The sequence below is a fragment of the Balaenoptera physalus genome (genome assembly GCF_965194825.1).
Source record: "Balaenoptera physalus genome assembly, chromosome: 10".
Classification (NCBI taxonomy): domain Eukaryota; kingdom Metazoa; phylum Chordata; class Mammalia; order Artiodactyla; family Balaenopteridae; genus Balaenoptera; species Balaenoptera physalus.
The window spans coordinates 87,927,095-88,071,273 of NC_138889.1; the positions used below are offsets into that span (position 1 = coordinate 87,927,095).

Here is a 144,179-nt window from a genome sequence, read left to right on the forward strand (position 1 = left end):
GATGTTCTTCTAAATATGAAACTGTACTTAATAAAACTTTTTTGTATAACTTTTTGTGTCTGAAACTGAGTATTAGATGGTGTATTGCTGTTAAGTATTGACCTCTTTTAGGTGGGTTGATTTATAATTATTGTGCACAATACTTTATAGAACATCCTAGGAATTTAAATGATATGACATTGCAGTGTTTATATAAGAAAGTATTAAACAGTAAGGAAGTCTGTAATTACAAGTTAATAGGAGTATGGTTTGTACCTTGAAAGGTATACTTCTTAAAGATACAAGATAGAAACTTAGGCTATGCTAAAGTGAATTTGTCAATTACCATAAACTGTAGACAAGTCAAAAATTGAACTGTCCTAATGCTTTTGAAAACTTCAACATCTTTTAAAGCTTATTGTGGAAAATTTCAAACATATATAAATATGGGGAGAACAGAATAATGAACTCTTTTTTTTTTTTTTGGCTGTGTTGGGTCTTTGTTTCTGTGCGAGGGCTTTCTCTAGTTTCGGCGAGCGGAGGCCACTCTTCATCGCGGTGCGCGGGCCTCTCACTGTCACGGCCTCTCTTGTTGCGGAGCACAGGCTCCAGATGCGCAGGCTCAGTAGTTGTGGCTCACGGGCCCAGTTGCTCCGTGGCATGTGGGATCTTCCCAGACCAGGGCTCGAACCCGTGTCCCCTGCATTGGCAGGCAGATTCTCAACCACTGCGCCACCAGGGAAGCCCCAATAATGAACTCTTATGTACTCATCATCCAGTTTCAACAGTTGTCAACCCATGGCAAATCTTGTTTCATCTATTCTGTGCTCCCACCTCAGCAAATTTAATATATCTTATCACTTCATCTATTAAATTTCAGTATGTATAGCTAAAAGATAAGGACATTAAAAACATAACCACAGGGACTTCCCTGGTGGCGCAGTGGTTAAGAATCCGCCTGCTAATGCAGGGGACATGGGTTCGAGCCCTAGTCCAGGAAGATCCCGCATGCTGCAGAGCAACTAAGCCCATGCGCCACAACTACTGAGCCTGCGCTCTAAAGCCCGTGAGCCACAACTACTGAGCCTGTGCTCTAAAGCCCACGAGCCACAACTACTGAGCCCATGTGCCACAACTACTGAAGCTCGCACGCATAGAGCCCATGCTCTGCAACAAGAGAAGCCACCGCAATGAGAAACCTGCGCACCGCAATGAAGAGTAGCCCCTGCTTGCTGCAACTAGAGGAAGCCTGTGCACAGCAACGAAGACCCAACACAGACAAAAATAAATAAATAAAATAAAATTAGGGCTTCCCTGGTGGCGCAGTGGTTGAGAATCTGCCTGCTAATGCAGGGGACACGGGTTCGAGCCCGGGTCTGGGAGGATCCCACATGCCGAGGGGCAACTGGGCCCGTGTGCCACAACTACTGAGCCTGCGCGTCTGGAGCCTGTGCTCCGCAACAAGAGAGGCCGCGACAGTGAGAGGCCCGCGCACCGCGATGAAGAGTGGCCCCCGCTTGCCGCAACTGGAGAAAGCCCTTGCACAGAAACGAAGACCCAACACAGCCAAAAATAAATAAATAAAAAATAAAATTAAAAAAAAAAAAAGCATTGCCTTGCTTTAAAAAAAAAAAAAATTAAAAAGAAACATAACCACAGTGTCATTATTACACACAAATCCACAATTCCTTAATATCATCAAAATGCAGTCAGTGTTCACATTTTCTGATCTCAAATGATTTTGACAGTTTATTCAAATAGGGATCCAAACAAAGTTCATAAAGTGCAATTGGTTAATGTGCTTCTTAAATCTTTTACTCTAGAGGTTTTTCTCTTTATCCCTCCTTCCTTCTCCTTTTCTCTTTCTGTCATTGAATAAACCTGGTCATCTGTTGTTGAGTTTCCCACAGTCTGGATTTAGCTGATTGCAAGCCTGTACTATCCTTTATCATGTTCCTCTGTGTCCTTCATTTCTTGTAAATTAGAGCTAAAGTCTTCAACTTTTTATCCAAGTTAATGATTACTTTGGAACTACTGCACTGTCAAGATGTACTTGGCAAATAGATGTGCAATATAATACTTTTATAATACAATTTTAAATTGTGCATCTTCACAAAAATAAAACCAAAAGATTAAAATGAGGCTGAGGGCTTCCCTGGTGGCGCAGTGGTTAAGAGTCTGCCTGCCAACGCAGGGGACATGGGTTCGAGCCCTGGTCTGGGAAGATCTCACATGCCGCGGCGCAAAGAAGCCCGTGAGCCACAACTACTGAGCCTGCGCTCTAGAGCCCGTGAGCCACAACTACTGAGCCCACGTGCCACAGCTACTAAAGCCCATGCGCCTAGAGCCCGTGCTCCACAACAAGAGAAGCCACTACAATGAGAAGCCTGCGCACTGCAACAAAGAGTAGCCCCCGCTCGCTGCAACTGGAGAAAGCCCACGCGCAACAACAAAGACCCAACGCAGCCAAAAATAAATAAAATTTTAAAAATTAAAAAAAAGGAATTATGACCATTCAAAGAAAAAATAATAAAATGAGGCTGAATTTTAAATTTAGACTTTTAATGAGAGGTAGGGAAAACTAAAATGATGTACCAATATGCTAGCATGTCAATCTTCTGTAAGATATAACTGATACTGACTAGTCTTTAAATGGGAAAAAGTTGACATATCTGTAGTATAAAATACCAATTCTCCTAATAAAGCAGGGAATAACTATGTCAGGTGGGTTTTTTGTGGTGTGTATTTTGCTTTGTTGCATAGGCAAGAAAGGAAGGCAGCTCTCTACAATGAAGTGAAAGAGAAGATACTTCATAATTTAGGGGTGAGGAAGTTTTTAGAAACAAACTACTGAAAGTGTGGTGAGACCATAGTTGACAGCAACTGTGTGTGTACTACCTGATTTGCAACCTTCATTTTGCACTTCATGGAATAACATGATTATTTGGCAACAAAACTAACACCTCTCCTTCAGGGGAAGGCAGAACTGCCTAGTTATATTCATGGTCCTAGAAGAAGTGGCCTTCTAATAGAATGTTAATTTCATGGAAAATCTAGTAAAACCACAGTTTACCTCAAACTTCATCAGCACAAAGTTTTAAGAAAAATTGGTCATGTTTATGGCAAGCATTGTCAAAGTTTTAAACTACAGGTCTGGTGCTACCCAGAATGCCTTGGACAACCCTCTTGTATCACTAGAACTGTCAATCGTCATTTGCTGCTTGCCCTCATTCACTAATCCATGATGTCCTCTTGGAAAGCCATCCCCACTTAAACAATTGATGCCTAGGTGACTAAGAGCTTCCCCACCACTCTAGCTGAGTAGCCCAGGGCTAAGCACTGATCCAAGGACAGCCTACCTGGAGGCTAATGAGACTGTGCACAAAAATCAGCTTGGCCAATCAAATTCTGTATAGAAAGATCTAAATTTTGAAGGAGGAACGACTAAAAAATAAAGAAGCTAGTCTGTAGTGTAGAGAGGAGTGAAGCCAACTGCAGCAAGAAGTAGAGGTGTGATGAAAGAGATCCTGCGTGTCCTGGGGAGTTGATAGAGTAGTAATAATCTAGAGCAGCAGCCAGCTTGCTTCTTCCAAACCCTAGGTAGCCTGTCAGTGAAATCCCTTTACCTTGAGGTAATTTGAATTTCCAGTTCTTGTAGCCAAAAAGCAAACTGGAACATGTGTCAATGTTTTTAATATTTAAAGGAAACAATTCAAAATATATCAAAAGATTACAAGTGAGCCATCCAAGTCAAATCAGTGGTTTTGGTGGTGTTGCAGCATCTTCTCCACCTGTGAAAATTGTTTATACTCATCCTTCAAGGAAGGTAGAGGGACTCTCGCTAGGGGCGTGGAGGTGGGGGTAGATCTCTCTAGGAAGGTGGTTTTAGCCTGGCTGCCTCTTAGAATCACCTGGGAAGCTTAAAAATTCTTGCCTGGCATCACCACCCACCCCACCCCCCTGAGCTTCAGATGATAGCTTTAGAACCACTGCTCCCCAGGAGATTCTGAGGTGGAGTCAGGGTTGAGAACCTCTAATCTAGAGACTATGGTATATTAGTCTGGACTCAGAAGTGAGAACTGAATGTTTTCTGCCTAAATCTTAGTTCCAGTTAACTGAGTGTCTTAACGTTTTTCCCCCCTCTAAAGTGAATCCTCATCTGAGAACTGTGTGTGTTTAAGGGAAAAATTCTTACTTTAATGTGCTAGTTAGTGAATGGTTTGAGGTTGCTGTATTGCAATCAGTCTTCAATACTTTAGGAGTAACTTTCCACGTGTGATCAATTTAGATGTAGTGTTTTTTAAAAATAAATTTATTTTTGACTGCACTGGGTCTTTGTTTCTTCGCCCCTCGGAGGGAGGGGGGCTGGGGGGACTACTTTACATTGCAGTTGTGGTGGCTTCTCTTGCTGCGGAGCACGGGCTCTAGGCACGCGAACTTCAGTAGTTGTGGCTCCCGGGCTCTAGAGCGCAGGGTCAGCAGTTGTGGCGCGCGGGCTTAGTTGCTCCGCCGCATGTGGGATCTTCCCCGACCAGGGCTTGAACCCGTGTCCCCTGCACTGGCAGGCGGATTCTTAACCACTGCGCCACCAGGGAAGCCCTAGATACAGCGTTTGAAAGCACAAATTCCACTCCATCTTGTTTCGTTCTAGTTACTTAAACTTAGCAGGTTTTATAGGCTGCAGGTAGGAGACTTGATTGTTACCTTCATTTTAAGGCATATATGTTTGATGCTCAGTCTTAAAGCGTTTTACTAACGAACAGTCAAGAGTCACGTAGCTTTTACTTTTTAAGATTAGGCCCCAAAGCTATTTCTATTCGTTCAGCTTGCTATCTTACTACTACAGGCTGAGAAAAGCATGGTTTTCTAGTTATCCAGCGCCGCGATAGCCACGGCCCGGGTACCTGGGACAAAAGGAAAGGAAGCTCCAGAACAAGCTTGTCTTAACATGGGATGTTTCCTTTCTAGAACACAGACGGCACATAAAATGCTGAGTGCTCACTGTGTTTCTCAGCTGTCTAAACCGAGCTGAACCCTCATGGGACGTGTTTGCCCCCTTGCCTTCCATCTTTTCAGGGCTAAAGTCTCGCTCTTCTTGTCGACAAAGTGTAGCAGCCACTTAGATAAAAGAGATGACCCAAACCAAACCGAATCTGTGCCATTAAAATGAGACTTGGCTATCAAGGTGGTGGGCATGCCTTTTTTCTAACAGCCAAAATGAGGGGAGGGGAACGAACTATATGCTGCTACAAAACGTGATGTAATATTTAAATTTGAAAACCAGGGCGGGGAAGGCTTTGCAGCTAAACGGCCAACCCTTTTCCGTTACTTGACTGGCTCCACGACCCCTCTCCCGCCGCCCGCCTTTCCGTACGGAAACATGGCGCCGCCCTCTGTGGCGTGGGTGGGGGGGTGCCTCCCGGCTCCGAGTCACTGCCCACTGGGCCCTCTCCGCCGGCATCCGGCCGCGCCTCCCACCTTTCTGTACGGAAACATGGCGTCGCCCTGCGTGGGACCGGCGCCTCCGGGCTAAGAGCTGTCTCCCGCTATCAGACGCTGAGGAGCGGCCGCGCTGGCCGCTACCCACCCGAGCCGGGCGAGGAGGACCGCTCGCAGCGCAGTGAGGGGTGCGGCCTTGGAGGGGCAGAGGCTGAACCGCCCTGCTCGCCGCGCATCCTCCCCGCCTCCGCCGCAGCGCCGGCCCCCGCCAGATTCCCGGCCGAGCGGCAGGAGGGAGGACGCCGACTCCGCTACAGGTGAGGGAAGCGGAAGCGGAGGCTGGCAGCCCTGCGGGGCCCGCACAGGAGGAACAAGGTCGAGATTACAGGCATTTCTTCTCCTTTTTCCGTCGGTCAGTTCCCCCCGATGTCGGGTGGAGGCGAGGAAGAGGCAGAGACGGCGGGAGGGATGAGTCTTAGCGCAGTCTTTGTCCCACCCCTCGAGGCCGTCCTCCAGGCGCGCCCCGCTTCCCTCGCTTGCCCCCGGCCCGGCCACTCCCTCGCCGGCCCAAACAGTTGTTTACAACGGAATCCGGACGCTGGGCGTGAGTGGCGCTGAGTGCTAGGGGAGGTGATTCTCGCCGGCGCTGGACAGAGCTCTTTTCTTTTAATGAAAGACCTTTTCTCCTGGGGAGTCTCTTGTGAGCAGCTTGGGCTCGGCTTGCGGCTCAGATAGACGGTCTTCACGGCAAGTGCGAGGGTCTTCTACCCCTCGGTTACCTTTTTAGGCATAGCAGGGGGCTTGTTGAGTGAATGAGCACGCTGTACGCAGTTACATGTTTCCTCGCTGCATCCTGTAGTCCTCTAATTATAGTTACCATTTGTGGGAAGCCTGTTGTGCACCAGCTGTCGTTATGTACGCTCTGTCGTTTACACGTCCTCCAAACCCAAGAGGTAGGTAGCTGCATTTTACAGATGAGGAAGTTGAAGTTAACACTGCTAGTAAAGAGCCAGAATTGGAACCCAGCTATGTCTGAGACCAACGCCCATGCGTCCCGTTTAAACTGACATTAAAGAGATGACACAGCTATCAACAAATACTTAGTGGGTATCTGTTTGGAGGATATACTTATATGTGTGGAGCATACGTGGGGAATGTGGTTGGTCTGGCCCTTAAGAAGTTAAAAATCTAGGTGAAGAGTTTTTTAAAAAATAAGAACTTGTAATTTTACCATCTGACCCCAACCCATCTCTCCTTCTTCATCACCTGCTGCTTGTTCTTCTACTTATTTTCTTTTGCTTTCGCTTGTGCCCTTTGAGTGAAATGCTGCCCTTTGAGTGAAAGGCCCCCCTTTTCACCTCCAGATAGTTTTTTGTTTTTTGTTTTTGGCCACACAGCCTGGCTTGCCAGATCTTAGTTCCCCGACCAGGGATCGAACCCGTGTCCCCTGTAGTGGAAGTGCTGAGTCCTAACCACTGGACCGCCAGGGAATTCTCTCCAGATGGTTTTTAATTGGGTGAAATCCTACTCTTTTCAAAAAGACAAGCTCAAATGTCACCTTTTCTGGGAAGGTTATCTCAACCTCCTTCCAGGCAGAATTAGTTTCTCCCCCTGCTGTATTCCCCTAGTGATTTCATAATGCCATTAACGCTTAAGTTTCACTATATTTCCTTGTAAGAATGTCTCTCTCTCTCTGTAGACCATGCCTTTTCATCGTTCTATTCCTATTTAAATCAGGATATTTTGAATTGGATTTAAGGCAGTGATGAAAGCCAGATGTCTAATAACCATCCCTAAAGGAGTTCAGAGAAAGGTGCAAACACTGGTGAGGTTGGGAAGTGACCTGGGAGGAGGTAGGCCATGAGCCGAATTTTACAAGGATGGGTTAGTTTACTAAACTTAGTATTAAAGACCTGGAAATCCTGATTTTCCTCCTTATTGCACAGAATGCGTTACTTCATCCTTCTGAGCTAATTCCCAGCATGTGAAGAGGGTAAAATTAGAAGTGTTTTTGTTGGTCCTTTCTCATAGAATATGCTGGTAATGTTATCTTTTGGGTCTTGGAGCATTTCCAGAGCCAGATAGGATTTAGGACAGAGGAGATGGGTGTCTGGAGTGGGTTGCTGGAAGGTAGAAGGGAACTACAGTAAAGCAACCTTCATATTAATAATACAGGCCTGAAATGTCAATTCCAATAACTTCATTCTGTTTAATGGGGGTATCTGATGTTCAGATAATTATATCAAGTGATTCTTCTCTTCTAATGTACAGAAGAGAGTCTGCCAAACCTCCTGAAAATAGTCAACATTTCTTTTGATCCCTAGATTAACATCCAGGTGTGTAATAAAGTCTGTTAGTGCTTATGAAAATGTTTTGTGATCTCCAAGTGCTAATAGTACAAATGCTAATTATTTTCAGTATTATAAATGCAGAAAATGTTGTGTCTTTCTTTGCCCTTATTTGGAAACACATTAAGAATAGAGAACTCTAGGGGAAAAAAACTTGACAAAAACCATTTATAGTAATTAAGAGGTTACTATTCCAGACCTTTATTAACCAGGCCCAAACCAGCGTGTTAAGTGTTACTCCTCTTCTAATCAGCAACTAAGACAATTAAAATCCCTCCCAAAAAAAAAAAAAAAATCCCTCCCAACCACATACATATGGTTGTCTGCAACTTCCTACTTTACTCACCATTTTTTCCCGCTGACTCGCAAGGAGTTAATAAAAATAATTTGCCCCACACGTTTTTCTTAAATGTTTCATGAGATTCTGTCTTCTGTTTGTCATCCCCAGGTGTCTTATCCACATAATAGGATCAGGGAACCAACTCCTCAGCCTAGTGTATATTTACTTCGAAGCCTGATGAAAAGCATTATTTCCAGAATTTTCCTGTCACTTCTCAGGACTGAAAGTAAAGAATTTAAGAATTGAATCACTCTTTGATTAAAATAGAAGCAGGCAATTTATAGTGTTACCTCCCAACAGTTTAAGGTCCTGTGTTCTCATGACATGGTACTCAGATTGGGACAGAGGTATTCGAACTTGTTACTCTCTGAGGTACAGGTCCATAAATTTGATAGTTACAAGTGTCATTTTACAGGTGATCTGTTTAATCATTGAAGTAGAATGTTATAGCTGGATAAGATTTTAGCAAGCCCTTTGATTTTTACAGATGAGAAATCTGAAAGCCAAAGAAGTTAAATCATTTGCCCAGAGTCACACTGCTAGTTAGTGTCAGAGCAAGAACATTTTGGTTCATTTTCTTTTTCCCCCTAGGAAAGTGAATGAACTTAACTGAGAATGTCTGAAAACCTTGACAAGTCCAATGTAAATGAAGAAGGAAAATCAGAATCAAATGATTCTGAGCAAGGCCTTGAAGATGCTGTGGAAGATTCTGATGAAGCTTTACAGAAAATAAAGTCGGGCTCTCCTAGCACCCAAAGAGTGCAAAGACCTCACTGTAAGCACATCTGACTTTGGTTAGAAGCAATATTTTCATTGTTTTCAGATGATATTTTTATTATGCTTCCTTGTACATGTGGCCTTGAACTAGGTTCTAATAATATGATAACATTGCCAATAATTAGCATTTTAGCATTAGCAACTGACAGCCTAGTCACTTGTGGGTTTTCAATTGCGTGAGAAATTAAAATTTTAGAATAATGTCCAGAATATTCCTGCTTTCCTCCAGCCTCAGTGACATTCCAGTTTGCCTGAAATGCTCTGAGAAATAGGAAGGTTGAGTGCAAATTGCAGCTTTAATTCAAAGAGTGTTTGAAAAGCCCAAGGCAGGTCCCAGCCAGGACTGTGCATGTGCAGGTTGAAAAAAAAAGTTTTTGACTGTGAGTGAGTTCACCACACCCTAACTTCACTGCCTGGGGGCTTAGTTCCCACGAGGCTGAGGGGATTCACTTTGCTAACTGTGTGTGGTGAAGTCGTTTCAGATCCCTGGCAGGGAGCAGGCTTCGTAGATGAAAGGGTGGCAGTTTCCGCATGAATTCCCAGCGGTTGCTCCAACTCATGTCTTTTATTAAGAACACTCAAGGTTTTTGAAGTGAGTGCAAAAATGAAAGTTTTAAGAGGGGGTGTCATAGTCTAAGAATGTTAGTGTTGATGTTATCTCTTTAAAGTATAGATGATCAGTAATCCTTCATATTTGGAAGAAGTACAAACATTTTGGGGTTTAAGGTGTGTTTCTTTTAAAATGATAAAAGCCCCTTCCAGGTAATTTATTAGTCAGCAAAGTATTCTTATAGCAAACATTGGTGGACCCCATTTAATTGTGGTTTATTATCACATAGATTTTGATAAATATACTGCTAGGTCAAATTGTGTTCAGGGAAGGAAACATGCTGTTAATAACAGCCTATCATGCATGTGTTAGGCCTTGTCTCCAATATGTATAGTTAGAAACCATCTGTTTTCTCGTTTTTAAAATGAGGAAAATACACGTTATCTCTTAGGGTCATTGTAAAGTTTAAATGAATTCATGTAAAGCCCTTAGAACAGTGCTTGGCACATAATAAATGCTCAGTAAACATTAGTTGTTAATACTACTGCTACTAACATGTCATCTGTTACATTTATTTACTTATTATAAAAAAAAAAATTTTTTTTTTTTTTTTGGCCGCATCACATACCTTGTGGGATTTTAGTTCCCCGACCAGGGATTGAACCCACACCCTGGGCAGTGAAAGCGCAGAGTCCTAACCACTGGACCGCCAGGAAATTCCCCCATCTGTTGCATTTAAAGATACCGAGGACTGATAGCTGTAATGTGGCTGTCTATGGCCAATATGGTAGTTTTATCACTTGCAGTTTCTGGTAAAGAAGTACCTTTGGTTTAGATCTTCAGTTGTTCTTTGATTTATGTCCTTGTCTTTGGCATCCTGTCAGTTTGATGGCATGATTCCAAATTAATGTCAGGCCAACACTAGACTGTGTGAAATTGTATGTGGTTATGTCCTTAAGGCAACTTATCCTGGGACCCATGATCAAGAGTTGGGGAACCCAGGAGCAGTCAAAAAAGTGTATCAACATGTGTGTGTATGTGCATTTTTCTAGGAAGAAGGTCATGGAAGCTTTCATTAAATTCTCATAGAGATCGATATCAAAATGAGGTTTAAAATCAATGACCTAAAATATTGTTTCTGGCTTTCTTGCTCTTTCTCCTTGTAGTAATAGGTAGGTATAGGGCTGTGGACTCCAGTGGTAAAACTAAGACCCCATAGTCTGGGGACCAGGTCAGGAGACATCACTGCCTGCATAGAGCATAAATAAGAATTTATAAAATATGAAATTAGCTGTTTGCAGACATTTCTCCCAAACTGAATTTATAAGTAACCATAAAATCACATCTGGGATTCTACAAATTAAAAGCAAAAGGATAGCCTTTAGCCTTGCAACTTATAATACAGAGTAATGTTTTAAGGGTAGAACTGCTATTGGTAACTGTGGTACTGTGATTTATAATAGGAAATACATGTTTGGTTTTCGTCCTGTTTCTGGCACAGAGCTGCTAAACTATTGGAATTTCCTAAGTGATGAGAGCTAGAAAGATGTCTTTTGTTATGCTGACTTGGAAAGCACCTAGGTAACCTAACCGAAGGATGGCAGCTTGTTTGCCAGGGGACTCAACCTTGTGATTAGAGGGTTGGAACTTTCAGTCCCACCCACGCACCCCTACCTCTGGGGAGGAGGGTGGAGCTGGAGGTTGTATCAGTTGCCAATGGCCAATTATTTAATCAAGTTTGCCTATGTAATGAAGCCTGCATAAAAACCCAGAAGGATGGGGTTCAGGGAGCTCTGGGTTGGTGAAGACATGGAGGTGCTGGGAGAGTGGCACACTGCTTCCCCATACCTTGCCCTATGCACCTCTTCCATCTGGCTGTTTCTGAGTTACATCCTTTTATAATAAACCAGTAATCTAGTATGTAAAATGTTTCTGTGACTTCCATGAGCTGCTCTAGCGAATTAATTGAACGCAAGGAGAGGTTGTTGGAACTTCCCATCCATAGCCAGTCTGTCAGAAGCAGAGGTGACTTGCTACTTACTAGCCATGTCATTTTGGTTACTTAACCTCTCTATGCCTATTTCTCTATCTGAATGGGGACAATAGTAATTCACTATTAGTTCAAAACTAGTTCATGTTACTAGGACTGTTAGAGGATTAAATGAGATACTATTTGTAAAGCATTTTAGAACGGTGCCTGGTTCATAGGAAGCAAAATAATGTGTTTGTTTAAAACAAATAGACTTATTTTGATAACATATAACATCAGTTTATGGTAAAAACTCTCAGCAAATAAAGAAGAGAACATCCACAAAATATAAAAGGACATTTACAGACTCTTACAGTTAACATCATACTCAATGGTGAAAGAATGAATGTTTCTCCCTGTAAGTTTGAGAACAAGACAGGATATTTACTCTCATTACTTCTAATTAAAACTGAACTGGAGATCCCAGCCAGGCAATAAAAATAAATAAAAGGTATCCAGTTAGGGAAAAAAAAAAAAAAAGTGACAATCTGGACTTGGGACTGTTGTCTGAAGTGGGGGGCGGGGCAGGGGCCACAGCCTTGTAGGACTGAGCCCTTAACCTGTGGAATCTGATGCTGTCTCCAGGTAGATAGTGTCAGAATTGAGTTGAACTGTACGACACCCGTCTGGTGTCAGAGAATTGCTTGGTGGTGTGGGGAAAAAACCTTCACCCCACTTCCCCTGCATGTAATGGAATTTGGGTTCAGAACTTTTAGTAACTGATACAGAATGTAGAAAAAGGTCAACATCATCATTCCTCTGGTTCTGACCAGTCTGGGGTCTCAGCATGCAGTTACCATCCTCCACCGGGGTGGGGGCCTTAGTTCCTGCAGAACTCAAAGATATGTATCACATTGTTACGCATATCTTACTAAATTACTGAGATCTGTTCAAGAGCAAGCACTGTGGCCAGGCTTACATCACAGAGTGGCTTAGGTCAAAAATGGCTTCTTGGGACTTCCCTGGTGGCGCAGTGGTTGAGAGTCTGCCTGCCAATGCAGGGCACACGGGTTCGAGTCCTGGTCCAGGAGGATCCCACGTGCCACGGAGCACCTAAGCCCGTGCGCGCCTAGAGCCCATGCTCCATAACGAGAGAGGCCACCGCAATGAGAGGCTCGCGCACCGCGATGAAGAGTGGCCCCCGCTTGCCGCAACTAGAGAAAGCCCTCGCACAGCAACGAAGACCCAACGCAGCCAAAATAAATAAACTTATTAAAAAAAAAAATGGCTTCTTATGTCAAGAGAGTCATGCCTGGTTCTTCTTCTCTGGAGACCACCTGCCCTATCTGCTTACAGTACTTGGGGACTATGCAGACATTCTGTTTCTGCTTAAACTTCAACTCACTGATTTTAGCCTTTGCCAATGATCTTACCTGCACCAATATTACCCTTTTATTCTAATGGTGATTTTTTAAAATTGAAGTATAGTTGATTTACAATATTGTGTTAGTTTCCGGTGTATAGCAAAGTGATTCAGTTATGTGTGTATATATATATATTTTTTTCAGATTATTTTCCTTTATACATTATCACAAGATATTGAATATAGTTCTCTGTGCTATACGGTAAATCCTTGTTGCTTATTTTATGTATAGTAGTTTGTATCTGTTAATTCCATACTCCTAATTTATCCCTACCCCTCTCCCTTTCCCTTTTGGTAACCATAAGTTTGTTTTTCTGTGTCTCTGAGTCTGTTTCTGTTTTGTATACAGACTCATTTGTATCATTTTATTTTTTTGGAGTTTTTTTTAATATACTTTTTTAAAAAAATTTATTTATTTATTTATTTTTGGCTGCATTGGCTCTTTGTTGCTGCGCTTGGGCTTTCTCTAGTTGCGGTGAGCGGGGGCTACTCTTCGTTGTGGTGCGTGGGCTTCTCATTGTGGTGGCCTCTCTTGTTGCGGAGCACGGGATCTAGGTGCGCGGGCTTCAGTAGTTGTGACTTGCAGGCTCTAGAGAGCAGGCTTAGTAGCTGTGACGCACGGGCCCAGTTGCTCCGCAGCATGTGGGATCTTCCCCGACCAGGGCTCGAACCCCTGTCCCCTGCATTGGCAGGCGATTCTTAACCACTGCACCACCAGGGAAGTCCCTTTAATATACTTTAATTCTCTGCTCACAATGCACCTTTTGCTCTAGCATTTAATCACCTAGTTGATCAGTAAAAGTTGCCATATTCAGATGAAAAACATCAATTGTTATTCCAGTTAATATTTCCCATTTAGCATTTTAGTTTATTAAATCAGGTCCTTATGAAGTTCATTAGATAAATGGGTGACACCGAGTTCTTACCTTTCTAAAGTGCAAGACCAGACTGATTTATGGTGTCCCTATATTTAGTTAATCAGTCAGTGTTGATTGAGTGCACACTGTGTAGCGGGAGTCCAGCAGTGAACCAGGCACACATGTTCTCCGTCCTCCTAGAGCTTGCAATCTAGTGAGGAAGATACTGTAACAAACCATTTCCACACAGTGTAATATGTTCAATAGATAAGCTTTACCCTTGCTTCACTGTACTCAGTCTATAGTAGCTCTTTGGGTGACATTTGCCATCTGCCCTCAATAAATGTCCATCCACTTGTGTGACTGGAAGCATCTCTTAGAGTGTGTAGACTTTTCCGGTCCCAGAACCCCTTAGTGAAGAAAGGTGAGAGTAAGCCATTCTGAATTAGACCTTCATTTTATTTTGGAATCTGTTTGCCAGGCTCCCAAAGGGCATGTTTAACTTAATGAGGTTTTCAGTTTCTGTAACAGAGCGTCAGTGCACAAATGCTGTAACAATTTAGCGACAGTTTTTTAAAATATTTATTTATTTTTGGCTGCGTTGGGTCTTTGTTGCTGCGCACGGGCTTTCTCTAGTTGCAGCGAGCGGGGGCTACTCTTCATTACAGTGCGCAGGCTTCTCATTGCGGTCACTTCTCTTGTTGCGGAACATGAGCTCTAGGCACGCAGGCTTCAGTAGTTGTGGCACGTGGGCTTCAGTAGTTGTGGCTCGCGGGCTTTAGAGCTCAGGCTCAGTAGCCGTGGTGCACGGGCTTAGTTGCTCCATGGCATGTGGGATCTTCCTGGACCAGGGCTCAAACCCGTGTCCCCTGCGTTGGCAGGCGGATTCTTAACCACTGCGCCACCAGGGAAGTCCCTACTGTACAGTCTTTTGTATCTGACTCTTTCACTAGGGATAATGCTTTTAGGATTCATCCATGGTTTTGCATGTGTCAGTAGTTTGTTTCTTTTTTATTGCTGAGTAGTATTACATGGTATAGTTATACTACAGTTGTTTATCCATTCTTTTACTGACATTTGGATTCGTTCCACGTTTTGAATGTTATGAAGAAAGCTGCTATGAACATTTGAGTACAAGTCTTTACATGGCCATATGTTTTCAGTTTTCTTGGGTAGACCTAGGAATGGGGTTGCTGGGTCATGTGGTAAGTGTATGTATGTTTTACTTGATAAGAAACTGAGAGACTGTTTTCCAAAGTGACGCAGCATGCGGGATCTTTTTTTTTTTAGTTGTGGCATGTGGACTTCTTAGTTGTGGCATGCGGACTCTTAGTTGTGGCATACATGCGAGATCTAGTTCCCCAACCAGGGATTGAACCCGGGCCCCCTGCATTGGGAACAGAGTCTTGAACCTGCTGGACCACCAGGGAAGTCCCTCATTTTCTTAATAGAGTCTTCCACAGAGCAAAAGTTTTGACTTTTGGTAAAGTTTAATTTATCAGTTTTTTCTCTTACATTTTAAGCTTTTTGTATCCTATCTAAGAAATTCTGTGTAATCCAAGATCGCAAAGATTTTTGTCTGTGTTTTCTCTTAGAAGTCTTACAGTTTTAGCTTTTATATTTAGGTCTGCAGTTCATTTGGAGTTAGTTTTTATTTATCATGTGAGGTAAGGGTTGAGGGTCATTCTATTATTTATAGATTTCTAATTGTTCCAGCACTATTTGATAAAAAAACTAATCTCGCCTTATTGACCACAAATATACATATGTATGTGTGTGCACCAGTCTATTTTTGGATCCTCTGCTCTGTTCAGTTCGTCTATATGTCTGTCCTCATGCCAGACACACACTGTCTTGATTATTAGCATTATAGTAAGTCTTGAAATCACTTAGTATAAGTCCTCCAACTTTATTCTTCTTTTTCAAAATAGTTTTGGCTTTTCTAGGTCCTGTGCATTTCCATACAAATTTTAGAATCAGTCTGGCAATTTCAACAAAAACTTTGCTGGGATTTTGATTGGGATTGCATTTTATCAGTAGATCATTTGGTAGAAATTGACATCTAAATAATACTGAGAATTGAAAAGATCTGTTGGGCCTTGATTTTAGATATTTATTGCATTTTACCAATATCCACAAAGCTGATATTCTTTATTATTTTTATTAATATTCTCTGGAAATGCTGAAAAAAATTTTGTGAGTTTCCTCAACTTCCCCTTATGTGAGTAAATAAAGATTTTGACCAGATGGAATATGACCAACTCTTAGATTTGATTCCTTTTTCTGGTGAGCAAAAGAAAAAAGTAAAAGAAGAGGGAAAATAACTTTTCACTAACCTAGGAAGATCTTTACAACTATTAAACCCTGTGTAAACCAGTGGCATTTTTATCTCATTTTAAGCCCAGATCTTATCACCATTACATAAAATTAATATAATCATCTTCTAGGCCAGTGCTTTTCAAAGTGTGGTTTCTGAAACCATCAGTATCAGCTGGAGTCTTATGAGAGATGCAGTTCTCCAGCCCCACCCAGACAGGCTAAATCAGAACCCTGAGAGGGGGCCCAGCAATCTGTCTTCATAAGCCTTCCCTGTGATTCTGATATAAGCTAAAGACCTGCTATCATGGACTTTTTTTAAAAAAGCAAACAAAATAACCCAGCTTTATTGAGATATAACTGATAAACCAAAAATGCAAGTATTTAATCATAGACTTTTTAAAAGTAGGAATTACCCTTTGTTCCTTGGCTTAGAACACCTGGGGAGATTGGTGAGAACTTTTTTTGTGGAAGATAAATCTCAAACTTTATCAAAAGAAAGCGAAGAACAGAGACCAGTTATGAGGCTATTGCCACAGTTGACACAGAAGTAAACTCTGCAGGACCTGGATAACAGCGCAGTGGAAAGGGAGAAGTCAGAGATGACTCTGAGGTTTTTGATTCAGTGAGCCTGCATTCTACAAATTCTTGTGTCACACACTCTAATTTGTTCCTTTGTCAACTTCGGAATTCTTATATTGTCCTAGTATCCTGTACAGGGTAGTGGTTTTAGCACTGTTTAAACAGCACCTGGCTCAAGGCTATTTTAATTTGGGGAGACTCGTTCAAGGCACAGTGCTAACGATGGAGCAAAATGTAAACTGCTGATGGGAACAAAAGAGAAGATCCTAAATCTGGTGTCTTTTTTCCATTTAGGGTAGACAGGAGGCATAGGGATTAGAAAATAAACTCTCAGCTTGCTGGGAAGGTGATAATCAGTAACTTTAAAAAGTTTTTCTAAGTCTTAGTTTACTGTAATCATTTTCCATTGACCAGTTTTGGCAAAAAAAAAAAAAAAAAAAGATGTTTTGAGTATTGTAAATGATCTGTGCTTTTAGGATTCTAGGTTAAAAGAAAAAAAATATGAAATAGGTAAAATTCTATTTGAAATTGCCAGTATATTTTCATAAGTAAAGGGATAACTGAAATTATTAGCTGGTACCAGAACCACTACCTTCTCCTTAATTTAATAGAAATCCTAACCTAGAGGAACAGACCTCTTACACTGGGTTTTTGTTATAGCTAGTCCTCCTCGATTCGTGACAGTAGAAGAACTTCTAGAGACAGCAAAAGGAGTCACTAACATGACCATAGCCCATGAAATTGTCATAAATGGAGACTTTCGGATTAAACCAGTTGAATTACCAGAAGACAGGTAAGGTGGTTACTGAGTTATCTTGTTTGGTAGAACAAAGCCATTTCCCAGTTCTGGAAATGTTTCCTTCACTTGATGTCAATATATTCTAATATATTTTTCCTTTCGTATGTTGGTAAAATATATTCCTTATCCTGGGAATTACTAGAGTTCGATAGTAGATCTCAGGACCACTGATCCTTGACAATGTAATAAAAGGTCTGGAAACCTCCTGTGGAAGTCTTGCGTGTCAGCTTCTTCCCACTCCATAGGGTTTAGCTGCCTCCTCTTGTGTGTTCATTGCACTGTCTCCTTCATTTCTTCTTTGTAACTATCACATTTTACTGTAGTTGTTGGTTTACTTGCATTCTTCACCAGATTGTAAACTCCTTAGAGACAAGGACTATGCTTTATTCTCTATCCCTACCTAGTGCCTGGCACATATCATATTGAATCTAAAATTCTGTTGATTGTAAGGTGCACCTTTTAAAGATGGATTGTCGCAAGAAGGAAAAAACATTGCCTGTTATAATTGTGAAAGTACCATGAAAAAAATCGGGATTCTGTTGACAAAGGAGGAGCGATGGCTGCTGGGTCAGCAAGCTATAGTGTCTCCCGCATGAGGCTTCTGAATATGACTTGACAAACATTTCTTATATGTTCTGCAAGGATAGTACTTTTTCACATTAATCATGAAGAATTAATTACTTGTTTTGCTCTCATGACATAAAGACTGGTTTTCCTGAAATGCTATATATAAGTTGTTATATCAGTAGTTTGGTACCTAATTAAACAGTTGTCCAATATGTCACATGGGAATAGGATAATTTTAGGAAACAAACTTAAAGTTTAAAGTCTTAAACTACTTAATCATAAACATCTTAGGAAACTTGCTGGTATCGGGGAACTTAAATTAACAGATCTGAACTTTCCAATATTCTTTTATCATATGGCACTGTTATGGGCTGTTATTTGGACTAATGTCACCTGTCAAATCAGTTAAAAGTTATTCTTTCCAATGAGGTACTCACTGAAATAAATCACTAACTAAAAATAAGTATGTGATTGGTTTAGGTATATCTGGGAAATCTTTCCCTCATCCAAATAATTTTAAAAAATTTTCTTACCCTAAACCTGTAGAATTTGTGCTTTTGAAAGTAGTTTGAGGCAATAATATTTTATTTGCTTTTGCTTTTTTTTTCATTTGCCTCCAGCTTGGAGAAGAAAGTAAAGGATATTGTACATAAAGCTTTTTGGGATTGCTTGAGTGTCCAGTTAAGTGAAGACCCCCCAACTTATGACCGGGCCATCAAGCTTGTTGGTGAGATTAAAGAGGTGAGGCGAAGAGCAAGTCGTGGTGCTTTCTTCGTGTGTTAGGAGTATTTATTCAACCTCTCTGTGTTACTGTGCCAGAAGGCTTTAATGATATTGAAGGATCAGGATTTTAAATTGCTTGCTGAAATGTGGATTTAGGGTATTTTTGGCTTACTGACCTTTAAAAATTTTCAAAGAAGCTGTGATAACCTGAGGGCATTACTCTTCTAAATGAAAAGAAGGTTCATATTTTTGAAAACAGAATTATTTAAAGAAAACAAGTTATTTTATAAAATATAGATAATTTATAAAAATTTTAATAAACACCTTCAATAAATAATGACCAAAAAAGCGATTCAGTCTTTGGGATAGAGAAGGCATTAAGTGAAAGGTAGAACTGTTTTTGTAATACCTTTAGCAACAGTTTTCCAAAGAAGTAATGTGTCTGTGGAAATTGCCATCTGTCGTTAGCTCACAGGCACACACTAATTAATGTGGGTTTTTTTTTTTCACTTTTAACAGTTTTTTCTTACTGCGTCCAGTTGATTGCTACCTAGAGCTTAAATGGAAGCTTAAATAGCTAGTCTAAATGATTTGTAAACATGTTTTTCTGTCGATTTGTTGAATAAGAGGTTACAATGTGTGCACCATTACAATAACAGTTGGTAAGCCCTTATTGGAATAATTGTAAATTCCTTTACATATAATCAAAAATGGCTTCTGACTAGGAAGCTTTGATTAAACTTGGCTGTGCTCTCTTGTAGACGCTCTTATCTTTCTTGCTGCCTGGTCACACTAGACTGAGAAACCAGATAACAGAAGTCTTGGATCTGGATCTGATAAAGCAGGAGGCAGAGAATGGGGCCCTGGACATTTCCAAGCTGGCAGAATTCATTATTGGCATGATGGGGACACTGTGCGCACCTGTTCGAGATGAGGAAGTGAAGAAACTAAAGGACCTTAAGGAAATAGTGCCCCTTTTCAGGTATGGGCACTGTGTTAATCACCTTCAGGGCACCTAAAATACAGAGCCTATTTTCAGAGTTAGACTTCCTCAAGTGTAGGTATTCATGCATTAAAAAAAAAAAAAAATTAAAAAGCAAATATTTTGCTGTGCTCACTTTGGCAGCACACATACTAAAATTGTAACCATGCAGAGATTAGCGTGGCCCCTGTGCAAGGATGACTCGCAAGTTCGTGAAGCGTTCTGTATTTTTTAAAAATAATGATTATGATAAGAAAAGGAGGGAGGGATGGAATGAAGGGAGGGAAGAGAAAGGGAAGGCTGAAAGGAAGGAAGGAAGGGGAAAAGACAGTGAACTTGAGACTCTGGGTGAGGTTATAGTCTGTATACTCTTTAACTGGTTGAAGGCAGGTCAAGGTAAAGGCTGATAATTAGCATATGTTTTTAAAATGTTAAAATTCAAATCTGTTTTTTACTAAAATCAATATAAATCCAATGAAACAAAAAAGCATGAAATATTTTTTAAAAAGCAAACATTTTGTAAACTGTAGAAAAGGAGAAAGAAGGAAAAAATTCACCCGTAATTTTACCACACAAAGGCACAATCACTATTGTCATATTGATATATAAATTTTTTAAAGTTTTTTTTTGCCTCAGCATTTTATTTTGAAAAATTACAAACCTACAGAAAAGTTGCAAAAACAATACAATCAACACTCATATAACCCTTACATAGATCCACCAGTTTTTAACATTTAGTCAGTTTGCTTTATCCTTTTATATATACACTGAGTATGTGCACATTGAGTATGTACGTATGTATGTATATTTTTTCCCCTGAACCTTCTGATGGTTAATGTCAGATATTATGACATTTCACCCTTAACTATTTCAGCAACTACTTCCTAAGAATGTGGATATTCTCCCACATAACCAAAATACAACCAGGACATTCAAGAAATTTAACATTAATATAATCCTATTAACTAACGTTTAGTCCATGTTAACTTCCTTTAGTCTTTTGAATGTTTATTTTTAAATGTATACAATTGTGATCAAATTTATATAATTTATATGCTAATATCGGCAAAGGATTGACATGATGCCGCCTGAGAATTTGACTTTTGGTTAACTGCTTAACTGTTTTCCTGTAAACAGATGAAGGTGTTATGTATCAAAATACTACTAGGTAACATTGCTTATGGGGAGAATGACCTCTAACTGGTAAATTGCATCTAGACAGAAAGAAATGATAATGAACTATAAATACTCGATGGCACATCATACTTGATGCTTCCGTGAGTGGGGAAACTTTTATAACTGGGCATGCCCCCCATAGAGACCCTAGAAGGCATGCCGTGGAGATTATGAGCTTTTAAGTCAGAGTGCTCCCCCATTTCTGAGCTGTCTGTTCATGACTGATATTGTAACTCTTCTTGAAGAGGAGTGCTTGGTGCCGCCCCGTTGGCAAGCTGTGTGAATAGATGGTGCCAAACCTGGGGCTTATTGTCGTCTTGTGAGTCTGACTGTTCAGCTGAACCGAAGAAGACCTCCCGGTGGGCACTGCAAGCCTGACTTTTTTTTGTTAACATTACATCCTAATTATTTCACTTATTTTTTCATTGAAAGTATCATTGAGATAATTATATATTCACATGGAGTTGTAAGAAATAATACGGTACACTTTATCCAGCTTCTCCAAGTGGTGACATCGCAAAACTATCAGAACCAGGGTGTTGACACTGATACAGTCCACTGATCTCTTTTAGATTTCCTGAATACACATGTATATGTTTATGTATAGTAACTTTTATACAATTTTATCACCTAAGTTCGAATATCCACCACTACACTCAAGATACTGAACAGTTCCAACACCAAAAGGATCTCTTGCATTGCCCTTTTATAACCAACTTACATTACGTTACTTTTTAAAACTCTCCATAAGCATTTTCAGTGGCTGCAAAATATTCATTCACATAGATATGATTAACTGTTTCTCTGTTAAGATGGAAAATTAGATTATGTATAGTTATTTAGTATTTAACCCTGCAGTGCACATCTCTGCACAAAACTTTTTCTTTATTTTAGGTTATTTCCTAAAGATAGGTTCTTAAAATGGGATTACTGTGTCAGAGGATGTGAACAGTTTTAAGACTCATTGCATGTTACCAAGTTGCTTTCCAAAAGTTTTATAAGTAAAAAAAGTTTAATCTCTAGCCTTCTTGATATCATTATGCTGTCAATGTTCATTACATAGAAAAATGCCCTTCATTGTCAGGTTCCCTCAGGGTTTAGAGAGAGCATGTTGAAAAGACTGCCTAAATATAGTTATTGATTTGTTCATTCATTCAGCAAGCTCTTACTGAGCGCCTCTTATGTGCTAGGCACGGTGCTAGACATTAGAAATAATATAGTCGGTAAGAGCTCAAAATCAGCCAAGTTAAATGAGGAATTCCTTGGAAGAGAGTCCTCTGGGGAAATAGCTGGTAGCAAACTCAACCTAACTCAGATTCCTACTGGAAAGAGAAGGGACTGGGGAAACTGGTAACCTGGGAGTATACACCCTATCTGAAGGAGGCCACAGTGGCCGCTTAGTGCCAGCCGACTGTAGTCGTGATGGAGTTTGGGCCCGGGTTGCCAGATCTTTTGATTTTTCAAGAGAAGCTAGAAATCCTGGCTTTTAAAAACACTGTGAGCATAAAACATGATTGTGGGTTACTTCCAGTCAGTGGTCTGCCACTTGGCAGTCTCCAATAGTCTCTGGTTTCCTGTAGGTGGATTTAGGGGGCTGTTGGGAATGCTCAAAGGAGAGGCAGAACACCCTCCAGAAAGTGGGCTGCCCCATGCATTTGGGAGAGGGACAGAGTGGCAGGCTGAGGGGCCCTGAGTTGTTCCTCAGACTGTGTATCCTTTCCCATACATATCACCTTATGTGTGGGTGAATTTATTCTGTCATACGATGTTCAGTCAGTCCCAAAGGGCATCAGGGGACTGGGAGGACATTTGATCCTGTCCTTACCTCTGTGTAGGACAACACCTAAACCTGCACCTTGGGTTCTTATCCACCTTCTGCAAGTAGGTCACTTAGCAGCTCCCGACCTCTGGTAAGAGTGCTGCTGGTATGTGACAGGCATGGTATGGAAGGCATCCTCGGCATTGCGTCACGTCTGCCCATCGGTTACATTCAGAGTGTGAACTAGCAATTATGCCATGAGAGCTAGAGCATAAAACCTGCCGTGAACATGTTAACCTGTGTGAGCATGGAGACCAGGTGGTGAACTCTCTGCTCTTAACCTCCGGTCTGGGGCCGTCCTTCCTCTGCGGCCGCCAAGAGCGCTGACCCAGAGCCAAAGAATGAGCTCTGGGCCTGACAGGCAGTGGGGGAAGTGATGTTTGCCTAGGGGCAAGGGTGGGACAGAGAGCAGCTTAAAAATGTGCAGTCCTTTCTTCTAAATTTGTTTTTTTCAATCTGCGTTCTCATGGCTTCTCCAACTTTTCTTGCCACCCTTTCTGAGATTAAAAAACTGTCTCAAATCAGCTCACTTCATTTTTTTTAACAGCAGTGTTTACTTTTACAAGTGCCCAGTGATAAATCCTTTTATCTCTTTCAGGGCAATTTTTTCCGTGTTGGACCTAATGAAAGTGGACATGGCAAACTTTGCTGTCAGTAGCATTAGGCCACATCTCATGCAGCAGTCAGTTGAATATGAAAGGAAGCAGTTTCAAGAGTTTTTGGAGAAGCAGCCAAGTATGTTTAATGTTTTGTGGTGCCTGTTCGTTGTCTGTGTTTTTTCATTTTAGTGGCTGTAGCTTGCCGCATAATGATATTTTCAAAACAAAATGAGAATTTAGTATGAGAGTGAAACCATGCACCTCAGATTGGGACTTGAACCCACGTGCTGGGACTCAAACCTAGCCAAAACTCATGGTCTTCCAACTGAGATCACACACTTGGTTTCAGGACTTAATGAAGCTCAGGTTCTTGATATCTCATTGCAGAAAGAATTCAGTGAGAGACAAAGTGATGGGTAAGAAGTGGATTTGTTTAGAGAAATGTTTCTCTAAACACTCCGCAGACAGAGTATGGGCCATCTCAGAAGATGAGAAAGCACCAGGGTATGGGGTTGTCAGTTTTTATAGGGGTGGGTAATTTATAGGCTAATGAGTGGGAGGAGTATTCCAGCTATTTCAGGAAGGGGCGGTGATTTCTAGGAATTGGGCCACCACCTACTTTTTGATCCTTATGGTTGGCCTTGGAACTGTCATGGCACCTGTGGATGTGTCCTTTAGCTTGCGGATGTGTATACTGAGGCACAAGGTCTAGTGGAAGTGTCCGCCATCTTGGGCCCATTTGGTTCTAGTCAGTTTATGTCATGTCCTCGGGCTATGTCGTTCTTTCAAAGGTTGTGCCCTGCCCCCTTCCCTCCTGTTTCAGGAGTAGTCTAATTTGAAGACAGAAAAGCACAAGATGTTAGGCCCTGAAAACTTAGTTGACAAGCAAGAGAACTATAAGTAGGAGAGGAGAACAGAAATTTAAAAAAAGAAGTCCTAAATTAAATGGGTTTTTATGAAGACACCAGTTTGAGGTGAATTGTATACTTGGCCTTGGTTTTAAAAACATGACAAACTTCTTAGGACTGTTTAGCTCACTTTTCTCCCCTCTATGAGGTACGTCAAGAAATTTCACTTTGCTTCTCTTCTATATGCATAAATCTTCTGGTTTCGTACCCAGAAAAAGTCTCATTTTTATGAACCTCTCAGATGACTGCAGGAAACAGGTAAATTAGAATCCAAACTATGTTTCATTTCTAGGGTGCTTTTTTGGTCTCTGCACTGGCAGCTGATGTTCTAAGTGAATTGCAGTCTTCAGTTCCAATTTATTACGAGTTCCGTTTAGCCTCTAAGTTTGCGGGTCACAAGATGAAAATGGCAGTCTCTGGATAGATTGTGTTGCCTGACCAGAATCAGGTCAGCAGTTGCTCATCCAGCCCCAGGCAGAGAAGTTGGAACTGGTCCTGAGGGCCAGGAGGAGTCAAGAAAGGGCAGAGTTGAAGGAGCAGTACTAGAAGATTGGTTAGTGTTTACTGTGTACTAGGCTTGTGTCAAGGGCGTACCTGTGTTGCCATAGGTGACCTCATAGTAAGCCTATGAGGTAGGCACTATTTTTTAAACCAGTTTTACAGACGTGGTAAGAGATTTTGAGAGGTGTTTTTTTTTTATTTTGGCTGTGCCAGGCGGCATGCAGGATCTTAGTTCCCTGACCAGGGATCAAACCTGTGCCCCCTGCATTGGGAGCTCAGAGTCTTAACAACTGGACCGCCAGGGAAGTCCCCAGATTTTGAGATTTTTGATCAGAACTGATGACCACACAGCTCTCTTTCTCAACCGGTATTTTACTGCCCCTCAGGAGAAACCAGGGTTGCAGTTTACAGGCTGAAGAGCCTTTGTAGGAGGGCCAGGTGCGGACAGCCGGGGCCCAGGTGCTGAGCCGGTCCGAGTCTAGTGCTTATCACTCACGGCATGAAAGCCGAGGTTTTCCAGAGCTGGCCGCCTACAGAATGCTGTCTGCAGAGGCTGAAGGGAGAACGAAGCTCGGAACCAAGAGCTCGGCGTGATCAGCATGTGGGCAGAACCAGAGGTGTGTCCTGTTGCAGCGGTGAAGAGTGGACTCCAGCCGTGCCCTCGGCTGCCTGTTTTGTTTTAAGGTGGCCGCCACTGGCAGGGCTGCCACCTATTCCAGGCCCTGCCAGAGGGGTGCTTGCTCAGACACTGTGGACAGAAACCTCATCTTCTCTCTCTCGTGTCCCTCAGAGTCCCTGGTGCGTTATTCAGCTTAGAAAAGTAGGGGAAGCATGCTGGCGGATGAAAGACAACTGAGGTTCCCCCCACCCCCTGCAGTGCTCCAAACACTGCACGGTATGCGTCAAACACGGGACAGAACTTACCCCTCCCCGCCACCGCAAGGCTGAAAGTAAACCAGATTGATACGAGACTAAGATCTAGACAAGGACAAGCCTCATCTTCAGTGTGGAGGATACTTTACACTGGGAAACTCTAGTCAGTGTCTCATCCCATCTGTCTCTGGGCAAGAATTTTTGCATCTCACTGAGCTGGAGCTATCAGAGCTTCCAGCCACGTGTCATGCAGGAGTGGCCAGGGTAGGAGAGAAGAGAGTGGAGGTCTGTTGAACATCCGAGGTGGCATTTATATCCACTGTCGTGGTTAGTCCTCACAGCAGCCAGTGAGGTGGTGGTGGACATTTATGTGTATTAAGAATCTTGATAGTCAGACTGACTATGACGTATCTAAGAACACTCAGCTGGTAACTGGCAGTCTTGTGACGTGAACCGAGGTCTATTTGATTCCAAAGTCCGTACTTTATACTTTACCACAGTTCCAGGATGATCTTCCCTAAAGTAATTCTGGGAAGCATCCGTCCAGAGCGTTCCAGTAATGTTCGAAGCCTTGCTTTTCACAGATTCTCTGGACTTTGTCACCCAGTGGCTGGAAGAAGCCGCAGATGACCTTATGAATCAGAAGTGTAGAAATGCCCTGCCGGCTGTGGGAGAGGCCTCTGGCTCTGGGGACGGTCCCGGGCCAGATCCTGTTGCTGTCCAGAATTATGCATACCTGAAGCTTCTGAAGTGGGACCACCTCCACAGACCTTTCCCCGAAGTAGGTGCTCCAGAGCAGTCTTACTGCTCATTTCTTTTTTGTGCTGCTGAACTTTAAAAAAAATAATAGTTACAATTCACATACCAGAAAAATCTCCCTTATAAGTTGTATAATTCACTGGTTTTTAGTACATTCACAGAGTTACGCTTCCATTACCACTGTTTAATTTCAGAACATTTCCGTCACCCAGAAAGAAGCCCTGTACCCATTAGCAGTCACAACCCTCCCCCCACCCCCTGGCAACCATTAATCTTCTTTATGTCTCTATGGATTTGGCCTATTCTGGGCTTTTCGTTTAAACGGAAACATGCAATATTGGCCATTTGTGTCTGGCTTCTTAGCATAAAGTCCATCCATGTTGTAGCATAAATCAGTACTTCATTCTTTTTAAGTTTTTTTTATTGTGTTAAAATATACACAACATAAAATGTACCATTTTTAAGTGTACAGTTTAGTGGCACTAAGTACATTCACATGACTTTGCGGCCATCACAGCCACCCATTCATGGAACAAACTGGAACCCAGTACCCTTTAAACACTAACTCCTCATTCCTCCCTCCCCCGGTTCCTCTGTGTTTCTGAATCTGACTACTTTAGCTACCTCATATGAGTGAAATCACACAGTATTTGTCCTTTTGTGACTCGCTTATTTCACTTAGTATAATATCTTCAAGGTTCATCCACGATGTTGTTTGTGGCAGCATTTCTTTTCAAGGCTGAATAATATTCCATTGTATGGCTATACCCCATTTTGCTTTATTCATTCATCAGTTGATGGACAACTGATGGGCTACTTTTGGGCTGTTGTGAATTGTGCTGCTCTGAATATTTGTGTACAAGTTTTTGTGTGGCCATGTGTTCTCAGTTCTCTTGGGTATGTACCTAGGATTAGAATTGCTTGGTCACGTGGTGACTCTTAAGTTTAACATTCTAAGGAACTGCCAGACTATTTTCCAAAGTGCCTGCCTCATTTTACAGTCCCACCAGCAGTGTATGGGGCTTCTAAGTTGTGCTGCCGAGCTTCTGTCCTGTTTTTACTCATCTTGATGAAAACCCTAACAGTGACGGTGCTTTTCAGTTTTATCTAAAGAAACTTCTTCCCCTTCCATGCAGAGCAATATATATATTTTTAAATTTATTTATTTATTTTATTTATTTAATTTTGGCTGCGTTGTGTCTTTGTTGCTGCGTGCGGGCTTTCTCTAGCTGTGCCTCGCGGGCTTTAGGCACGTGGGCTTCAGTAGTTGTGGTACACGGGCTTCGTTGCTCCGTGGCATGTGGGATCTTCCCAGACCAGGGCTTGAACCCGTGTCCCCTGCATTGGTAGGCGGATTCCTAACCACTGCGCCACCAGGGAAGCCCAGAGCAATATTTTTTTGCTTTGTATGTTTTTCGTAGTAAGTGCTTCTAACTGCAGGAGTCCTTTAAGGAGATGACTAACGGGGGATCCCCCCAGCAAATAGCTGGTTTGGCGTCTAGACTCCCCCTCTTTTTTAAGGGCACTCAGGCTTCTTATCTCTAGCCTCAGATCCTGCTACTTCTCTAAGTTTCTTTCTCAGTTCCTTATTTTTCTTTTTGAGATGTTGTGAGCCTAAGGTTTCACCTCTTGCCTCTGAGTTCCCTGTTTTGTGCCAGAGAAGGCTCTAAAGGGGGTATTGAAGTGGGGATGGGGAGCTTCCTTCCTGCAGAGTGACATGCTCTCTCCTCTCTCCTGCAGACATTTCTCTTAAAAAATAGACGTGGGGGACTTCCCTGGTGGCGCAGTGGTTGAGAATCTGCCTGCCAATGCAGGGGACATGGGTTCGAGCCCTGGTCTGGGAAGATCCCACATGCTGCGGAGCAACTAGGCCCGTGAGCCACAATTACTGAGCCTGCGCGTCTGGAGCCTGTGCTCCGCAGCAAGAGAGGCCGCGATAGTGAGAGGCCCGCGCACCGCGATGAAGAGTGGCCCCCACTTGCCGCAACTAGAGAAAGCCCTCGCACAGAAACGAAGACCCAACACAGCCATAAATAAATAAATAAATAAATAAACCCGAAGTTTAAAAAAAAAAAAAAAAGATGTAACACTCAAGATTTAAGCTTTAAAAAAAAAAAAAAAAAAAAAGCCTTGGGGAAAATGGTGTTTTCACTGGGGGCAGATGTCTACTCTCAGAATTGATCCTTGGAAATCCTTTGCGTCCTAAACCCAAGTACGGCATACTGCTAGGAGGCCACAAAACAAGGATGCTGCCCTGTAACAAAATGAAGTCAAAAAAGAGACTGGTAAAGCCTCTCTGTTTAACAATAGAGGAGTCTCAGCCGTCAAAGATGGTTTTTACTTCTTAGGGAGAATTCTGGGCTTAGACTCCACATTGTTAATGTCTTGATTTGGTGTGTCAGTTTCGTACAGCAAGACCGGTCCTTAAAGTTTATTTGATTAATCTGTAAAAACTCAGATCAGAAGTCATATCTCCTCAGCCTTTCCACTTCCCTTTACCTCACCCCACACAGGGGACTTTGGCCTGGCAGGGCCTGGGCCTGTCTGTAACACAGGGACGCCGTCATGGAAATTCACTCACTGACTACTTTCCAGGTGTTATCTGTCATTCCTACTTTTTCTACTTATCGTTCATTTTTCTCTTTCTTTATTCATGCCCCAGTTCTTGAGAGCCTCGTTTGTGCTGGATACTGAGGGGGATACTGAGGTGAATAAGTGTATTTCTCCCCTCCTTCCCTCCTGTGCCCTGGATGGGGTGGCTGGTTGTCTGGTTGGCCCAGGACTGGGAATGGGAGTGGGGAGGGGGTAGTGTTCACAGGACTTGGGGGTTTCAGTTTTTAAACCAGGCCACGCCCGGAAAAACTGGGATGAGTTGGCCCCCTGTGTACCTCATTACTCTTTCCCGTCTAATGATGTAATTCCTATTTATTGAGTGCTGGCTCTGCCAACCACTTTATTATTATCTTTCTTTTTTAAATACATCTATTTATTTATTTGTTTATGGCTGCGTTGGGTCTTCATTGCTGCACGCAGGCTTTCTCTAATTGTGGCGAGCAGAGGCTGCTCTTCATTGTGGTGCGCGGGTTTCTCACTGCGGTGGCTTCTCTTGTTGTGGAGCACGGGCTCTAGAGCACGCGGGCTTCAGTAGATGCCGTGCGTGGGCTCAGTAGTTGTGGCTCCTGGGCTCTAGAGCGCAGGCTCAGTAGTTGTGGCTCATGGGCTTAGTTGCTCCGTGGCCTGTAGGATCTTCCTGGACCAGGGATCGAACCCGTGTCCCCAGCATTGGCAGGCAGATTCTCAACCAGTGTGCCACCAGGGAAGTCCCAGCCACTTTATATACATGGTCTTTTTTCATCTTTCTTTCTTTTTAATTTTTATTGGAATATAATTGATTTACAGTGTTGTGTTAACTTTCTGCTGTACAGCAAAGTGAATCAGTTATACATGTACATATATCTACTCTTTTTTAGATTCTTTTCCCATATAGGTCATTACAGAGTATTGAGTAGCATTCCCTGTGCTATGCAGTAGGTCCTTAATAGTTATCTATTTTATATAGAGTAGAGTGTATATTGTCAATCCCAGTCTCCCAACTTATCCCTCTCCCTTTTTTTCATCTTTAAAACAGCACTGTGAAGGAGGAATCCCCATTTTGCCTAGGGCTCAGAGAGTTGAAGAAACCTGCATGAGGTTGTGCTGCTATTAAATGATGAAGTCTGGATTTACACCCAGTCTGGCTCATGTTGTACTGCAGCCTTCCTAAGGGAGAGGGGCGCTGTGGTGGAAGAATTCACACCTGACTCCCTTATGGCCGGCTCTGAAAGGACTAGAAAATCCTCAGGGGAACTTCAGAGGCCTCCGTATGGGCTGCGGCCCCACTGCCCTCTGCCGGCCACAGCCCGAACCTGCAGCTCAGGATGATTTCTGTTTTATTCATTGCAGACAGTTTTGATGGACCGTTCTCGCTTCCAAGAGTTCCAGCTCCAGCTGGAGCAGCTGACCGTCCTGGGGGCCGTGTTGCTGGTCACGTTCAGCATGGCAGCCCCAGGAATTTCCAGCCGGGCCGACTTCGCTGAGAAACTCAAGATGATTGTGAAGATTCTGCTCACAGATATGCATCTGCCGTAAGTGACGGAGAGCTGTGGCGGCCAGGGCCTTCAACAGATGGTGGGAGGCAGCGTGGGGCAGGGAGCAGACTGAAGCGGGGGTCTGCGGTGTAAGGCAGAATCGGGGACACTCGCCAGAGACTGAGGAAACCTGGCAGTGCAGCGCAGGATTTACTCAGGGTCACACGGTCAAGGTTAGAGTCCGCTCCAAGGCTGATTAGCGAGGCTCTAGGACAGCGGCTTTCAAATGTTTGTGACCAGGACGCATAGTGAGAAATTCACCTTCTGTGGTTACGGTGCATACTTGGACACACATGTAACTGCAATAAAAACTTGACAAAGTGAAACTTACCCAACTGTCCTTAATACTTCCTGATATTTCTATTCTATTCTTGTTCCATTAAAAAGAAAAAAAATACTGGTTGCTACCCAGTGAATTGCTTTCATAATCAACTAATAGTTTGGTCAACACAGTCCTAGGGAAAGGTCAAATAAGAAACAAGCTGCATTCCTCCAGAGTGTGTGAATGTGATTAAAGTTTTCTGCCCTTTGCACACTCCTCATAGACATTTTGTACTGAGTGTAAATGGATTATTTATCAACCAGCACCAATCCACACTTGTGTGAGGGCAACTGCTTCTGCAGTGAAATCAGATTAGGTGATTTATGTGGTTTCCAGCATATAGAATATTTTTGAATGTTTCTAAGTAAACCTGTATCTGACAACGTCCACCTCAGAGGATTCTTCAAGTGGAATGTCCCCAAACCTTCTCCTCCTCCTTACAAAGTGGAGGAATTGGCTGCTGAGTTTGCACACAGCCTGCATGTGTTCAGTGCGATGAGGGGCGTGTCCACGAGTTGTGACCTGGGGCTCAACAGTCTTGACTCAGGCCTGCAGGGTGTTTGCTGAGGCGAGGCCTGGCCTGAGGCCCTTGCACAGGTGTAGCCCTGGGCTGTCACCTAGGTCCCCCTCCAGTAAAACTGCTCTGTCAAAGCTATTGAGGAGGAGGGCCTGTCCGGCGCTTCCTTGGGAGGCCAGCCCTGCCTTGTCCACCCTGGCCCCAGCAGCAAGTCCTGGGGCTCTCACATTTGCTCCCACTCATTCTACTGTACACAGCCTCTAGATCCAGGACAAAGGCAATTGCCTTCTCAGACAACGCCCACCAGCACAAGGGCTCTCCACAGAGACTCCAGGGGAGCCCAGGAGCCCCAGGAAATCGAGGTGTGAATTTTAACTCTTAGATTTCAATTTTATTTGTTCTTTGAAAGTCGTTAATACACTGTGTTTCAAAAGCCTAAAGGGACAAAGTGGTATCCAATGAAAAGTTCTCTCCCACTCCGTCCCACGGCTACCACATTTCTGGTTTCTGGTGTGTTGCTCCAGAGGTGTCCAAGGTAGTCCTAAGTCAGTTCCAGGGTTATTTCACCACTCAGATGCTAGCAATAAGTTAGCTTTTAGATTGTTAGACCAGGCATAACCTGAGCCCTCCCCTTGCCACTGTTCTTTCTGGCAGAGAGAGACGGGTAGAGAGACAAAGTCCCCTGAGTTGGATGGACGCAGTCTGAGGGGTTCGGGGCAGGGAAGAGGCACAGTTTTCCCCTTGAACCCATCAGTCTGTGAATTGGTCGCTGTGACTCTCCCCAAGCGGGGGCTGGGAGGGGGGGTGGATGTGCACTTTGTTGATGGGCCCTTTCTTCACTGGCTTCTCCTTCCCTTCTCTGCTCAAGCTCCTTCCATCTGGAGGATGCCCTGACTACCATTGGGGAGAAAGTCTGCCTGGAGGTGAGCAGCTGCCTTTCCCTGTGCGGGTTCAGCCCCCTCACCACGGACAAGGAGGCCGTGCTCAAGGGCCAGATCCAGGCCGTGGCCAGTCCTGACAACCCCATCCGCAGGATCGTGGGTACGTTTGGGCGAAGGCGGGACCAGGGATATGCCTGTGATGGGCTGGCAGACAGGCCCCTCTGCGGACATCTAGAAGGGTTTGATGGATTACGAGTGCCAGTGAGTGAAGAGAGAGTGATTATTCACCATAGTGCAATTAGGGCGACCCGAAGCTTTGGCCAAGTGACTAGGCAGCCATCTCTGTCCTGAGGGCTCTGGCTTTGCAATTACCGGTCTTGGTTCAGAACCCTGCTCCGTCCAGCACTGTGAGGTGGCGGGAAACAGTATATTGGTCTCTGCCCCTGGCTCCTGGCACAGAGCTCCTGAAACTCTGGTAGTTTCCTCAGTGGTAAGAGCGCTAGGGGCATCTTTTGTTCTGGTGTTTGGTCTTTGACCTTGGCTCCTGACCCGGAGCTCCTACATCCTTTGGAGTTTCCTGGGTGCTGGGAGTGTCTTGCGTTCTGAGTAGGTGACTCTTGATGGGCTCCTGGGTGGGGGCTGGTCACCCGAAAGACCAAGCCATGATTAGAAGCTTGGAACTTTCAGCCCCGCCCTCCATCCTCCAGAGAGAGGAGAGGGGCTAGAAATGCCTACATGATGAAACCTTCACAGAAGTCCCAAAAGTACAAGGTTTGGAGAGCTTCTGGTTTGCTGAACACATCCGTGTAGTGGACGGGTGGTGCGCCCCAGCTCCGCGAGAACAGAAGCTCTTGCCCTCGGGACTCTCCCCGACCTCACCCTATGTATGGCTTCTTCCGACTCTTCATTTGTATCCTTTATCAGATCCTTTATTATTTAATAAACTGGTAAACCTAAGTAAGCGTTTCCCTGAGTTCTGTGAGCTATTCTAGCAAATCATCAAAATCCAAGGGAGAGGACGTCATGGCAACCTCCGATTTGTAGTCAAGTCAGAAGCTGTGGATGACCTGGGGGCCTCCTCCTTGTGATTGGCTTCTGAAGTCGGGGGCAGTCTCGTGGACCTGAGCCCTTAACCTGTGGGATCTGAGGCTATCTCCACGTAGTGTCAGAACTGAGTAAAATTGTAGGACGCCCAGCTGGGGTCACAGAGAATTGCTTGGCGTGGGGACCCTTCTCCCCCGGATCTGGAGTCAGAAGCGTTTTGAATGTGGTGATGGCGCGAGGGTAAGGGAGAAGCGTAGCTGTAGTACAAGGCTAGGACGGGTTTTCTTTACAAGCACTTACTGTGTAGCTTGAGCAAGTGACGTGATATTTGAGTTTCATCATCTCTAAAAAGGGGGTAATACCAACACCTGCAGGGTTGCTGAGAGGACTGCAGGTGATAAGATATGTAAGGTGCTTAAGCAGAACCTGGCAGCACATAGGGAGGACTCACTAACGAGTTGCAGCTATGAAAAATATTACTCCAGACTTCCCTGGCGGTCCAGTGGTTAAGACTCTGCACTTCCAGTGCAGGGGGCATATATATATATATATGTAACTCTGCTATATGAGCTGTTACTTTCCATCATCACTGGTTGATTCCGTTCACTACATCTAATATTGAATTTTTACATCTAATACATCTAATATTTAATTTTTAAAATTATTGTCATTTAATTAATTGTAAAGTCCTTCCTTAACTTCTTTATGAACTCAGATAGATGTTCATCTTATAAATAATGAAAAGTTAGCAGGCTTCAGGCAAAAGCAGAATGATCTGTGGTTATCAGATCCTAGGTTGGAGTAGAGGCTGAACCAGTGACATGGGTGTGCTTCTAATACCACGACTTTTTAAAATTTCATCCCAGGCCCGCGTTAGTCACAGTTTCATCTTCAGGTCCCTCAGGAGGACCCTCCTGATGCTGCAGGGCCCTCGGACTGTCGAGATCATTGTTGTCAACCGGGGTGGGGATGTGGGGAAGTGCTGCGAGGAGACCACTGGCTACTAAGCTGCTCCCTTAGTCCTGTCATCTAGGTTGTTTAGCCACAGCCAGTTAAGTGTGTTACTGGACTCCAAAGGATGTAAGTCAGTTGCACCTGAGAAGGTTCCCTAGGGCATGAGGTGGGTGTGAAGTTTGAAAACGCTTATTTAACATAAATGCCGCTATTGCTTTTGTAATAAAATCTGCAAGGTGTGGCTTGCACACACACTTTTTTGGCAGCTGAGGGTACACAGGAAAGTGCAAAAATATCATAGCAGGGGGTGGGCTAAAGAACCATCAAACTAAATGATTCCTCAGAGTAGGACAAGTTGCCCACAACTCCATGGCCTTCATTGCAGGCTTTGGAGAAGGAGGCTTAGGCTTCTTTCATGTGGGCTTATGGGAAAATCTAGATCACAAGCCAATAGTGCTGGAGTCTTCTTTTTTTTTTTTAAAGTGCTTAGTTAATTAATTTATTTATTATTTATTTTTGGCTGTGTTGGGTCTTCGTTTCTGTGCGAGGGCTTTCTCTAGTTGTGGCAAGCGGGGGCCACTCTTCATCGCGGTGCGCGGGCCTCTCACTGTCGCGGCCTCTCTTGTTGCGGAGCACAGGCTCCAGACACACAGGCTCAGTAGTTGTGGCTCACGGGCCCAGTTGCTCCGTGGCATGTGGGATCTTCCCAGACCAGGGCTCGAACCCGTGTCCCCTGCATTGGCAGGCAGATTCTCAACCACTGCGCCACCAGGGAAGCCCAAGAGTCTTCTTTTTTTTAAATAAATTTATTTATTTATTTATTTTTGGCTGTATTGGGTCTTCGTTGTTGCGCACGGGCTTTCTCTAGTTGCGGCGAGGGGGGGGCTACTCTTTGTTGTGGTGCGCGGGCTTCTCCTTGCGGTGGCATCTCTTGTTGGGGAGCACAGGCTCTAGGCGCGCGGGCTTCAGTAGTTGTGGCTCGCGGGCTTAGTTGCTCCGCAGCATGTGGGATCTTCCCAGACGAGGGCTTGAACCCGTGTCCCCTGCATTGGCAGGCAGATTCTTAACCACTGTGCCACCAGGGTAGTCCCTTTCTCTTCTTTTTTGAACTTGCATTTCCTGCTTTATTTTTCCTCCCACTTTTTATATGATCTTAAACAATGGCTAATGTTGGTCTCAGTGTGCCTTGCTCTTCTGAGAGCAGAACCTGGCAGCATCCTAATCTCCCCTTAATCATTGATACATTTATCCTTGCTTTCCAAGTGTATTTTGGGCTTTGCCTGGTGGCCAGGCCTCATGGCAGGCACTGTGCTGGGTGCTGGGGAGAGAATGATGAATAAGATGAGCATGGTCCCACCCCGTGGAGCGGACCAGCTTTGTGGCGGGGGTGGGGGGGTACAGTACAAATGGGATGAATGTTCAGAAGTGGGAGGTGCCTCAGGATGGTCAGGGAAGACTTTCCCGAAAAGGTGATGTTTAAGCTGAAAACTGAAGCATAAATAGAAGCTTGTAAAGTCACCCTGACCAAGAAGCAAACAACTGCATTCTTTTCTATCGCAGATTCCCGAGTCCTGACCTTCTTAGAAACCTACCTTGTCTCCAGTCATCAGAAGCCATTGCCCACAGCCCCCGGGGGATTAGGTCCCGTTCAAACAGAGCTGGAGGAAGTTGCCATTAAGTTCGTGCGCCTGGTCAACTATAACAAGATGGTCTTCAGTCCCTACTATGATGCGATCCTCAGTAAGATCCTTGTCAGACCCTAACGCCTCTGCTCCCTACAGCAGCAGTGTTACCCACTGGACCTGTCTCAGCTGTAGTGTTGCTTTGGAAAATGGCTGCTTAGTACATTTCTGTTTAACAGCACTGATGCCAAAAGGAAGAATATTGTGTATCACTGTTGAAAAGACTTGTTGAAAAATGTACCTAATTCTGTTTTGAGGGTTTGTGTTTATGAGTGCAAGTTTACAAATCAGAGAAGCTTTTCGTTATCGTTAGTTTTGTAGGTAGCACTCAGCTTTTAACGGGTGGACTGCCGTGTGTCTCCACTCACACCCTATCATGATCGTAGCTGCCTCGTCTCTCCCAGGAGCCTGGGACCTCTTCGTGCCATCTGGCTCGTTTTTCTTTCAGACACCCAGGAGTATCTGACAGCCACCCCAGAGTGAACAGAACCAGGCCGTGATGCGTTTAGACCCTTGCCCCTCTCCTGCCCAGCCCAGCCCTCCTCCTTCCAGGTATTTTGTGTTGGAAGGACTTTATATAGTCTTACTGCCTCCACACACCTCCCACACCCACTATTTATTGCTTTCTCCCTGCCTGGGCTACCCGGAGCCCCAGAACCCTTTTGTTCTAGAGGAGGGTTATTTGATTTTAAAAAGCTTACTTGTTTATACAAAATTACTTCCGAGCCTGGATGATAGCAGTTGTGGGATCTAGAGAAAGGAAAATTCTGTGACTTTCATGCCTTGAAAGTCAAGGAGGAATATTTTTTTAAATATATGTTAGTGTAATATATAGAAGAGGACAGATGTCTAAAGTTTTTACTGAAAAGTTCGCTCTGATACAATACATAGATGTATTGATTGGATTCGAATTCCAGCATTCGATTTAAGTGTTTTCAGGTAAAATAGCGGTAGCTCACTTATTTCTTGGATAACGAAGTTATAGGAAATCCCTGGTATTTATTGAGGAACTTCAGTTACCAGAATTCCTGACATATCCTGTGACTGAAAGGGTAGCTTGGCTCTCACAGGTGACCTGTTCTGTTAAAAAAAATAAAATGTGCGCACGTGCCTGTGTGTATTTTAGACAGGGACGTTTTGTTAGAAACAGAGCCATGCAGTTGTTGGGCGATCTCCAGTTGCCAGAATCATGCAAGGAATCCCTTCATTCAAGCTGATGAGGGCTGGGGTGGAGCTGGGGACAGCGTTAGGGAAACATCCACCCTGTACACTGTGTAGTGATGTGAGGCTTCAAGAGGAGTGAAGGTTATACTGGGAATGTGATTTCTGCAAGTATTTGCTTCTAATATTTTTACTTGCAGTCAGAAATGTATGCTGGGTTAGGGGGTCAGAGGTCATATTAATAAAGTTTAGGCTGAAGGACAAATCCTCCAAGGTTTCAAAGAACAAAATCACATCTTTTGTAGCTTATTCAATGAGGTCCCCTCTGGAATTGTTTCTGGAGATAAGGCTGCTGTGGCAGCTGTGCTCACTGGTTGTAGAGTATGAGGTTCCTGGGGGCAGCACTCTTGCTTGCCTCAGCCTCAGTGTTTGGGTCCCTCCCTCTGCATCCAAGGATGCCGGAGAGGAGTGTTACCCTCACAGATGCAGGGTGGGCCACCAGCTCCTGCAGCCATTTTCCCTAAATCTCAAAGTTTCTTCATTTTGCTTTCTTTTGTAAGAGTTAACTCTTAGGTGGTTTTTTTTTTTCTTTTCCCTCATGGGTTCCTACATAGACAGAGTGAAGTTTGAACAGTTTCAAATCTTGATGCATATATAACAGGGAGCTTCACAGACTCCTGTGGCCCCCACTACCTCAGTGTCCACTGGTGGAATTCTACAGAAGCCAGAATGAAGATGGCAAAGTTCAGAATCACAATATTCATATTGAATCGTTTTGTTGTTGCTCTTTGAAGATAAGTGAGCTAGTTTTCTTCCTGGAGTCTCATAGGATTATCACTAAGGGCCAGGAAAATTCATTTAGTTCATTTAGTCACTCAGGAAATATTTGCTAAGCATCTACTTAGAACTCCCCCCTACGGCTCTCCCTCCAAGACAAAAATACCTTTGGCGTATAAATTATCCTTCAGAATTGAATTGGGTTATATACTGCATACTGATTGCATTTGATATGGTTTCCTGCCTAACAGGTTTGTGGAGAACATGTCTTTTGTGGAAGTGCTAAGTTTATTTGGCACTAGTATTTCACTGTAGGTGGGTAGAACTGATTGCCTTGAGAGTTGGGTTGATATCAGCAGGTCAGTTAGATTTCTTTGATAGTCTCCTGAATGAATGAATGAATGAATGTCTAGAGAGGTAACTGCTGCCTGGTCGGCTCTCAACTGATTGGGTGGATAGTGGGTGGATTCTCACTCTACATATATATATTTTTTAATCTTATTCTAAAGCAAGCTGTAAAATGTGATCGTTTATGTAACCCTTTATAAATATACTTCAGGTAAGAGTTACACTGATATATCTTACTGATTAATGCAGTGGACAGGTGTATAGGAACTTTTTTCTCTGTGAAGAGAAGTTATTAAAAAGTTTGACTCAATAGGCACATAACGTGCACATACTGGCTGACAATTCTGAATGGATTATTTAGCAGTTCTGTTTTTGTGGCTTATTTTACTTTCTCCAATGTCTTAAGATAGCTGGGAATAGAGCAGCCTACTTTCCTGGTGAATTTCAAAGGGAGGGAATAGGTGTTTGCTGTTTGATTTCCAGTGACATTTTGGCATGCCCTGATTTCTATGTATAACATTTGTATTTCTTTTAATTTTGAGGCAGGGTGGTAGAGTGGAAAGACTGGGAGCTGTCAAGAAACCAGAGTTTTGATCCCATTTCTGTTATGTGATTAGCTCGAGCAAATCAGGACCCATTTCCAATACCTATAAAATGAAAGGACTGGATTTGACCTTACAAGCGCCTTTCCAAGTCTGACATTCTGTAGTAAATCTGACTGGAATAACTTAAGTAGACTGCAGTAGGACTGTGCAGAAAGTTCCTGATTTAGAGGAAGATCTGGATTGAGTTTTTCCTCTGTTGCCTTCTTGCAAGGTCATGTGATGTTGGGCTAATTATTCTTCCTTGGGCTCCGTATTTTCACCCATAAAATGAGCATACTCCTAACTCACACTTCCTGTGAGGATTAAATTTGATAATGGATATTAGAATGCTTTGTACATGCAAAAGGACTATGAATGACTTTATTAGCAACAAAGGAGAGCATATAACCCTCTGCCTGTAGGTGCATATCTGTTATCATGACAGATTCGACTGTTGGTGCCCAACCTCCCTTCAGTCAAGCACATTTTACAGGCCTGTAGGGAAGGTTTTCCTCCTGTCCTGTCCCAAGACTGTTATTTTCTTTTACCATCTCTTCTGTGCTAGAGCTGCAATCTTACTTTTCTCATCTGCTGCCGTTCACTCCACCCCAGTGGTTTCTCCCCATTTCCACCTCTATATCATTTGAAGTAAATGAATGCATGAATGAACAAATGAGTGGATGACTGAATGGTAGTGGATGATGGGCTATGAAACTCATATTAAAAGGCACTATCTCATTGAAAACATAATCTAAATAAAGAATTACAATGATGTTTGCAATTGTGTATTTATATTGGGTTTTATATTGTATACCTATTTTAATGGATTGCCTTTTTATTCACAGTATTCAAAGCAGTTCATGGGATGGGGTAGGGGAAAACCTTTAGGCCTAAAAGCCTCTATTAACCTATCAAATGTTCACTGACACTTTCAGAAAAAGCTAGAAGTGTCAGAAACCTGAACAGGCAGAATTTTACTTAAAACTGCCCCTAGTGTGGGTTTCTGTCATACTGTGTTGCCTTCTGAACTAATCTATAGGCCTGATTTGATGGAATGTCACTTAATTTAGTAATCAGATGTGTCTGGAGTTGGTAGCAATAGTCAGATTTCACCATTATTGTGTTTGTTTTATCTGAACTAAACATTGAGAACCTTTAAGTGCAACTTCTGACTTAAAAGCAACCTTAAAATCGAAATAACACTTTTTTTTTCCTTTCTAATTCTTGTTGCCTCTGCTTTTTAAAGTACTGTCTGCTGTAAGCTCGAAGCAGAAATTTGGTCAGGGCTCAGACGGGGAAGAAAATTTAGTAAACTGAATTGGTTTTTTGGACTTTTATTCCCAGACACTGGTAAGCTCACTTCTGTTGAATATTTAAGTTTTTACTTAAATTAGTAATATGGTACCTGAGTTTTGTTACTTGGTATGAATTACCTTTCAAGACTTCTGAAATTTTTATTAAATGAAATATAACTTCACTTGCTGAACGTCACAGTCAAGTAAGAACTACCAACTTTAATGAAGTTTGCTTTGGGAACTGAAATGTAAAAACCAAAATTTATGAGAAGCCCGCGCACCGCATCGAAGAGTAGCCCCCCGCTCGCCACAACTAGAGAAAGCCCACGTGCAGCAACGAAGACCCAGCGCAGCCAAAAATAAATAAATAAATAAATTTATTATTTTTTAAAAAAGCATATCCAATAGAGGATTATAAAATTACCAAATAAATTAATAATTATTGCCCAAGGTCAATATGCTGACAAAAGTGGTATATTTTTTCATTCTTTTCCAGTGGTACAATTTGATCAGTTTTATATTTACTAGGTAGCTATAACCTTTTACTTTACTATGTGTGGCAACATAGATAAAACCTCTCGTTTGAAATTTAGTGCTAAAAGCCAGAGTTTGACTGATTTTTTTTAGGAAGCATTTATGGTCCTTAAATTTTATCCAGTTCTAGAATTGTGGGGAGATGCTGTCATTGTTTTTATAAAGAGGAAAGATATGGATATCTTTTGGTAATTTCTCTGGGTCCAGCAATATGGATATATGAGAGTCCTTGGACATGTAGGACTGGCTATATATACCATGAGAGTCTACAGATAGATTTCCAAAAATAATTTCAGATTTCTAACATCATGCTACTTGTTCACTATGTTTACAAAAGGAATTATCAAACATTCAGACAAAATCATAATAAAAACTAAAAGTTCATATATATATATATATATATATATATATATCAGGTAGAACATTAGAAAATATTTTCTTAAGAAATAATCCTTTTTAAGTTTAAAGGTCATATAATTTCTAGGGGAAAAAGTCTTAGAAATAAATGTAGTAGGAGCAATTGTAATACACATAATGGCCTTAACAGTCCTTAGTAGCACTTTTCCCCAAGGTAGGTAGGGGTGTGCGTGTGTGTTTTCTTATTACAATGCTAAAAAAAAAAAAAAAAGCATTTTCCATAATCAATCAGTCACGTGGCTTTCTTTTGTCACATGGGAACACTGTTACAGACCATTACAGGTATTTGAAACCATTTTGTCTTCTTCAATACACTACCCAAAGATAGCACTTCAGGAAAGATTCCATATCTCTATATTTTAAAGTTTCTGCTATATGGTACTACTTATGCCTTTCAGATTGTTTTGTTGATAACCATGATATTAAAAACCCACACAGCTTGAAAATGATACTTCTTAGGAAGATAACAAAATCTGAAGTAGAGGCAGCTGACTTTGTTTTGAGGAAATTTTTCTCAGCTTTACTGGGAAAATACTAGAGACATATGCTGTGATCAACTTAGGTAAATATAACCTTGCTATGTATAAATTTATATAAGAAAGTGATTCAAGATAACCTTTTATTATAGGTTTTATAGAAATATTTGAAGCTGATATTTAATCACACTTGAATTCAAATTCTTAATTGTGTACCCATTATGCAAGATTGTCTCTTTATAGCCTTCCTACTTTTCCTCTTTCTTCCTTATTTTTAGCTTTTATTCTGAATCACAATCCTTAGGCTCAACTAGTTGTTGGTCTAGTTTTCTAGAAATGAGTCAAGAGGAGGTAACGTTGCTAAAAAAGAGCAAAACTTAATTCTTCTGACTTCTTTTAATTTTTATGGTAAGTTTTTGCTCACTGTAGCTAGTTTTTGGTTACTCGGCTGTAGTTTCCTTTAATGCTGTCTTTGTTTAGCTGATGAAAAAAATGTTCTTGAACACTGAGCACTTTTTGAAATATATTTATGTGAGAGCAAGACAGTGAGTGGTTAAAGGAATTCCCACACTTATGTTGCTTTTAAGAGACATGAAAGATAAAATATCTCAGTCTATCTCACTCAGATTTAATTTGGGAAAAATGCATTCATATTTGAAAATTTCTAAAATGTTTAATTTGCTTCTTAAAAATGGATCCCTCATGTTTTCAAATAGTAGCAAAAAAGACCAGGAAAGGACAACAGTTAAGTGTATGTATAGTAAATACAGGATGACTTTTCCTTACATTGTTGACATTTATTTTTAAACAAAAACAGTATTGGCTAAATAACATAAGTAGCTATTTCAAATAAAATCTGAATGAAAGCAGCAGCAGGAGACATGACTTTTTTGAGATCCTTTTATTTTTTAAAGGATTGTTTTTTAAAATTTTAAACTACAAAACCGATTCCGTACATTCTGCCATAAATAAAACAAACAATAAGGCAGGACTCTACATAAGCAAACCAAGAACAGCTGTTGTTTTCAGAAAATGTGATAAAATGCTTTACAATCATAAGCCATCCAGTTTTTAAAATAAAACTGTTGAAAACCCACACGTCTTCAAGTGGTACATACAAGACACCCTTGAAGTGGGAACAAAATGTGGTTCTGCCACTTTGTACTGTTCTCACATTTTTGAACACCTAATTTTGCTTAGAGCATAGGTCTGTTCCAAATCCTAAAATTCACATAGGTTGGTTGGTTTTTCTCAAGAAGCATATGAATAGAGGCACCAATGACAATACAACTTTGTTTCCAAGAACTTTGTAACAAAGCATTGTCTCTTTTAAACATATGACTTAAGAGGCAAAAGGAATCCTGGATAGGAGTTTTCTTTCAGAGGCAGGTTCTGTGCCTGCTTCACCGAATTCGCTTCTGCTGCCTTGCTCTGTAAATGTCATGAACAGGGGGAACGACAGCTCCCTTTTCCTCATCTTCATCTGAATCTTCGTTGGGCCTTTTGACAGCCTTGGTGAGTACTGCATTACTTTCCACCGGGCCATTGCCTTCTACAGCTAGCTCTGGGGCTCCTCCAGTAATGATCCTCACAGCTTCTTCCACTGCTATTGAAGCAAAACAAAAAGGACTGTTGTTGGAGGACGTTTAAAAGTATGCGACTGTGGAGGAATATGTATGTACTACACTTTGGATACTTTATAATTTTGTAGCCTCCTATTAGGAAATTCTGAGATAGTACTACTGATACTATTGAATAAATAGTTTAAAGACAAAAAAGCTGCTGTTAAAATTAATAAAATTATTTTCATAAGCCAAACCTGATAGTGCATGTTCACATGAACAGAAAAGATAAGCTTTTTATGATGTTTTTCTTAGAAGAATAAGAACATGAACAAGCCTCTCTGTACCAGAGAGGGTCTGGATCACTCCTAGGTGTCACTGTACTTCTGCAAGATGGCTAGCTGCTTTTGGAAACTTCAGTGCCAAAGAATGACAGTCTCTCCTGCCTAGGAAACAACAATGTGAATTCCACTCTAGAAATGGAGACTCATCACTTACTATTTGGTATCTTGCATCTTCGGAAAATTTCCATCAGTTCATCCACTTGTACAAAAGGACCCTATTTTGATACAAAGAAAATTTAATCCCCAATAATCTGACAAAAGAGCCCTACTTTGTGTTTCCCATGATACAAGAGAAAAAGCACACAATTATTATAATTACCCATAGAGCAAATATCTATCATGAAAATAGTGAACAAACCTGGAAACAAATAGGAGGAGGGAGAAGTTTCATTAAAACAACTGCTGCAGGTGGTACTGGGAACACTCCACCCGGGACAGGGTGTAAGCCCGGAGCTGTAAAAGAAGAGTAGGAATCAAATGGGATGGAAGAGTTTCTACACATGTAATGAACTAACGTAAGTAATTTGTACATAAATTACTATGTACAGATAGTCTATGTTGCTTTGTTCTGGACATCTTAAAATGTTTTTAGTGCTTTATATGTTTGACCAAACTCAAGTGGGTGAGACAGTGAAAGCAGTCTCAACCCCATGGCCACTGGGAGGCAGAAAAGTAAACAAGTGACTTTGCATAAGACAACCCAGGGGCTGAGCTAGTCAGTTTTTGTCACAAATCATGCCTAAGCCTCACAAGTCATTTTTTCAGCAATCCCATTTAAAGTCAGTTATACAGTAACATATTTAATCATAAGGGCCTTGTTCAAATAGAATCCAGAGAGGCTACTACCCATTAGTAAGTATAAACGACACCAAATAACATCACCAAAGTAAGTTTCCAGCTGTGCAGGTGATCTGTATGTAGCAGCATTTCTGAAAACTGTCTTAAGTATCACTGCCAAAATGGGTTACTGCAATCTGGATCAATGAGGTTTTGTTTTTTTCTTTTTTAAGACATTTTAAACTCATCTTGGTTCAAAGATTACAGCCAAACCACCTGTCATAGTGACCCTGAGTCTAATTATTAACCTACAATGGAAAGGTCACATTACTTTGCCCCCCACACCTCTCCAGTTAAACCAACAAACAAACTGAGGTCTCAGTACTGGATCTAAAGTCATGGCTTACGTGCTAAATGTCGTGGCTGAAATGGAATCATCTGCTGAGTGTCTGGTTTAGGGTATTCTGGTTTTCTATCCACTTCATCTTTCAGAACAGGCACTATAGAAGGAGCTACAACTGGGTCTGGAATTATAGCTGCTAGCTTAGCACGGGAGACATCCTGAAAATGCAGAACAGAAGAATCCTAAACCTGAAAAAGGGACTTATAGAGTATAACTGCAATTCTACAATCTTGAGGATACACTGTGAATAACTGGGTTAAAACCATAGAGAGAATGGAGAAAGATAAGCGAGAACTTCCATGATAGTAAAGGTTCTTAACAAGGAAAGCTAAAGGGCTGTAAAGACCAGTGTTAAGAATCATTAGACTCAGTGTCGCCAGGTGGGACATTTGTAGGATAGATACAAGCTTTTGTAGGTAATACATACCAGGTAGAGGTGGGGTAATTTGGAAGAAAATCTGCGGTTTTAGATATTTTCCTGATATCTCCCTTCCACTAAAATTGAACATCATCTACCAGGTTCTCTAAGTGAAGAAGCTGGATTAAGTAAGGTGCTGTTTCATGAAACCTAACATAAAGCTTATCACTTACATTAGTTCATAAGATTTTGCTAATGAAATGAAAAATTACTCCCAACATACTGTTATAGGGGAGAAGGAATGTTTGTTGAGCAACCACTATTTGTCAGTTTTTGCCATTTATTCCCTCTTTGAGGAGGCAAATAGTAACACCTCCATTTTATAGAAGGGGCTGACACTCAAAAGAGGTTCTGCTGTCTCCAATGTTAGATGGCTAAGAAGTAGAGAGAGGATTTGAGAGCACAGGCCTCTCTGACCTCACACCCATCCAGTCTTCTTTTCAGTGTCCCAGCAATGCCTGCCAGGGCCGAGAGCAACCTTCTGAGATATGTCAAAGGGAGCAACATGCTACCTATTAAAGAGGCCCTATCCCAGAGAAGTTCCTCTGCTACAGGTAACCAGTGTCAATCTGTCTAAAACCAAAAGAGCCTCTTTTGCCACCATCAAGGGATATAAGAGAATTTCATATTCTCAAAATTTGCTCATATGCATTTGGTGGCAAATCTAAATGAGTATGCCTACTGGGAATTACTTTTTTTTCTTTTTTTCCCTCTCTCACTTATGTGTGACACACAAAAGCATAATAATCCTCTCCAAATAAACAAAAGAACAGAAACAGAAATACAAGATGGAAAATTCATATTCAAGAAGTAGTTCTACTTAGATATTTTCATTAACTTCCTTAATTTCCATTTTCATCTTGGCAAAGTTGAAATAGCCTAAAAATTCCACATAATAGTCTTAAAATGTCTTTGGCTTTTCATTAAGAAGTAGTTAAACCAGAAGCAGAACCTGCTGATCCCTGAGCAGTAACCCCTTAGTTCAGAATAGGAACATGGGGCTGGCACACAACTGGAGCTTCCATTAATGAAAAGGTCTGAAGTTTATTTTAATCTGGTTTAGCCAGTGAGACCCAGGCTAAAAGAGGGCAGTGAGGAAATACAGAATGATGGTGAGGAACATCCTAATGCGGGTTGGCTTAAGGGGACCAATCTAGGACTCTTGTGGATATAGTTTCCCTTTGGATTTCCATCTTAGTCTTTGTTCACATGACACAGAAAAATCAAGAAATGATAGAACAATGGCTTTCTCAGCAAGGGCTATTTCTAGGAGTGTGTAAACATTAATCTTTCCTCTTGGCCTGAATGAGTTCAGGTTCCAGATTTGTTTCCTTATGACTCAGTAGTCCAAACAGAAGAGTTCCATTCCTAGATAAGCTAATTTCCTAAAGGGCCCCACTGAAGGAGCCCTGTTTTAAAGATACAAATCCTTCAAGGAACTTTATGGATTTAATAAGCTATAATGTTTCTTCATTATATCTACAAAATATATAGCAGGAATTACTATATATGATCTCCTGTCAAAACACATCAGTCTTAAGAGCTATTAGAGAAAAACTAACCTAAGTGACATTCAGATTTTCTTTTGTTTTTCTTCCTTCACCCACCTCCTCCATCTGCCCACAAGACATAAGATATAACGCATTAACAATTTCCAGGAAAGAAAGGTTGTTAAATCTCATTTTAATTCTCATTTTGTTCAGTACCGTTGATACTCAATATTTCACAAACCCAAGGAAAATCCCTGAACTTTTTTGTATTCTGCAAATCTTTTCTAAAGCTAGATTAATTTCTATTTCAGAATTTACTTTAGAGTGAAGTTTATCCATGAACTATTCTAAAACATTAGGAAAGTAAAGACACTACACACATCTTGAGCCCAAGTACATACCTTATACCCAAGCGCTTTTAGTTCACTTGCAGAGCAGGGATATAAATCCATGAACTTGTATCTATCTACCAGTAAAGCTGTTTCTTTGCCTTCATACTCTTCTTTGAATGCTGTAAACCGTCTTTTCTCCACTTTGAGTATACTAGCTAGATCACCAATATTACTTTCAAAAGCTAAAAATCGGGCCCAGATTTCTCTGTAAGAAAATAAATATCATCAATACTTTACTATTCTGGGTTTGGGGCTTAGAAAAAAGCTTTAAGTTCCCTTCCTCCCTTTTTTTAAAAAAATTATACAAGTCTCTCTTTTTATATTATAAAGATTTCCAAACTTCAGAAAAAGAGTAGTATAATGAATACCTATATACCATAACCTAGATTTAATCATTATTAATACTTTGCCATATTTGCTTCATCTTGTTTTTGCTTAAGTATTTGAAAGTAAATTACAATCATCATAACGCTTCACCCTAAATATTTTCATATTTAAGTCTTTTTTTTGAGTTTTTACTTATTTAGCATACTTTCCTATCCTTTGTGGCCAATAAGAGAGACATTTACACTAGAGAGAGTAAACTCTAGGTGGAAGAGTTGAAAAAGGAACCTAGACAGATTTCCAGTTTCTCCTGAATGATGTGGCTTCACCATTTTGCAGTGGCATGAATTAAAATGTAGAATACATTCTTGGGGCAATGTATAAATAAAAATATATTTCGAAATCTAACATGCTCTCTATTTTTTCCCACTAATATGGATCGCTGGGGACAAATTTGTGCCTCACCACTTCTCTAACAGCCAAAATTAATTCTCTAAGACTCTACTTAAATGTCAGTAAGGCTCATGCAGCTCAATATCAAAAAAAAAACCAAACAACCCAGTCCAAAAATGGGCAGAAGACCTAAATAGACATTTCTCCAAAGAAGATATACAGATTGCCAACGAACATATGAAAGGATGCTCAACATCACTAATCATTAGAGAAATGCAAGTCAAAACTACAATGAGGGCTTCCCTAGCGGCACAGTGGTTAAGAATCCGCCTGCCAATGCAGGGGACACGGGCGTGAGCCCTGGTCCAGGAACATCCCACATGCCGTGGAGCAACTAGGCCCGTGCGCCACAACTACTGAAGCTGTGCTCTAGAGCCCGTGAGCCACAAGTACTGAGCCCGCGTGCTTCAACCACTGAAGCCCGCACACCTAGAGCCCGTGCTCCGCAACAAGAAAGGCCACCGTAGTGAGAAGCCTGCGCATCGCAATGAAGAGTACACACAACTAGAGAAAGCCCACACGCAGCAACGAAGACCCAACACAGCCAAAAATAAATAATTTAAAAAAAATCTTTTTTTAAAAAAAGAAAGGCTATTCACTCTGTGAAATTTTGGTTCATACAACTCTTAAAAAAAAAAAAATCTACAATGAGGTATCACCTCACACTGGTCAGAATGGCCATCATCAAGAAATCTACAAACAATAAATGCTGGAGAGGGTGTGGAGAAAAGGGAACCCTCCTACACTGTTGGTGGGAATGTAAATTGATACAGCCACTATGGAGAAGAGTATGGAGGTTCCTTAAAAAACTAAAAATAGAACTATTATATGACCCAGCAATCCCACTACTGGGCATATACCCTGAGAAAACCATAATTCAAAAAGAGTCATGAACCACAATGTTCATCGCAGCACTACTTATAATAGCCAGGACATGGAAGCAACCTAAGTGTCCACTGACAGATGAATGGATAAAGAAGTTGTGGCACATATATACAATGGAATATTACTCAGCCATAAAAAGAAATGAAATTGAGTTATTTGTAGTGAGGTGGATGGACCTAGAGTCTGTCATACAGAGTGAAGTTAAGTCAGAAAGAGAAAAACAAATACCGTATGCTTACCATATATATGGAATCTAAAAAAAAAAAAAGGTTCTGATGAACTTAGGGGCAGGATAGGAATAAAGACACAGATGTAGAGAATGGACTTGAGGACATGGGGAGGGGGAAGGGTAAGCTGGGACAAAGTGAGAGAGTGGCATGGACATATATACACTACCAAATGTAAAATAGATAGCTAGTGGGAAGCAGCTGCATAGCACAGGGATATCAGCTTGGTGCTTTGTGACCAGCTAGAGGGGTCGGAAAGGGAGGGTGGGAGGGAGACGCAAGAGGGAGGAGATATGGGGATATATGTATATGTATAGCTGATTTACTTTGTTATAAAGCAGAAACTAACACACCATTGTAAAGCAATTATACTCCAAAAAAGATGTTAAATAAATAAATAAATAAATGTATGTCAGTAAGCACCTTTGTACTAAAGTAATGCACTGAGTTCCTATTATATACTACGTAGAGGACTATCACAAAATTCCTATACTGGTAGACATTATTGCTACTTGACAAGAACGTAAGGATTGGCAAGGTGAGGAAATCTGCCCAAGGTGTAGTTGCCTGAGCTGGAATTTGAACCCAAGACTCCAAAGCCTTACTACTTTCACTGTACCACTATACCATGTTGTTCCTCCTGTAAAACCGACAGAGTCAAAACCATAAATCAGGGATATAATTTGTCAAACAAATTTTCATTTTGTAAGAGTCTTTGCTCTCGAGTAAGAAGTAAAAATTTCAGAACTCTTCTCTAGTTTGTTCATATCAATTTCTAGGGATATATAGCAAGATATATTAAAATATTTAATAATAAATTGCTAAGGCATCTCTCAGTATGCAAAAATTTTTTTTAACAAATCTTAAACAGGTATGAAAATATGGCAAGGCAGGCATTTGTAAATTAAGCTTCAAGAGAGAAGGGAAATTTCTCCTGGAACGTATACTCACAACAAGCAAATGTTCATCCCATAGACCACAATTCAAATATTAGAACACGACCAGTAAGTTTTCAAAATGGCTTACCCAGACTTCTCAGGTGGAAGACTTCCAGATGTTAAAACTCGTTCAAACAAAACTCGAGTATTATTGTCCTCTAGGATATTAAAGAAGATTTTAAATATTTTTAAAAATGCAGTTTTATAATTCAACAATGCATTTTCTCATTTAATCCTCACAAAAATCCTATGCAGAGAGATCTAACTATTATCACACCTAATATTTATAGATGAGGAAGCTTGAGGTTCAAAAAGATGAAGTGAGTTGATGTGGCTCACAGTTATTGAGTAATAGAGCCATAACTAGAAGCCAGGTCTTTTTACCTCTAGTTTAGCCCTCCTTCTATAGATAGTATAGTGTAGTTATAATGTCAAACAATTTATAACAGTGTGATATCTGAATCGGATATCTCATTTATGTTTAAATAATGAAAATTACATACCTGTTGACATTATAAGCATCAAACTATTGATATTTTTAAAATACACTGAATGTGGAGGATGACAAGCTCAAATTTAGATACTTGATTTTCTTATTTTGCTGCACCAGGACTACTCTATATTTAACTACTTTAAATTCTTATATAGGTGCCATATCCAGATTGGTAGATAAATATGCAAATGGAAAATGAATAAGAATGGTCACCAGAGGTGGATTAAAATTTAAGAGTCTTGGGAGGTCTGTAGCTGGAAGTGGAAAATGACACTTCTTGCTAAGCTCTAAGGGATCTATTAAAATTTAAGAATCTAGTAGTAAATTTACTAACACTCTTTGAACTGCATATTTTAAATGAGTGCATTTATGGTATATAAATTATGCCTCAATAAAACTGTTAAAAAAAAATCCAACAGAGTAGTTGGTTTTTACTGCTGCAGGGCAGTTACTCAGTTTTACTACATGTCCATAATATGCAAAGTCAAACCAAGAGATGACATGTATTGAACCAAAGAAGATGGCACCATATTCATGGCTTTTATCTTCAACTTAACACACTGTACTTAAAGAAATAAGTAAATCTTGCATTTTATTCTTTTAGCTTTATTCCAAGCTTTGCTCCAGACACACTTTTTGCCATTCCACATAACTTTCCACTGCTTATTACATGCTGTGTTCTCCTGGAATAATGCATTTTCCTGTATCTTTAGGAAAACGATTGCTTATCCTTCAAGACCCATCTCATGCTGCCTTCTCTCACCCTCTAGAACAGTGCTATCCAATAATTTAAATTTGCTGCTAGCCACATTTAAAAGAATAAAAGCAAACAAAAGACAAAAATAAAAATAAAAGAATAAAAACAGGTGAAATTAATTTTAATATATTTTATTTAACCTAATATATCTAAATTATCATTTCAACATGTAATCAATATGAAAGATTATTAAGATATTTTACATTTCTTTTCTACTATCTCTTTGAAGTCAGTATGTATTTTAACTTACACCACATCTCATTTTGGCCTAGCCACAATTCAAGGGCTCAAAACTTAGTAGTCTAGTGGCTACCATAATTGCATAGCACAGCTCTGGAACTTAGATTACACTCTCCTCTCTGTGCTTCCAAAGCAATTCATTCAGGGCTCTATTATAGAATTTAGCACATGTTTTTCATGATTGCCACCATCACCTTAAATAGTTAACATTTATTGTATGCTTACCACATTCCATATATAAGTCAAATACGTGCAAAAGTTCATTTAATTCTCTCAACAGTCCTATGAAAGGTACTCTTATTATAACCATTCTGCAGATGAGAAATCTGAAACACTATTATACACTTAACCCCAGAATTTATGCCACAATTAAGAATCAAATTATGATGTAATTATGTTTACACATCTGATTTCCCAAGGAGAATACTCTGAGGGTAACAATGGAGTCCTATTCTTGTATTTCCAGACCTTACTAACCAAAACTACTGAATAAATGATGGGTTGATGAATAAACAAAGACACTGATTTTAGAAGATAATAATGCTGACATCAGAGTTCATCCTCAATTTTAGAGTTCATCCTCAATTTTAGAGTAAAATATTGTACATCCTAGTAACTATTCTAAAAAATCAAGCAAAACAATATAAAACTGGTGAGGAACATTCATTTCATACAAGAAAATTTCTTTTTAATTAAATGCTCCACTGTCTCACTTTTTGGAGTTAAGTCCTTTTCCAGAGAGTAGAATCACTAAGCTGAAATATAAAATCATGTTTAAGTTTTATTCTTTTTTACTATTTAGGTATACAGAATGCTATATTTTTCTAAAATATCATTAAAATCACTAATATTTACCTGTGATATCTAATTTACATCTAATTGTTTACATGGCACATAATTTCATATTTCTTTCTTAAATCAGTTTTTAAACCAGATCATTTTTAGTCAAGAAATTACATATCCTGGACTGTGGTTAACTAGACTAAATAAGATACATACATACATACACAGATCCTCTAGCCTAGTGCCTGGTATAAGGCAGGAACTCAATAAAAGATGGTCATTATTATTACAACAAAATAGGAAAATAAAGATGCTCATAAACATAATGTTTCTTTTGAAATATCTTCCCCAGTAGCCTCAAAGCAGTTTACTACTTGGGCATCTTTGAGTTTTTGTGGCTAGAGATTTGTGGCTTTATCCTATTACTGTTGGGACTTTGATGCTAAATTAAAGACCATTCTGCAGAATCGAAAGGCATCAACCATTATGCAATAAGTATAAATTCATAGTTGACAGGCCACAAATATTTGAGTGCCTATCAAGTGCCTGGTTCTGGTGTGATGACAGAATGTAATACATTTGAGAAAGAAAAAAACCCAGCAACATAATTTCAGAGAATGACATTGATGGCTTAATATTAAGTAACCATTACAGATCTAGAATCTACTTACCATTGAGGTGAGAAAGATAGTCAATATAGGCCAGGACGTATTCTGGAATGTCTCCATATTTCTTTAGCCCCAGCTCAAAAATCTTAAAGGCAACAGATTTGTCCTAGAAGTAGAGAGGAAAGTACTGATTTCCATGTAATGTCAAACAAGATACTCAAAGAATATTAAAACTATAACATCTAAATATGACAAGGTATATTAAGAATTAAAATGGAGATTAAAATTATGTTAAGTAAAAATTACAGAGCTAAAAACCATTCAAGGGGATTCAGATTCAGAAATGTGGAGTTTAATAAGGTATAAATTAACAGGCAGAGTAGCCCCCACTCGCTGCAGCTGGAGAAAGCCTGCGTGTAGCAAAGAAGACCCAACGCGGCCAAAAAAACCAGATAGATATAAATAAATAATAAAACTTAATGACAGAAATTAGGACTGCCTTTCTTTTAATTAATTTATCTCATATGAAGGAAATTATTTTATCTTTATATTTTATTTGAGGACTTACCTTACTACAGTAATACTCCATGAGTGCTGCAGTAACATAGACATGGTGGCGGGTTCTGGTATCTTCTCTTGCTTTTTTAAATATCATTCTTCCAGATTTAATACCTTCTGCTCTTCTTGCAAATTTCATATATTGGATATATACCTACACAAAAAAAGTATTTGTTTTCTACAGACTAGGCAAAACGTGAACCCTGTAGCATCCAATACAGGTTCACCTTACTGCAGTACTAACACGTTTTGCTGTATAAGGAAGCAATTTTGAATACTCGAGAAATAAAAAAGTAAGATTATTGATAGTGTACTATTTAAATCCACAAGCAAATTTTTTCTGGTATTAAAGACATGTGCAAATTAATATTTTAATTGAGATATAATTCACATAGCACAAAATTCACCCTTTAAATGTATAATTCAACGGTTTTTAGTATATTCACAAGGTTTTGCAATCATCACAATTATCTAATTCCAGAACATGCAAATTAAATCTTAAAGAAGGAATAAAAGTGAAAATACTAGAAAACGCTAGTATTTCTTGATTTATTACTTTAAAAGTCCACTACTCTATTTCCTAAAGACCATATAATGTAACTTTACTGATAAACTATTTGAGTCATTTTATACTTAGCACCTACAGATTGCCCAACACATGATGAGTATGCAATATTTGTTCAATGAACAAACATCTCTGGACTGTACACAGGGTGACTATGAGTAGAGTCCTTATTTGCTCAGTTTTGATGATGTCAAACTACATTGCCCAGTTTAGACAGATGAATAGATGGATGAATGAACTATGAGTTCCTTGAGGAAAGGAATTTTACTTATGTGTCATTATACTGCTGGAATCTAGCACAGTGCATAGCACAGATCAGTTTGCTAAATGAATTTTAAAATGACTAAATGCAAGCAATTAGAGCAGTGGAATCCCATGATAAACAAACAAAAAAAGGAGTATAGCTGTAGTTGACTTGAGGCAGAGGGTCTAGAGCCCCACGCATTGGCCCCTCCCCTTCCCCTCCCACTGAAAGAGCTCTGCTGCACTTTTGCAGAAATTCAGGGCTTTGAAAACCACTATTACAGAGTAGAATTCAGGATAAAGTGAGTTCTTGTCCAACTGCTTCCCAGAATGTTGGTTTCTCCTGCCTCCATTTATTTAAAAAGAAATATTTATTAAGCAACTATTACGTGGTATTCAAACCATGCTCACAAGGAAGGTGTTAGAGAAAGCCCCACTGTGGCTGGTTCATAGCGCTGCACTTACAAACAACAACAGAAGAAACGAGCAGAGAGCAGATCTGCAATTGTCGGGATGGGAGACAGGGAAGGGGTGACTACAAGGGGGTCACATGAGGGAATTTCTGTGGGGTGATTGAAGTGTTTTGTATTTTAATTGTGATGGTTGTCCCATAACTCTATGTTATTGGTCAAGATTCATAGAACTAACAATTCAACAAAAACAGTGAATTTTACTTTATGTAAATTAAATTTTTTTAAAATTAAAGCAGACTGCAAAAGTGGGAAGGAGACTTATAAAGTTACTTACCAAGGTGGGGTCAATATCCTCAATTGCCAGAAGTCTGTTATATATACTGTGAACTTTCTCATACTTCATGCGACTCTAAGGTGGTAGAGAAGAAGTGGATATAAATATATATTCATAAACAAGCAGGATTTGAGCTCTGAGGAATCCAGAGGCTGCACCCCACAAAGGCACCTGCTTTGAGCATAAATATATAATGAGCTAAGGACTAATAACTGTTCATTCTGCATTATCTCTGTCTTCCAAAAGCAATATGCCTGGCAAAGAAGCAGCCAGAAAAAAAATTCAGTGCTGCAGTAAAAAATCCAATTACAAGAAAGTTCTAAATATTTTAACTCACCTCTTCATAATCTGCATATGCAAAATAAAGAAGCATATTCTTCTTTAATAAAGTGCTTATTGCTCTTTCATATATATTAGCAGCTTCATCACTAAATAATTTGGCATTATTCATATCCTAGGAGAGAAAAAAGAAAGCTCACTTACAATAATTTCAATAAAGCTGAAAGAGAATAAAACACACACTCATATGTATATACGTATGGACACATATGCATTTCTGGATTCTTAAGAAATCCCAGGGACTTCCCTTGTGGTGCAGTGGATAAGACTCCGTGCTCCCAATGCAGGGGGCCCAGGATCAATCCCTGGTCAGGGAACTAGATCCCACATGCATGTCGCAACTAGGAGTTCGCATGCCACAACTAAGGAACCCTCCTGCTGCAATTAAGGAGCCCACGTGCTGCAGCTAAGACCCGGTGCAACCAAATAAATAAATAAATATTAAAAAAAAAAATTCCAAAGACTTCTTCCATTATTTTAACATAAAGAAGAATCATAGAAGTACTCTAAATGATTCATCACTTTAATACATTAAAGAAGAGCCACTATATTTTAATTCTGACTAAGGTAGTCTAATCATATAAGAGGGTCACTAAGATTCATAGTGACATAAGATTAAAATTTTCAATACCTACACTTCATTACCAAAATTCAGTGCTATACTTTTAGCAAATTATTGTTATATCAAAACCATGAAAAGACCAAAAGGGGGAAACAAGTAAATACTCACCCCCTTCTCTGCTAACAGTTTACTTGACTGCTCAAGATACTGGGCAGCTTCATACCAAATATCAGGGTGATGGCCCAGCACAAGCAGGCACTGTTCATAAGCAAACATAACTAAGGGAAGACATTTGCAACATTCAATTAGAATAAATATTATTTACAAAACTATCAATACAAGCGTCACAACTCAATTTTTAGGCTAAGACAGGGCCCTCAGTAATGAATGATAATTGGAAATAAAAAAACTTCAGTGATTTCTGGCATTATCATCCACCCAAACCCCATCCATTCATCATTTATTAAATTAATATTTATTGAGTGCCAACTATATGCTAGGGAATGTGAAAGACACTGTGAATATACCAGTGAATAAGACTTCCTATACTCAAGAAGTCTGCAGTATAGTGGGAAGATTGATATTAAGAACGCAGTTATGAAAAGTAATAAGTATTATGATGAGGAAAGTAGAGTGTACTCTTGAAACTTACAGCAGCAGGACTTAACATAGTTTAGAGACTCAAGAAAGGCTTCACTAAGGAACTGACATCTAAGCGAAACCTGAAGAAGGGATAGAATCTGGTCAGATGAGAGAGTAAGTAGAGGCAGGAAGGACAGGAGTAGATACAAAAATGGTGTAAGCAAAGGAAACAGTACTTGCAAAGGCCTCCAGCTGAGAGAGCAAGGCAAGATTGAGGAATTTTTTTTTTTAAGTTCCAAATTCTAGTTCTGACAGTGCCAGAGTAGTCTGTATCAGACTAACTCTCCTGAAAAAAAAAAAAAAATCATAAACTGAAAAATACAAAAAGCAACTGTTTAAAGGCACTAGAGAATGACCAAAAGAAAAAGAAACTGGAGAGGACTGAGCCCTTAAAAAATTGGAATCACACTAGGTGAGATATATATTTAATATGGCTTTTCCCCTCAAGTGCACACCCCTATGTGTATAGTTCTGGGATAGCTAGAACTCAAGCCAAATGCTTAAGTCTTACTGGCTTGAGGTAAGTAACATGGAGTTTTGGGTTACAAGAACAACTGGAAATTAAGGGGGAAGATCCCCCAAAAGAGAGCCACAGAAGGTGGAGGCTGAAAATCTGGGCCTAATGCCCTCAGATCTTCAACTGACTCTAAAATAGACATACACAGGAAAGAATACAAACAGCCTGAGCAGAAAGCAAAGCTGAAAGAGCTGGATAGATATCTCATCAGCTGCCCACTGTAATGGAGACCAAGTCTGGAATCTGAGTCCCATCAAGTTAAGAAAGTCTGAGTAAACACCTTGAACTTTCCATTATATCTTGGGAGTAAAGACTATATCCCAGGACTAAGAGATTTACTGTGAGATAAAGGCCACTAACAGAGACTCATCCTAATAGTGTAAAACCAAGCCTCCACAAGGTCCAGGAGATCTGCCAGTAATTTAACTCCCTGCTAAAAGAAAACTCAACATTCTTCAGAGGAAGATAACAGAATCTAGTCTTTACTATGTATCATTTACACATCTGTACAATGTCCAAAAAATTTTTTTAAATGTCTAGACTTGTGACAAAACAAAAAATGTGACCCATAGTCAAGAGGAAAAGAAATCAACACCACAATGGCTCAGATATTGGAATTAGCAGATGAGGATATTATAACTATTGTTATAAAAATGTTCAAGGATATAAAGAAAAAGATAGTAACGGCCATGGAATCTTAACAGAAAAAGGAAAACTATAAAAAACATAAAAATTTCTAGAATGGAAATTTATACAACTGAAAAGTAGAATATTTGAAATGAAGAATTCAGTAGATGGGCTCACCAGCATATTGGATATGATAAAGCAAAGGTCAGTGAACATGGAGATAGATCTATAGAAATTACTGAATCTGAAGAACATAAGAGAAAAAAAGACTGGGAGTAAAAAACATCCTCGGTAACCTATGCGATAATATCAAGTGGCCTAACATACACATAATTGGAGTCCCAGAAGGGTTAGTCTGGTTACCTCTTTTAGTTATAAGGGTCTGATCTTCTGTACGAAGAGGGTTGCTCTTTTCCCACTGTATGTATTTCTTCCACATATCTACCTGCTGAGCTTCTTGAGGAGTATTCTGAGGAGGCACTGAGGGAGCATTGCGGTCCAAACCTTTCATTACTGTCTCATATTCCTAGACAACAAGTATTTAGAATTCTGTGGTAAGCTGAGGAACAACTCAGATATATGAAATGCAGTTGATCTGTTTGGAATACTTTGTTCAAAATGCCTAGTTTTTCCAAATACTACTTTGTTAATATAACCTAAAAACTATTTAAGAGCAGGAATAAAGATAACAGAAGATTACCTACCCAAGAAGAGGTTCCCAGGACTGGGTGAACAGAACAGCCCTGGGCCCTCTCTGCAGGTGATCTAGGAAGTCACTCTTCAGGACAGAGGAGTTGACAGATCAACACGACTGATGATCTGGTGGCACTGTTACTGCCACCTTTGGAGAAATGATCTGTCTTTTAAAATCTCAATAGTTCATAGTCTAGGCTATTTTCCCTAACTTCTAACAGTGTCAACAAATGGAAAGTTATGTACACAAGACAAAACTCGGTCCCCGAGAGCTATGTCATTAGACCACAGATTATTACAGTATTCGGATATGTATGAGCTGACAGGAGGGATGGATAACAACTACTTGATCAATTCTAGGTAGAACTTTGTCTCTATGACCTGTTTCTATATTTTAAAAAATAATTTCTTCCAAACTTGATTTATTCTATTTTGTCCTTTAACATGTCTGTAAAGAGGTAATTTGCTTCAAATAATCATCTGCTCAGACAACGTAATTAATTGTCATTAGTTAAGACTCCTAATGATTGAAAATATTAAGAGTAATACCAGATAGGGAAAGCTCCTGTGTAAATAACATACTCACAACAAACATTATAGTAAGTGGCCTGATAGAATTCCATACCTTTGCTACCCGCCTAGCATTCATGTAATCCCTACTCCGATCTTCAATCATTTTTTTAGCTAAATGAATATTGATACCCTAAGGAAAAAAAAAGAAAAATGCATATTATTTGAAAATTAAGTATATTTTAATGTTAGCATAATATAGTATATTCATTTGCTAAATTACTTTAAAGTGTTTAAGAGGTTTTTTGGTTAGTAAAATAAAGGTTTGATCACATTATATGCTTAAGAAATGAAGGAGGATCTGCCTATGTGTTATGAGATGCAGTAAGTTTCCATATGTCAGGAATTTCTAAAGATAGGGAATGATTTGGAAAGGACCAATTATTTCACATAAAATTCTAGTAATAAAGAATGATATACAGGACTTCCCTGGTGGCGCAGTGGTAAGAATCCATCCGCCTGCCAATGCAGGGGACATGGGTTTGAGCCCTGGTCTGGGAAGATCCCACATGCCGCAGAGCAACTAAGTCCGTGCACCACAACTACTGAGTCCGCGTGCCACAACTACTGAAGCCCGCACGCCTAGAGCCTGTGCTCCGCAACAAGAGAAGCCACCGCAATGAGAAGCCCGCACACTGCAACGAAGAGTAGCCCCTGCTCTCCGCAACTAGAGAAAGCCTGCACGCAGCAATGAAGACCCAACACAGCCATAAATAAATAAATAAATAAATAAATAAATAAATAAATAAATAAATTTATTAAAAAAGAAAAAAAGAATGATGTAAAGATTCATCTGGGTGAATAGCCATGACTTAGTTCTAAAAGCCTTTTTCTAACTTGGTCTGCATAACTTTAAAAATAAATGCAGGGCTTCCCTGGTGGTGCAGTGGTTGGGAATCCTCCTGCCAATGCAGGGGACACAGGTTCGAGCCCTGGTCCAGGGAAGATCCCACACGCCGTGGAGCAACTAAGCCCGTGCGCCACAACTACTGAGCCCACATGCCACAACTACTGAGGCCCGCGCACCAGGTGTCCATGCTATGCAACAAGAGGAGCCTGCGCACTGCAACGAAGAGTAGCCCCCGCTCGCTGCAACTAGAGAAAGCCCACACGCAGCAATGGAGACCCAATGCAGCCAAAAATAAATATATAAATAAAATAAATTTTAAAAAATAAATGCAGAGGTAGCAAGGAGACATAAACATTATCATTCATGCCTAGTAGTTCTCAAAGAGTAGTCCAAAGATTCCTGTTCCCCAAGACCCTTCCAGAGGATCCATAAGATCAAAACAATTTTCAAACAATACTAAGACATGATTTGCCTCTCTCACAAATATACAGTGGAGTTTTTCAGAAGCTACATGACATTCAACAGCATAGCAGATAGAATTTAGAAGCAGATATGAAAATCTACCTGTCTTCTATTAAGCTAAATACCAAAGAGATTTGCAAAAATATGAAATAATGCCACTCTTCTCACTGAATTTTTTCTTTTGGAAAATACAGTTTAATACTATTTATGTTAAAATATAAGGAGTCTACTACTGCAAGCTTTAAATGAATTAATAAATAAGTATCTTGAAACTTTCTCAGTTTTAATTCCAATATGCTAAATATTCATAGGTAAAAGCCACATTAAAATTATAAGTTCTTTGCAGTCTTTAATACTTTTTAAAATCCCAACACCAAAATGTTTGAGAACCACTGCTCATGCCTATGAGGGAACAGTTTCAATACCCTACATAGTTCTTCCAAATCACAGTGGACATGTGAGGAACTTTCTTTTAAAGATAGAGGTTACTTGGCATGTATGTTTACATAATGGGCTTATTAGCTCAGTTTGTTAAATCATTTGCTTATGAGACAAAGATCTTGGACCACAGCCCTACATCTCACAATTACAAGGCAATAATCACATCACTGTAACTAGGTGACAGAGGGGCATTGCAACTCATCATTACTACTAGAAAAGCAGTTCTAAAAAGGAACTGTTTCATAAGAGATCAGTGGCAATGTGTGTGTGTATGACTGTGTGGATATGGTTTAGCACTGATTAAAAATGGTTTGGTAAGAATTATAATTCTCCCAGAGTATTCTCTAAAAATAACTCAACAGTAAAATGAGACTCTCAAAACATTAGGAATGGTTCTTTCATTACAATCAATATGAAAACAAACGTATGCAGCACTGATATCCAGGTACCTGATATTAGAAAGGCTAGCCTCCACAAATCCACAGTGCATAAAAAGTTAAATGGCTTGGTCATAATAATAAACTACTGTGGCCTAATTTACCTCTTCATACTTGTTATAGTCTCTCCACAGTTGTTCAATGTTGATCATGGGATTAACACAACCTCGTTGATAAACTCTTCGAACAGCTGTTATTCTCTGATTTTCTGCATAAGATCCAACAGCTTCCCTGGCATTGGATAAGAAATACCATCAATTATATTATAGCTAAATCAACTGTTCACACAGAAAGTAAAACTATAAAAATACTTACACGCCTTTTAAGAAATTGATGTAATCCACCCAAATCTAAGAAATAAAATAAAATGTTAGTATCTTTCTTAGTAGTTTCAAATTTTTTAAGTGTATGTATTAAAAAAAATTTAACTCTACCTGATAAGACATAATTTCCATTCCAATTTTATCCAGTGCAAAGTCATATGCTTGAGCCATTTTTTCTCTGAAATAAACATGAAAGGCATGTTTTTTAGAAAAATTTCATGTTATTAAAATGTATCTACAACTAAAACATAATCATGATTTCTGATCATATGATCAGAACAGCATTTAAACCGCTTATACAAACAAAATGTAAAGACATCTTTGCAAGTATATAAACAAAATGTAAAGGCTAAGCTCTTTTGTGTTTAGCTTGTCAATGTCATTAATTTATGTACTTTGTTTCTTTTACCTACTACTTGTAAGCTTATCAAAGATAGAGGCCATGTTTTATTTATCTTTATATCATTTATTAATTTTTTAAGACTTTTTTTTTGATGTGGACCATTTTTAAAGTCTTTATTGAATTTGTTACAATATTGCTTCTGTTTTATGTTTTGGTTTTTTGGCCACGCATGTGGGATCTTAGCTCCCCGACCAGGCATCAAACCCACAACCCCTGCATCGGAAGGCAAAGTCTTAACCACTGGACCGCCAGGGAAGTCCCCTCTTTAAAGCCCTTAAATTGCCTAATCTTATATGTAGAAGATTCAAATGTGGAAATATCTGGTTCTTTGATTAAGAAGGTAAGTTATGTCTGAAGATCTATTAGCTCTGACATAAAATTTAGGGAGAAAGAACTTCTTCAGTGTAAGACAATAAACAATAATGAAGAAAAAGAAAACAAAGATAGAATTCTGGTTATAAAAATAATCTGCCTATTTGTTATATACAAAAACAGCATTTGAGAAGGTCCATTATTTAGATTCAACAAAGATAGATAGGTGGGGGTAAGTCCTAGTGAGGAGGTCAACTATACAACAATACCATTGTCAAAGATGCCTTGGAATACTTAAGTAGCATATTACAATGTAACCTGCCAAGAGTGGTGCCATGACAAGTAATAAGATGCTTTTTATTAAGTTTGTCAACAAGCCTGTCAACAAAGTGCTTTGGAGTTGCAAATGTACAGTGTTTCAATATAGAAGAGGGGCTTGGATGATTCAATTCTCGAGAATAAATCTAATACCAGTGGCTTTCTTTGAAGCATTTTTTTCCATGGTTTACTGACTTCTCAGAGAATCCTGACTTTTCAAATCCTTAAGTTTCTTCACCCTCTGGAGTTAAGAGGTGTGAGTTTCTATGGGGTTGACTGTGTGCCTGGGGATGACCTGCATTCTTAAGCTCCTGATTTAACTTACTTGTAACTTGGTAGTTTACCCTTGGTTTCTCGGACATATGAAAGATAACACTTCCATAAATCAATGTGCAAAACCTTCATAAGGCATCTCTGAAATAGCTGTAAATACAATAAAATATTATCAGAATCCACACTTAAATAAATTTCACATGTACATAGTTGAAATGGAACATTAAAGAAACAAATTCAGCTCCTTTCATGAATTTATCTTCTTACAAATAAATGTCAAATAACAACTCCCTCTATTTTGTTTAGATAATCAAAATCATTCTCATAATTTTGGTCAGCAGAGTATAATTATTTTCTTTTCCAAAATTTTATTTTATCTTTTAAAATTTATTTATTTTATTTATTTATTTTTGTCTTGGGTCTTCGTTGCTGCGTGCAGGCTTTCTCTAGTTGCAGTGAGTAGGGCTACTCTTTGTTGCGGTGCGTGGGCTTCTCATTGCAGTGGCTTCTCTTGTTGCAGAGCACAGGCTTTAGGCGCCCGGGCTTCAGTAGTTGTGGCTCACAGGCTGTAGAGCACAGGCTCAGTAGTTGTGGCACACAGGCTTAGGTGCTCCGCGGCATGTGGGATCTTCCCGGACCAGAGCTCAAACCCGTGTCCCCTGCATTGGCAGGCGGATTCTTAACCACTGCGCCACCAGGGAAGTCCCCCAAGATTTTATTATGAACATTTTCAAACATACAAAAGGGCTGAATAAGTACAATGAATTCCTATATAATCACTAGCTAGATTCAACAATTGTTAACATTTTACTGTATTTGCCTTATATACATTAAGTCCTAAATTAAACTTCAGCATACATTCAAAGTATACTTAAGAGGACTCACCTTTTCGACCTTGTCATAATTTTTAGCTTTAATCTACAGAGAAACAGAGAAAAATATAGAATTAACACCATTCTTTTTAGAGTACTATCACTATCTCTGAGTGTTTTGATTAAGCTTGTAAATTCATTTCTACACTTTCCTATTTAATTCTGCCTTTTGAAAATAACAAATAGAAGTTTGAACCCAATATGGATAATATGCATTGTAAATATGCCTTACATAAATTAATTCTATATGGAAAAATTTTTATAAGCTCATTTATGTTGAACTTTTGTGAATTTAAAATTTTATAAAACAGTCACAAGATGAATAAAGAAATATAAACAAGGCATACTTGAATAGGGCTTTAAGTACCTAATGAAGACAAACTTAAAGCTTTATTTTCCCTGAATAGCTACAACTAGAACAATCTGAGTAGGGTAGCAAAAAAGATTTGTGAATTTTGACTACACATAAATTTTAATCACTCAGTCAATCTACAATACTCCAGGTGCTGTGCTAGGCACTGGGGCTACCACAGTGAACAAAACATGCATAGTCTGCCTATGTCCTCATAGAGCTTACAATTTTACAGGGAAAACAAGGGTCAAGATGGGGGAACTACAGGGTGCTATGGGAGCATTTAGGAGGAGCATAAAACTCAGACTTATGGGGTTGCAAAAGATTTCCTGGAAGAAGTGAAGATGTTAAGAATGAGGTGTGAGGTCAGAATGGCTATCATCAAAAAGTCTACAAACAATAAATGCTGGAGACGATGTGGAGAAAAGGGAACCCTCCTACACTGTTGGTGGGAATGTAAATTGGTGCAGCCACTATGGAGAACAGTATGGAGGTTCCCTTAAAAATTAAAAATAGAGCTATCATATGATCCAGCAATCCCACTCCTGAGCATGTATCTGGAAAAGACGAAAACTAATTCGAAAAGATACATGCATCCTAATGTTCACAGCGGCACTACTTACAATAGTCAAGACATAGAAGCCACCCAAGTGTCTATCAAGAAACAATTGGCTTAAGAAGATGTGGTATATATATACAATGGAATATTACTCAGCCATAAAAAAGAAATACTGCCATTTGCAGCAACATGGATGAACCTAGAGAATATACTAAGTGAAGTGAGTCAGAGAAATACAAATATTATATATCACTTATATGTGGATCTAAAAAATAATACAAATGAATCTATATACAAAACAGAAACAGACTCAGAGACATAGAAAACAGACTTATGATTACCAAAGGGGAAAGGGAAGGGGAGAGGGATAAATCAGGAGTATGGGATTAACAGATACAAATTACTATACATAAAATAGATAAGCAATAAGGATTTACTGTATAGCACAGGGAACTATATTCAATATCTTATAATAACCTATTATGGAAAATAACCTGAAATATGTGTATATATATATATATATATATATATATATATATATATATATATATACACACACACACAGACACACACACACACTTTGCTGTACACTTGAAACTAACACATATTGTAAATCAATTCTATTTTAATTTAAAAAAGAGTTGTTAGACTGGTAAAGAAAGGGAGGAGTTATTCCAGGCAGAAGGAGTGGCATGTGCGAAGACAAAGGTTAAATAAATACTATTAGATTTCCCTTTCTTTGAGTATTTTCATCAGATGGTAGGTGGGGTTAGTTATTCAATTGTGATATATCAGCAAATCTTTGTATCAGCCTGACAGGTGAATAATTTGACTGGTTAGAGAAACCTTGGCTTGTGGTTCTTTTCAATCAATAGTATAGATAAATTTTCCCACTGCTTTCTGGCTTAAGGTGAGGCAGATCAGAACTCTGGTGACAGGCTCTTTTTCTTTTGCTGATTACTTGCTCTTTCTCTCTGGAACTTGTAAGATTTCACCCTTGAGCTTCAGAGTTCATAAACTGTAACAGGATTTGCTTAAATATAGGTCTTTGCTCTTCGAGGCGGTTTAGTCAAGGCTCTGGAGTCAAATCTCTTGGGTTCACTTTTTGACTATACACTTAACCATTTTTCCTCTTCTGAATTAGGGGGGATAATAGTACCTATTTTGTAGGGCTGTTTTAAGGACTCAACGAGTTAATAAATGTAAAGCCCTTAGAACACTGCCTAGCAGAGTGAGAACTTAGTAATTGACATTTATTATTATTACCATGAATTCTGCCAGGGACTCAGCATGCCCTTTGAAGCTAGAGTCATGTCTTTCAGCTCAAGACTTTTCCTCTTTTTTAAATTATTGCCTCTCTTCAATCTGTTCCTTTTTTTCCTTATTGAACTCCTATTATACGCATTAGGTCTACTTCTTCTATCCTCAGAATCTGTTATTTTTACCCTTTCTTTGCCTTTTGGCTCTAAGTTTAAAAATACTTCTTCCACTAGATTCTCCAGGCCACAAATTTAAGTCTCCATGTTATCATTTTCCTCCAGTTGACCTATTGCTGTAGTTGGTTCAAAAATAATGGCTTTTGGCACCAGAGGTTTTTTTGTTTTGTTTTTTTAAATACTGCAGTTTCAATCTCACTGTGCTCCTATTATTTTGTTCAAGTTATTGTCTCTCTCCTCCAGTAGCTCTATTTTGTTGGGGGCCTGTCCCAACAGTTTGTTTATATTCCTTTCTTGTTGCTGGATCCGTAGATATGCAGTTATTTCTTCCGTCTAGTCCCTGATCTCAGAGTTGGCAGTCCCAGTGTTGTAGTTGACCCTTCTCTACCACGAGAGCTGTGTAGCAGGTGTAAACAGCAAGTTGGCTGTTGGTAGTCTTCTTACAAAAAAACAGAGAGAAATCTTTGCTCAAGAGTAAGGAGTACTCAGCCTGCCAGTTCGGCTCCTTTTTGGTTTCCTGGTGGCCAGGCTGATGTCAACATTCCTCTGGGGCAAAAAGACAGTGGAAGGGTGCCAAGTATTTCTGAGTCAGTTTCTTATTCCTTGTCCTAGGCGCTCCACCAGCCCTGTTCTTCGAGACTGCAATAGAATCTGAGGTTTCCTTGCATCCAGCTGCTTGGCTCAGTAAATAGGTTGAGTTGAGAGTAGGAGTGAAGTAAGACAAATTCAAGTCACCAGATTCCCAAGTGTAGATGACAGATTATATACAGTTCTTAAAACTGGCCAGGAAAACCGAAACTATTCTTTGGGGAAATTGGCAAAGAATATGAATAGGCAATTCCCAAAGAGAAAATGTAAATGGTTAAAAATAATAAGTGTTAAAAATAACACTGTTGGTGGGAATGTAAATTTGTGCAACCACTGTAGAAAACAGTATGGAGTTTTCTCAGAAAACTAAAAATAGAATCATCATATGAGTCAGAAACTCCACTCCTGGGTATATATATTCAAAAAAACTAAAAACACTAATTTGAAAAGATACATGCACCTCAATGTTCATAGCAGCATTATTTATAATTGCCAAGATATGTATGCAACCTAAGTGTCCATCAACAGAATGGATAAAGAAGATGTGGTAAATATATACAATGGAATACCACTCAGTCATGAAAAAGAACAAAATTTGCCATTTACAGCAACATGGATGGACTTGAAGGGCATTATACTAAGTGAAATAAGACAGAGAAAGACAAATACAGTATGTTATCACTTATATGTGGAATCTAAAAAATACAACAAACCAGTGAATATGACAAAAAAGAAGCAGACTCATAGAGAACAAACTAGTGGTTACCAGTGAGGAGAGGGAAGAGGGGGAGGGGCAATATAGGGGTAGGGGATTAAGAGGTACAAACTATTAGGTACAAAATAAGCTACAAGGATATAGTTACAACATGGGGAATATAGCCAATATTTTATAATAATTATAAATGGAGTATAATCTTAACAATTGTGAATCACTATATTGTAGACCTGTAACTTATATAACATTGTAAGCAACTATACTTCAATAAAAATAAAAATAAATGCCTCCATTTAAATCCCATTATATATATATATGTATATATATATACACACACACACACACACACGTTTACAAAGATTACTAGATTGCAAAGATTACTAGAACTTGCTCACATCTTATTTAATATATTAAAAGTAATGTTATATAAGTTTAAATAACAGGGGTCTTAAAAAAATATTTTTAGGGAATTCCCTGGTGGTCCAGTTGTTAGGACTCTGCTTCCACTGCAGGGGGCATGGGTTCCATCCCTGGTCAGGGAACTAAGATCCCTCAGGCCGCACGGCGTGACCAAAAACAAACAAACAAAAAATTATCTTTAGTCTTTGGTTCTCTAACTTGCAAACAATCATCTCAGGTGACTGTTAAAAATGTAGATTTCTTTTTTTTTAACAGGAATCCAGTTATCCTAATGCGAAAAAGTTTTTAAGTGGTTGGAAATATACCAAAAAATGAACAATTTATATGTTAGTGTGATGGAATGATTGTTTTTTCCAAAGCGTCTAATAACACGGTATATTATTTTTGTAATTAAAAAAATCATTCCAAGAAAAAATTTAGGATAATTTTAATATTTATCCTTCGATATACCTATTTATCATCAAAATTTGTCATACAACTTCAATATTACTTTTTAGATGAATCATTTGAATTTTACCAAAATATGAAAAGTTGTGGTGGAGAAAAAGTACTAAATTTTAAAAAATTGTCAGCTGGGAATTCCCTGGCAGTCCAGTGGTTAGGACCCCTCGTTCTCACTGGGTTTGATCCTTGGTCAGGGAACTAGGGTCCCACCAGCCACGTGGCCAGGCCAAAAAAATAAGAAAACATAAAAAATAAAAAATAAAATTGTCAACTTCCTAATATTTTCATTTTATAAAGGGGGAAGATAGTTGGAATTCTAGCAAGATTAATTAAACTTTAAATTTAATTAAATTCAAATGAGTGGTTATTTGGGGGAGAGTGAAAACAAGTATAACACTGAACAAACACAGATCTGTTCCTAACTTTTGAACACTTCCTATTTCGAGTTGTTTGTTAACTTCCACAATTACTTCCCAAGCATTAACTAACATTGTCTTTTGAAACTAGAACTATCCTCTGGGCAGTTATTGGAACTAATGATCATTTACAGTAGATTATTTAATTTTTAAAAGTAAACATTGTCAGAAAAATCTAAAAAAACCTTCATTTAACTGTGGTAATGTTCATTTATAACATAGTTTAGATTAGCTATGCCTTTTACCTGGAACATTTTTATATGAAGATCTAAAGAAGCCACAATATTTCACTGCTCAAAAATAAGTTTTTCATAACTGATGTTAAGAACATATTTTAATATTTCATTGAACAATTTATAAAACGTCAGTATAAGTGTCTATAAAGCTAGCATTTTTCTTATCAGAGAAATAAACCTCTACATGTCAACAGCATTTTGTCTGATTTCCTCAAATTCACTGTTTTTTTTCTTATGATATAGCTTGGGGAAAAAAACCCACCAAATCCCATAACATCAGAACTTTTTAATGTTATTTTTTAAATTATCAAGTATAAGAATAATTAATAAGAGACTGTATAATTTATTTTGAATGGTTCAAAAACACATTTGACAAGTGAACCCAACTGGCAAGATGACTCTAGAGAGGAAAGTAAATTAGCAAACCAATCTAAAGAAAAAGTAAGTCTCTATATATTTTGTTTAGGTTTTCATATAATAACCATTGGGGGCAAGTCCATACTTGTGTTTTAAGACACTACTGGTCCACACAGCAGAGGCAGAGCTAGGCCCCATCTCAGGCGAGTTAACATGGCAGTTGCTTAGGACAAATGTGATGAATAACTGAATTAATCATAAACCCACATTCTTAATTTGTCCCCTACATCTTTTCTACTCTAAAGCACAGCACATGCACTTTTGTGGAATTTAGGACAACCAATTTAAATTAAGTTTGAGCTGCAGAAGCTGCCTGATTCTGCTTCTCTTATTATCCAAAAAGCTCAGCTCCAATCCTGAAACCTGAAAGCAAATGGAATCCTAAATACAAACCCCATCTTCCATTAATTTACTCTTTCTCACTACTCTTTTCTGTTTTCAATCCGCTATGCCTTGGAAATTATGTCTTAGAAAATTACAAAATGTAAGCAGCATGTAACGAATATGGGAAACATTGAGGAATGAACTCTAAGATCAAACAACAGATTTTTAAGTTGCCAGAGAAGCTGCAGAACATTTTCCTTTCCACCCAGTCCCAATTTTAAAGTAAAGATATCAGGAGAGGAGTATCTGCCAGTAAATTCATTTTTATTCAACAAATAATTGTGTGCCTATGTGGCAGGCTCTTTTCTATCTCTAGAGATACAGTGGTGGATTAAACTAAGTTTTATAGTTCATGGAGTTATATTTTAGTGAGGGAGTCAGATAAATAAACTAGGTAGTTTAAAATGTTTGCTTATCTGTGCTTCCTAATTTTTCCTACAATATACTGTACTATTTCCATAATTTTCCTATTAAATGTAGTTACAAATGTATGCCTACATACACATACATGGATTTACGTTTAACAGATTGGCCAAAACCATGTTGTTGTCCCATAAATTTCCAGTTCCTCAAGGCACTTAAAATGTGCACAGAAATAACATTTGTTAAATATGAGTGTAAAGTATAGACCACTTATAGTCTCAGTATGATTGACATTAAAATGTGCTAAGCAAAAATACGATTATCTTCAGTTTTGGGTTAAATGATTCTTTGTATGAACCAAATTAGGTATTAATTAATCTTCCACTTTTCTGAACCAACTAAAAAGTATCTGTAGCATGTTTAGGATTTACCAAGTAGATATGGGAATATGGACCTGAACTCTATCAAAGAGCTTATAATCCAGTTAGAATCATAAAATTATTGGAAAGAACACAGGACTAAATTTAAATTATTTTCTACTTGTGCCATGTCTTATAAAATCCAGAGGAATAGGCGTTCCATGCAAATTAGAGTTACCAAGGAAAAGTTTTATTGTTCAGATGGAATCCTGGCCATTAATGAGAAAAAGTTTCTGTAAATTCGTGAAATAACACGAGTTTCTGTGGAATAGTGAAAACATGCAAACAAGAATAGGTATTAGGAAAATAGGTTGGCTAATTGTGGTGGAGGTCCATTACAGGGGGCCTAAAAAGCCAAGCAGAGTTTAAATCTGATACACAAAAATTGGCTGTCACACAGTAAGGAAAGTACAGAAACTATGGCTCATCTGTGTGTGGGCGGGGGTGGTTTGAGGGGGTAAAGGTAGGAAAGAAGACAGAGGTGGCTTTCAGTGCCATGGAATGAGGCAAGCAGCCACTAGCTGAGAGAACAGCTAAGAGGCTGTTGCTATCATCCTTAAGTGGGATAATAGTGGCCTGGGCTTGGCAGAGGGAGAACAGGGAGAGCAAAACAGTAATATAGAGCGAAAAACAATAGAGTAATTTTTTCATGGGAACAAAAATGAAAAATGTTATAGTAGTTGCTGTACAATAAAGTTTACTTTTTATTACATTTGCGATGACCATAAATAATTCAGGTAGAAACTGTTTACAGTTAGGAGATAAGGTATTGGTTTTCAAATAAGACAGTGGGATTAAAGATGTATATCTGAGTCACTTGTTTAAAAAAAATTTATATATACCTAGAGCATGTAATACCTAACGCATTAAGTATATTCTCTGAAGAAGAGAATATACAGACAAGCAAAGATTAATTTCTCAAAAATTATCCATTATTCAGGCAGAGAAAAGGAAAAGAACTCCAAAGAGTACTTGAGATAAGAGAAAAAGGATAAAAATCACATCAGAGAAGTCAAAGGAGACCATTATAAGAAAAAGACGTGGTGGATGGTGGGATATGCCACAGGTCAAAAGGAACTCTGGGTATAGGAAAGACCAGTGGATCTGAAAATAAGAAAATTATTGCTTATCTATTACAAATTTAAATTTAAAAGCTGAAACAATTCAACTTCTTAGAAGTCGAAATCAATGACGAAATACTGCTAATACCAACAGCATTTATTAAATACTTAAGGTATGTAAGCACTACTCTATGTAAGGTATGTAAGCACTACTCTCTTACTATGTAAGAGTTTATATGTATTAACTCATTCAATCCTTAGAACAACACTCAAGTAAAGTACTATTATTATTTACTACTTAAAGATGACAAAACTGAGGAAGGTTTAGTAAGTTGCCCAATATTGCACAACTGAGCTCTTAGCTATTACACTACATTGCTCTTTAGCAAGATATAGGTATGAGGATGTTCACTGAAAGAGTGCTTGTGGTAGAGAAAAGTCTGGAAACTTAAATGACCAAAGGCAGACTGACTAAATAAATTACGCTTTGTCTAAACAATGGAATGGATTATGCATATATACATAAAACTTTAAACGCAATGATGTATATTTATAATACTGAATGGAAATATGTCCACAATATATTTTTTAAAGGAAGTGGAATTTTAAAAATGGGCACACATTTGGTATGTTTATCCAATCAACTTATCCTCCTCATCCCACCCCCTCTGTGTCTCTATCTAGAGTGCAAAAGACATAAACTCAGGAGAAATGCACGCAAAACTGTTAGCCAAAACTGTTATCACTGCGAGAATAGAGAATTTTTCTGTCTCAGTTATTTCTGTGACAGATTTTATTTCTATAACACAATTTCACAGCAGCAAAGATAACTGGGTTTTTGTTTTTTTAAAAGAAAAGAAAGAAAATCATAGCTGACTTGGGGCAGTAAATTCCTCTTCTGAGTAATTCGTTGGTATTTTTCTCTGGTTATAAACATCTCCATTTAAAATTCATTCTTAAATGCTCTCAAATCCTCAGCCAGGCCTACCAAGCTGAAAAAGTTATTAAGTAATTGCTAGCAAATCAGGCAAAATTAATTTCAACCAAGAATGTCAAAGGTAAAACTCTGACCTAAATTTGATTTTGTCCCAATTTATAGGGCATCTGTCAACAATCCTCACTTGACATTTATAGACTCAGCCTATTTCACTTAATGTCTAAACTCTTTGCTCCCAGTAAAGACACTTTGTAAACACCATGCCAAATCATTACTTTTCAAAAATAATCGGCAAACTCTGAGTAAGAAAAACAGAGCAGGATATCTCACTTTTTGAGAAGTGAGTAGTTTGATCTAAAGTATCAAAACATCACTCATCTTCATGGCTCCATTGGTTTTGCTACTCTAGCCCCCCTACACCACCTCCCCCATGCCACCTCTACATTGATGTATGACATAGATTTTCTTTCTAAATGGTAAATTAAAATTGTGAATGAGAAATGTGTACAATCGTTTGAGATCCTTGAGCTACCAGAAATGTCAGAGAACCAAGTTTATAAGCCACTGATCTCGAAAATGGAATCAGTTCTGTACTGCACAACCAGGGAAGTGCTCAAGTAGGTGTGCTGATTCACTTCCCTCAAAAGCCTAATATCAGTTTATTTCTTTCACATCCATTTATAGTCTTCTCTAGCCTGCTACCTTAATTTTTAGCTTTTATGAATTGCTCTCTTAACAAAATAAAAATCCTTCTAGGCAAACTTAAAATATTATTCAATAGTATAATTTCTCTAAGATTACTACATGAACTTTATACATTGCCTTAGAAAATATCTCACTCTACTCTCATTTTGCTGAGTTAATCTCCCATTAGTATAGTCACACAACTTTTTAACATGTGGTGAAAATTCTTAGAGTAGAAAACCATTTACGATTCATCTTTCACAATACTTCTCACTGCATACATATTGAGAATTGCTATTTTAAAAAAATTAACAGTTGAATTATCATTGGGCAAAAGCCTTATTTTAATCACTCCTCTGATCATTCTAGTTTCATAAATCAAGATAATTTCTTTCCCATTTTGATAGATTCCTATCAGAATATCAATTTGCTTGCCTAATTTTCAGTGGCATCAACTGGCATCGTAAGTTTTTCTATGCATTTCTTTGTTACTAATTCTGTGTACACTTTAATACTGCTGAATCAACATGTATACTAGATACACAGTACCATGGGTAACGCTTCATCTCTAGCTTTTCTTAAAATCACTTTTCAAAAACAGGATTAAACTTCTACAATGAAGTGGATATAAATCCAGTGGATTACAGTTCTCTACTTTTTGAGCAACTTGCCTACTCTTCCAGTATTTCCCTATCAACAGAGACTTATGAATGATGATTTCCTCATTCTATGAAAATTACAGTACATTCATTCCTGAGACTAAAATATTATGTTTTTTTCAATGCTGCTTTTCAAATACTCTTTAGTTCAGAAATTATAATCACATTCTGTAACTCTGCCTTTGATGCCCTTTTTATTTTATCCAAGAAATTAAAACCTACACCTGTATTTTATGATCCAATTCCAGTTTTCTCAATCCTCTAAGCATAGTTTATTTCTATTTTGTTAACGAAATAACCTAATTTCAGGTTCCCTTTTTAAAAATATTAAATAATCTCCTAATCATTTCTCACCAAAATTGTACATTTATTTAATCTTTTTTCTCTCTACTCTTGTGCAAACTATACATTGGCCATTTTTACTGAAATTCTGAAGCAATTAAAAAATATCATGACCTGAAATTTTTGAAAGATGATGTCAGCAACCTTTGATAGTGAAATATCAAGTCTAAAATATAAATGTAAAGAAGTTATAAATGTGTAAAGATATTTAAGTAAAATTGTATTTGTTTCACATAAAGCAAAAACTGGAAACTATATGAATGCACAACAATAAAGGACTGGTTAAAAAGCATTTATCTAGGGCTTCCCTGGTGGTGCAGTGGTCAAGAATCCGCCTGCCAGTGCAGGCGACATGGGTTAAATCCCTGGTCCAGGAAGATCTCACATGCTGCGGAGCAGCTAAGCCCGTGTGCCACAACTACTGAGCCTGTGCTCTAGAGCCCGCGTGCCACAACTACTGAAGCCCACGTGCCTAGAGCCCATGCTCCGCAACAAGAGAAGCCACCGCAAGGAGAAGCCCGCTCGCCGCAACTAGAGAAAGCCCACGCACAGCAACGAAGACCAAGCGCAGCCAAAATTGAATAAATAAAATAAATAAATTTATTTTTTAAAAAAAGCATATGTCTAAAATGAACTACTCTGGCATATTTAAAAGTGATTTTGTATAATAAACAACACAAAAGTATGCTATCATGTAAAAAACTTAAGTTACAAAAAAGTTTTAAGATTTTATAGATAGCTACATCTAGAAATGCTAAGTGGTGAAAGTGGGAATATGGATGTTTCTTCTCTTTATGTTTATATTTTTCTAATTTTTCTGCAATAAACATATATTACTCTTTCAAATAATATTTTCCTTTATCAGTGCCAATGTAAAAATGTAAAACGTGTAAGTTTTATAGAAAGCTCATTATAAGTTCTGTAATTCTTGTTAAAACATTAACTATAAAAACCTCACTTCAGTAAAAAGATTTAAAAAGAATGCTAAGAATTATATTGTCATACAATTCACAATGAAATAACAATGGATAGGGACTGATTAAAACTCTAATATGTACTTTGAAAACAGATTTCACATTGTTTAGATAATTCCATGCAAACACCCAAATCAATTTTACTTTTCATTAATTCTTTTGAATGAAAACATGGTTTTCATTTCCCATGTAACACTGCTTTAAATACTTACTTAAAAGATGAGAAGTTGGAATTTCGAAAATGGAGGTTTAAATAGGTAGACATAGCTAACAAATTATCTTCAAGAAAAGCAAAGAAAAAAATTCAGGTAAAAAATATTAAACTCCAGAAGAATCAGTAAGACTGAGACATGAATCTTCTTCCTCTATGGTAGACATGCTCCAAAACTCAAACTTCGGCTCTATTTTAATGGGTTAAGTCCTACTTTGAAATGTTAAGTACTACCTCCAGAATGTTTATTAAATAATCTAATAGATACTTAAATTTTAAAACTTCTTTTTTCCTAACTTTGTAAGTTCCTAAGTACATTTATTTAAAGGCTTATCAAGAAAGCATGCACTATGTTCTCTGGAATTTGTTTTATATAGTTTGAAATGTTTGGTTTATATTTCACATTTTATCTCCTCCAGATATATGTTTGTGATGACATTTTCCCAAGTGGTATCACCTGAAGTAAAGAATTAAGTCCAAATTCTATATAGAATACTGGCATTAAGGTTTCAGTAGACAAGACTGCAATAAAGATTATATTGGAATTCCCTCCTTGTGCTGTGACAGAAATGCAAAGAAAGTTGAAGGGGAAAAAAACCTGAAGAGCAAGCTCTGGATCAAGATGATGTTACTTTAGCTGGTAAATGTAGTCTGGAGGAAGGCTCCTATAATCTAATAAACACATGCCCATTCTTTCTAATGGATCCTAATATACAGGTCTGATTTTGTCCAGGCTTTATGTAACAGGTTAGTGGGGATGTCAGATTATCGAAAGCTGTGACATGTAAAAAATAACAGGAAAATAAAAAATTTCCTAATACTGCTTCTCAAAGAAGTCGAGCTCCTAACAGCCCTTTCCCAAGCACTCCCTAAACCTAAGGGAAGACAGGACAGGGACAAGACCATTGCTCTATCCTCCTCCCCACATTCCCTCATCATCCCACAATATGCACACAATAATCTAAGGACAGACTTTCAAATTGTTACAGTTGAGATACATTGCTGGATAGGAGGGCATTCATGTTCGAAAACCAGATTTTATGAAGTATTTACCTGACCATTGAGAAAACTAGTTTAAAAATATTTAATGTTAAATAAGTAGTGCAAATATAATCCTTACACATAAGACTCACTTCAAAGGGAGCTATCATTCTTGAAAGATGGTTTCATGATTTTGATGCCTACTATTTTCAGTGACACTGAATAGCTCAAGAAAATCTGTACCGTGAATCAAGATTTTCCTTCAAAAATATAGGCAAATCAACTTAAGGGAAAAAATATATAACTAGCAACAGAAATATACACTTATAAAATCTACTTAAAACTGTTATTATTACATATGGGTATTCAAGTCTCCTCATACCTTTCTAATGCTGAGTTGCAAGAATATAAAAAGTTCAAGACATGTATGAGAAAAATAATTTGCAAACGTAATACTTAAGTGGGAAATCATAGAGCTGATCAACTAAATGAAAATCTAAGCACAAAACATTTGAAAGAAAATTATTTAAAGCAAGTCATGAACACCAAAGTAACAAATGAAAGTATTGGTTTTTCACCTCAGAGAGCATATTTATCATTCCTTCCAGTCTTATACTGAGAAAAACAACATAAACAATAAAGATAACATACTATTTAAATGTTATATCAAAATTACCTGAACTTATAAATAGCAAATCATGCAAAAGTTAAAAGTTTCCCTTAAGTCCCCTAACGTATAATGTTCCTGCAAATAAGAAAAAACAAAACAGAAAAATGGAGTAAGGAGATCAAGTCTCAGAAAAAGAAATCTAAAGGGACTTTAAATGTATAAAAACAGGTTCAATCTCATACATAAGAGAAATGCAAATCACAACCATACTGATATTATAATTGTTTACCTATGAATACTGGCAAAAATTTTAAAGTATAATAATATATTGAATTAACAAGTTGTGAGGAAGTGTACTTTCAATATCAAGGATTATTAATGGGATTTCAAATTATTACAACCTCTGCGGAAGGCAATTTGGTTAAAAAAAATCCTTCATACTCTTTGATCCAGCAATTCCTCATCTAGGAATAACCTAGATATATTTACAGATAGAAATGACATGTACACATATATTCAATGCAGTAATGTTTGTAATAAAACAAGTTTGGGAGGAACCTAAATGTCCTTCAGCAGAAGACAGATTAAACAAAATAAGGAATAAGTACTTGTAAAAAAAAAAAATACACACTCTAAAATTTACTTTGTTAAGCAAAAAAGAAAAAAAGCAAGGTGTAAAACAAAACCTAAGAGGCAATTGTTCATGTAAAAGGAGAGGAAAAAAAATAAGCTGAATATTTTTCACTGGGGAGGGGAATTGGGTGACTCAAGGATGGATAGATGAAAAACTTTTCCCTGTAGGTCCCTTTCATATCTTGGGTTTTTGAACCATATTTTAAAATATACAAATATGTATTTTAAAACTCTTTAGGTAATATATAACCTTTTGGGGCTTCTCTCATGTTTAAACATATTTCTGTATTTAACCATCAATTCTTAAAAAATAAATTCCAAATACTCTAAAAATGTATACAAGTAATAGAACATGTATTATGCACACCGGTATTAAGATGTATAATATTGTTAAACTATTTAACTCACAGTATTTTTTAAGGCAAAGGATTTTTGCAACATCTAAATACCTAGTAGAATTTAAGCATTTGTAAAAGAAACAATCAACCATAACACAAACTGATAAAACAAAGTACACAAGTACTACCATAAAATTTTAACTTATTTAGTCAGATAATTTTCAAACCTAAAAATGGATGTTAACTAATGGAACAAGACACTGATGTCACTCAAGATTACTTAAAGTGTTTTATAAAGTATTTATAACATTTAATAATAAGATTATTGAAGTAATATAGATGGGTAAACATCTGAAAGTCAACATTTACTTTAACAAACTGTTGCATGCTGGGAAGACTGGACAGCTACATGTAAAAGAATGAAATTAGAACACTTCCTAACACCATACACAAAAATAAACTCAAAATGGATTAGAGACCTAAAGGTAAGACCGGACACTATAAAACTCCTAGAGGAAAACATAGGAAGAACACTGTTTGACATAAATCACAGCAAGATCTTTTTTGATCCACCTCCTACAGTAATGGAAATAAAAACAAAAATAAACAAATGGGACCTAATGAAACTTCAAAGCTTTTGCACAGCAAAGGAAACCATAAACAAGACCAAAAGACAACCCTCAGAATGGGAGAAAGTATTTGCAAACTAATCAACGGACAAAGGATTAATCTCCAAAATATATAAACAGCTCCTGCAGCTCAATATTAAAAAAACAAACAACCCAATCCAAAAATGGGCAAAAGACCTAAATAGACATTTCTCCAAAGAAGACATACAGATGGCCAAGAAGCACATGAAAAGCTGCTCAACATCACTAATTATTAGAGAAATGCAAATCAAAACTACAATGAGGTATCACCTCACACCAGTTAGAATGGGCATCATCAGAAAATCTATGAACAACAAATGCTGGAGAGGGTGTGGAGAAAAGGGAACCCTCATGCACTGTTGCTGGTAATGTAAATTGATACAGCCACTATGGAGAACAATATGGAGGTTCCTTAAAAAACTAAAAATAGAATTACCATGTGACCCAGCAATCCCACTACTGGGCATATACCTTAAGAAAACCATGATTCAAAAAGACACATGCACCCCAGTGTTCACTGCAGCACTATTTACAATAGCCAGGTCATGGAAGCAACCTAAATGCCCATCGACAGACGAATGGCTAAAGAAGATGTGGTACATATATACAATGGAATATTACTCAGCCATAAAAAGGAACAAAATTGGGTCATTTGTAGAGACGTGGATGGATCTAGAGACTGTCATACAGAGTGAAGTAAGTCAGAAAGAGAAAAAAAAATATCGTATATTAACGCATATATGTGGAACCTAGAAAAATGGTATAGATGAACCGGTCTGCAAGGCAGAAATTGAGACACAGATGTAGAGAACAAACGTATGGACACCAAGCGCGGAAAGTGGCAGGGGGTGGGGGTGGGGGTGTGATGAATTGGGCGATTGGGATTGACATGTATACACTGATGCGTATAAACCTGATGACTAATAAGGACCTGCTGTATAAAAAAATAAATAAAATTTAAAAATTAAAAAAACAAAACGACTGTTGCATGCCACAATCTTTATAAACTTCTGGCACTAAACCAATCAAATAAGATTTACCAATTTATAAGTTAAAATAAAAATAAAATTCATAATCATTTTCCTCAAAAAAATGAAGGTAAAAATATAACATTAATTACAATTCTAACAAAAGACCTTTCATCTATGAGAACTTTCATTAGAAAAGAATGACTTTGGAGGGAAAATCTTATTAAGAAAAATATTGAGTAATCTGGTGGATACTACCTAAACAAGAATATTCTTTATATATATATATATATATATATATATACACACATATATATATCATTTCTTTTAGTTTGAGGAAGTTATATACTATAATGGGAAATGTCAAAAAATACATATGTGGCCTCTTGCCTTCTGAGATGGCCCACACTCTGTCTGTGGAGTGTGTTTCTCTAAATAAACCCACTCTTACCTATCAAAAAAAAATATTTAACTTTGACAATGTTATTTTATTAATCTCGCCTATAATGTCTTTCTTCACCCCTATAAAGATTTTTCTCCTGCATATAGAACTTTTGACAGGTTTGTTTAAGTAAACTGAAGAGGCAATTCCATTGTCTTCTGGCTTCTACTGCTGCTCTTGGGAAGTTGTCAACCTAACTGCCATTCGTTTGAAGGCCATTTGTCCTTTTGTTTCCAGCTGCTTCTGAGATGGGTTTGGTTTTCATTGTTTTTCTGTAGTTTCATTCTGTGTCTACATGGGAATTTTTCTTTTTTTAATCCTGTTTGGGATTCATGAAGCATCCTGAATCTGCTGAATTCTTTTAATCACCCTAAAAAAATTCTTAGTATTTATCTCTTCAAATTGTACTTCTGCCCAATATCTCTCCTCTACTTCTGGAACTTCAGTTAGACACATTTTCACTCCATCCTTTGTGGTCTTAATCCTTTCATATTTCCTAGGTCATTGTTTCTTTAAACTCCAATCTGGATTTCTTCAATCCTCCAATTCTCTCTTCACCTGTGTCTAATCTGTTATTAACCTAATTCCATCTTAATTCTAGTCTTTGAAGTCTTTGCAGATCTGTTTCTGCTGTATCTGTTTTTTTATTACATGATTAGTTTTTAACAAGCAAACTCCTTTTCCTTGGAAAAATATTCATGGATATTCTTCTGTGGCTTAGGATGAAGGTGCATTCCTCCAGAAAAAGTCTGAGAAAGATTATCAGGCACCTAGTAGCATAATTCAGGTTGAGGCCACCTTACGCATGGTTCAAAAATTTTTTGAACCACCCAAGTTATGTTTATTTGGACCACAAATCCATGCAAGTGCCAATTTGTTGAAACATCCCAGGACTTCCCCATTCTGCTCTGCTCAGGACCACAGCAAACTTCCTCAGTCTTCTAGGGTTAATAAGGCAGCACAGATTTATTTCTGGTTCACTGTCATCCTGAGTATTACCTACACACAGCTTTAGAGGAAGAGGGTGTCCTGCTGGGCAAGCCTTGGGCTTTGACTTTTGCTACCTGAACTCCTATAAGCATTTGAAATTGAAGCTCAATTTCTCCCAGTTTGACAAAGGCTCTCAGGGTAAAAACAGTTTAGGAACTCAGCTTATCTCCCAGCATTCCTATTTTTGTTTGTGTGTGTGTTTGTTTTCCAGTTAGGTTTTGGCTTGGTAATTCTTCACTATGCTGTCAGTTCTTCAAGACGTTTTAAAATTCTGCCCGGCAGCCTTTGTTTTCAGTGAAACCATTTATCTGAGTAACCAAGCTCACCATATCACCCAAATCTTCTTCAATATATTTTATTAACATCTGGCTTCAAAAGAATTAGGAAAAAATTCTGTATGCAAATTATCTTGAAAAGCAACTAAAAACTTAAAAATCCAATGTTCTTTGAAACACTAAATTTCAAAGGTTAAGAAAATTACAGAATTCAATAAACCAAATATATTTCCTCTAATGTACTGGAGAATTCCCAAGTGTAATTCAGTTCTCTGAAATACTTTATAAACCAGCAATTTGAGTTTACCCTTAATATTTGCCATGCCAAAGTAAGTGAAGTTTGGGTGAAAGTTACAAAAACAAAAAGTAAAATGATAAATAACATTTTAACACAGAAGTACTGTTTCTAAGGACCATAACTGGAGTAATTCATCTTTTATACTTGTTCTCTTTAAAATAAATCTATATAAAGTTTATGGATTAAGTTAAAACAGGAACTTTCTATATTTTTAAATATCTAGATGTCTTAAAGAATTTCCACGCATCAACTGGATGTTGGCATTGTGCACATATACATTGGTCCAAGTGAAAATGGGTGGGTAAGAATTAAAATGTTTATGCTTTACTAATTTGACAAACAACCTGTGAAATCTGATAAATCAAGTTGTGAAAACTCCTGTTTTTATCTCATACATACACATACAAATGTCTCAGAAGTTTTACTTCAATATATACACCTAAATCTTTCTTGTAACCAGTCAGGCATTTATTTTCTGTATCAGGTTTTAAAGTTTTATCTGAAAGCATTTCAGAATTACAAACAAGCAATTTTTTTTTAAGGTACTTCAAAATGCTAGGTAAATTAGTAATGCCCTTTTGTAATTCTTTAAAATTGGATAATTCTTTAAAAACCTTTCTTTTAGGTCATACATCAAGATAGAATAATTGTAAATGTCAATGATGCTCATTCTAAAATACTTAAATGGCTGAGGGTATTAGACAATTCAAAAGGATAGTTTCTTTGTATTTTTAGAAAAACTGTAGAGACATTTTTAAAACCTGTGTTAACAGTAAAGGTATTGGCCACGTATAATTTGATGAAAAATAATACATTGTTATAAATTATGTCACACTCTAATTCTTAGAAATTAAAATTCAAGTTGCAAAATAATGATAAATTCAGTTTTATTTCCCATTGTGCATTTTTCACCCAACAAATATTTAGAGTGCCACTATGTGCCAAGCATTGTTCTAGATTCCTGAAACATATCAATGTATAAAATACAAACTATAATAAGTAAACTGTTCAATATACTAGAAGATAAGCACTATAGGTGAAAAAAAATAGAGGAAAGGATGAGTTTTGAGGTGTTGGGAATGGAGGTGGCAATTTAAAATATGGGCAAGAGCAGATCTCACTGAGAAGATAACACTTTTACAAAAATTTGAAGAAAGCAAGGGATTTTGCCAAGCAGCTATCTGGATAAGTATCTTTAGAGCAGATAAAATAGCTAATGTAAAGAAAAGCCTTGAGGTGGGAATGTGTCTAGAATATTTAAGGAGGCCAGAGTGACTGAAGAAGAGACTTTACTATGTGAATTATCTATCATGCAGCTATCAAGCACAAAATTTTATACTTAAGTGGGTATCCTAGTATTCACTCCGTACATTTATTTTCTAATAATTATTCAACCTATCTGAATTTATGACTAAGAAATAACTGATTCTTAAACATATAAAAATGTTACTTTACAGATATCAATTCATTAAAAATGTATCATTAAAAAAAAACTATATTCAATTTCTACTTGAAATAGGACCCTGGTTATTGTTTTTGAAGATTCCAATCAAGAGCCAGAACTCGCTAATTCAGCGATCAAAATTCCATTATAATTCTCAACTACTTACTACTATAAAAACATTGTTTCATATAATACCAATGTCTTTCTAAAATATACAATATTATCATTACACCAATACAATTCTTATTAATACTTCCCTCCTCATATTAATTTAACATACTGCCATAGATAGGCAATCTACCCTCCCTAACAGATTTTTGGACTTCATGGAAATTTGAAAATTTAGAGAATGAAATTTACAAACTTTTTCGTCAAAAAGAGAAGTTTGAAACACAGTTCTTGTGCTTTCACTAAATTTTAGTCAGTCTTTTAAGTATTCCCAAAATATTCACAAGATATCAGAACATGAGTTTCAGGTTTTATCCAAAACCAAGTTTCAATCCTCAATACTATAATCAATAAAAGTGTAAGTGGTATTTTAAAAGTTTTGTCCCTTTGGTGTAACTGTCCCTTTTAGTACACACTTGCATATTAACTTATGTATTTAACCAAATAAAAGGATAGTGTCCTATACATTTCTTCATTAATAAAATTCATGTAACAGATGAGCAATCTTTTTTGTGTGTGTGCAGAAGTCAATCTGGGAACTATGTTATTGGATAAACTAGACATACTGACAATGTGGTATCCTGGGACTGGCATTTAGTAAAAACAGATTTTATTCATGGCAAAAATTTTTCTAGGAACCAACTTTTTCAAAGTAACTACTCAAGTCTAACCTACCAATAAAACATAACTAATTTTCTCCCTTTGAAAAGGCTTTGTTCCTCCTCCAAAATGAATACTCTGGTCAATTAATGTCATTTTCCTCAAACTATATGAAGGCTATTATAGAGAATAAAAGGTTTCATAGCTTCTTAACTCTATTACTTTCTTAAGACTCAAATACAAAGTAAAAATTAGTAAAACCAAGAGAATTTCTAACCAACATGCAATTTTCTTTGAAAATTATAAAGGAAACCTCCCCTCACTTAACTTCTAAATTTCTGTAGGCATCTGAGTTTTAAAAGAGGCCCACAATTATAAATATCACAACTTACGGTTTTCCTAGAGCAAAATTACATTCACATAATACTAGCCATTATGAAATTTCAGATGTTCATACTTTTTCTCCAGCTCTATTTTCCTAACAGCTTAGCTGCAATTCTAGATTAACTATTGAGCTAGTGTTCTTGTAATTAAGAAAATTTTCATGAAATAGTCACAAGTCATCTGTTTACAATACTGCGAAGGGCTAGAAGCAAAACTTAGCTTAAAAACTATCAAGCTGTTTCAACTTCTCAAACAGAGCATGTTTTTTCTCCCTTAATCACTGAGACCTCGGCACTAGTGCTTCTCTGCCAGGGATTCTGTGTGTAATTTCATACTTCCATTTAGAAAGTCTTGTTCCTCATAAAAAGGAACGAAATTGTTATTTGTAATGAGGTGGATGGACCTAGAGTCTGTCATACAGAGTGAAGTCAGAAAGAGAAAGACAAATACTGTATGCTAATCCAAGTATATGGAATCTAAAAAAATGGTACTGAAGAACCTAGTGGCAGGGCAGGAATAAAGATGCAGACATAGAGAATGGACTTGAGGACACGGGGAGGGGGAAGGGTAAGCTGGGACGAAGTGAGAGAGTGGCATGGACATATATACACTACTAAGTGCAAAATGGATGGCTAGTGGGAAGCAGCCGCATAGCACAGGCTCGGTGCTTTGTGACAACCTAGAGTGGTGGGATATGGAGGTGGGAGGGAGATGCAAGAGGGAGGGGATATGGGGATATATGTATACGTACAGCTGATTCACTTTGTTGTACAGCAGAAACTAACACAACATTGTAAAGCAATTATGCTCCAGTAAAGATATGTTAAAAAAAAGTCTTGTTCTTCTAGAGGATTTCCTTGACCCACCCTCACATACACTCCCCATGTTTTCTCAATCAGAGCACCTACCACCCAGTATTATAATTGTCTCCTACACCAAACTGTAAATTTGTTCACTAATGTGTCCATAGCATCTAAGTGTCTAGCATGCATTTACTCAGTAGATACTTTAAAGTTAATTCCATCTTCCCCTGATATATAAAATGAAAGAACCTGAAAGAAGGCGTTTTCATGTATGTTTTTACCCGAAGCCATATAAAAATTTATGAAAATATATAGATGGTGTAGGGCCTGAAAATATACCAGATGACTTTTTTCAGAATCCATAAATTCAACAGTCAATTGTGATACAGAAAAACAGTGTAACACTTCAGGCAATTTTATCTGAATATAATCCAGGCAAATATATCAATAGGCATCTGTCTTCATTCTACCTACTGTTTTGGATACTTTTAAGGACTCCACATGTAAAATTACTTGCCAAAAGGACTTGCTAACAGAATTCTGCATATTTTAATCTGCACAGAATCTCCTAAAAGTTAAAGTACAACTTACACTTTTCTTCCTATCCAAAAAGTATCATCCTATCCAAAAAGAATAAGCATTACAGAATACATGAAATTTCTAGTTCTTCAATTGTGGGAAACTTAGAACTGCTAAATTCTCTTATAAGGTAAGTAATTTAAATTTTGACATAACATTATAATGGTTTATTTAGAATCAATTGAACTGTATCAGGAAGATGCATGAAGATATTTCAGTTTTCAGTGACATAGTCTGGGGAGGCACGCAAAAAGCATGTCTTGAATTTCTAAGTCTGATAAACCACAAGGTTCAAATAACTGGAAATGCTGATCTTCAATAAATGTGATCTTCCCATTAACTATAGGAATTAACACCCTCTTTCACTTTTTCTTAAAAAGGAAGCTAGATATTGTGCTCCCTGCCTTTAATCTTTCATTTTTATTTTTTCATGAAGTTTTGCTTCATAACTTCAAACATTTTAAAGATCTCCCCTCTAAAAAAAAAAAAATCACAATAAAGTACAGACTGTCCTATCAGTAAACTTATTTTGCAAGACTTCTATGGAAAGAAAAGTATAGAGATAACCGTTCAGTAAGCAGATTGAAAGGTAACATACTTTACCTAAATTCTAAATTTTGGCCTTGATTTGAGAAAATTCCATCCTAATAAAACTCCTAATTGCTAAATCAGAAACGAAAGGTAAAATTTCTTGTTCTCACATTAATGCTGAATGTAAATAAATATTTAGAGCTATAAAAAATACATTCTTAGAAATTTCTTAAAGGGTCAGAATTGCTAAGATTTCCCGCTTTTGTGTTCGGAATTCCTTTCTACTACTTGAAATCTGAACCAAGTACATAGTGCAGAAAAGTTTAAAAACCGTGAAGGGTAAAAACAGAATTTTGCAAAGTAGAATTTTAGAACTAAGATTTTATACAAACTCTAAGATGCAGTTATGTGTTAGTTATTGTACTATGCCATCTTCCAAGATATTCGTAGCAATTTTATGTGGTTTTGAGTAGTTATACATATTTTTTCAAATGTACCCCCAAATCCTAATAGCTAAATAAGAATGCAAGAAACACTTGAGCAAAGAAAAAAGGAGTCAGTTATGAACCTACTATTTAGCTATTCTACAACTGTGTTTTAGGTCCTTTAGGTTGTTAGTACAGTGGTTAATGAGTAGGAGCCCAGACCTAGGAATTAGATTATCTGAGTATAAAGCCTCCAGCTTTCCTATTTACTTCCCAGTAGCTTAAACTTTAGTATTATCTTAGGAAAGCTATTTAAGAACTCTAGATCTCAGAAAAGCTGAACATTTGAAAAAAATGGGATAATACTTACCTACTTCAAAAGGTAAACTGTGATTAGTCAGATATCCCATGTAAAGTACTAAACACAGTGCCCAGAATATATTAAAGGCCTAATTATTTTTAGCTATTACTGTTTAGGCAAGTAATCAGAATAAAGAAAAAAATCACTATCAATAACAATTGAAAATCAACAATGGATTTTTTAAATGCACTCTTTATTTCTAAAAATCTATTCTAGAAAATGTTTCACCTCTAAAAATATCATCCTCACACACTCTTCTTTTCCTCAAATAACGTGCACATAGAATTTTTTTTCCATGAAATTTAGTAGTTTTGTAGATCTACACTTAAAATGTGATATAATTGAAAAACACCTGCTTATTTCTAAGAACAAGTGCAATCCTATGCATATTTTGGGTAAGATCCTCAAAACTTTTAACTCACTGCAAATATATTTAAATTTAGAATAAAATAAGTTGCCTCTTAGTAATAAAAATATAAAAAATTCCCACCCCACTCTCTAATATCAGGATAGTTATAAAGACAGCTCTTGTCTATAATTGCTACTGGAATGTTTACATTTATATCATAATTTACAAATTATTGGAAACAACACTTGAATTCACATTAGTTTTCCTACTGGGAAGGGAAAGGAACAAGAGTGTGAAATAATATGAAATCTTGTTAAATTTAGTAAAAGGCACAGCAGAAGGACCATTATAAGAAGATAAAATACAAGTGATTTCATCCATCATAGAAATAGGGCATTTTAGAAAGAATATGAGACCGTTGGAAAAATATAAACATGAGCCGAGTATGAAATTATATTAGAACACTGTTCCTTTTCAGTGGGATAATGGTACTGTGGTTATGTAGGACAATATTCTTGGTATAGAGAAAGATAAACATGTATGGCAAAACATAACATTGAATCAAGGAAGAAGGTGTATAGGTATTTACTATAATACTTATATTATTCTTTTGACTTTTGTTTCAGAATTTTCATAATAAAAAATTGGGAAGGGAAAAAAGAGAGAAAAATTAATGGCTTCCCTAAGGTCACATTGATTCAATGGAAAAGCTAAAAGCAGTAAATCCTAGGTCACCAGATTCCAAATTCTGTGTCATTGCTATTCCTCCACACTATCCTTTGTAGAGTAAAATTTACAAATTCCTTGCATTTCTTTAAATAAATTAACAATTACTTAAACATCCTTTCCACACTAGCAAAAATTATCAGGCCACTGTCTTAGTAATAATGGGGAGAATTCTGACCGTGCCATTGAGACACAAGGCAAATAACTACCCCAACTAACTATAAAACATTAAATCACAGACACATATATAAATAAGTTCTTTCAACTTGGAATGTCTGTTCTTTAAGTGTAAATCTCATTAACTATTCTGTGAACTCTGGGAAATTCAAATTCATAACTGAACAGCTTACTTTGGGGAAAATACCACTTCCATGCTGTAAGCACCCTTTAATTGCTAATAGAGAAATTATTTCCTTTAAAGTGTTAACTTTCTAATTTGTACCTCAAACAACGGAGAATTTAAATAAGTACTTGAAAAATATAGCATTTTCAAACACAAATATTTATCCAGATGATCTTTTTGACTCACTTTTTAACCTGTTTTAACATCAAAGATCTCATGACTTTTAAAACACGTATTAATTCTTACTTGAAATAATTTGCCATTTGGTCAACTAAGTAAATCAATATATTTATTTCCCATAACCTACAATGATTGTTATGAAAATATACAACCAGTTAAGTTTCTATATGAGTGGGGGAGCAAATTTTTTAATCTTCCCCTTATGATTTGTGAGAGAATTTAAAAGCATTACTGACAGAATATATGATTTTATATTTGGAAAACTTGCTACAATCATAAAATGCACAAATCTTGTAAATCATCCTCTTTTCTAACTATTAGTAAGCTGTTCAAAAGAAAAAAAAATGAGGGCAAGGAGAAGCTAGTACTTTACAACAGTTTTCAAATACAAATAAGCTTGAACTTTAAGTACGTATTTATATTCAACAATAAATACACTGAAACACCCTAGATAATGTCAGAAAAACATCACTGATTCAGGCAAAAATCGTAATAGATTCAAAATTGAGTGGGCAGTTGTTGAGACACAGGATTTTTACAGAGACTCAAAATATCTCCCCACTATTTTATTAGTTACAAAAGTAAAAACAGTAAATACACAGTGGAGAAAACGGTCAACACTGACATCATCAATAAGTGGTAAATGAACGTCACGTGCCTCTGAAGAGGACACACAACCATTTGTAGCTTTTCAGCTATACTGTATATAACCTGAATCTAATAAGGAAATATCAAATTTAAGACTGAGGAACTGTTCAACATCCAAGGAGACTGGAGAGGAATGACAACTATATACAATGATCTTGGATCAGATTCTGATTTAAAAGAAAACTGCTCTAAAGGGCATTATTAGATCAAAAATTAAAGAAGAAAATGGACTGCAGATTAAAATTCTATTAATGTAAAATTTCCTGGGTTTCATAAGTTTGTTTACGTATGAGAATATCTTTGTTATTAGCAAATACACTGATGTCATGATGTATGCAACCCAATCCCCTATGGCTCACGAAAAACAGAACTGATAAAGTTTATGTCAGATGTTAAAAACTGGTCAATCAGGTTAAGTGATGGACATATAATTTGAATCTTTAATCTAAAAGAATGATAATCTAAATAATATGTTTTAAGCATTTTCTCACCTACTAACATTCTAATTAATAGAACCACAAAACCTTAAAAAAATCACTTATTACACAATAGTTAAAACTGGTAATCAAAGGAAATGGTGGATGAAAGAATTAAAATAAACGTATAGATAATACAGGAAACCAAGTTATTTTGTTGGCAATCTTCCCCAAATATTTTTAAGCTCTTCTATGACAATCTACACTTTCACCAGCTGTTCTGTTAAGGTAATGTCATTTTTGACATTTAAGTTTTATGAAATTTGGATATTACTTGAGTACTTTTGTAAGTATCATTGGTGGCAAAATTCTCAGTTATAGCTGGAGAGAGCCAACTCTCTTGAGAATAGACATTAACTACAAATACTAAAAATACCATTAAAAAATCACATTTCATTTAAAAACTATCAGAAGCCACTAAGGAAAAAATTTTTTTAAAATAAAGGGACATGAGTTAAACGCACTCATCTGTGTAATGAAAAATTTAGAAATGAATCGGAACTGAACTACAGGAATAGTTAGAAATAATGAATGGTTCTCTGTGACCACAATCCATTTTCACCCCCCAAAAGAATGAGAAAGTCTTTTATATTACAAAGACTCAAGTACTATTTAAATGAATGGATGTTAGCTAACAATCTGAAAATATGAAGATGTGGTATTCATATGTTTAAAAATTCTCAGGAGTAAGGGTAAGAGTCAGCTATCAAAAAAAGCTGCAGTAATCTTTTTTTGGGGGGCCATGCTGCACAGCATGTGGGATCCTAGTTCCCAGACCAGGGATCGAACCTCCAGGGATCAAACCCGTGCCCCCTGCAGTGGAAGCGGGGAGCTTTAACCACTTGACCCCGGCACGAAAGTCCCTGCAGTAATCCTTTTAAGCCATAGCTTAAGTGGCCCTCTCTTAACACATGAGACTTCCTTACAAGTTGATTCTTAGAATTTGGCACTTAGGTGATTATATTGTGTTTAAAATAAAAAGTTTATGGAGTTAGAAAATCAGGCTTCAAACCCAGGAATAAAATTAAGTTCAAAAAAAAAAAAAAAAAACTGACCAAGTTTAATAACGCAACCACACTGTCAAAAATACTACCAAGCAAATAGTAGATACCTCTAAAGATTACTTCTTGATTGATTATATACTGATTGATAAATCACAACATGGTATAGTCAAAAGAACAATCACTTTATACTCCAGACAAGTACAGGGAGTATTCTGCCAGGTATGAAGTATACTCATGGCAGTAAGATTCAATTATTGCCCTCTAAAGATAGCCTCAATGACCAAAACTGGCTACCAGAAACACCTAAACATAACAGATCCTACATGTCCATCGTTTGGAGATTGAGTCAGCAATGCAGGAATAATAATTACAAAGCCTGAATATTTTAAAAGCTTCCCAGGTGACACTGAAGTTACGTTATTTGCAAACTTTGGCTCTAAGGGATAAGAATCTCTTATTTTACACATGTATAAAACAGGGGGCTAAGCTAATTCATCTTTCAGCTCTAAATTTGATTTAAACCTAATATTCATTTTGGCTTTAAATATGTAATACATACATAGCCATAGTCTGTTGAATTAAAAAAATTTCAAGAAAACCATCATCATGAAATAGTCAGCACTTTCTTTCTTCAAATTGAATATGAAAAAGTTACAGAATCTGTCATCATATAAGACCATTTCCCTTGTTATTATGTGAGGTGATGGATGTTAACTAAACACTGTGGTAAGCATTTCGCAATACATACATATATCAAATCATTATGTTGTACATCTTAAACTTATGCTGCATGTCAATTGTATCTCAATAAACTGAAAGAGAAAAAAAAAAAGACTGTTTCCCATATACAGGAATCTTTAGACAAAGACTTATAATAATGTTATCCATATATGCTAGGGCTAAAACTTTGTATTTAAAAAAAAAGGTTGTAACTGATCATGGTCTGTAACATGAATAAAAAAGTATTAGGAAGATTAAGAATAGCTTTGGGACTTTATCTTTGGACCTTTTTACATTTCAAAGTAATTATTCCAAAACAACATTTCAATACTGTCCTTGACATCAGACTCTGTTTTCCGAACAATCACTTAACATTTCCAAACAGAAAATTTTTCTTTGGAGGTTTCCTAGCATACAAAATGGTAAAACTTACCCCAGGTTATGCTTTCCTGAGCATTAGAAAAGCCGTTTAGTTTCTCAACAGGTTGTATTCAAAGCAAATATTCACCATTTTGTTGAATTTGCTGCAGATTCTGAATACGTGGGGGAAAATTTTATACAGAATTTATTATGCCATTATACTAACCGACTATTTGTTTTCTGCTCCAAAGTTGCTAAGAGTAAAAATGTTTAGTAATAAAAGTTAAAGTTTAAAAAGGAAGTTATTTACAAGCAAATAAATGCATTCTTGTCCACATTTAGAAGTGCAGCTTTTCATAGACATCACTAGTATTATTTCAGACATCTTCATTTCTTGGAAATGCCTTGCGCCCGACTCATTCATTTAAAAGGAACAGCTGTTTGCAAGTTGAAAGCGCACACTAAACCCATCAGAAAACGCTTGAGCCTTTATGAGGTCTTTTTGTCTTTTAAGAGAAAGTCAATTAATGGCCACCAGGTTCCCTTATGCTCAAAGTTAGAACCAAAACCGCAGAGCACCCTAGAAAAGGCTTTTCGTGTTCGGGTTAGTTCTGTTTCCAAATATGGAGGTTTCTAACGCCACAGTATTATAGAAGGCTTAGGGGAGTTTGTGTTTATTCATGGATGCCACAGGTTGGAGCCTACCTTTAATGAGTATCTCTTGGGATGGCGAGGGGGTTGTAGAGCAGATTAATCCCCCAAGACCTTACTGACTACAACCCCCCGTAATTTAAAACACTAAGTACTTGGTATTGTATATTACTATGTTATTCCATAAATGCCCAAGAAATTTAGGCTAAACTACTACCCACAGGGAAACCTCAAACTGCATGATCCAATAGCCCTTTATGTTTCACAACAAATTTTGGAATGTATATACTTAAAAAAAAAAATCTGGTTAGAGATGGCTTTTCCAGATTTTCAGAATATACCATAATTCTTATTAGATACACAAAAACAGAATATAAAAAAGCCTGGCTAAAAATTTTAAGAGTCTTTGAAGAGGGGGAAAAAATGAACCTTTTTTCCCAATATTCTTATGAGTGACTCAATGATTATAAATTTGTTCTATAAAGAAATATAAAAATGATCAGGTTGATTAGTACAAGATTTTGCCTGAAAATAAAGGGCTGGCTACACTTCACATAAAATAACAAATTACCTAGAAGACATAAAGAATAAAAAAACAAGATTTTTTTTTTAAGAGAAATTTTGTTATCTGAATTAACTACGTCTTTTTGCAAATAGTTTTATTTTGCAAAGCCTGGGGTGAAAAGAAAAGGCTCCAAGGGAAAAAATGTATAGATCATGTTAGTGGAAGTGACAAAACCTAAACACCTATGCTACAATAATGGAAGGGAAGATGAATGGGATTAGATATTTCAGTAAGACCTAAAATAGAAGTTTACTACTTAAAACAGTAAATGTAAATAGTTCCTTTGTTTTAAAAATAGTATGTAATTATTCATATCACTTTCAGATATTTGATCACTCAGTTCAGTGTTTGCAAAATTTGTTTTCTTTTATACCCCTACACTACATTTATACATGCATTTAAGAAACTATAGATTAAAAAGCATATTGCATTTTAGAGAACAATCTGAATAATCACACAGACATGGACCAACATTTATTACAAACAGGAAAAGAGCAGATCTATAAGAAAAGAGTACAGATTTTTTTAAAAAAAAAGATTGCAAGCTGAAGTATAGAAAAGAAATCTATATGATAATTAAAATTTTTTTTCTGCATTTAAAAATCACATTGCTCAATATATACAAAACATTATAATACAGTAGTTTAAACTGCTACTTAGAGGAATTAAAACAGTATTGACAGTGGAGAAGTTTATTTCAATTTAGGTCACCCATGTTCCATCCTGAGTTCACTTCGATTTTCCAAGAAGAAAGGTATTTTTAAAAGTCATTTTTCCCAAGTAGAAAGGTTATTTTGAAAAACTGAAATATGTACGTCACAACTCATTATTTATAAGAAAAGGATTCACATTAAAAATTTTTTAATAAAAGGCAATCAATTCTCTACATACTTTTATTAAAGAATTACAGCTTTCACAGACAGCAAGATACATTGTTGCTATTACCAGCAGCATTACCGTCTTCATTTCTCCTTCAGCTAACAATAAAAAAAAATCACCCTTTCATAAGAAAATTTCTTATGAATGTGGCCCAATTCAAAACTTACTTCTAACACTAAGTTATTTGTAGCTTACATGCTGTCACATTGATTACCTAGCTACATGAAGAGCTACAGAAACCAAAAGGGGAAAAGCGACTTAAAAAATGTAGCAAAACTATAAATTTGCTAATATTTAGTGACCCTTCTGACCACTCTAAAAAGGGGTTCTTTAAAGAGCACTTAGGCTCTAAATGGGTATTTCACTTAACTCTAGTGTTTAAAAACTCCCATTTCTTAAACTCTAAAATATACTACACTGCAGATTTAAGACATCTGTATATGAACTAGGGATGTACTAAAATGTTTCCTTTACTAAAACCAAGCAGCAGCAAAACTATTTTCATATCATAACAATTTAGACTCTATACTTATAACTGCCATCACTTTAAGAAGAGCCATACAATTGTTTGCTCTTATGATATGGCTAGTAGCATTTTGGAATTCAAGAAGAAAGCAAAGAATTTCAAGCAGTTGAGGCGAAATGTGATCTCCTATATAATATATACAACATTAAAGTAATTTGGCTTAATTTTGAAATTATGTATGTATTATAAATATATAGATGTTGGTCCTAAAGGAATTTTACCTCCAATAAGCAACAAAAATAAAAGTGGGTAATGAATTAAGGATGACATTTTAAAGTTCAAATTTTACACAAGTAGCTTTTTAGCAACTAGTATTGCTAAATGCTCACTGATATGAGAAAAGGTGATATACTGGCAAATATTAAAAATATGACTGTCATTAACTTCTTTACTAAAAATTATTTATAATATGCTCCCATTTGCAATTGATGTTTCAAGTTTAAAAGTAACCCCCCTACTCCCCAAACCCCTAAAACATACCCCGCTCCTTTGCCACTTTGTTCTTAAGTAGGATTTACAAGAAATTTCTCTGGGGAAGCAAATTATCTCATTTTTAAAGATGTATGTATTTTCTATTAGAAAAGAACTAAATGTATTTGGACTCACACACACTGGTTTAACTGAACATAAACAATTTTCCCACCATGAAGTACTGAGTTACAACAAATGTATTAACAAAACTTTATTTTCTTGAGAGTGCATACAGGATGTTATGTAAACTCTGTTAGTATTATCTTTAAAGACATTCTTATTATTACTTCAGATTTTAATGTAGTATAAATATGTGTCTTCTCCAGAAATATTAAAGGCCACATTGGGTGATATGGCCAAAGAAAACTTTAGCCCCTCACAGGCTAAACAAAGTACAAATGTGAAAATAAAGAGAAAATTAAGAAAGAGGAAAACATAGCTCAGGATATGCATTTTTAAAATTTGCATTCAATGTAACATCTTAATTCCTAAACCAGAAATATAAATTTTATAAAATACACATATATATTCTTTACCATTTTTTTCTCAAAAAGTGTTTTATACATACATTCATATTTGTGTGTGTATGCGTGTGAAACTGCAAACATTACCAACTAAATCAATCAGGCAACTGTTAACAGCTCTGAAATATTACATGAAATGAGCCTGTTATTTAGACAACTTTCAGCCCTCTGGAATAACATCTGGTCTCAGAATTTTTTTTTAGAATGCAGTTTGTATTTTTAGCTAGGAAATGGGAGAAACAGACTCACTGTGCTTATACTTACAGAATGGGGTATCTAACAGCCAATTTCAGTTTCACTTATGCTATAATAAAATGCATGAATAATACTTGAATATTTGAGAAACTGAAAGAAAATTCTAAAACTCAGAACGTATTACTTCATTATACAAAAACTATCATGTACCAATTATGTTAATTTCTGATGAGTTTGCATATAAGCTAATATGTAAAGTCAAACTGGAATGAAGACCAAGTAAAGGTGATCCTGGCTTCAGCACACTTCAGACAGGCCTATTCACTCACCTGGTGAATTCCACGCCAGTCTACTCTGATGATTAGATATACTAAAGGAAGGAAATGGTCCCAAAAGATAAGTGATAAAACCTTAAGGATATGGTCTTGGTCCAAAACCACAACCAGACTCCACATAAGGTACAATCTCTCTCACACATACAAACACACATACCACATACGCAACCACACAGAAAAAATTTAACACACACACAATGTTCCTGCTATTGTCCAGTAATTCCCCGCCTCCCAAAGTAATACAATATAAACTACAGCACAAATACAGTGAGTACACTGTAGCCTCAATTTAAATCTGCTGTTGGTTGGGTCCATTTCTGAGGGACACATCACAGGTCACACTGTGTTGTGTTGAAGTCAGTACTGCTGATGACTAAAGCCCTTTGATAGGTCCAAAACAGACCCACATGTTATCAAATTTCAGCTAGTGTGGAATATGTTATGACGAGGCTGCAGTGTACTTGATTATGTTGAGAATTTATATTACAAAATTAATACTCAAATAAGAATACTGCTTAAGTCATAAAAAGAAATGGATATCACTTTCAGCTTAATGTGGATATCAACTATTCCCATCTTACCCCTTACATCTCATTAATATATCACCTGAAAAATGACTACTTGGTGCCAACTGTTACCGATACATTTACACTTTATTATCATCTGGATTGCTAATTCTGGTCTTCAAAAATGAACATTTCCCTTCTAATCATAACCAAGAATGGGGCCTTTACTCTTTAAAATAAACATGCCTGACTTCAAATTTCAAGAGAGTTAGAAAGAAAAAAAAACAAAAACAAAGTATCATTGGGTAAATTATGATTACATAGGTTTGAGTTCATATTAGCGTATTCCTGTATAATGTAAACTTTATCCTACAGAAAAACGTTTCTTTAAATTATTGAAGTGCTTACATTTATTGACAAACCATGCATTTTCACAAAATTAAAATCGAAAATAATTTTTCACCTAAAGGTTTCATTTAACCAGAGACACTCAAAATACCCTATGAAACTAAGTTAACATTTCTGTATTTTCTTATAATACCGTTCATATTAGTTTGTAAATAGGAATAAAAAGAAAAATGAGTTCTAAATAAATGACACAGGAGGCAATAAATTGACACATGACAAGTAAATAAAAGGCTAAAGCACTCCAATACCATTGAAACTGTTTTAATGTTGTTGCAACTCCAAAATGCAACAATCATCAGCTTGTAAAGACCCAAATTTCAAAAATTCATTTTAATTACTCCTTCATACCTATTTTACAAAATAAAGGCAAGAGACATTTTAAATCCTCCTTGTCCTAGTTGTGCTATCTATGTTCCTAATTTGTTTTCTATCACTATAGTGTATGTTGCAATTCCCATCAAAAGCTATGTAAGAAAAAATAAAATAAAATATTAACCTCTGCTTCAATGTACAGTTTCCAGAATCTGCCAGAACTGGGGAACTGGGCAACAAGGCGTTCATAAGTCTTCCGTGCTTTGTCTATAGGTTGATTCTAAAATTGAAAACCAATAAACAGCATTTACAATGTTAGGATTATAAATGTATTATTTACTGCAGAACCAAGTAGTGTGATTGGACCCATAGAGAAGGAAATGTAATCCTATATCACTAAACCTGTGCCTCTCGAATGAGAATGCTCCAAGCGTCAAGGTCATAGGGATTCTCTTCTAATTTCTTTTCGGCTTTCTTCACTTTCTCTGGGACATACTCAGCTGCCTAGGGAGAAAAAAAACAATGAACTGAAGTTACTGTTTTAAAAATCTCAGGCCTAATTTAATTCAAGCACAACATATCAGCCCCCAGATGCAGTATCACAGTACAAAGCATAAAAATGTCCTCTTATAAAAGAGGCCTGTGTTTCCTATAATCTATATATACTATCTTATCATAAATCTCTTGCATAATAACAAAATCAAGTGAACACATACTTTTAAAAAACATTTTTAAAACTTAAATAAACCCATCTTTTACATGAAATAATAAAGAGCAGCAGTTCTCAAACTTTGTAGTCTTGGGACCCCTTTTATACCCTTGAGTACACCAAAGAGCTTTTGTTCATGTGGGTAATTTCAGCATTTACCATATTAGAAATTAAAACTGAGAAAAATGTTAGATATTTATTCGTATACAAATAACAATAAAATTATTTACATGTTAACATAAATAACATTTTAATGAAAAATAACTATTTAAAAATTCAGTGAGATTATGTTACATATATCTGCAAATCTATATAATGTCAGACTTCAAAATGCAGCTGGATTTTCTTATCTGCTTCTGCACTCAACCTTCTGCAATATCAACTCATGTAAAAATTCCACTGTAGACTCATGAGATTAACAGTGAAAAAGGCAAATAATGTCTTAAATTTATTATGAAACAGTATGAATTCACAGGTCCTCTGAAAAGTCTTGGGAACCCACAGGGTCCCTGGACCAACACTGAGAAACACTGCTATACAGAATTCATCCTGAGCCACAAAGAAAAAGCATGAAGTGACACGGAAATTTTATTTTTGATGTGAAAGTTTTAAAAGCATGATTTACAAAGTGTATATACAGCATAATGAAAACTATAAAAGAAATCGATAATAAAACAGACTGAAAAGATTGTACTAAAATATTTAGTAGTCATGTCTGGGTGACAGGTGGTAGAAGTACAGGTGATTTCCCCCCCCTTCTTTTAATATTTTCTAAACTCTTTAATAAGGTAGTTTTATTTTTCTTATAGAAATATAATCTTTAAAAATTAATACCTAAAAGAGTAGCTAGGACCTGAGGCATAAATACAAGTATTACTTCTCAAATTGTTCAGAATACTGTGTGCCACAAAAAGAAAGTGATACTCAAAAAATTCAGATAAATGTTAATTTGTACTAAGTTTGGTTTTACCTTTTTTGTAGGACTTCTTGAAATCCATAGTAGGGCAATAAATATCAGTAACATTCAAGAGGGGATAGAGAGGGAAGCATTGCCCCAATACCTTTCTTTTTCCTTTTTTTTTTCCCCTTAGTGGCAATTAATATTTCACTAAGCAATTCTGTCAAAATAGCAGTTGGGAAAAAAATTTTCAAGTCTTGTGTCTAGGGGAAAAAAATTACCTGGAAGAAGTATACTTTTCTTTGGAATAAATCAGTTTCCACCACTGATAAGTATACATTTAGAAAGAAAACCATGTTTTAAAAGACTAATATAATTTTGTATCAAAATTAGGATATTCAACTAATACACAAGAGCTTTGTAAGTAGCTTGCTTAAACTACTTTAGTTTAGAAACTAAAACTGGAAAAGTTTAATAAAGGAGGACCACTGGTCCCACCCACATATTAGAACATAAAATGACAAATAAAGAGTACTGCAATGGTGATAAATCACCAGATCAGGATGGTTCAAAAAGAGGATATATGGAAAAACAGCAAATAATAAAGGTGGCATTTCAAATCAGAATGTTGGGTTATTCAATGCATGGTGCTAGAATAACTTTATCAAAATAAAGTTGAATTCCTATTTTACCCTTTCTACCAAATTAATTTCAGATAGATCAAAGATTTAAACATTAAGAACAAAAACACAAGAAAGAACCATTGGAAAATATACTGAAATGTATCTTTGCCCAGGAAGGCTCTTTAAAAGCCTCTGAAAAGAGTAAACTTAATTCATAAAGTTTATTTACATGTGTGCATGGGAAAAGTATCACAATGACAGTGAAAAGACGAACTTAAAAAATATCCCCAACACACATGGCAAAGTATTAAATTTATTAATATAAAGTCCAGTCACTAAAAATCAGAAACTCAAAAAGAAAATGGGCAAAGTATTCGAACAGTTCATAGAAAAAGAACAATGAACTTTAAACACTTGAAAGCAATACAAATGTAAGCCACAAGATAGAGATCAAGGGTGTTTTTGTTTTTTTTTTAAAGATTTTTTTTGATGTGGATCATTTTCTTTTTAACATCTTTACTGGAGTATAATTGCTTTACAATGTTGTGTTAGTTTCTGCTGTACAACAAAGTGAATCAGCTATATGTATACACATATCCCCATGTCCCCTCCCTCTTGCGTCTCCCTCCCACCCTCCCTATCCCATCCCTCTAGGTGGTCACAAAGCGCTGAGCTGATCTTCCCCTGCGATGCAGCTGCGTCCCACTAGCTATCTATTTTACATTTGTTAGTGTATATATGTCAATGCTACTCACTTCATATGTGGACCATTTTTAAAGTCTTTATTGAATTTGTTACAATATTGCTTCTGTTTTATGTTTTGGTTTTTTGGCCGAGAGGCACATGGGACCTTAAGCACCCCGACCAGGGATCGAACCTGCACCCCCTGCATTGGAAGGCTAAGTTTTAAGCACCCACAAAGGTGTTTTATAATTAACATTGCACTGGCAAGGATATATATCAATAGAAACAGACATTCTCGAATTGTTGGCAGGAACAAGCAGTAATATTGACCAAAATTTAACATGAATATGACCCTGAATTCCAGTTCTGACAACTTACCCTACTCTACACGTACACAAAGATGTACACAGGAGAGTAATCAGCTATGTGGTTGTTTGTTGCTGTGTAAGACTAGGAATAATTTAAATAATCATGTGTAAAAGAACTGGTTAAATAAATTATGGAATCTGTAGTCACTAAAAGGAACAAAGCAATGCAGCTCTATAAACAGCAACATGGAACAATCTCCGTAACAGCTGGTTAAAAAAATAGGAGTGGATGGGGAGACACACACACCACATACAAGTGTACTTCACACACTGTATACTCTTCTGCTGTTTGAATTTTTACAGTTCACCTGAGAAATATTTGTTCAGTGCCCAGTGTGTGCCAGACATTGCTGAATGGGCACTTGGGATACAACAAAATAAAGATTTCTTTCAAACGGTTTACTTCTTGACAAACTTTAAAAATACTTTAAAATAAACTAGGATTCGTAAGATATCAACTATAAAACGTTAACGGTAAAATAAGTAAATCTGATACAGGAACTTTAAATCAGGAATTAAAAACCAGCTAAATTAATCAATGCTAACAATTAGTGCTTCAAAGCAGTCTGATGGGAGGCCAAATCACTCAAATCCACTTGCTGAAAATTAACCTACCAAAATTAGATTATGTATGCCATAATCTGCAAAAGAACAGAGAAACCCAGAAGATAGCATCTAATATCTGACCAGCATAATTGCAGCAAGTATAAATGTCTCCTTACAAAATAAAACAAGCCATTCACTTAGTGATTCTCAACCCTGGCAGCACATCAGAATCACCTGGGGTAAAGGGAATATAAAAAGGTGCTCAAGCCTCGCTCTAGATCAATTAAAACTGAATCTCTAAGAAGGAGCCTGGACCGTCACTATTTTTAAAAAAAACTCCCCAGGAGGTTCTCATGTGCAGCCTCAGTTGAAAATTATGGCTCTCTAAGGATTCCAAACTTTTTTTGTGTGTGCTGCTGCAACTTCCTGCAATCTAACGAAGCCTATGGGCCTTTCTAGGGATAATGTTCTTAAATACACAAAATAAACTATGCAGGATTTCAAAGGAAACCAATTATACTGAAATATAATTATCAAAATATTTTTAAACAAAGTTTACATTGTAATAAATACTTAACACATGAAATAACAAAATCTAGTTGCGAGTCTAGTGATGAGTGCCAACAGTACTTTGAATATGTCTGTCCCAGTCACACAGCTGTTGCTAACACTACTAGTGTGGTTTCTTGCCTACATTCGTAATAGAAGGAAAGGCTCAATTTCAGTTAGAGATTAGTGAAAAGTTTTATTTTGCCCATTCAAGTTCAGGGAACCCCGAAAATTCTGCCCACAGACACCTGGGGGAAGAGGTTACCAGGGACCTAAGAACCCCATGGAAAGGATGTTGGATCAGATATAAAAAAAACATCTATTGAGCATCTACTATGTTAGTCATTAACTATCACTCCTCGTTAAGTAACTGATAACCCCATTTCATAATAAAAAATATAACTAAATTTTACACGAATCTGCCCAAAGTCCAGTTAGAATCCGGCAGAACTATGGCTCAGCTCCTCGCAGAACCTCTTATGACCCTAAATGTTTTCCTCTGGACAAGGATGTAGTTAAATGTTCATAAAACAATCTATTTAGATAATTCTCAATCAACTGAATTAATTAACAATAGAAGGTAACCAAAATGGCCAAGAGTATCCTCTGGTAGTTAAAGGCCACATTTAATTCTCACAATAAAAAGTCGTTCATCGGGCTTCCCTGGTGGCGCAGTGATTGAGAGTCTGCCTGCTAATGCAGGGGACACGGGTTCGAGCCCTGGTCTGGGAAGATCCCACATGCCGTGGAGCAACTGGGCCCGTGAGCCACAACTGCTGAGCCTGCGCGTCTGGAGCCTGTGCCCCACAACTGGAGGGGCCGCGATAGTGAGAGGCCCGCGCACCGCGATGAAGAGTGGCCCCCGCTCGCCGCAACTAGAGAGAGCCCTCGCACAGAAACGAAGACCCAACACAGCCAAAATAAATAAATAAATAATAAAAATAAGTAAATTAAAAAAAAAAAAAGTCATTCATCATCACAGCTATGAACCAACTGGGTAACCAAGAGCATAACATTTTTGTTTTGTGGCCTGGTTACCACACTGCTGTAAAGCAAATGAAAATTGAACAGTTTTCTAGTATCCACAAGGAGACTGAGCCTCCATAAGGAATGGACTTGTAATATTATTTCCTGAATCTGTTGCCAGATCAGAGAAATAGGTCACTTTAAGAAAATTTGTGCCAAGTTTCCAGTGCCCATTTGTAATGGAATGAGGTCAGAACTCTCCTTAGTTATAGCAAAAGAAGAGCCGTCTCATGCTTACATGTCCCAGAAACATTACTATAAAGAAACTCTATCAAAATCCAGCTTTTGTCTTTGGAATATGTAATCCCATTATCATTCTTCAGGGGGATGATAATGGGGAGTAGGATGGGCCCCAAATCAAATGAGCAGAACAAAAGCTGGACTAGTTCAGTTCCCAAGGCATGCACGTTTAATGATACTAGTAGGACAGTGGGAACTTCTTTGATTTGCACAATTTTAAAAACCAGAAAAATAACACAACTGTAAGGAGTATACACATACACACCAACATATACTATTTCAAATGGGTACAAAAATCAGAAAAAATTGTGAAGTAGATGACGGACTTTTTTTTGGTGTAAGGCGAAAATATTGCTGAGGAACTACCTCCAGTATCTGTTCTATGAACTGTTTTTCTAGTCGTAGTGTACTGCTAAAATATCAACTTTTCTATGTGAAGAATAACCCATGTACAACTGGCTTAAAGTATGGCGATAAGATACATTATACATGTTTGACCTTTTTTATTTTTAATTATGGCTTTATTGAGACATAATCACATTCCATAGAATTCACCCATTTAAAGTGTAAAATTCAATGGCTTAAATTTAGTATATTCACCATCATAATAAATTTTAAAACATTTTTATCACCCTAAATAAAAACCAGTACCCATTAACAGGCAATCCCATTTCCCAATCCCCCTAGCCCTAGGCAACCACCAATCTACTTTGTTTCTATAGATGTGCAGGTATTTCATGTAAATGATATCATACAATGTGTTTTGTTTCTGACTTTCACTTTGCATGTTTGCAAGGTTCATGTTTTATCATATATCAGTACTTTCCTTTCTATTGCTAAGTATTCCATGAAATGGATATCCCCCATTTTATTTATTAATCAGTTGATGGACATTTGGATTATTTCCAGTTTTTGAGTGGAATTCGTTTTGTGTTTTCTTTTGACTTAGGTATATACCTAGAAGTGAAATTCCTAGGTCAAAAAGCAAACCTCTGCATAACATTTTGAAGAACTGCCAGACTGTTTTCCAAAGCGACTGAACCATTTTACAGTCCCACCAGTGTGAGGGCTCCAAATTCTCTACATCTCCACCAACACCTGTTATTATCCATCTTTTTGATGATTATAACCATCCGAGCAGGTGAAGTGGTAACTCATTGTGGTTTTGATCTTTATTTCCCTGGTGGCTAATGAAGTTCAGCACTTTTCATGTTCTTATTGGCTTTTGTATATATTTAGAGAAGGGTCTTTCCAGATTGCCCATTTTTAATTCTTTTTTGTTATTGCATTGCAAGAGTCCTTTACATATTATAGATACTAGTCCTTTATTGGATATATGATATACAAAAATTTTCTCCCATTCAGCTGGTTGTCTTTTTACTTTCTATATTTAACCTTTTGTTTTGTGAAGCTAACTCAGAAATAGAACTTATGACATTGTCTCACAGGCTCCCTGCACTATTTCAACAGTTCTCAAACTTCTTATAAAGAATCGCTTTGCACTCTTAAAAATGAGGAACCAGAGATTTTTTTAAAATGTGGGGGTTAAATCAACATTATTATACTAAAAATTAAAACTGTAAAAATTTCAATGTGTTAATTTATTTTAAAGTAAACTTCTGATTTTATTTTAAAATATTTTCCAAAATTAAAAAAAATTAGTGGAAAAAATGGCACTGTTTTACATTTTTCTGATCTCTTTAATGTCTGGCTGAATAGAAGACATCTGCTTCTGCTTTCAACCTATTGCAATATATTGTTTTTGATGAAGTATAAGACCACAAAACTACAATTATGTAGTTGGAAAAGGGAGCAACATTTTTAATAGCCTTTTCATATAACTGTGGATATGTCATGTAGCCTCTGGGAAACCGAGTTAAGCTGCAAACCACTTTCTTTCTATATGATAGCTTAATTTATATTAGGTGGTTGTTAACGGCGTGGGGTGTGGAGAAGTGACAGACACTATTATATTAATGATTAAATAATTTATAATCTTTAATTTCTTCTTTCCATTCCCACAAGTAAAACCTGGACAGGAAAAAAAATGTACTTCTCTTTCTCCAAACAGCTATTTTTGTGGTAAATGGGGGAGGGTGTTATGCTGGAGGTCATATGGAAATTAAGTTAAACTAGAGGTCAGTGAAAATTTAAACCAAGTGATAAACATCAAAAGTATGCAGGGAGGAATGTAGTAAGTTAAAGGATGTAAACCTATATTAGCTTTTTGACCAAGAGTTTTGCTGATTTTTGCAACAGAACAAGCAGAGAAGAGTCTCAAAACTAGTTTTGTAATGAGTACTTTCCACTATTAAGGATAATGAGTAACTAAATATAGTAGGGAGAGGAAAATCAGTAAAAATACTATCAAAGGCCTAACCATCCTCAAATAATCTGCAATGTTTTTCTCCACTTATTTTATCAATGTATTCAAAACCAACTTTGAAGGTCCAAGTATCTTCAATCCCTAACCTAAGTGATTTGCAAACTTTCATTTACATAAAAATCACATGTGATACTCATTTCCAATGAAGATTCTCAGCCTCACCTACAGAATCTGTTACATTGATAGTATGTCTGAAATTGAGGTATAGGCACCTATACTTTTATAAAGCACCTAAGTGAATATGATGCAATGGACCATGGACTCCATTCTGAGAAACACCACCTAATCCATCTGTTCTGTAAATATATTTTTTTCCAAATGTTGTGTTTCCTCAAAAATAAAGTGGAATCAGACCTAAGTCATTCCTTTTGTTGTTGTTATTAAAACATTAAGAAAACTGCAAACACATACATTTCAACTCTTAAGTCTGTCTTGGTAGCCTTTTTTCAAAATTAAAAGTAGACTAGGGTAGCACTCTGCAAGACTATCTGCAAGTAATAACTGAGCCGATTCATATGCCTAGAGAATTAAGCATTTTATGTGACAGATGACATTAATACTGGACGCCAGCTTAGTCCTATGTTCCTTTACCAGTGCAACAAAACTCTACTAGATGTTTTTTGTGAATGAATCTGAATGTATCCTGTATATAATCCATTCAAACCTTCCAAAGACTAAAATCTACTAAACATGCAAACAATTCAAAAACTTAACAAAGAAAAAATAGGCTAATGGTTATTGGTCCAAATAATTATACTTATCATATTTGCTTATTAAATTTGTTTATTCATCCCCCAGGAAACAAACAGCTACAAACTATAAATAAAAATCTTAATATTTTAGAATTTGAAAAATGCAGCTTTAGACCAGGAGTAGCCAAAATATTAATTCACTTGATAAACTAAGTGAAACATTAGAAAACAACAATTAGGACACAGTTTTACCCTTCTGGTTTTATTCAATATTTACTGCTGATTATAACCTATCCATTAATCTAAAAATAGCTTAAACATTTGTTCAACTAAAATCTCTTTTAAAATCAATTCTCACACCATTACCAACTGTTCAGTAAAAACAAAAAAGACTCAAATTCACAACTGGGTCTTGTCTAAAGAGGAATAAAGATTTAGAGACAATGGCAGAAAAGCTTAAAACTATGAACTGTTTTTTGCAATCATCCACTGAATAGGTACAAACATCTGAATAGATTTTGCCATTCTGGAAGGTCTATCTAGGATGTAAATTTCTGTATTCCTAATGCTGAGGGAATGCAATCTCTTCTAACACAATCTCCTTCTGTTGTACTTCTCCGGAAAACCAATATTTCTGTAAACACAGATCAATCTCTCTTAGGAATAATTACTGCCAAACAGAGTATCCTATGTAGTCAGTTTCCGCAAGAAATATTAACAATAAGATCAAATCAAATTTGCCTGCCCCAAACTATTATACTAAGTATCTTAAAATAGGAGGGGGCAAAGTAGGAAAGGCTATTACAGAAAGATTTTGTTAACAACAGATAAGAATAATTGGATAAGAACACACTGTTGTTATAACACATATTCTTTATAACATATATTCTTGGCCTTTCCCTCCCTCTTCTAACCTCCACACACATCCACTTGGGTTTAAAATTGGCACTATTTCCCTTTAACCCCTACTAAATATTAATGGTTACTCAACAAAATAAATCAGGTTTCAACATTGTTTCGTCTTTCTTTCCTCATTAGTAAGTATATAATAGAACACATATTTTTCATATTTTCTATATCTTCCTAAACTTATTTTTCACCAAAAGCAAAACAATTATTTATGGCCCTAAATTCCCCTCTTTGTTAAGAACTATTGGCAATTAATTTGTGCTCCTTCAAGTCATGCAATTTTTCCGAAGTAAGGATCATTCTTTTTATACTTTAGGCCTGCCTAATTCTAGGATAGGCTATGAATTGTTTGAAAACTGAAATCTTATTCCTAAAACACAAAAGCGTAGAAACAGAATTTTAGGGACTTAAACGTTCATGGGAATTGACTTGGCCAAATACATTTCTTTGGCCAAATACATATAACAAAACTTTAGAAACCATTCACTCTTATGCCCCAAAATATTTTACTTTGTATTAATTATTAACAATAATTATAAGCACCTGTATTCCCCAAAGATACAATTCTTTAAAATTTTGTAACATAGCATATAGCCTGAATGCAAAAATTTATCCATTTATCTAGTGAACACCTTTAATTATCAAAACAAGTGTTTCTAGGTTTTTAAGGTGCAATGGTGAATAACTAAGGCAGCCTTTCAACTCAAAACCCAGTGGAGGAACTCTAACCAATAGCCTATTAAATGCTGTAGAGGTGGTGCACAAGGTAAAATGGAGTGAAGAATGAGATCAGAAGTTGAATCAAGCAGTAAAAAAAATGTACACGATAAAAATATAGCCATAATTCCACACGGGAATGTGCTTTTGTTAGCAGGAAAACCTAACAAAACCTATATGCAGGTGGTTTTGTCACCATTAAACTGACAAAAACAGTAAACACGAAGCTCCAGAAGAATACCCACCAAAACTGCAAGGTAATTTAAATAGCCCTCTAAATGTAAAATAGAACTTTCTTACAAGAGTTAAAAAAAAAAAAAAAAATCACAGTAAACCTTAGCTGTGATTTTGCTTGTCTACAATCATTTCCCTCTTTCATACAGCATAAATCTAGAGATTCAGTACGAAGAAAGGACCATCTATATTTCTGAATAACAAATTTAAGATATTATCAGGTTTACTGAACAAAATTTTTTTTTGAGTTTCAATGCTAACCAGCTAAAAGAAATCTGTAATTCATATCTCACAGGATTCTTTGCCTATCCCACCCTTACCATCTTTCCAAAGCAAATCCATGATTCAGAGTGGTTTTGATGTTTTTCTTATTATTCTTCAGTTTTGTTTAGTCTTTTTTTTCCTTGTCCATCATCTCATTTTTCCTCTAAATTTTCATTAACTATTGTCTTACACATCAAGCGAGCTAGTTGATTCCTATTTTTGATCATGTCACTCTTTAAGGTATCATTTAATTACCATTTCAGTTAAAGTTGAATAATACAGTATCTGCGATTTGCTTCAAAGTGATAGAGGTGGGGAGAGTAAGTGAAAGTATGGAGAAAACATGTTTTGCTGTGAGTTGAAGCTCTATGATAGAAACATCATACATTATACTATTCTGTTTTTCTTGATCCTCAGATATCAAAACATGTCTTACAGACTGATGGAAAAAATATATAGGAGGCACCATAAAGGCTAGGACAAGTTAAGCATTTAAAAAACAAAAAAAGAAAAGAAAAGGCTATAGCTGATTTTAACATACTCAATACAGAGAAACCCCATGAATCCACAGCTATCCTCAATCTTCTAAAAGGAGGGGAAAAGAAAAAAGGAATTTCATCTTTGAGGAAAAAATATGAGCCAGTAAGTAGAGACAGAATAGGATTTTTTAAAAAACCACCACTTGCCACTTTCAAGGAAAAAACTGATTTATTTAGGGATTATCAACTGATGATAAATAACTAGATAAAAGGTTATTGAGAAACACAGTTATCAACCCACAGATTACTAACTGCAAAGGGGAAAATAATCCTTTACAATGAAGAGATCCAGCAGTCATTACCCTAACCCTGACCAAGTGACCAAACTTAACCATTACTAACACTGGAACAACCTAGCATGAAGTGCCTTTTGATGTGATGTTATAAAGTATTCTACACAAAAATATTTAACCTGAATATTATCAAAGCTCTGAGTTTAGACATAACCATAATTTTCAGGAAATACAGAAGATGAGGGGACAAGTTAAATGATACCACACACACACAAAACAAATAAGCCCAGACATAAAATGAGAAGTTCTGCAAGAGAACTGTTCTGGATTCTTCAAATATACAATAAATATCCTAGGGGAGAAAAAAACACAGGGACGATTCAAGAGACATAACCAAATGATGCAAATAACCTAGATTAGATTCTGATTTTTTTTTGAATTTTATTTTATTTATTTTTTTACACAGCAGGTTCTTATTAGTTATCCATTTTATACATATTAGTGTAGATTCTGATTTTTAAAATAACAAAACCCTATGAATCACATTCTTGGGACTGATTTTTAGAAATGATATGGTACTGCTATTAATTTTCTTAGGTGGGAAATGGTATAATGGTTATATAACAGCATTAATGCCTTATACTGTATAAGAGAATGCTGATATAAGGGGGGCTGAATATGTGTCACTTACTTTCAAATAAATATGTACAAGGAGATAAAGCAAACATGGCAAAATACTCAACAACTGTCGATTCTAGGTGAAGAACTGTACTGCAGTTGTTCACTGCACTTTTCCTTATGTCCTAAACTTTACACATAAAACTTATGGGTGAAATTTTTACCACCTTCTCTCCCACTTAAAACACCACAGTTGTGAAATGAAAGGTCATGGCAACATTTCAGTGTGTTTACACTTTCAGATAAATTTAAAAATTAACAATGAATTCGGGAAGCTTTCAATGAAAACCTCAGTACATTACTCCTCCTCTACTTTCAGGTGACAAAACATGAGCCCAGAAAAAGGGTAGGTATACATAAACATACTTGACATAACGATTTTAAGACTTGGCATTCTTGGGCATTCTAACAGCATGTAAAATGTAAATACTGTGAAAATTTCAGGACTGAAATCAGTCGACGAGCAAACACAAAATTCAGTTTAGCCAAACCTTCCCGACACAATAAAATTTACAGTCACCCTATTCAATGGGAACACTCCAATTCTGCCTCATCTCTGTCAACCTCCAAGAACAGCCCCCACGTTAAAAGCTGGGGACCTCAAAAACGAAAACCTAAGTGTATGTCGTTGCTATGGCAATGGGAAATTTCAGGAAACTGAGACTGCAGTCTAGCTAGCCTCCATTTTAAAAACTATTTACCTAAACATATCGGACTTGAATCGAAAAATAAATTGACAGCTTTCATAAAACACCAGTTTCCTCTTTCGAAGGTAAATACTATCCTACAAAATTCTGAATAAAGAGCAAAAGAAACAAATCATTTAACTAAAAATCTGAATTTTACAATACTTAAATGTCACATATCCAGTACTAAAAAACAGATGCTTTTACTTACAGTGGCCCAAACAGACTTCTCATTTCCGATTTATCAAATTCTACAATTATTTGTGTCATTGGAAAAATGAAAATGAAATGTTGATAGAAGAAAGGGAAGGAGCAGGAGAAAGCCACAAAATTCCCAAACCTTAGCATAACGATGCTCTTACTACTAAACTGCTTCCTTCTTCATTCGCTCATGCAAGAGTCTAATTCTCCAGATTAGTTTCATCTTAAATTACTTCTCAAACCTTTTTCTGGGTGCAGTATATATCGCAAAGGCGGCGGAGGGAACACTGTCAAGTTTTTCGAAAACAGCGAGTACACGTTAAAATAATCAATTCCTAACCCCTTAACACCAAAATGGTATTAAAGGAAAGACTCTCACCGGAGAAGTCCCATGAATCTAAATAGGACGAAGTAGCTTCCCGGCTATTGTCTAAATCAAATATTTGTTCATCTTAACGCCTAAGACAGAGAAGCCAAAAAAGTTTTAAATCTCAGTCAGATCTTGCTCCCCATTCCCACCGTACTTCTGTACCCTGTCTTTCGGGTTCATTAGACCCTTGATTCCTACTCAAGCGAACATGGCTGGAGAACTCGGACGAACAGAGACGGGGAGAGAAGAGGTCGCCACGAGGCCCCACCACTCTCCTTCCTCACCTGCTCCGTGGCTCCGTCTCCTGACATGGCCTCAGACGACTAGAACGTGCGAACTGGCCCGCGATGCCAAGCTAGAAAAGAAAAATTAAACTAAAAGCCACCCCCAGACAACTAAAATTGCCCCCTGCCCTGCGGAGCCAGACCGCCAACAAGAACCGCCACCGCCCACTCAGATATGAATTAAAATGGCTGCGCCCGGGCCGGCCAAGGAGGGGGTGTGGCTTCTGCATTAACTTCCGGGGCAGCGGGCGGAGTTAAGAGCGCAAAATCATCGATTACTGAACCGCGCAGAAGCAGGACGATCCCAGGGGCGGGCCCAATGTAAGCGCGGGACGTCACGGCCCGGGAGTAGAGAGGCTGTTGCTGAGCGAGCTGCAACCCGCTGGGAGGCGGGAAACTGTTTTGCACTGGGGCTCGCGCGCCTTTTGGAATTTAATTATCAAGCTGTGGAGCGCACCTCTTCACTGTTGAAGCCTGCAAATCGTTTCAGTTCAGGCAAGCTGGCCATATTTTGGAGCAATGCTAAGTGTTAAATGCTTCCTATATTTTGGAGATAAGGAATCTATGAAGTTTTCTATGGTCTCACCTAATGCTCTTCACGCTTTTGTGGTATTAAAGGGACAGATCAAGCCCATGTTAATTTATACCTTCACCGTTTACTCATGTGTCTAAGGTTTGAAGTCAGTAAGGCCCAGCTTTTAAGCTCAGCATCCCACCATGGTTCTTGATAATAGCGCTCCGGCTCTGGAGCCAGCCTGCATTCATTTGAATCCTGGCTTCATCTCTCGCTAGATGGGTAACCGTGGGTAGTTAAACATCTCTGTGCCTCAGTTTCCTTGCCTATAATTACGAGTAACAATAATACCTGCTTTTTTTTTTTTTTTACCGCTTCACGAGGCTTGCAGGATCCGAGTTCCCCCGTCAGGGATGGAACCTGCGCCCTCAGCAGCGTAAGTGTGGAGTCCTAACCATGGGACCGCCAGGGAATTCCCAGTACCTGCAATTTAAATAAGTTATACATGAAAAAGTGCTTGGAACTGTACTTGGCAAAGTCCAAGATTAAGTGAGAGCAGGTCTTCTCAAACTCTTTTACGTTCAAGGATCATCATAAGACTTATAACACCTTCTCGTCTACAGTGGCCTATGGTCCAACGTAAACTATTCAGCCTTTCCCATACACTCCTTATTCTTTTCAGTCTCCCATGCCTCTGCTCATATTTCCACCTCTGCCCTTTCCAGCCTGAAGTCTTTTTTTTTTTTTAACATCGTTATTGGAGTATAATTGCTTTACAATGGTGTGTTAGTTTCTGCTGTATAACAAAGTGAATCAGCTATACATAAACATATATCCCCCATATCTCCTCCCTCTTGGGTGTCCTTCCCACCCCTCCTATCCCACCCCTCTAGGTGGTCACAAAGCTCTGAGCTTATCTCCCTGTGCTATGTGGCTCCTTCCCACTAGCTATCTATTTTACATTTCACAGCCTGAATTCTTACACTTCCAAGAAATCAGACACATGAACAAAGGGTGTATATTACAGATGTTTATTGCACCATCCAACAATAGAGGACTAGTTAAACACTGTAATCCCTCCCTCTCTTATCCTCTGTAGCTCCCTTATCCTACATTCCAAGACCCCCAGTGGATGCCTGAAACAGGGGATAGTACCAAACCCTATATATACTATTTTTTCCTGTACATACCTATGTTATCATAGTTCAATTTATAAATTATGAATGATAGAAGATTAACAACAATAATAAAATAGAACAATTATAACAACAAACTGTGGTAAAAGTTACGTGAATTTTGCTCATTTGTGCATGTGCGCTTTATCTCTCTCAAAATATCTAATTGTACAAAGTTAATGCCTTTTCCACCTTAACTAAGCACTTACCACGTACTGTGGCCATAACCTTTGTAACTTGAGGTGCAACAGCAAAAGTAGCATGAATTTATTTTTCCTTCTTCACAATTTCACAGGTACAGGATTTGTTCTTACCATGGATCTTAGCAACCTCAGCACATGATTTTTTTTCCTTTCCTTAATAAGGCAAGAACTTTCACATTTTTACTTAAAGAAAGCACTTTACAACTTCTCTTTGGCATATCCAAATTGCCAGCCTCACTACTGTGGCATTTTGGGGCCATTTCTAAGTAAAATAAGGGTTAACTGAACACAAGCACTGAGATACCTCCACAGTCAAGCTGATAACCAAGACAGCTAAGTGGCACCAGATTTCATCACACTACTCAGAACGATACACAACTTAAAATTTAAGAATTGTTTATTTCTGGTATTTTCCATTTAATATTTTCAGACCAAGATTGATCGCAGGTAACTGAAACTGGATGGTGGGGAGCCGGGGGGGCGGGGTTGGTGGTGGAGGGCAGCGGAGACTACTATACATCATAATTTTTCTCTTTTTATCTGTTTTCTAAGTTTGTCTTAAATGAACTAGTGTAAGAACATCAGTCTTTAAGAATAGTATTCACATTCTATTCTTCAAAGTTTGACTCAAATGCCAATATTTTTTCCCAATATTTTTAATGAAAAACTTTAGAGAGATAAAAGTTCAAAGAACAATACAACGAATACCTGTATACCCATCATCTTGATCCAATGGCTAACATTTTGGCATGTTTGCTTTATATGTATGTATTTACATATATAGTTTGGTTTTTTGCAAAATAATTTTCAAGTAAATCACAGACATCGTGACACTTCATCCCAAAATAAATCAGCTTGTGTTTTCTGAGAATATCTCAGAAATTTCCTTTATACCTGCAATACATATCACACGTAAGAAAATTAACAATTATTTCCTTGTATAATTTACTATTCAGTCCATGTTCAAATTTTCCCAAGTATCCCAAAAATGTCTTTATAGGAGGTTTTTACAAATCAGGATCCAATCAAATTTCAAGCATTGCATTTAGTTGTTATATCTCTAGTTATTTATCGCCCATCTTTTTATTTTTTATGAATTTTTTAAAAATATATTTATTTTATTTTTGGCTGCGTTGGGTCTTCATAGCTGCACGAGGGCTTTATCTAGCTGTGGTGAGCAGGGGCTACTTCGTTGCGGTGCGCGGGCTTTCCATTGCGGTGGCTTCGCTTGTTGCGGAGCACGGGCTCTAGGCACAGGGGCTTCAGTAGTTGTGGCGCACGGGCTTAGTTGCTCCGCGGCATGTGGGATCTTCCCGGACCAGGGCTCGAACCCGTGTCCCCTGCATTTTCAGGCGGATCCTTAACCACTGCGCCACCAGGGAAGCCCTATTTTTTATGAATTTTTTAAGAGAGTTCGCCAGTTGTCCCTAGGAATAGTCCATATTCTGGATATATCTGATTGTTTTCTTGTAGTATTATTTAACATGTTCCTCTTTCCCATGTTTCCTATAAACTAAAATGTACGCTAAAAGAGTGATTAGATTCGGGTTACACATTTTGACAAGAATATGCCATAATATAGATATGTTTTTCGTTTTGTATTACACCAGGAGATACATCAAACTACTAGTTTGATTTTAAGTTTGATCACTTGTTTAAGGTGGTGACTATCACATCTCTTTTTTAGGTATATTTCATCCTTAGTAGTTAAGTAGTTGCAGAGTAAGGCTTTGGTACCGTGCCAATTTCCTGTTCCCCAACAAATTTTCACCACGGTTTGGTCATTTACTGATAAATATTTCCTGAACTAATAATGAAATATCTGGTGATTAAATAATTCTCTAATTCCTACATTAATAGAAATTTCTTCTGTGAAAAAGAACTCTTCCTCATTAACCTTAAAAAAACAGGATAAATGCTTACTTTTTTCCCTATAATGACCAGTTTTCAAAGTAAAGGGTTTGATTTAATATCTACTTCAAGTAGTGGAAAATGATTTTTTTTTTTTGGCCTTTTCGCTTTTCATGTGGATTCATGAGTTTTTTAAAATTTAAGTTGTTTCGGTAGATTGCAATCATTATTCTTTTTCAGCCAGTACAGGTCCCTTCCTTGGGTGAATGGATACTATGTCTTTCTGACATGGTAACAATAGTCTTGGACAACTTTCTGGCCTACTGGCACAAGATGTCCCAGGATCACTTACGTACCTTCCCTATCACAGACTTGGACTCCGTCATTGCTCCAAGGTTACTCTGGTTCCTTCAATTTGGGAATAGAAATTAGAACTAAGATGCCGGCAATAGATGTTCTCTCTGCTACTGGGTGTCATTGCTTCTAGGCCTTTTCAGTGTTCAGCAATAGGAAATGTATTTTTCTAATTTTGAGTTCATACATGGATTTCCCAATTCAAATTAAACATGACCGGTTTTTTTCTTTATTGATTTTACATTTGTCTCTCTTTTCTCTTACACTGAAAATCTTGGTTCCTACAAAATATATTTAAAATTTCTAAATTAAAAATACCAGTACTAAAATATCAAAAATAATACATTTGCTGAGTAAGGTTTAAGATTTCTTTAAAGTTCTTTTTGTCCTTAGATTATGTCACATTAAGGATGGTCAGTCAGAAAGCCTTGTGCAAAAGTTATTTGAAATAATTCTTATCTCTCTGAGTTTATGTGAGCAATTCAATATATAGTTAGGTTCAATTGTTTGCATTTGTTTTCAATTTTAATGTTTGTTTTTCTAAGATGTAATTTTATTTGAAAATATAAAAACCCTATTACATGGCTCAAGAATCAAAACTTCTACAGAGTTATAATCAGAGAAGTTTCACCTCAATCTCTACCCCCTCCACCCACCTAATTCCATTCCAATATTTTATAGATAAACATTTTTATTGGTTTTCAGTTTAATCTTTCTAGTATTTCTTTTTGCCTAAATTCACAATGCATGCATTTCACCTTACTTCTTACACAAAGGGCACACTATTCTACACTTGCTTTTTTCACTTAGTACGTTGTAGAGGTCACTCCCTACCATTAAAGTAGGGAGAAAATGATGAAAATAGAGATTTTCATCATTCTTTTTTTAACATTTGCATAGTACTCCACGGTGTGGATGTACCATGAGTTTACCCAACCCTATTGATGGATATCTGTGTTGTTTCCTATCTTTGGCTATACAAATGCTTCAGCAAATAACCTTGTGCATATGTTGTTTTATATTTATGTATAGGTATCTTAAGGGTACATTTGTAAAAGTGGGATTGCTGAATCAAAGAGTAAATAGACCTGAAATTTTATTAGATCTTCCCTTCCATGGGAATTGTGCCACTTTGCACTCCTAAAATCAGTGTACTTATTTTTCCCACAGCTCCTTCAACAAGTGGTATCTCAGTATAGTTTTATTCATATTCCTATTAATTACAAGTGAGGCTATGATCTTTTCATATGTATAAGGATCATTTTCTTTTACTCTGAACTGTCTATTCATGTCTTTTGCCCATTTTTCTATTGTATTTTTGCTCTTCATTGTCTTGATTTTTAAGAATCCTCTCATATTATAGAGATTAACTCTTTGAGTGTTATATAGGTTGCAAATATTTCATCCCCATTTCTCATTTATCTTTTTAAAAAAAAATTTTTATTTTTGGCTGCGTTGGGTCTTCGTTGCTGCACTCGGGCTTTCTCTAGCAGTGGTGAGAGGGGGCTACTCTTTGTTGCGATGCACGGGCTTCTCATTGTGATGGCTTCTCTGGTTGCAGAGCATGGCTCTAGGCGCCTGGGCTCAGTAGCTGTGGCTCGCGGGCTCTAGAGCGCACGCTAAGTAGTTGTGGTGCACGGGCTTAGTTGCTCTGTGGCATGTGGGATCTTCCCAGACCAGGGATCAAACCCGTGTCCCCTGCATTGGCAGGCGGATTCTTAACCACTGTGCCACCAGGGAAGTCCCCTCATTTATCTTTTAATTGTGCTTATGGGTTTTTTTGGGGGGTGGGGGGTGACAGGAAGTTTGTTTCTTTTTTTGTCATGTAAAATAATTTTTTTGAATTGTTATGTAGTAGAATTTATCAATCTTCTATTGCTCTGGATTTTGAGGCCAAGATAGGTAGCCAAAGGCATATTTCTTCCAGACACTTCATTTTTTTTTTTAATTTTATTTATTTATTTATTTATGGCTGTGCTGGGTCCTCGTTTCTGTGCGAGGGCTTTCTCCAGCCGGGGCAAGTGGGGGCCACTCTTCATCATGGTGCGCGGGCCTCTCACCATCGCGGCCTCTTTTGTTGCGGAGCACAGGCTCCAGACGCGCAGGCTCAGTAATTGTGGCTCACGGGCCCAGTTGCTCCGCGGCATGTGGGATCTTCCCAGACCAGGACCCGAACCCGCGTCCCCTGCATTAGCAGGCAGACTCTCAACCACTGCGCCACCAGGGAAGCCCCAGACACTTCATTTTTAATTTATTGAGATATAATGGACATATAACATTGTATTAGTTTTAGGTGTACAACATTGTGATTTGATATATATGTATATATTGTGAAATGATCACCACAGTAAGTCTAGGTAACTTCCATCACCACATGCGGTTACAATTTTTTTTTTTTTTTTTAAGAAATGGTTCCTAGGTTCTTTTTTTTTTTTTTAATGCTTTCCTTTTTTTTTTTTTTAACCTTTATTCATTTATTTATTTATTTATTTTTAATTTATGGCTATGTTGGGTCTTCGTTTCTGTGCGAGGGCCCCCCCTAGCCGCGGCAAGCGGGAGCCACTCTTCATCGCTGCGCGCGGGCCTCTCACTATCGCGGCCTCTCCCGCTGCGGACCACAGGCTCCAGACACGCAGGCTCAGTAATTGTGGCTCACGGGCCCAGCCGCTCCGCAGCACGTGGGATCTTCCCAGATCAGGGCTCGAACCCGCGTCCCCTGCATTAGCAGGCAGACTCTCAACCACTGCGCCACCAGGGAAGCCCCAGACACTTCAGTTTTAATTTATTGAGATATAATGGACATATAACATTGTATTAGTTTTAGGTGTACAACATTGTGATTTGATATATATGTATATATTGTGAAATGATCACCACAGTAAGTCTAGGTAACTTCCATCACCACATGCGGTTACAATTTTTTTTTTCTTGTGGTAAGAACTTTTAAAATCTGCTCTCTTAGCAACTTTCAAATACAGTATTGTTAACTATAGTCATCATGCTGTACATTACATCCCCAGGACTTATTTGTCTTATAAGTGGGAGTTTGTGCCAAGAGAAATGCTTGTTTTTAAAGTGGGAGAGGCCTTCCCTGGTGGTGCAGTGGTTAAGAATCCGCCTGCCAATGCAGGGGACACGGGTTTGATCCCTGGGCCAGGAAGAGCCCACATGCCGCGGAGCAACTAAGCCTGTGTGCCACAAGTACTGAGCCTGCATTCTAGAGCCCACGTGCCACAACTACTGAAGCCTGTGTGCCTAGAGCCTGTGCACCACAATGAAGAGTAGCCCTCGCTCACTGCAACTGGAGAAAGCCTGAGCGCAGTAACGAAGACCAAACGCAGCCAAAAATAAACAAAATAAAAAGAAATAAATTTATTTTTTAAAAAAGTGGGAGAGAGGGACTTCCCTGGTGGCACAGTGGTTAAGAATCTGTCTGCCAATGCAGGGGGCCTGGGTTCGATCCCTGGTCAGGAAACTAGATCCCACACGCATGCCACAACTAAGGAGCCCGCGTGCCACAACTAAGACCCAGGGCAACCAAATAAATAAATATTAAAAAAAAATAAAGTGGGAGAGAGAACAGCAAAATTATATATTGGCAGGAATGATGCAGTATCAAATAAAACATTAAGAGGTAAAACAGAGAGTTGCTGGAGTAAGATAGGCAGAAGGGTTCTGAATGTCACACACAAATTGAGGAGGAATTGGCTGGAGATAGAAGCCTGAACAATTCAACAGACAGACGAGTACATGAGTAAAGATGCTGGAACATGGTTAGGTGTGTTGTTGAGTCTTTGGACGTTCCCTTGTGATTACTTCCATTTTCTTGTGAAGTAGGAAGCAAGGTCACGAGTTGAAAATAAGTTTTGAGGGTGAGGATTTGGGGGCTTGAGGAGGGAAGAGAAGGTATGAGAAGATAACATGGGAGGACTTCCCTGGTGGTCCAGTGGTAAAGAATCCACCTTCCAATGCAGGGGATGTGGGTTCCATCCCTGGTCGGGGAACTAAGATCCCACATGCCACGGGGCAACTAAGTGCTGCAACTAAGGCCCGATGCAGCCAAAAAAAAAAAAAAATTAAGGTAATATGGGAGGGGGTGAGGGTGAGTTGACTAGGGAAACATAGTAGGATTGAGGGGCAAACCATAGAGTCCAGTTGAGGTTTCTGTTCATGGAATTAAAATGGACCAGTCAGCTTGGTTTTATGTTTTGCTTCAGCCTAAGTTCAGCTGCACAATTTCATATGTGGATTGGCAGGGGGTGGGGCTGGGGGGGAGTAGAGGGGGCTAGAGGGTGTTGCATTTAACCAGAGGTGTGGTTTTGTCAAATGAGCGTGAGCAACCAAATGGGAGAAACATTGAAGTTTCATGCAAAGGAGTGTTTGCAATGATTGACCATGGAGATTAAGCTGTGTAAGGAGGAGAAATGAGGGCACCAAGAGGTGAGCAACAGTAGCATCACCAGATTTGAGGACCTATGGTGGCATTAAAGGGTGTCTAGGATGGGAACTCCCTGGCAGTCCAGTGGTTAGGACTCTGTGCTTTCACTGCCGACATTCAGTGCGGCAATCAATCAATCAATCAATCAATCAAATAAAGGGTCTCTAGAAGGACTGAGCTAAAAACATAGAAGGTGGGACTTCCCTGGTGGCGCAGTGGTTAAGAATCCGTCCGCCAGTGCAGGGGACACGGGTTCAATCCCTGGTCTGGGAAGATCCCACGTGCTGCGGAGCAACCAAGCCTGTGTGCCACAAGTACTGAAGCCCACTCACCTAGAGCCCGTGCTCCGCAAGAAGAGAAGCCACCACAGTGAGAAGCCCATGCACCGCAATGAAGAGTAGCCCCCACTCGCCACAACTAGAGAAAGCGCGCACACAGCAATGAAGACCCAACGCAGCCAAAAATATAAATGAAATAAATAAATAAATAAAAAGATAGAAGGTGGTGATCAGAGGACTGGAATGCAGAAAAATGAGATTACAGAGGATCTGTAGTTTTCCATAATGACATAATGACAGGATCTAGGGTGCGACCATAGACGGGAATGGCCGAGGACAAGATCATTGGAGTTGTGCTCAAAAAATCGAAAAGTGTTGGTGTGGGAAGGTTTGTCGAGGCATACATTGAAATGAACAGAGTGGTACTGATGAGAGAAACCAAGAGCCAGGATCTAAAGTCGTTGAGAAATGTAAAGAAAATATTTCCAAATATTAATAATAATATTCCTACTGTTCATCACTGTAATGAAGGAAGTCTAAAGCTTTTCTGTTAGCGGTTCTTAGACTTGTTGGTCTCAAGAGCATTATAAACTCTTAAAAATTATTGAAGGCTATATAGAAATTAAAACTGATAAAATATCAACATTTATTTATTAAGTAAATTAAATATAATGATGTCATTACAAGTTAACATAAATAACATACATTCATAAAGAAATGACTATATTTTCCAAAACAAAAAATTAGCGAGAAGAATGGCATTTTGCAAATCTCTTTAATATCTGGTTTAATAGAAACAGCTGGATTCTCAAACTGCTTCTGACTTTAATACGCTTACATGTCATGTAGCCTCTGGAAAACTCCCCTGCATACTCATCAGAGAACAAGAGTGAAAAATGACTTAAACATTATTATGATATATTTTGATCTTGTGGACATCCTGAAAGATCTAGACACTCCCATAGCAAGACGCAGTACCTTCTAGGCCTATCTTAATGAAAGCCCCATTTGCTCAGAGCTCCCCTTCAATCTGGATAGTCTCAGCACACACTAGCCTTGATTTAATTAAAATGTTGCTGGTATTTTCACTCTACTGTTTTTATATATTTTATTTTATTTTTTATTTTTTTAAGTAAGGAGAGGAATTTATGGCTCACCATGGAAAATTTGAACAGCCAAATTATGTGAAAAAGCAGGGAAATCTGGATTTCAGGAAGAAGTGGCATCAAGGGCTTAGTCCCAGGATTCTCTCTGTATCATTTTTCTTAGTATGTTGATGTCATTCTTGCTGATGACAAGCTTTCCCTTTGTATGATGGTATTGGAGGCTATGTAAATGCACCACTCAGATGTCCTTGAGCTGGCCCAGTGAGTATGGGCCTGAGAGATGTGCAGCTGCAGTGAGCTTCATTGACCAAGGGTCCAAGCTGCTGAAATTCATTGCCTGTGTTTTCTCTGAGGCTATGCTTTTCATGAGCTGCTCCCAGCCAAGGACTGAGTGTGTTAGGGATACGAAGGCAGGCCCTTTCCTGGAAAACCAGAACCCCTTGATGACTGATTCTGGCTTGAGGACTTTCCAACAGCTTATTAAATCTTTCTTTGGCTGCATGATAGTCTAGGATGCTACTTTCATCTGTCTTTCACCTGGAGTCAGACTTGCATTGTAGTCTGATGATCCTCCCAGCCTTCCCTGGCTCCTTTCCCTTTTCCCTCACTGGTGACTTGCTTAATAAAATCCTTGAACATTTATTTAATCCTGTTTTAGTTTCTGCTTCTTGGAGGACTAGACTAACAGACTTCTCCAAGAGAGCCTGCTGTGGGGGAGGAGGGTGACTGAAAGGCCTAGCTGTACCCCTTGTTTTTATAAATTTTAAATATTGATCCTGGCAGCCTCCAGTCACCTCAGGCTGCCTGTCTGAGTGATCCAGGTTTTTGTCCAAGGTATCAATTATTATTTTTATTTGTGCTTGGTTACAAAGTGACAAATTTTTAATGGTCTGCTCTTAACCCTATTTTTTTCACATAAATCCTTAGTTTAAGCCTGCAGCTTTTCAGAAGGCCAAGTCTTTTTAGAAAAGTACACATTATATTATAGCAGAAATATGTGTATGTGCATATATCCTTATCCCTCCCCTCTTTATTTCACAGTTTTGCACTTTGCATTTATCATTTGTATTGTAGATAATCCAGAGATCTCTCCACATTAATACACAGAGATCTTCACTCATTTTTACAATTGCACAGCACTCCATAGTATGGATGTACCATAGTTTGTTCAACTTGTTCCCTATTGATAGGCAGGAGGGTTGTTCTGATCTTTTCCTATTACAGATAATGCTACAATGAATAAAAATGTGCATATATTGTTTCTGTTTGTAGAGGTATCTTCAGCATAGATTCTAAGAAATGGGATTGTTGAGTCAAAGGGTAAATACTTTTGTCGTTTTGGTAGACATATTTCTTTTTTTTTTTATTGGAGTAGAGTTGCTTTACAATGTTGTGTTAGTTTCTGCTGTATAACGAAGTGAATCAGCTATATGTATACATATATCCCCTCCCTCTTGAGCCTCCCTCCCACCACACCCCCATCCCACCCATCTAGGTCATCACAGAGCACTGAGCTGAGCTCCCTGTGCTATACCGCAGGTTCCCACTAGCTATCTATTTTACACATGGTAGTGTATATATATCAAACCTAATCTCCCAATTCATCCCACCACCCCCCTTCCCCCCCACGTCCACACGTCCGTTCTCAACATCTGTGTCTCTGTTCCTGCCCTGCAAATACGTTCATCTGTACCATTTTTCTGGATTCCACAGGTATTTCTAATGTTGTTACCTTGTACCATTTTCCCCTCTTACTGCCATATCTGAGGGCTCATTTCCCCACAGTCCTGCCATAGAGTATGTTGTCAAACCTTTGTATTTATGCCAATCTGGTAAGTTCGACGTGGTATCACAGTAAAGATTTGTTTTGCATTACTTTTATTATATGTGGAGTTGTGAAAATTTTCTTATATTAAAGACCATGTGTACTTTCCTGTGAACTCTATTCCTGGCATTTGCCCATTATTCTATTGGGTGCTCATTCCTTTCTTTTCGATTTCTAGGAGCTCTTAATGTAGAAGGGAGATCAGTCTTCTGTGATATAAGTTGCATGTACTTGCCCTCTACCAGGCATTCTTACATGATACCTTAACAGATCAACTGAGCCAGAAACTATCTCCACTTCTAAAATCCTTATAACACGTCTCCATATTGCCTTGTGTTATATTTGCATTCATATTTTCTCTCTTCTGCTAGATTATATCTACTCTCTAGTAGAGTGCTTCTGAATGAATTGAGAAGCAGTCCATCAAAGTTTTGTTTTAGCTATTGCTTGAAATGTGTAAGTCAACTAGAGCTTGGGAATTTGTCCCGTATGATAGTTGTTGTTTAACACTTTTAGATTTATTTAGTTCAAACATTTCATTAACTTCCAACATCATTTTAGAGCTAAAAATAATTCTGATACCAAAATTGTACATAGTTGGCACTTATAACAAATCCTAAGGCCAATTTTACTTGTAAACAAAATTGGAAAAATAAAAAATCAAAATTAGCAAAAAAAAGAACAGAAAACAAACAAAAACAAATTGAAAACAGCATGGAGCTTAAAAGAAAATATAAAATACTGGATAGTTAGATTTATCCGTAAGCATAAATTAACATTAGCAAATCTATTAATGAATATTGTCATATTAACAATGGAAAAAAGAAGATCATTATTATCTGATATTTGTTAAAAATTATTTGATAAAATTCCACACACATTAATGATTTGAGAAAAGGAAAGTCTCTAACAAACTAGTAGTAGAAAAACACTTCCATATTAGATAAAGAATATTTCCCAGAAATCTACAGCAAATCATTTAAAATTACAGATATGCCACTTAATGCCAAATAAAGTATAAATGTTGGAAAGTAAGACAAATCTGTTGATATTTTCATAAATATGATTTTCTACCTAGAATATACAAGTAAATCAACTCATAAATTATTAGAAATAATAATAAAATCCAGTAAGGTGGCCCAATAAAAAATCAACTTACAAAAATTAATAGTTTCCTATACTCCATCAGTAATGGATTAGAAAATGTCATAGGGAATTCCCTGGCAGTCCAATGGTTAGGACTCTGTGCTTCCACTGCAGGGGGCACCTGTTCAATCCCTGGTGGAGGGACTAAGGTCCTGAAAGACATGTGGCGGCCAAAAAAAAAAAAAAAAAAAATGTCATAAATGAAAAGACATACTGACAATAGCAAGAAGAACCATAAAACATCCAGAAACACCTATGACCTCCCACTTGCCAAATTCAGTGTTCAGCCTTCCATCCTCTTCATCTTATTTGGTCTATCAGCAATATTTGACAAAGCTGATCACTCCTTTCTTTTGGACATTTTCATCACTTGACATTCAGGATACAAGTTTCTTCGTTTTGCCACAACCTCATTGGCCACAATTATGTAAATATAATACTATTGATACATATGTTGTAATACTTTATGAATTTTGCCACTTGCAGTGGTTCCATGAATCCCCCAGGTGGCAGACAATTTCCACTTGATTAAACATACTTGGTGGGAATTCCGGGCTTCCACTGCAAGGGTCACAGTTTCGATCCCTGGCCCCCTGGTCAGAGAACTAAGATCCTGCATGCCATGAGGTGCGGCCAAAACAAACAAACAAACATACTTGGTAAGAACATTACTTCCTTATTACGAATCAGTTAAAAATACTAATCAGAATTCTAGAGTATAGTCCAAGCATACCTACCAGATGATTAAGGAACTAATTTCTTATAACTTACATAAGAATTTTACTAGAAACATTAATGACAACTGTTAAATTGCTGAGAGATCATTGTAATTAGGCACTCTGATAAATATATATTCCAACTGATCCATCATCTTAAACACTTACAAATGTATCTGCTGGCTATGAAAGCTAATACTGGTCCTTTGTTTGGGATCTGAAAAACTCAAGCATCACTGATAATAAAGCAAAAGCTCGGTTAACCAGCTGATTGGATTTTTAAAAATTCCTTGGAGATTTCTACAGTTATTTCTAATTTTAAACTCATATCTGTTAAAGTTGGTCATAAAAGGCTGGGCATATGTTATACTTGATATAATATACCCACTTGCTACAAATACATTAATCATACCCCCACTTCCTCACCCTCAAAGCTATACTTTCTTAATGTTTCAGTGTGCTTTTTATATTTTGATCTATTTTACAAAAAGTTTAACAGGCATATGATTACAGCTATGTAGAGGGATGGGCAAATATTTTAAAAGCTTGTGTGAGAAGGACACAAATATATCTGGAATTTTATTTTTTTAAAGTACATGTAACACTTGCAAGTAATGAATTCTTCATGTGCATGATAAAACTGACTGGAATGACTATTGACTCATCTTGAATTAGAATGTTAATTAATCTCATCTTTTACACATTTCCTAAATTTAATCTGACTCTACTGCTTGAGTTTAAAATGATTTCAAAAGTAAAAAAGCTGGAGATAATCAGTTTAAAAAAACATATAGGGGGCTTCCCTGGTGGCGCAGTGGTTGAGAGTCTGCCTGCCGGTGCGGGGGACACGGGTTCGAGCCCTGGTCTGGGAGGATCCCACATGCCGCGGAGCGGCAGGGCCCGTGAGCCACAACTGCTGAGCCTGCGCGTCTGGAGCCTGTGCTCCGCAACGGGGGAGGCCGCGGTGGTGAGGGGCCCGCACACCGTGATGGGGAGTGGCCCCCGCTTGCCGCAGCTGGAGAGAGCCCTCGCATGGAAGCGAAGACCCAGCACAGCCATAAATAAATAAATAAATAAAATTAAAAAAAAAAAAAACATATAGGTATTGTTAAATGATACTTATTGTTCTAAATATTTTTAAAACTTTCTTAAATTAGTCAAAGCACTAGAAAACAATATTGGCAAAAACTGAGGGGGGGAGAAATAATTATAATCTTACCACTTTGAAAAACAGTTTTTATTTCACATCGTCCCTTTTTGTATTCAATCATACGCATACATTTCTTCCCTTGCCGTAAATATTGGGTATACTGTGCAATTTTGATTTCTGTGGAGGGCTATTTTTTGTTTTTAAGAAAGTGGGGCCTGTACTAAGTGATATGACACAGACTTTCTACTGTCTCCTATTGCCTCTTTTTTTTTTTTTTTAATTGGAGTATAGTGGATTTACCTATTGCCTCTTAAAAAAAAAGAAGCTAAACCTAAATGCTTTTGTCAGGAATGGGCATCTGAATCAGAATCTACCCAATAGATAGACTCCACACTGATGAATTAAACAATACAACCACATGTACCCTACTTGAAAGTTTGAAGCTGAAAGAAGAGGGACACCAGAAGAAAGAGAGCAAAAGACCATGTGGACACTGGTGTGACCAGTCCTAGAACTGCCTGCTAGGAAATGGCTTAACAATCTTAAACCATCCATGTCCTTACAGTTAACTTCCTTTGTCCTTAAGACTGAATGAACTTCTGCTCTTGGCATTCTAAAGTGTGATACAACCACATTCTGATAAATTATCTGTTTTTGTCCTCTTTCCCCTTCTTTTTCTGTTCCCTCACCTTTTATGTGAGCTTGTTCACCAAATGATTCATCTGAAATAGAAATAATTTTAAAGAACAGATTTTACCATCTCCGAACGCAACTTGATGTTGTGTAAAAATAATGAGTATTTTAGAACTTTGCTTCCACAGTTTCATTATCCTTTATCCTGGAAATTGTATAAAAGATGTATTCATTTTCTAGGAGAAAAATCTACCATATCCATAAATTTACATTATCTAAAATGCCGTGTCTATTTTGAGGACATGAATTTGGCCCACAAAAGACTGTCAGCAAAGTATGTATGGTTCATAATCTTCGGTGTAATAATACTCTGCAAAATAGTACAATACTACCACTCTACTCTGTATGGTGATTTTTCATCCAAGGACTCTTCTAAATTCCTTTCATGAGGCAACAAATACTTAGACTCTATGATGGTCATTTCGTTGTTTACTGTTATAGTACACAGAAGGATGGAATGTGCTATCCCTGGCACAAAGGGTTCTGCTGGAAGTTTAGAGAGAATAAAATGTCTTCATCCTTCAGTGACTACAGAGAAAACACTTGTGGAGAAGAGAGAAAGCAAAGTTCCAAGAAGTATGTATTTATTATCTCTGTGCTGGTTAGTTGGAACTCGTTGTCAATGAGGTCATAGTTTTGATCCCAATGTGGCCCATTTATCCTTGCTAGCTTTCTTAATCAGAGCATGCACCCCTAGCTCCAGCCAAGTGCTTGACAAATGTCTCTCTCTCTTTTCTAAAATTTATTTTATTTATTTTTGTCTGCGTTGGGTCTTTGTTGCTCGCGCGGGCTTTTTCTCTAGTTGCGGTGAGTGGGAGCTACTCTTCGTTGCGGTGCGCGAGCTTCTCATTGCGGTGGCTTCTCTTGTTGCAGAGCACAGGCTCTAGGCGTCTGGGCTTCAGGAGTTGTGGCTCGCAGGCTCTAGAGCGCAGGCTCAGTATTTGTGGCGCATGGGCTTAGTTGCTCCGCGGCATGTGGGATCTTCCCGGACCAGGGCTCGAACCCGTGTCCCCCGCTTTGGCAGGTGGATTCTTAACCACTGCACCACCAGGGAAGTCCCCAAATGTCTCTTTTTGATCCAAATTGTGCCTGAAAAGAGAATAACATAATTTGTGTAAATCTACCAGTATAGTTGGAAAAAAATAATTTAAAATGCTTTTCCAATCGACTGGAATAATAAAATTATCATTTTCATCTAGACACTAGTTAGTAGTCATTTAGAAAGGCACTTCCTATATATACAGACAATTCCTAAATGATTCTAAATGAACAATTAATTGATCCATCTAATGGAGATGGGGTTTCCTACATGTGTTTCATTGTGTACCAATCAATGTACAGATAGAGCCTTATTTATTATCTTAAAAAATTTTATAACTGGAAGTTTGTACCTTTTGACCATCTTCACCTATTTCACATCCCCTCACCTCTGGAAAATGCCAGTCTGTTCCATGAATTCTTTTTTTTTAGATTCCACATGTAAGTGAGGAGATCATACGGTATTTGTCTCTCTCTGTCTGACTTACTTCATTTAGCATAATGCCCTGGAAGTCCATCCATGTTGTCGCAATGGCAGAATTTCCTTCCTTTTTTATGGCTGATTAATATTCCTTGATATGCCACATCTTCTTCATCCATTCATCCACTGATGGACACTTGGGTTGTTTCCATGTCTTGGCAACTGTAAATAATGCTGCATTGAACATGGGGGTGCTGATATCTTTTTGAGTTAGTGTTTTTGTTTCCTTCAAATAAATACCCACTTTGAATAAAAAGTTAAATTGCTGGATCATTTGGTAGTTCTTTGAAAAAGTTTTTAGGAACTTCCATACTATTTTTCACGGTGGCTGCACCAATCTACATTCCTACCAACAGTACACAAAGATTCCGTTTTCTCCATATCCTCACCAATGCTTGTTATCTCTTGTCTTTTGATAATAGCCATTCTAACAGGTGTGAGATGGTATCTCATTGTGGTTTTGATTTGCATTTCCTCGATGATTAGTGATGTTGACCACCTTTTCTTGTGTCTGTTGGCCATCTGTATGTCTTCTTCGGAAAAATGTATTTCATTCTGATCTTCTGCATATTTTTTAATCTGATTTTTTTTTGCTTCGGAGTTGTATGAGTTCTTTATATATTTTGGATATTGACCCCTTATCAAATATAAAATTTTTGAATATTTTTTTCTATTCTGTAGATTGCCTTTTCATTTTGTTGATGGTTTCCTTTGCTATGCAGAAGCTTTTTAGTTTGATGTAGTTCCATTTGTTTATTTTTGCTTTTGTTGCCAATAGAGTCTTATTAAAATGAAGGAAGCAAAGGGTTTTAAAGGATTAGAAATCTGAGCACTCTAGTTTCACATCAAAATCATTTGTTTGAACCACACCAAATCAAATCGTAACAGAGGAAAAAATAATGATGAATTTTACTCCTTTGGCTACCATGGTCACATAATTATTGGTAAAATAATTTGGTACCATCTGTGTATCAGAAAGGATATGACATATCCCTTACACCTATCTTTGAACTACAGCTATGTGAAAATTGATTGATGATGTTTGCTATAGTACTATTCAACAGTAAGGCAAAGGCAAAATGTGGGGGTTTTCGGTAAAATACTTAATCATGCAATGAATTTTCTCCTAAAGCGAAATTCTAAAAAAAAAAAAAAAAAAAGGTCCACTATGGGGGCCAAACTAAAAATTACATAATTTTTAAAATTGACATATAGTTGATTTACAGTATTGTGTTATTTCAGGTGTACAACATAATGATTCCTTTTTTTTTGTAGATTATATTCTATTATAGGTTATTACAAGATATTGGGTATAATTCCCTGTGCTATACAGTATATTTTTGTTGCTTACCTATTTTATGTATAGTAGTTTGTATCTGTTAATCCCATACTCCTAATTTGTCCCTCCTCACCTCCCTCTGCCCTTTGTAACCATGAGTTTGTTTTCTATGTCTGTGAGTCTGCTTCTGTTTTGTATATAGATTCATTTGTATTATTGTTTAGATTCCACATGTAAGGAATATCATATAGTATTTTTCTTTCTCTGACTTATTTCACTAAGCACAATATTCTCTAGATCCATCCATGTGTGGCAAATGGCAATATTTCATTCTTTTCTATGGCTGAGTAATATTTTATATATATATACCACAACATATGTATACCACATCTTCTTAAACCAATTGTCTGTTCATGGGCACTTGGGTTGCTTCTATGTCTTGCCTATTATAAATAGTGCTGCTATGAACACTATTTATTTGGGTGCATGTATCTTTTTGAATTAGAGTTTTTGTTTTTTCTGGATATATACCCAGGAGTGGAATTGCTGGATCATTTGGTATTCTATTTTTATTTTATTAAGGAAACTCCATACTATTTTTCATAGTGGCTGCACCAATTTACATTCCCACCAGCAGTTTACAGGGGTTTCCTTTTCTCCACATCCTCTCCAGCATTTGTTGTTTGTAGACTTTTTGATGATGGCCATTCTGACCAGTGTGAGGTGATACCTGACTGCGGTTTTGATTTGCAAAAAATGCACAATTTTCATAAGTGACAAAAAACAATCAAACCTAACCAGCTCTAGCAGAAGTTTCTCATTTTTGGATCAAATTTTTGTATAAGTGTATAATGAAATGCAGGAAGCTAGGTATAATGTATCACTGTATGAGTCTCACCTATAAAATAATTTGCCTTGACATTTCTGGAATCTAAGTCTTGTGATGGGTGAAAATTTGGGGGACAGTTTCTTCTGTCTTCTTACTTCTACTTGCATCAGGGACAATTACTATGGCTCTTTTTAGAAAGAGAAATACTTCTTTCTTCCTCTTGTATCATGGAAGTTCCATATGCCCAATCCTCTACATGTCTGAAGATATCAGAATCGTTTAAAAGTCTCATATTTAAATATTTAATCCACAAACTTTTATGGAGGTCCTACTCTATGCTTTGAATCTACAGCATACTGTAATTCAAAGATAAGTAGGATACAGATTTTGCCTTCCAGAAACTCAGTATGGATTAAAATGTACAATTACTAAATTACCTTAAAAAGTATAAATAAATTCTACACTTCAATAAAGGTACTTAAACATTAGAATGCAACTATGAAAATGATGGCAGGAAGGTCACTGACTATGTTAGACTTATTAAATATGAAGCTGTCATTATCCTCCAATTGATCTATAGTTTCAAAACAATTACAGTCAAAATATAAGCAGGGTTTTTTGAGACCCATACAAGTACAAACAGCTGACTTTTGACCAAGTGTCTAGGTAATCCAATGGAGAAAGTATAGCTTTTTCAGCACATGGTATTAGAACAATTGGACATCCATGTGCAAAAATGTGTCTCAACTTATACCTCATACGTTATATAAAATTAATTCAAAATGGATGACAGACCTAAGTAAAACTATATAACTTTTAGGAAAAAACAAAGGAGAAAAACTTTTTTTACCTTGGATTAGGCAAAGAGTTTTCCAGATATGATGCCAAAAACATATTTAATCCGTAAAAGAAAATATTGATAAATTGGACTTTTTCCAAATTAAAAGGGTTTTGTTCTTTGGAAGACATCATTAAGAGAATAAAAAGACAAGCTGCAGACTCTGGTAAAATGTTTACAAAGCACATATCTGACAAAAGAGTTGTATCCAGATTCAAAGAACTCTTGAAACCTAATAAGGAAACAACACAACTAAAAAATGAGCAAAACATTTGAACAGCCACTTGATGAAAAAATAAAAGCAGAAGGCAAATAAGCACATGAAAAGATGCTCAATTTCACTGGTCATTAAGGAAAGGCAAATTGAAACTGTGATAGGTTATGACTACAAACCTATTAGTAGTGGATGGCAAGACAACACCACCTGACAATACCAGGTGCTGATGAGGATGCAAAGCAGCTGCAACTCTTATACTTTGCTTGTGGAAATGCAAAATTGTTCAGACAGTTTTTAAAACAGTTTGGCAGTCTCTAATAATGTTAAATGTATACTTACTGTGTGACCCCAAAATTCCACTCCTAAGTATCAATATTTACCCCAAGACAAATAAAAATTGTTTTCACACAAAACAATATACAAATGTTTATGGCAACTTTATTCATAATCTCTAAAGACTGGGAATAAACCAAATGTCCATGAACTGGTGTTGAATTAATGAACTATGGCACATCTATATAAAGAAATACTATTCAACAATTTTGAGGAACATCTATTGATAAACAAAATAGTATGGATGAATCCCAAGTGCGTTATGTTTAGTGAAAGAAGCCAGATTCAAAAGACTACATACTGATTGATTCCATTTATATGATATTCTGGAAAAGGAAAAACTATAGGGATAGAGATGGAGACCAAATCAGCGGTTAATTTCACCAGGCAATAATGACAATTCTAAACTTGTATGATCTTCCTTCTTTGTCTCTTTTGCTGAATACTTCTTATCTCCCAAATTTAGAATGCTGCAGGACTCAGTTCTTAGAACTTTCCTAACACAGTCTTTTCCTTGGTGGTCACATTTATGTTCCATGGATTCAAATACCAGCTATATGCTGACTCCCAATTTTATTTCTTCAGCCAGTACTTCCATTCTGCACTCCAGACTTCTTAAACCAATTGCCTATGTGATATTTCCATATGGGAATCTAATGGTATCTCAAATTTATGTCCAAAACCAAGCTTCTGATCTTACTTGCCAAACCTGCTCTTCTCCTAGGTTTTACCATCTCAGAAAATGGCAACTACATATTTTTGTTTGCTTAGGCCAAAAGCAATGCAGTCATCGTGCATCCTAGTACACTAATTTGACTCTGCTTTCTATTCATCACTCCTACAGGCTACACATGACTCTGGAATTCATGTTCAAGGAAAGTAAAAGGAACAATGTCTACTTGGAGAAATGGTTGATTTCAAGCTGGGGCAAGGAAAGACAAAGTAAGTTTGGAATATCTCATTGTATCAGAAAGTAAGGAAGTTCTGAAAAACTGATGGGGACACAGGAGTCAAATTGAGGGGGTGTCCCACTGGTCAAATAGTGGTCAAGTTCAGCATCAAAATAAATAATAGTAGGAATTGACTAACAAAAAAGAACCTATCCATCCATGTTATTACAGAACAAAAAAATCACCATTTTATAACCCCCATAGTAATAATTGATTCATACAAGAATCATCAAAATATATTAAAACTATTATGTAAAAGACTGTTGCGGAACAGAATATTCATAGTCTCAAAGTATCACTCTACAGAATACTTCCTAATTACAAAGGGAAAAGATATCTTTATACTAGAGAAATTCGGGAGGAACTTAGTGAAATGAACAAAGTTAACACCAATAATGAAGCAAGCTAACATTAAGACCCCCTCAGGTTTGATCATTCTCTAGAAGGACTCACAGAACTCAAAAAAGCTGTGATTCTCACAGTTATGGTTTATGATAGCAAAAGGATAGCGATTAAAATCAGCAGAGTGAAAAGGAGCATGGAGCCAAATCTAGGAGGAACCAGGAGTAAGGCTTCTGGTTGTCCTCTCTCAGTCACACGGACAGCGCTTAATTCTCTCAGTAACCATGTGTGACAATATGTGTGAAGTGTTGCCAACCAAAGAAGCTGACCCAAGCCTCGGTGTCCAAGGTTTTACTGGGAGTCAGTCACACAGGCACGCAGCATATAAAAACAGGTACTCACCATAAATCAAATTGTTAGCATAAATTATCTGATCAAAATGATACGGATTGCCCAAGGTCGAAGGCATTCAAAAAACACTCTTTCCAGGCAGGATATTCCAAGGGCTCAGAGGTTATCTCCCAGGAGCCAGTCAGGGTCCAATCCTTTCTTTGGAAGGTGCAGAGTTTGAGCAATCAAGCCTGCTGAGTTAACTCTTTATGGCATACCACCTGATAGGAAAAGAGCACAAATCAACAATGTGGTATCCCACAAAGTTTTTAACCTAGACCTAGTCATGAGGATATCCAGACTGATTGACATTTGGCAAAACAACTGTTCTGACTTTTTTAAAATGTCAATGTTTTGAAAGACAAAAAACAAACAAAAAAGATGGGAACTATTCTAGATTAAAGGAGACCAGAGAGACATCACAACTAAACACAATATGTGATCCTTCACAGGATGTCCTTGATCAAAACAAGAGAAAATGAAACAAAACAAACAAACAAACAAGCAAAAAACAGGTATAAAAGACATTATTGGGACAATTGCAGACATTTGAATATAGACTGTTTAGTAGATAGTAATATGGTATCCATGTTAAATTTCACGAATGTGACAAAGACTCTGCTTTGACCTAACTTGAGTCAGGTTCCTCTGAGTCCTCTTTCTGACTATGCCTCTGACCTTGGGTTCTGTCCTTGGCCCATTTAGTACAGTTTTAGCAAGAATCCTGCTGGGTCACTTTTTGGAAAATTTCCCACACTTGGTATCTGACCACTCCTGACATCTGATCAAGTTCCTCATCCCTCATCTTCTATATCTTATCACCCTAGCCTGCCTTCAGCAAGAATCTTGTCAAATGGTTTAGCCAGAATCTCCCTACACTTGATGTTTCCTCTTAGTAATTTTCTATCCACAGACCTTCACCCTGCTCCTTCCTTATAAATTCCCACTTGCCTTTGTTAGTTGAGCTCAATCTCTCCTCCACACTACAAAACCCCATTGTGGTAGTTCTCTCTGAATAAAGTCTGCTTTGCCATCTTTAACAAGTGTCATGGATAACTTTTTTTCTTTAGCAAGTGTAATAATTATATTATGATTATGCAAGAGAATATCCTCGTTCTTAGGAGATAGTCTGAAATATTTAGGAGTAAAGTGTCATGATGTATGCCACTAACTTGTAAATAGCTTAGTGAAATGATTATAATTATATATGTATATGTGTGCACATACATACATATATACATATACATATATGTATGCATGTAAATATATATGTGTATATGTGTGGGGGAAAGACACAGCAAGAGAAAGAAAAAAGTATATGTGACAAAATGTTGACAAATCTAGGATGAGTATTCAATTTATACTTCTTACAAGTCTTCTGGTTTTTAAATTTTACAAAATAAAAAGTTGGAAAAAATAATTCTATAAACCTTGGGGGTAGGAAGGAAAAAGTGTTAGGGAAAGAATTTTGCCAGGAAGGTAACTGTAGCTTTTGGGTTTCTCCCCTTGATATTTATTTATTTATTTTATTGTGGTAAAAAATATGTAACATTAAATTAACCACCCTAACCACTTTTAAGTATACAGTTCAATAGTGTTAAGTATATTCACTAAGATTTCTTCTAGGATTCTTTCATCTTGTAAAACTGAAACTTTACATCCATTAAACAAACACTAATTTCCCCCTTCCCTTTTCCCCAGCCCTTGCCAACCACCTTTCTACTTTCTGTTTCTATGATTTTAGATACCTCATATAAGTGGAATCATACAGTATTTCTGTGACTGGCTTGTTTCACTTAGCATATTGTCCTTGAGGTTCATCCATATTGTTGCATATTGTTGATTGCCTTCTTTTTTTTTTTTTTAAAGTTATTTATTTATTTATTTATTTGTGGCTGTGTTGGGTCTTCGTTTCTGTGCGAGGGCTTTCTCTAGTTGTGGCAAGCGGGGGCCGCTCTTCATCGCGGTGCGCGGGCCTCTCACTATCGCAGCCTCTCTTGTTGCGGAGCACAGGCTCCAGACGCGCAGGCTCAGTAACTGTGGCTCACGGGCCCAGCTGCTCCGCGGCATGTGGGATCTTCCCAGACCAGGGCTCGAACCCGTGTCCCCTGCATTGGCAGGCAGACTCTCAACCACTGCGCCACCAGGGAAGCCCCGATTGCCTTCTTTTTAAAGGTTGGATAATATTCCATTGTATGTATATACCACATTTTTTTTATACATCCATCCATTGATGGACATTTGGGTTATTTCCATCTCTTGACTACTGTGAATAATGCTGCAATGAACATAGGTGTACAAATATCACTTCCAGATCCTGCTTTCAATTCTTTTGCATATATACCCAGAAGTAGGAGTGCTAGATTATGTGGTAATTCTATTTTTAATTTTTTGAGAAACCTCCATAGTTTTCTATAATGGCTACACCATTTTACATCCTCACCAACAGTACACAAGGGTTCCAATTCCTCCACATCCTCACCAGTACTTATTTTTTGTTCTTTTCATAGCAGTTATCCTAAAAGGTGTGATGTGATACTTCATTTTGGTTTTGATTTGCATGTATCTTATGATCAGAAATAAGTATCGTTTCATATGTTTGTTGGCCACTTGTTTATCTTCTTTGGAGAAATGTCTTTTCAAGTCCTTTGCCTATTTTTTAATTGGGTTGTTTTTGTTGTCATTGAGTTGTAAGAGTTCTTTATATATTCTGGATATTAACCTCTTATTAGATATATGATTTGCAAATATTTTCTCCCTTTTCTATAGGTTGATTTTTCACTCTGTTGATTGTTTCCTTTGAGGCACAGAAGTTTTGAACTTTGACATAGTTCCATTTGTCTATTTTTGCTTTTGTTACCTATGTTTTTTGATGTAATATCCAAGAAATAATTGTCAAATCCAATGTCCTGAAGCTTTTTCCCTATGTTTTCTTCTAGGAGTTTTACAGCGTTAGGTCTTACATTTAGGTCTTTAATCCATTTTGAGTTAATTTTTATATATAGTGTAAAATAAGGGTCCAACTTCATTATTTTGCATTGCATATTCAGTTAGCTATTGGTTTTTAAACTTCTTTTTACTGCATGACTGACTGAGGGCATGATAGTTGTCTTTTCTTTTTTGGTGTTTCACTTTAACTTGATAGGAAAAGTTATCTCAGTTTGATTACATAAAAGCTATGTGTGAATTTTCTCTGTAGATATAATTGAATACATAAGCAACAAGTACATTCTTATACATTTTATAAATGTGTAAAAGGAAAAAAATCTGAGGAATTCTAATGGTGCTTAGCAAGCAGTAATATAGAAAAGTCAGTTGGATAGAAAGAGTAATAACAACAGGAAGAAAGTAATGTATTAGTTAATTTGCTTTGCAAAACTTAAGCTGTAATAAGAGGGATCTTGCTTAGAAAAGCAACATTGAAAACAAACTCATATGCACACATTGTGCTAAGTATTTCTCTGGAAAAAAACAAAGGAATGTCAGGTAATATGGTAGTGGAAGATGGGACAAAACAACAGGCATTTGGATTAATTGAATTAGTGTCCTGTTGAATTTAAGAATACAGTGTCCTACACATGCACAAACATAGATCAGTAGTAGATTTAGGGGAGCACTATTAGACTGCACCTGTTGGAGTCCTCAGTGAATCCAGTTCTTGTTTAAGGCTTCCAGTTGGAGCTGGCAGTTGTTGTAGGGATTAAATTATTTAAAGCCTTCAGCTGGCTAGTGTAGGCAAGCAGTGGCTTAGAAAACACTTAATCTATTTTTTAAAATCTGTTCCTAAGTTTGTTTTGCTTAGGCTGTAAGACTACGTGTACCACCCACCTGCCACATTCTAGAAACCTTTTGTCAGAGAGGGGAAATTTATTCAAGAAGAAGAGATTTCAAGGGGATATCTCTATTTTAATACAATATACTTATTTGGAGCATAATTTATTTGTAATAAATATTTTGCTAAGCAACTAAAAAGGTATTGTTTAAGTTTATTTTCAAATTGTTATTACCAATTTACTTACTTATTTCAACAGCTATCTTTTAAAGTTTTATTTTTAATTATAGTTAGAGAGGCTTTTGGTAACAAACAATATATGGACCTTTCCAACAGGGACATTTTAAAAAGGGAGCTCCATGTATATTGAGTAATTTAGTAGCCCATTTCGATATACTTAACTTCTTTTTAGAAAACTAGTATTACTTAATAAGCCATACTCTGCCTTGAAGTGACCTAACAAGGAGTTTGGATAAAACCTTCTGGATAACTCTAAAGCAGAGGATAATGGCAAATCTACTTATTTGTAATTAACTGTTACTTAGAGGTCCAGTGTTTTTTTTTCACCTGCAAATATCTTCTTTCCTACTAGAAATTTTTAGTCTATGTCTCTATTATTTGAATTTATTAGATGCATGATAGATTAAAATAATATATTTCTAAAATAAAGAACTATGTTTTTGACATCATTCACTGCCTAAAATTCTTTCTTGGCTATTTCTAAAATAAAACTGTTATTTTTCCAAATTGTGGGATATGAAATAAAATAACTATGGTGGGCATATACTCTTATTTTCCTAAAATTTGTATGTAGAGTTTTTGAAACAAAATTGGAAACAAAACCCTATGAAATAGGAATAAGGTGTTGAATGTAAAAGTCTAAACTTTTAAATTTACAGGTCTCAAGATCCCTTATTTGTAAAGCTAACAAATTTCATCACCTTCTTTCTTTTCCTCCTTAAGACTTTTCATTACTTTATTTTTAGAAGCTAATTTTGGGCATGATAAGATGAAGACAAAAATTTTAGCCATGTAGCAGAGGAAGAAAATCAATTTAAGACAAACTGTCTCTTAAATAAAAAAAATAATGGTTGAGCTATTATAGTGCAATTTGTTACTTGACTGCAAGTATACCCCTGCAAAAAAGCGGAATATGATTTCACGCTAAATGGTGGCAGCCTCTGGAGAATCAACTTGGTCAAATCAAACCAAATGACCTAAGTATTTACACCAGCAACGTTATCATGATTTTTATTTAACTAATTTTATTCAATCAGGCAGAATTTCATAGATTCTCCAGTTCGGTTGCTTTAAAATGTTATTATGGGGCATTATCCCAGGACTCCATGGGCAAGGCAGTTAAGTGTCAGCTCTATTCCCACTTCTAGGCCACCCCCCTCAGAGTCTCTTTCTTGCTCTCCGCAGGGTCCCTAGGGATTCAGCACTCATTCCTCTACTACTCACAGCTGTCATCACCTACTCTATTTCCTGGGGTTCCTCCCCCACCCCATCCCACCTAAGACTGACTGTGGTCTGACCCAGTTTCTTTAGCTTCCCCCCTTCCTTTCTGCCTCTGAAAATAAGTGTGAAGCCTGTTTACACAGTAAGGACACAGAGTCCTGGGATGGAACCTACAATCCAGCTGTCCTTGCCTTTGTCATAAACACATCCTTTGTGGGAGAAGCATCAACTCTGACGTGCCTGACTTCCCCTTAGAATCCATAAAGAATAAAACTGGTGTGTTTAACTTCTCTTTAAGCTACTTCCCTTTTCAGCTAGTACCACTTTCCCTAGAGTGGCTGCTTACTGCATTCGCAATGATTTTTGACATGAAATAAACAGCAAAATCCTGAGCTGGTGTCAAAGTAAGCAAGCGCTCTTCACTTTGCTACCCTGACCAGCTACACCCATGTACACCATGTACAGTCAGCAGCCTGGCCTCTGTAGGCATCTGAGTTTTCCCTTCCTGCCTTAGATCTCTCTCAACCAAACGCTTATCAAGAACAGCCAAAAAAAAAAATTAGCCAATCATGTAAATTTCTACTCTTTACTATTAAAAGAGTACTATCTGGAGTTCAGAAGTAGTGTATTGGAGCCTTGATTTCCCATAGATGGGAAAACAGGACCCTCTCCACATGGGTTTAGCTCTTTAACTCTTTGACTTTTCTTACCACACCCACACCAGAGGCCACTGGTAACGATCTGTGGCCAGTACCTAAACTCTCAGCCAGGTAAGGATTCGAGATCTCTTTCCTTTAGTCTGCTTGGAACCATCTCACATACTAGCTCTCCTCCAGTCCCAAGCTGACTGAATTTGCATTCTGGCTTCCTCTTATTTTTCCTCATTTGGATTTAACTGTTAGGTTTTAGTATTTTTTTTTCCCTTGGAACTGACCTGGTAATGCCATAGAATACTGCCTCTGGCAATTTCCTTTGACCCAGCAGGGAAATTAGGTTAAATTCTTTCAAGAGCAGAGGCCATGATTTATCTCTCTTATCCATAGGGACAGAATAGTGTCCTCTGTATAGTGTGCACTCATTATCAAATTTTGTTGTTAATGATGATGGGGTTGAAGATTATGGCTTTGAGTGCTAGTTCTGCTTTAAGAAAGCACACCATAAGTCTTCATCTTTGTAGTGATATGATAGATTTATAGTCAGCCTAAAGGGGGACAACATGGGGGAGTGACTATGATCATGAACTCTGGAGCCAGACTTCCTGCATTCAAATCCTTGTCACTTTCTAGCTATGTGACCTTGACCAAGTTACTTAGCTTCTCTAGGCCTCGATTTCCTTATCTGTAAACTGGGTATAATGACAATACTTACTTCCTAGGGTTGTTATGAGGATTAAATGAGTTAACATTAGTGATGAACTTAGAACAGTGTCCTGAATTTAGAACATAAGCACAAAACTGTTTAAGCAAAAAGTAATTTTAATTAATTAATTTATTTTTGGCTGCGTTAGGTCTTTGTTGCTGCACGCGGGCTTTCTCTAGTTGCAGCGAGCGGGGGCTACTCTTCGTTGCATTGCGTGGGCTTCTCATTGCAGTGGCTTCTCTTGTTGCGGAGCACGGGCTCTAGGCGCGCGGGCTTCAGTAGTTGTGGCACGCGAGCTCTAGAGCGCAGGCTCAGTAGTTGTGGCACACGGGCTTAATTGCTCCGTGGCCTGTGAGATCTTCCTGGACTGGGGTTCGAACCTGTGTCCCCTGCATTGGCAGGCGGATTCTTAACCACTAAGCCACTAGGGAAGTCCAAAAAAAAATTTTTAAAATAAACAACTGATCTACTTCTACCATCCTAGGTCGTATTAAAATACTATAATTTGGAACAGGTGGAAAATGTTTTTTTTTTTTTGCGTGTGGCTCAACCAGGTTCCAGAATGAATTTAATTTAATTATAATTGCTTTGCTTATTATTGAATGCTTTCAGTTTCAGCTTCCAATCACTAATGACAGTCATACAGTGGATAATTAGGTGTGATGTGGATTACTCTAAAGCTTAGCAATGAGGGTTTTTTTTTAAACAAAGTTCCTGTAAAAACAGAAATATCAGGACTTCCCTGGTGGTGCAGTGGTTAGGAGTCCGCCTGCCAATGCAGGGGACACCGGTTCGATACCTGGTCCAGGAAGATCCCACATGACTTAGAGCGGCTGGCCCCGTGAGCCACAACTAAGCCTGCGCTCTACAGCTCGCGAGCCACAACTACTGAGCCCGCATGCCACAACTACTGAAGCCCGCATGCCTAGAGCCCATGCTCCGCAACGGGAGAGGCCACCACAGTGAGAAGCCTGCGCACTGAAGTGGGGAGTGGCCCCTGCTCGCTGCAACTAGGGAAGACCCGAGCGCAGCAACGAAGACCCAACGCAGCCAAAAATAAAATAAATAAATTTATTTTAAAAAAAAACCCCCAAAAAACCCAGAAATATCTTTCACATAAAATAGATGCTTAGAAAGTGTGTTTATTTAAGTGTGGTAGAAGCATTTAAGGTGTTTGTTTTAAATTTTTTTCTACATTTTTCTTTACAGATTAAGAATTACTAATATATTGACAACACCCTAAAAAGGAACAATTAAAATAAATCATTGTACATCCTTAAAATGGTCTACTATGCAGCTGTTTAGAAGAATGCAGTAAATTTATATATATTAATAGGGAACAGCCACCCAGCTACATAAAAAAAGAAAGCATAGAACAGTATGTATGGTATGCGCACATATGCTTTTGTAAAAATCCTATTAAATGGGTCACACTCAAAATAAGGTATAAGTAAACAGCAACTTTACTTCTTCCTTTCAGTATCTCTTTAAACCTTGGAGGAAATCTTGTGCAAGATCATAATTTTTTTGGTCACTCAGAAAAAAAAAGTCTCTTGAACGCTTTTATTTCCAATAATAGTTTCATTTCTGTAATTCAGTTGGTCAGTCCAGTGAAATAACTGAAACTACAAACCCCTCTGTAAATTAGAACTTATCCTTCCTCCAGCTCAGCTTAGCTGTAAGCCTCAGGAATGGGCAGGCTGGGAGGCTTCCTAACTTCTCAGCCTTGGGCCACTACTGCCTCTCGCCTGCTTCTCTAAGCTGCTTTGACCCCTCAGGGTTAAAAGAATGGGGAGAAGTAAAGGATGGAAAAGGTCATACCTGACTGATAAACAGGTAATTCTAGTTGTGGCCTTCTAGGAGTAGCAGATTCTGGCTGTGATTCTTTTTTTTTTTTAAAGAATCCAGATACTTTTTTTTTTTTTAATTTTTATTTATTTATTTATGGCTGTGTTGGGTCTTCGTTTCTGTGTGAGGGCTTTCTCTAGTTGCGGCAAGCGGGGGCCACTCTTCATCGCGGCGCGCAGGCCTCTCACTATCACGGCCTCTCTTGTTGCGGAGCACAGGCTCCAGATGCGCAGGCTCAGCAATTGTGGCTCACGGGCCCAGTTGCTCCGCGGCATGCGGGATCTTCCCAGACCAGGGCTCGAACCCGTGTCCCCTGCATTAGCAGGCAGATTCTCAACCACTGCGCCACCAGGGAAGCCCCCTGGCTGTGATTCTTGATCTCTTGTATTGTTTTCTCCGAGATCCCCCATTTAGGAACCTCCAATTGCAATTTCTGTGATGTGGTGGATGCTTTTCTCCAGCAGGCCACTTACACCTCTAACCCTCAGCCCTTGTATGTCTGATGTTTACTCTCTCTCTCCCTCTCTCTCTTCTGGGGTCTCATGCCCCTCCAGGCAGCCCAACTGGGCAATGATTTTTTTTTTTTTAATTTTTATTGGAGTATAGTTGATTTACAATGTTGTGTTGGTTTCTGCTGTACAGAGAAGTGAATCAGTTATACATATACATATATCCACGCTTTTTTAGATTTTTTTCCCGTATAGGCCATTACAGAATATTGAGTAGAGTTCCCTGTGCTATACAGTAGGTCCTTATTAGTTATCTATTTTATATTGAGCAATGTTATTTTTAAGCCAATTTCAACCTGGGTTTTGCCCATGAATCCACTTGGTCCTCATATCAATGCAGCTCACTCCCAGGGAAGCTTGGCCTCTCCATTCTCCGCTTCTTCAGGCCTAAAGCCATAACTTCTCACCTTAAATTCCCCAGGTGTGCATCAGACACCGTTCCAACATGCCACCACCCCCCTAACTGTGAGGGATGCTATCCAGCCCAGACCTAGAAGTGGTCTCTTTGAAGGCTTCTTTTTGGGTTAATGTAAGGGGAAACACCATCCTCCTGATACCCATGGACATGAGGAATAACAAAATCCTCTCCAAAGAAAATCCCCCTCTCAGGTCACTTCAGCTTCAAGCCTTTAATACCCTCAAAATTGTCTAAGGTTTGCAAAGCTAGTTTTTGATTCTCACCTTTGTAAGTCCTGTTTGAAAGGTGGCCACTCTCCTTGGAATGTGAATGTATGTGGTAGCTACTATTTTCTCTCAACCTTTGAGGCTGTAGCTGAAACTAAGAAAGTGTCTCATTATAACATCTTACTTAACTTACATATCCAGAGATACCTCTTCAAGGGTACCCAAGAGACAGGTGCTTGCCTCCAGGAGACTGAGGGGCTGCGGGCGAGAGATACAGAGGGAGACATTTCACAGTATAGACTCTTGTACCTTTAAAATTTTGTACCATGGGCATTTGTTACCTATTCCATATGTATAATAATCTTATCCTAAGATGGTTCCTCTTGTAAAGTCAGAGCAAAAACACACTAAAAAATGATGGTTGGTTTTTTTGTTTAATAAATTTATTTATTTATTTATTTTTGGCTGCGTTGGGTCTTCATTGCTGCATGCGGGCTTTCTCTAGTTTCGGCGAGCGGGGGGCTACTCTTCGTTGTGGTGCGCAGGCTCCAGGCGTGTGGGCTCAGTAGTTGTGGCTCGCAGGCTCTAGAGAGCAGGCTCAGTAGTTGTGGCGCACGGGCTTTGTTGCTCCACGGCATGTGGGATCTTCCTGGACCAGGGCTCGAACCTGTGTCCCCTTGCATTGGCAGGCACATTGTTAACCACTGCACCAACAGGGAAGTCCCGATGGTTGTTTTTTAAAAGCAAAATTATAACTCAAGGCACGAAGTGAAGAACTGTTGTAATTATATAGATTGCCAAACCAAGAAAGGCAATTTATCTTTAATTCTCCAAGTATCTCAGTTCTGTGTTTTGTTTTGTTTGGACTAATTTATATTGTCTCAATTCTTCACTGCTTATTTCTGCCTTCCTGGTACCACTGAAATGATAAATTATGGTTGATTCAGTTGTACTTAAATTCTGTTTAACATTTGAGTTATAGAAGTGTGAAGTTGGAAGGAAACTTAAAAAGTATTATTTGACTGTTCTTTAGGTCATGAATGAAAAGCTGAGGCCTCCATAGTAAGTAATTACAACAGATACATACTTCAGTAAGTCTTTGGAGTGCAAGGAAGCCTGCCTGTTTTTTGTCGTGTGTGTGTGTGTGTGTGTGTGTGTGTGTATTGTATTTTCTTTTTTATTTAAAGCAAGTGTTGAAGATAAATGAGAGTATTTACTGCATTATATAACCAGTGATAGCAATTGTTCCTGCCTTGTGTTACCCTTAGGGTAGGACTCAGTACTTCCCTTTATATCTCAAAAGAAAATCCATTCTACAAGGCAATAGAAGGAAGGTTTTGTAGAGAAGATGGGGTTGGAGGGTTGCATGATATAACACACAGTAAAATTTAATAAAAATCACCATTAACCAGTTCTGTTCACCCCCCAAGTTCATCTCCAGACACCAGCTACCTTCTCTCCCTTCTAAGTCTTTTTTTGAGGCAGCCTTGTCAGGTGCACCTGGTTATAATCTGCTTTATAGCCCCTGGGATCATCCCTCCAAACTCATAAATCTCTCCTTTTTCTCCTGCAGAGCAATTCAGCTCTCTTCTGGTTTCTTCACACCTAAAATCCTGTTCACCTAATAATATACTTCCATTAGAAGAAAGCAAGTAATAAACAAAATTTTAAAATCTTCTTTGTCTCAACACAAAATTTTTTTTCTTGTCACCTTGCAAGAAAACAACAATAAGTAACCCAGAATCATGTTTCTACGGTTGAGGACATTGGGTGTCACAAAACCCCAGACTATTAGAGGTAAAAAGGTCCTGATTTCATAGATGAAGAAACTGATACCTAGAACAAGATCCATGAAAGACTGTTAGTTATCCTCCAAAATGTTTCTCCATCTTCCAAAGTAATAGATGTATAGCTTGGTGTGGCCACATGACTAAATTCTTACCAATGGAATGGGAACAGAGGTGACTTGTGCAGCTTCTAAATCACAAAAACATCATGATATTCTAAATGTGGTCCTTGGGCTAGTAGCACCAGCATCAGAACTTGTTAGAAAGGACTTGTTAGAGTAAGCCCCACCCCAGATATACTTCATCAGA

General features: G+C 37.6%; 3 protein-coding genes across 21 annotated transcripts in view; 2 read left to right on the forward strand and 1 right to left on the reverse strand.

Moving 5' to 3' along the window:
* The window catches only part of DEPDC7 (DEP domain containing 7), a 19,364-nt gene extending 18,079 nt beyond the window's left edge, over positions 1-1,285 (forward strand). Inside the window, exon 9 of the mRNA XM_082410549.1 lies at positions 1-1,285. This exon is cut by the window's left edge and continues 274 nt beyond it. The gene's annotated coding sequence lies outside the window, so the exon portion shown is untranslated.
* Positions 1,286-5,462: 4,177 nt separating this feature from the next.
* On the forward strand, positions 5,463-36,053 carry TCP11L1 (t-complex 11 like 1). Of its 19 annotated transcripts, none has more exons than XM_082410524.1 (12): positions 5,463-5,793; positions 7,118-7,243; positions 7,690-7,754; positions 8,698-8,881; positions 17,241-17,373; positions 18,567-18,687; positions 19,431-19,651; positions 23,245-23,381; positions 26,112-26,308; positions 30,229-30,410; positions 32,121-32,293; positions 32,887-33,246. In XM_082410524.1, the coding sequence occupies exons 4-12, from the start codon at positions 8,722-8,724 to the stop codon at positions 33,123-33,125; spliced, it is 1,563 nt and encodes a 520-aa protein (XP_082266650.1). In that variant the 5' UTR covers positions 5,463-5,793; positions 7,118-7,243; positions 7,690-7,754; positions 8,698-8,721; the 3' UTR covers positions 33,126-33,246. The 19 variants fall into 19 exon arrangements, with proteins under 19 accessions (XP_082266650.1, XP_082266638.1, XP_082266651.1 ...); XM_082410512.1 differs by having other exon boundaries at positions 7,156-7,243; XM_082410525.1 differs by lacking the exon at positions 7,690-7,754 and having other exon boundaries at positions 5,463-5,830.
* A 1,482-nt stretch (positions 36,054-37,535) lies between these two features.
* On the reverse strand, positions 37,536-110,581 carry CSTF3 (cleavage stimulation factor subunit 3). Its single transcript, XM_082410476.1, has 21 exons — positions 110,365-110,581; positions 96,931-97,032; positions 96,713-96,808; positions 63,267-63,299; positions 62,434-62,531; positions 61,187-61,253; positions 61,068-61,102; positions 60,857-60,983; positions 58,618-58,695; positions 57,663-57,825; positions 55,682-55,791; positions 54,950-55,066; positions 54,613-54,687; positions 53,068-53,211; positions 52,563-52,665; positions 49,707-49,776; positions 46,801-46,996; positions 44,496-44,649; positions 43,670-43,764; positions 43,466-43,526; positions 37,536-43,011 (listed from the first exon to the last, which is right to left on the reverse strand). The coding sequence occupies exons 1-21, from the start codon at positions 110,389-110,391 to the stop codon at positions 42,809-42,811; spliced, it is 2,154 nt and encodes a 717-aa protein (XP_082266602.1). The 5' UTR covers positions 110,392-110,581; the 3' UTR covers positions 37,536-42,808.
* Between the last annotated feature and the right edge of the window lie 33,598 nt (positions 110,582-144,179).

What these genes read in the sequence shown, in the direction of transcription:
- TCP11L1 (XM_082410525.1), top strand. Translation starts at nt 8,722, where the DNA reads ATGTCTGAAAACCTTGACAAGTCCAATGTAAATGAAGAAGGAAAATCA. An exon ending in GTTTTTGGAGAAGCAGCCAA is followed by an intron (nt 23,382 to 26,111) that starts GTATGTTTAATG and finishes TGCTTTTCACAG; the next exon opens with ATTCTCTGGACTTTGTCACC. An exon ending in CCCCATCCGCAGGATCGTGG is followed by an intron (nt 32,294 to 32,886) that starts GTACGTTTGGGC and finishes AAACCTTCACAG; the next exon opens with AAGTCCCAAAAGTACAAGGT.
- CSTF3 (XM_082410476.1), bottom strand. Translation starts at nt 110,391, where the DNA reads ATGTCAGGAGACGGAGCCACGGAGCAG. An exon ending in TTCTCATTCGAGAGGCACAG is followed by an intron (nt 96,809 to 96,930) that starts GTTTAGTGATAT and finishes TTTCAATTTTAG; the next exon opens with AATCAACCTATAGACAAAGC. An exon ending in TCAGCCACGACATTTAGCAC is followed by an intron (nt 43,765 to 44,495) that starts GTAAGCCATGAC and finishes CTTCTTTTACAG; the next exon opens with CTCCGGGCTTACACCCTGTC.